The 144,179-nt window shown below is 39.6% G+C and overlaps 3 protein-coding genes across 11 annotated transcripts in view; 1 reads left to right on the top strand and 2 right to left on the bottom strand.

Moving 5' to 3' along the window:
• gria2b (glutamate receptor, ionotropic, AMPA 2b) overlaps positions 1-24,799 on the bottom strand; it is a 56,021-nt gene extending 31,222 nt beyond the window's left edge. For 2 of the 7 annotated variants that reach the window (XR_002596472.2, XM_022210933.2), the window contains exons 1-2: positions 24,359-24,798; positions 24,075-24,215 (exon numbers count right to left, since the gene is read on the bottom strand). Coding sequence is in view for 6 of the 7 variants with exons in the window: in XM_022210933.2 (XP_022066625.1) it covers positions 24,075-24,215; positions 24,359-24,443 (226 nt within the window). In the remaining variant the exon portion in view is untranslated. Of the gene's footprint in view, positions 1-24,074; positions 24,216-24,358 lie in introns of all 7 variants that reach the window. The other 5 variants (XM_022210957.2, XM_022210948.2, XM_022210925.2 and 2 more) reach the window with 3 other exon arrangements.
• Positions 24,800-33,361: 8,562 nt separating this feature from the next.
• Positions 33,362-61,883, bottom strand: glrbb (glycine receptor, beta b). 3 transcript variants are annotated; one of them, XM_022210897.2, is made up of 11 exons: positions 61,738-61,883; positions 61,406-61,557; positions 57,586-57,724; positions 54,268-54,374; positions 52,115-52,182; positions 47,084-47,310; positions 45,739-45,821; positions 45,085-45,225; positions 42,278-42,430; positions 38,043-38,362; positions 33,362-34,511 (listed from the first exon to the last, which is right to left on the bottom strand). In XM_022210897.2, exons 3-11 carry the CDS (start codon positions 57,705-57,707, stop codon positions 34,215-34,217), a joined length of 1,518 nt encoding a protein of 505 aa, XP_022066589.1. In that variant the 5' UTR covers positions 57,708-57,724; positions 61,406-61,557; positions 61,738-61,883; the 3' UTR covers positions 33,362-34,214. The 3 variants fall into 3 exon arrangements, with proteins under 3 accessions (XP_022066589.1, XP_022066596.1, XP_022066580.1); XM_022210904.2 differs by lacking the exon at positions 61,738-61,883 and having other exon boundaries at positions 38,070-38,362; positions 61,406-61,731; XM_022210888.2 differs by lacking the exon at positions 61,738-61,883 and having other exon boundaries at positions 61,406-61,731.
• Positions 61,884-71,459: 9,576 nt separating this feature from the next.
• pdgfc (platelet derived growth factor c) lies at positions 71,460-121,389 on the top strand. The gene is made up of 6 exons (XM_022210874.2): positions 71,460-72,270; positions 104,993-105,185; positions 109,612-109,792; positions 118,832-119,039; positions 119,171-119,391; positions 120,230-121,389. Exons 1-6 carry the CDS (start codon positions 72,093-72,095, stop codon positions 120,341-120,343), a joined length of 1,095 nt encoding a protein of 364 aa, XP_022066566.1. The 5' UTR covers positions 71,460-72,092; the 3' UTR covers positions 120,344-121,389.
• Positions 121,390-144,179: the final 22,790 nt, after the last annotated feature.

The following is a 144,179-nucleotide window of genomic DNA, read 5'->3' on the forward strand; positions in this document are numbered from 1 at the left end:
ACTAAACAGAAAACATGCAATTTGACATCTTGGATACTGATTCTAAGATAAGTTGTAGTTACAGTTATTGCTCTTCAATCTTTCAATCATGTGTTCATTCCTGGGGTCATTCTGAGGCGTGTGCATTATACTTTCATACTATTATTTTTGTACTATTGAACTTATCATACTATCTAGTAATATCTGTGAAATTTCAGAGGAATGTTCAGTTACTTTAGGGATTAACATTTTACACAAACACAAACAAACTTAAAGGGTCATTTTATTATTTGATATTTTGGTAAACTGTGTTGAATTGATTTTCAGACTGATTTTGAATTTGATTTAATGTTTTTGCTGCATGAAGATGGCAGCCACTTGAGTTTACACTAAATTAGCTTGTTATCATTGTGATTTTTAATGTTATTTTTGTCTGGATTTTAATATTATAGATTTTCTTTTCTGGTTTTGTATTTCAGATATTTGAAGGAAACTTTTTTCATAAAACCCTGATTAGAATCTAGACAGAGCAGCAAGAGAGTATTATATTCTTTGATTCCTTTATTCTCTTGCATTATGTATTTTTTTCCTGCTTCAGACTATCTGCTGAGCTGATGAAACAGATGTCATGTCTGTTTTAGGCTATAAGACACGAGGTAGGACTTATAATCCTTTCAATGCCTAGCAAAGCTCACCTTTGTTCTTAGGAGAAGAAAAAAGCACTTTATCTTCATCATGATAGGCAGAACATCGTAGAACAGAATCAATATTTTCTAGCAGTCCTCACCGGCTCCTCCTGAAGCTAATAGAAGTCGCAGAGCTTCTGTCTGTTTCTGTGTCATTTCTGGCCATTGTCATGTTTCTGAGGCTTTCTTTGCTGACACTCTTGCTGAGTTTGCCCAGGATTAAAACTCTCTGAGCTCATGCTTAGAGCCTGGATATCCCCATGACTGTGCCGCAGCTTATGCCAGAGTGAACAGTTTGACAACATGTTACTTTATTACCAAATATGGTAATTCACATCCAGAAGTGATGCTTTGCCTGTTGGTCTGTGCAGCGACTGTTCGGAGGATTTCACTGGCTCTGGAACGTGACAGCGGAGAAAATGAGGAGCAGGAGGCTTTTTAATGGGCCAGACTGCTACGCGCTCCTTCAGTAAGGAATTTAGAAATGTTTAATTAAGGAAGAAAAGCCAGCCACAAACAGTAACTCTCAGAAACAGTGAGGATTGTGGAAAAGCCATTAAGCCTCTGTCACAAGTGACTGCTTTTTAGTGAAACCAGCAAGTATTCGCCCTCAGAAATCCCCCTCTGAGCACAGAAAAAAAGAGGTGACTGGGTAAATCTCCTTTTGGAGTGTTGACGAGGTCACCCTAATTAGGCACCATGAGCAAAATGTTGAAACAAATCGTATTATTGCTCACTGCTGGATCCGTAACTTGTAGCATGGAGCCAGTTTTCCTGCTCTCGTTCTGTTTGTTAAGATAAAATGAAACGCAAAAATGAATTCTCACTTAATCTGGGGAATGTTCTAGCAAGATAAACATGCTGTCGATGCGGGGACTTGTAATCCTGACATTGTAGTTACAGACAACAGTGCATAGTATGCAACATATATGTGTGTGTGCTTGTTTGAATACTACATGTGATCTGATTGGTCTTGGATTTCCATTTAAAATCTTTTTGAGTCTTTCCTTTTGTGCCAGTAATGTCAAAAGAAATGAGCCTTTTGACAAGGATATTGTAAAACATAAGACGTATAACTGCGTTAAACTGTACATGTAGCATAAGAGCAGGGCAGACAATCATTATCCGCACCACATTTCAAATGCATTCATGTAGGAAGAAAAGAACAAGAAAATAGCTTCGTGATAGTGCAAAATGAAAGATGACAACGCATCAGCACGCTCTGCTTTGGAATAATTGCAAAAAAATTACCTCTCTATTATAAAGGCTTATAGCGGTACACAGCTGGGGTTTGAAGAAATACGGTTTTAACCCTCAGAGCCACTGTTTCTTTAGCTTAAAGTATTTCACACAGTGCTTTTGCACATGCTGTCGAGACCAGGAGTTCTTCATTGGCTGTTTCCTGAAATTCAAACTACATTATAGATCAAGCCATACCTGGAAGATTTACCGTTGGGAGACTGATATTGATTCCAAAAGCCTCCCGTGATTAAATGTGGTTTCTGCTGATGCTTGCACACAGCAACTATTGCATCTGTGCCTGAGTGCTGTTGTCTTCTCTCATCACACATATGGGCAAAAATCGCAGCACGCATAGGTGCGTGAGTGTAGTTTATTCCTGTATTGTGTGCCCTGAAGAAGGACTTTCACATTTAGAGAAGGACTTGGTTTGCTGAAATGGAATTTTCCAAATCTAATATGATGAGATTGTAAAGCACTAAGAGTCATGCAAACTGATGACTCTTACGCCTCTGAGGAATATAAATGATATGATGGAATATAATACTAATATCTATCTTTCTAAATCTGCATATATTTCACTTATTTATTCACTGGTTCATTCATTATTCTAGAAATCTTGTGATTATTTGCTGCTTTTGTTCTGTATAATTACATTTTGTTCATGATTTGATTATTTCATATACAGTACATTGTCTGCTGCTATTTGGTAGCGATTAATGGACTAAGTTCATATGCACAGCACATGCAGCAGATGCACAGCACCATGATGATAAAACAGTATGCATCATTTGCAATTATGTTAGTTCGCTTGTGTGAGTGTTTTGCTTTGAAGTTGGGGAGAGGTTAATGGATAAACTCTGGGAGAGATTCTCATTTCTTTTGACCAACTCACTGCCTTGTTCCTGCAGTTCCGGTGCTTTTTTTTTTGTCACCACAGCACCCAGCAGACGTTCTGCTGTCATCAGAAGACCCTAATGATCTCATAATTAATTATGTTAAATATCCTGACTGTAGCACTGTGCATCACCTTCCAAGGAGAAGGTGTACCCTGTGAAATATATTTAGCTGTTCCAATTAGCTGACCTCGTTTTCACCACCATGGCACTTAAGGCATCTCCACTGCTCCGCCACTGTTTACACGACTGCTCCGTCACTGATCAAAGATTAAACTTGCATAAATTAGCAATGAATGAAACGCCCAACTTCAGCTGACATCTAAGATTAGGATGCAGAATATGCACTGGTGTAAAACTGCAGAGGATGAAGAGTACTATGTGGTTGTTTGTTGCATTTCAGTTAGTCTGATCGTCCCAATAATCTTTTATGTGTACACCAAAACTCGACTGTAATTAGATTATAGTAGGGCCATTATTGTGTTCAAATTGCCAGTCTGCTTTAATGTGATATCTGCCATGTTATATATAGCTTTTGGCACTTTTGTAATGTGTTTTAATTATCACATTGAACACATCTGCACCAACATAAAGACCCAGGTATCTGAAATTATGACAGTACATAAGTCACTTTAAATAAGAGCTTGTCATAAAATTTATAAGTGCTACATCAAAAGGAAAAAGACTGAAATACAACATAGAAGAAAATTCTGTTTTGCAAAAGGCTTAACAGGAGGTTCTTATGAAGCTGCGGTGATCAGAGTGGGACATTTATTAAATCTGCACCAACAGTATCCCTGTGAATGTCCAAAATGATGAATCAGCCTCTCTCACACACACACACACACATGCATGCATGCACGCACACACACACCACGTCACTGTAGTGATGATCATCAACAGTCCAGTCACAGCTAGCAGAACTGACTGTTACATATCTCATCCTCTCCAACGCTCCTGTTCTCACGGCAGAGAAAACGCCTCGAGACTTTTTATGTAAAACTGATCTGTCACCAGTTGGCGCGGCAGCTTAAAGCCACCAGCCTTTGTCAAAGCACCCTGGGCAAATTTGCCACTGATATTGTAGTTACACAGGCAGATTCTGACCTTGCACATTCCCAAAAACTGGGAAATATTCAGTAGTTTGTCTGTGTCTCCCAAAACATCCCAGCGGTTCTGCAACATTTATGTGTAAACTATGGCTTGGAGGACTAAAACTGCTTTTTTCACAAAGTTACAAGACATCAGTGTGTTTTCTGTTAGTAAGAGACAAGATGGGAAAAGAATTATTAAAGACAGACTAGATATGCCTTAAGCTGGAGCCTACAACACTTAGGGGGAACACATTTTTTATCAATAACTCATCAAATTTATGGTTCTTAGGCAATATTTTACATCTTCCAAATGCTTTGTCTGTAGCCCATAAATGCACAATTTCACTGTAGAAACAATAGCTAAGAGGATATTTTTTTTGCATGATAACATGCCATTCAATTTTGCTACTAAGTGTAAATTTTGCTGTGTTTGTTGGAAACACAAGGCGGATTCAGTGTACTTTACTTTTTAATACTTCAAAGGAACCTAATCATGATTATTGGTTATATAAGGGAAATCTAATCCTACAATCAAATGCAAAAAAACTAAAAATAAAGTTTGACATCTTGAGAACTGCATGATTGCTGACACTCCCATGTATGCAACAGCGGCTTTTTAGCTTAGCATAGCATTCTGTCACTCGTTCCAAAGAAAATCTACCTACTGGCGCCTGTAGAGCTCATTAGTTACCATGTTTTTTCTAGTCTTTTTAATGTATTAGTTAGAGTAGCTTTTATATGGAGGTTATATGACAAACTGTTTATTGGCTAGGATCAGGTTTCAGCTTACTTGAGGCTATACTCCAACAAAAAATGGAAAAATCTGCCCAAATCAGGGTTTAATTAGTAAACAGACAAAATGAGAAAGTCCTATGTGAAATCCACTCATTGCCATCATTGGAATTATTCCGAATTATAACAACAATTGCCAGAATTGCAAGTTTTCTAATAAAAAGTATTCCCCTCCTCCATCAACACATGCCTTCCAAGCATCTAAAAAGAAAAACCCATGTCTTTGCTCTCCTGGGTGACCTCAGTGCTTTTAGGGCTTTCACAGGCCTGCTGTCTGTTAAACAGAGCTGGAGGTCTGCTGTCTGTTAAACAGAGCTGGAGGTGGATTAAGGACAGCCTAAATGTCCTTTTGAAGCGGAATTCATTTCTCTACTCCTAAATGCGCTTGTAATATTAGATTCCTTTTTTTTTTTTTTTTTTTTAGTGTTTCCGTCTTTATCATTATGTCTCAGATATAGAAAATGGGAAAGAGGTTTCTGACTTGAGGCTCTGACACAAGAACAATTTCGACACTTCGTCCTTCCTTCGTCTCTCAATTAACACACTGTTTGGCCCACAGCAGAATCCCTATTGCCTTGATTCCCGAGTGTTTTCTGGAGGTTAAAGTCTACGACGTGGCTTCACTGGGCGGGAAAGTGCAGCACTTGTACAAAGCAAAATATTTATCAATAACCTATAAAATTTACAGCGTGTGTTTTATAACTCCTAAAAGCTTTGTCTGTGGCCCGTAAAAGGTGTAATCCAGTTTCAATCCTTCTGTAGACTGTTGCCAGGGTAACATATTCCAGCCATATCCTCTCTCGACACAGCAGAAAATATTCACCTATGGCACATAATTTAATGCAGTGCCGAGGCTTTAAATGTCATCTTTAAAAAAAAATAAACAGCAATCAGCAAAATGGATTAGATTCCTGCTCCATTTTCAAAGCTGTTACAAATGTAAAAGGTAGAAATTGTTCTTGCATGAAAAAAAAAAGGTTATGTAAGCTCAAATAACCTTGATGGCCAAGCAAACTTCCATGTGAAAATCTTGTGATTATGAATTTCTTTCGTTGGTAATATGGGCATACATGCAGTGCAGCGCTGCAAGCTGTTGCCTGGGTGACAGCTCTCAGTCATGCTTTTGAGTGGCCGATAGGACGGGGAAGTGTTTTTGTCTGCCTTTGAGCAGCTCTTCCGGCAGCTGGTCTCTAGAAGAACAGTACAGCTCAGTTCTTATCAACTTCTGACCCCCCTCCTCCCATCTCCCATCCTATTTCTCTCTGTCTCCTTCTCGCTTTCTCGCTCTCTGCTTTTGTTCCCTGACCTGTTTCCTGAAGGCTTTCTGATGGTTGTGGATGGAGGATGTAGGTTTCACAAGAACAGAGTCTGATGAATGTCCCTCTACTAAAGGCACAGTGTGTGATCATTGTGGAGCGGCCCCAATGTCTGGATCGTCATTTCTGCTCCGCTCTTTGTTGCTTTCGAAGCATTTCTGGATGCTATAGCTTTAGCTGAAGGCGGTGTGTGGAGCCTCAGAAACTGCCTGAACAGCTCATCTATGCCAGTTATCGACTCCATAGGACTGCTGCCCGCTGTGGCTACATTACATACCACTAAGTTACAAAGTGTACGACTTGTCAGGATTTCTCTTGTGCATTTCCATTCAATAAAACTAATAAAGTCAAAATGTTAAAGGGGAACTCCACCGGCCGTATACATCAGAGTCAAATAAAAGTCATGGTTAGTGCTACTGAGCTGATGTAAGTAGTTACAAGATTCTCTATAAAGACCTTTAGGATATGATCAGTTTGTGTTGGGGTAGGATCCACACTAAGTAGTTAAAATTACTATATTATTATCTCAGCTTTTCAGCCATTCTGGGTGCTGAAATGTGATTATTATACTGCAGAAGACTTTCCCCAATGATCTTGGTTATGGCTTCTTTTCAAATGTCAGACAGAAATTCTTGAAACCATCTTTAGGAACAATGTTGTTTTCCAATTTTTGTCAATCTCTTTCGCAATCAGAAAAAGCTGATGTGATAAATTGTCCTTTGAACAATCAATAACTATTGTGATTTTTCTTGTGAGCCCTCCGCGTTTATGATTTAGCATTTAATACAACAGCGGTATAATTTGTGTTATGATCGTTTGGCAGGTAAATAAAGGCAGGTAGCTCTCCTGAAATGAAACCTGTAGATCTCCTTTGGCCTTACATTAACCTGATATCAGGGTTTGTGTTGCCCTTAGAGTAACTGCAAACAAAGCAACTGTCCTGCAATTTTCTCTCGATTTGTGCAAGATTTGTTTTCAAGCCCCAAACACAGATTAGCTCCCAAGAACAGCTATTCCATCTGACACATATTTTCAAAGAAATATGGTCCAACATGAGATACTTTGATCTTGCGAAAAGATTAAACAAAAAAATCAACTAAGCAGCTCTCTGTAGAGGCTAATTGGAAGCTTTTTCACTATAACCATGTAGTACCCTGCTTTGAAATCTTTCCTACATTGAAATCACCGTCCAACCTCTTAGATCTGCAGAATGAGAAGTACCACGTTGTGTTTCTATGCACAGACACGCCAATCCATCCCACTAAGCACAATGCAGAATTCTTCAGCTGTATTGATCCTGTGAAGCCGGCCCATACATCACACACAGCTACTTCGTTCGCATTTCATCTGCCTCCTGTAATAAAATATACCGTATGTCCACTGACCTTTAGTGGAAATACCAACGCAGACTTTGGATCTGCTGCTCTATGTTCTAATGATCTTGGAACAAAATTAGTTACATCTATAAAAACACAGCTCCGTCCAGCACCTAAGGGAGCAGCTGCCATAGCAACCAGACACTCGGTGTTTGCTGAAGACGAATAGGGATCAACTCAGAAAGGTGGAGCAAAGTAAAGAGACATTAATACACATGATGCTGCGTTTGGTGACTTCTGTTCAAATCGCACGAGTATCTGGTTGTTTTAGGTTTTTCCGTTCTCGCCTGTTTGTCTTCACAAAACACATTTCTTTTTTTGTTTTCGTTTCCCTTCTTCTGTCAGTCATTAGAGGAGCCACAGGGGGAAATATGTTACCAACTCCCCGAATCTCATCTCAGCACGACCTTGTGCCTTTCATCAGCTCAACATCTTCCACCACAGACTCATTATTTCTTCCTTGACCCCTTTCATCCCACCGTCCCTGACCTTCACACAACAATCCATTTATCATTTCCTCTCAATAACTAATTCATGTGCTCATAAATAGCCGCCCATATTTCACCAGATGAAACAAATAGCACTGATCAAGTTATCTGAAAAATACAGCACATTCTTTTACCTATCAAAATGAAGGATTGTCTTTTGCCATTATACCTAACTAAGTCGATTTGGGTTCTATGTTATGCTGTGTTAACATAATTGTTCAATTAAAGCAATGTATTTATAGACAAAAAGCAATGCTAGTGGTGTTTCCAATGAAAACAAATAAAGGCTGGTGTGCTATTATGACTGCAAAAGATGGAATCACTCATTCTCCTCATATCTCACATGTAAAAATTAGTCTCCCATACTAGTGTTTCCATTGGTACACATCAGAAATATGCAGTTCTAATGAACTAATTCATTGTAATCATTTTTACTTTGCTTATTTTTGCAAACAACCATCTTATAGTGAATAAAAAACCTCCTGAAGGAGTTGTGATCTTTGTAGCTTTAGTGGTTTTCACAGTTACACAGAATCAAAGCAAGTATGTCCAGTTAGCTATTTAAAAACTACAGTCAAATATTAGTGTAGTAACTGTTCAGACGAATGAAGTTATTCAAGGTAAAACTTTGAACGTTTTTAGTGCTTCATGTAAAAGCTTTACTGTAAGATTGCACTGTGCTATTTAGAGAAACAAAAGTGACAACAAAATAAAACGTCTGAATGTCAAAAAAGAGATGATGAGATGCGCACTAACTACCATTTGCATGAAATATTCCTCTGAGAAGAAGCCTGCGACTCCTAAAGTACGGCTTCATTTTTCATACTCAGCACTCCCTCTGCACTATTTAAAACAGTTTTTGACATTGTCTCTTTGTCAAAGCTTACACATTTTGAAAAAAAAAATAAAAAAGATGAAGATTACACATTGCTCCTACTTCAGAGAGGAAGCAAACTGAAGGTATGACCTTCCGGAGGCCTCGGCTTTCAACAATAAAGCGAGCAGTAAAAAGCAAGATTGCGGTTGCAGCTGCAGTCCTTTCATGGGATTTGATGTCTTCCTCACCAGCGGGGGGATTTTCATGCAAATCTGACTATTTTTGACAAGCACCTCTGTTACACAGAAAGCTGTTCTGTTGTGAACACACAACACAAAACAGAAGTTGTAGTGTTGACAAAACAGTGGACCGTAACATGCTGGTATTTGCTTCGACATAATCGGTTTGCATGGCTGAAAAATGAATACCATGTACATTGTAGCAGTGTATTAAGGTATTAAATGTGATTAGGATAGCAATATGGCAGAAACTGTGGTGGTTAGGAATGGTTTTACGCTTGACTGGTATTTCTCTATCGTTTCTTCATTGAACAAGTTCCGTGGGATCTGCACTGTATTAAAAAAATATGACACCAAAACCTTGTGTCTGTTATCGCTCTGCCAAGAAACGTGGCAGAGTTATGTGACGATCAGCGTACGTTTGTCTGTCCTTCTGGTATTCTGTCTGTGTGCAACATTACTCAAAAACACAATAACGGATTTAGATGAAGTTTTCGGGGAAGGTCAGAAATGAAACAAGGAACATTTGATTAGATTTTGGCAGTGATGCAGCTTATAGTCTGGATCCACGGATTTGTTAAAGATTTCTGTATCATTCCCAGATAGTGGCACGGCAGCACTGTAACTATGACAACAAGTGAATATTATTTTAGCTGCCTGCTGACAATCACATGGTTGTGATCCTACTACAAATTGACCACTGCGGACTTAGCGGGACTTACACATTGGAAATCATACAAGGAACAATGGATTAAATTGTGGGGGTGTTTCTGAGTCCCTTCAATTTCTGTCGCCTGCTACATATTTAGGTCACATGATTCGGTATCCGTACATAACGTACCCATGCATAACATGTCTGTGCTCAGCGAAAGGTCATGTTGATCGTGGCTACATCTATATTAAATGGCCACATTCTATAGTGCCGTGATTACTGATCATCAATAACTAATAAAGAAATGCTGCATTAAAAAAAAGTAATGTGACATTTCTGACAATGCCATGGGGCAATAAACAGCCTTGGTAGAGTACTGCGCTCTATAAGTGCTTTTTTTGTTTTGAATGCAAACATAGCATACACGTACTTAAACATGATATAAAAACTAATATTAAAGCGAAGATCCACTGGATTGTACAGAGGCAACTCAGTCAGTGGATCCACACTAATACTTATCAATTAAGATAAGATCAACCTTACTGATCCGAAGCACAAGAATCAAAGTACAACAGGGCTAAACAAAAATATACAAATATAATAACAATAATAGAAAAGATTCACAGAGACAAGGTACGGTGAATCTGCATATGCATATGTACATGTATGGCATGATGAATTGACATATTTAGAGGTTTGGCATGGAAGACAATATCCCCACAATTCTATTATTGCAATATAAAAATGTGATTGGCAGAAAAGACCATTTAAGGTTTTAAATGTGAATAGGATAGTAATATGAGAGAAACTGCAGTGATTATGGAGGATTTTATTCTTAACTCGTATTTTTCTAGCTCTTCTTCAGTGAACAAGTACAGTATGATGCGTGTAGCTTGATGATAAACAGAGTCAAGAATCTGCAGTGAACTCAAAAACAGAAGGTCAACATTTAGATCTACATTATCAGATGTAATGCTGTTGCTCTGACTTCCTTCTGGGAGACAAACAGTGAAATCAGAAAATACCAGATAATTTATTCAGCTGCCCCCTTTCCTAGTGTTTCTCCTGCTGTTTCATCACAGCAGGGTGCTGCGGAGCTGCCACAAGATGTGAGGGCTGCTTCCTCTGCTCGTATCAATTTGAAATGTTTGTGTAGGACTCGAGTGCCACAGTTTTCCTGTAAAGGTCTCCACACCAAACCCACCAACTACCTGTGTATGAGCAGCCTCACTCCTTTCCATTAACTTTAGGTTCCACGATGTTAAAATAAGAGTTGACAGCCCTGAGCTGCACCTCTTTCCCCACCCGCTGCCTGAGAGTGACTGAACATATCTGATCTGAGCGTGTGGATGCATGTGTCTGTTTGTTTGTCCACTCCTTCAGACGCCTGTCACACGCGGTGATCTCACCTGCCAGGGGACATGTGTGCTGACCAAGCTGTCCGGGATGCTGTTGGCCAAAATCCCATCTGTCTTTCCGCCTCGTCACGTTTCGTTCTTATTTTGTTTTCTTATCTGCTTCTAATTGTCAATGGCTTCGTTCGATTAATTGTTTTGTCCCGACGGCTATTACGTACTTGGCAGTCCTTGTGGTTAATCCCTTTTTGAAGTGGTTTTATTGCTGGGAACTTGACCTTATCTCAGCTGAGAGCGTGGGGTTGATGGCATTATGTGAGCTACATTCAGCTAATTCACAGAATTTAGAAATAGATATTTTTATGATGGATTCCTTTGCTGGTACCGAAAAACTGCAGATTATCTTTCTTCTGGTAGCATTTATACCATTTCTACTGATTATTCCTGCTACCACTGGAGAGCGACAAGCTTCAAATGTTTTTTATTTTTTTTATTTCATGGTATATGGATTTGATTGATAGCTAAGCAAGCAGGTGCAACAAGACACTTTGTAAACACCATTTGCTGGTAGCTGCAGCTTACAAGCCAAGGACAAACAGTGTTTTGTTAGCTGTTGCATGAAAGATAAAGACCATACCATTTAACATCCACCCTTGTTTGCAGATAAGGAGACTTTAGCTTGAAAATTAATGTAGCTAAAAGTCTGTGCAGTCTCTAAAGCCACTTCCACCATCAGTCAGTAACACAACTGTGATATAATTATTCTAACCTATTGTTAGATTAGGAATTAACATTATATTCCAATTCTATTTTTCTGGCTAATTCACAGGCACAGTTTGTAATTGTGAGTTCAATCAGTCTGAACTTTTAACCTGCAAATGTTATAACAACTGTTTTAATATTTTTTCTTAGAAAACACTTTACTAGTTTTGGACTCATCTCCTTCACCTTTGCTCCCTCTGTTCCTTTTTGTCTAATTTTCAAAATGTTTTGACAGTTGCTTTGCAAGTTTGCTGCCGCACAGTCTGTTCTCTTCGCCTTTCATCTGAACAGTGGAGTAGTAGACCAAAACTACACTTTAAAACCACGGAACACATTAAAACAGCCCTAATCAAAACATCCTGCCATGAGGAGACAAAATGAAACACTCACTGCATCGCTGTCATCTGAATAAACTAACCTAGGTCCAATTCCTGGACTCCCTGCCTCCACTGAATCTGTGTCTAACTGAGACGAGCAGATCAATGATGCCGCCCACAGACTGTGGCCTCACAGGGGCAAACACATGAGCTTCCTTAAATGGAGACAAACATCATTATAGAGCAACGCGGCAGGAGAGCAGCACTGGAACATGGCTGAAAACTAAGTAAAAGCATCTCGTGCACCTTGTTCCAGTCACTCATTTATGATGATAAGAAACAGTTCTGTACAGCAGCCGTTTGTCTCGTAGCCAGGTACAGCTGAGGACACATATACTTAGACATGATATAAAAACAACAAATATTAAAGCGTGGATCCACTTGATTGTAGAAGCAACTCAGTCAGTAGATATGCACTAATGATTATCAGATAAGAAAATAAACTTTACTGATCCCTCACTGAAGAAATTCACATTACAGCAGCTGAATGCAGATAAGAAGCACAAGAATTACAACAAGTGCAACAAGGCTAAAAATAAATAAAAATACTAGACAAGATGAATCTATATATGTACACACATGATGAATGTACATATTTACAGGTATTTCTGTTCTTGCAGTCAAATGTTATTGGTAGAAAAGACCAGTGGTTAACAGTGGTTTGATGTTATTACACACAAAGAGCTGTAAGAGAACAGTTATAGCTTGTTGACTGATCTGGAGGAGCTGTAAAGGAAGAACACAGCTTTACATTTTTCCTCGGGTTGTACAGGAGCTAACCTTGATTATTTGCAAAGAGCTGAAAAAGAAATAGTGTTCAGCGATGATGTGGCACCGGAAGAGCTCTAGGGGGAAGAAAACGACGTTAGATGATGCTGTTGCAAACTGGAAAAGCGATTAAAAGACATTATTGACTCAGAAGTGTCTCTGAAGAATATTGAAAGTCCTACAGAAGACAATACATCCCTATCCATGTATTTAATATGTTTGAGTGTGTAATATGGTGCAGCGTAATATCAGCTTCACAGTTTACACCCTTTGATGCAGAAAGAGAAATTTCTACACGATTGTAGAAAAATCAAACTAGCAGCTCCAGAGATGCGTTGGCTTCAGTCCAGATGAGGCCTTTTTGTATAAACAGGCAGATCATCTGGGAACAAGTTGTTACAAGAGCACAATGCCGCTGTCTGCAAAACAGACAGCACGAAACAGCACCGCTGACGATATAAGGAAACGTTTCAAACTGATCAAAGCTCTAAATGAAGTGGACAAAGTGAGCTCTGGTAAGAGACAGGTAAAAAGAACTGTAAGTCAGCTTTGCTCAGGATGAGACAGAGGATGAATACTGCTTCATAATTTGAAAATCCTAAATTGTTTTGTGTGTGTCACAAGTGCAGCTGAGGATGTGCTTAAATCACTTTTTATGTAAAGTGTTTAGGTTCCTAGTTAACCGGTTGCACAGACTCTACTGCACTTTCTCTCCACTAGAACCTCCAACACTTCCTTTTTTCTCTCTCTGATCTTATCCACCTTTAGCCTGAGTCATTCTGCCCTTTTCAAAGGACACAGTCCGCCTAAAGAAAGTCCCTCTTGCATTTACATTACATTTAGGTTTTGCTCAGTGAGACACGGGGACGTTTCTGTCTGCTCACTGCTCTCTTGCTTATCACACTGTAAAGACATTCTGGCTTTGGTCTGTCATTTTCATTCATCATTTCTTATTTCTTTATCACTCCTTTTGTCTCTCTCTCTCTCTCTCTCTCTCTCTCTCTCTCTCTCTCTCTCTCTCTCTCTCTCAATACACACACACACACACACCATCAAACCCTAATAAGTTTGAAAGAACACCCTGTAAGACCAGACAAGGCAACCGGATCAAATCTTAATCACCACGATGATGGGAAGGACAGATTCTCCTCTGTGCATTCTAATGAGCATTCCTCTTCAACAGAAAAGGTTATTCGCCGAATTAATGAAAATACAAGTCATTCACACTTAATTGAACTTCAAGTTGACCATACAAATATTTGAATGTCAGCTTCACACAGAGCTATAACAGTCTCTTAAATTGCTTGTGGAAGGCTAACTCTGCTTTTGCAAGGTTTTCTCTTTGTAAACATGTTAACATATAATAACTGCACTACCATTCAAAAATTCGACACATCTTCTCATTCAATGGTTTTTATTACTCTGTCAAGTAGGCGGAGCTTAGGCAGAGTGATGTGATGATTGGCCTTGGTTTGTCTGTTTGTCTGTTAGCAACGTTACTTGAAAACAGACCAACAGATTTGGATGACATTTTCAGGGAAAGTCAGAAATGACACAAGGACCAGGTGATTAGATTTTGTATAGTCTGGATCCATGGATTTGCTAAAGATTTCTGTTTTTGTGAGATAGCGGTATGGCATCACTGTAACTATGACTACAAGTGAGCACTACACCAGCAGCCTGCTGACGATGACATGATTGCAATCCTACAACAAATCCACCGCTGTGGACTCATCAAGACTTATCCATCAGAAACGATACAAGGAACAACTGATTAAATTGTGAAGGTGTTTCTGAATCCCACCAATTCCTGCAACTTGCTAGATATATAGGTCACGAGATTCTGTATCTGTACATAACGTACACATGCATAACACACGCCTGTGCTCAGCACGAGGTCATTTTGTTTGTGGGTACATCTATATTAAATGGACACATTCTACAGTGCTGTGATTACTGCCACAATTTTTTTCCCAAGATTTCAGCCGTCAGAAATCATTCAAGGACTGATCAACCTTGGTGGAGTACCGCCCTCTCTGAGTGCTTTTCTTGCGTAAATGTTTTCTACATTGTAGATTAATACGGAATTTATCACAACTATAAAAGAATACATATGGAATTATGTTGCAAACAAAAAAAATGTTAATCATTAGTAGTAATCTACAATGAAAATATAATACAAATAAATATGTCCAAACTTTTGACTGGTTGTGTATGTCTATGTCAAAAAATAAATTAGACTTACTTATTGAAGCATTTCTTTAACACACCTCTTATCTTTTTGTCCTTTTTATCTTTGTATCTTTGGTTTTTAGATTACATTTTATTTAGTATTCATTTCCACTGCTCTTCTGATCTGATTTGATATTTTATTGATCTTAATGGATTTTACCGTGTTGTACGCTCACATGATCACGTGCAATACTATCCTGTGCAATACGTTGTTCTCGCCCTTTGAATCACCTTTTGTTGACAGGTTTGTGATGTATGATTGGTTTGTGCTGGTTATGTATTTGTTGTGTATGTGCAGCTGCACTTTTAGCCCAAGACAAATTTCCTTCGCTGCAATACAGTTAATCTCATCTCCTATCCAAGCATTTGAGTAAATTTTATCTCATCTTTAAAAAAATATCTTCAAAAAGTAAAATAAAATTCTTAGAATAATCATACAAAGGTAAAAACTATTATTCCTCCTTGTGCATGAACATAATATGACAAAAAATAGATTGTCCAAATTAAATTAATATTCATTCAGAATAGTTTGCGTTTATTCACATTTTTGAGGAAAATTGTCTGACTTTGTTTGATTTGAAATCATTAGCTGTTAATGAATATTTTCTTCGCTGAAGCCTAAATGACAAAAATGTCATAAATACAGCTTCCTGATATTTTAGTTCAGAATTTTCTACTTCTGAATTTAAAAGAGAAGAGCATGTACTTGTAAAATCTTGACTTGTGTCGCCGTTCAGCTAAAGCTTTATGGGTGCGGTCTTAACATTATGCTCTCCACCATAACAGTGATGAATTCTACATGGCAAAAGACAGATGATATACAGTCATTTTATGCAGCCAAAGTCTAGCATCTAACATCACAGTAACTCTCTCTGCCACGGTGATAGATACTCTGCGAAACCCAAATGGATCACAAACGGAAAAGGTGAGAGTAAGTGGCGTTATTGGTACTGATGTCGTTGTCACTGTACAGCTGTAAGGGCTTGATAAAAGGCTGCAGATGAATGAATGAGTTTTTATTTTTCAGATTGCAAGCATGGGAAGGGACATCTAGATAGAGGGCCAAGGATAAAACCCTGGTTGTGTCTCTGCAGGATAAGAATCTGTGCTCTGTGGAGCCAATCTTTTAATCTGTGTCTTTCATGGCACAGGTGCAGAGATGGAGTGCTTGTGTTAAGAATAAATTAATTGATACGAGGATGGATGAACGAATTCATAAATCGTAGCTCATGCTCTGGTAAAAGCTGGATATTTGTTTGGAAATCAATTTCCAGAGGTGCCTGCTTGCTCAGCTAAATGATGGAAGTGTCCATCTGGCAGTGGAAGCCACTTAGATGACTCCATTGCATCACCCTTCTCTTATTCAGTGCTGGACGGAAAAAATATCCAATGCCTGCACTTTACCTTCCTAATCTCAGTTAACTTCAATAATCACAAGAACAGAAGGTTTCAGTTCTGTGTCGTGTGCTGAAATTTCTCCAAATAATTGGTTTTCGTGTTGAAGCAGCTGTTTTATTGGCACTACAGGGGATGAAAACTGGATCCCTGATACTTGTGGTTGTTTAAATGTCAACAACCTCACAAAAACTAAAATCAGAAAAACTTCCTTGAACATTCATGTGTGTCTTTACGACCAGTAGAGTTTGAAAAAAAATCCTTCTTTGACGAGTTGTCAAATGCAGTTGTAAGTTGTGGAAAAAGCAAATATGTTTACCTTGCATTCGGATTACAAAAAGCTGGTAAATTTTCCATTCATCTGAAGGATATTTTGTGCGTATGTTTTAACCCTTGAATCACTGAAACATGCTGGTGGGTTTAAGTGACATGTTGTCTCTAAATAATGGCAAAAAATACATAATTTATCTGAGCTGGGAACTGAAAACAAGAAAAAATGTTGGATTTTTAGCTTTCTGATGGTCCTTGAACTGCTCGGATGTGATCCAGAGTTCCATCAAAAAAGAAAAGAATCTGAACTTAAAATGACTTTTTGTCACAACCGCTTCATTCTACATGTCTTCAAAAAATAAATCATTCAATTTGGAAAAAAAAAAAAAGATGCTCTGCTCTGTACAAACATGAAGCTGTTGGTGATTCAGCTGTGACCAGCAGTCATAGGGCCAGAGAGCCAGTATTTGCAGTATTGGTCACACCTGTGGACACTTAAAAAATGTTGTACACATTAATTCAGATTGTCTGCAAAATAAATAGTTTAGCTTTTTTGCTGTTGTTTATGACACTATAACTGTGTAATAGTACACTTCCAAATATGGTTTTGCTGTTTCCATAGACATACAAGATTTCACATTCGAGTGAAAATAAGCTCACATGATTTCAAATGCGGCAAACAAAAATCACACAGACTCTGCTTGAAGTTCAGAGTGTTCATTAAAGTTATTGACATTTTTTTGTGGGTTGGCGCTTTGAAATGCATAAAAAAATATCTTTAAAGTGATCGATTAAACCCTATTGGTCGTCTTTAAGCTAGCAGGCAAATAAACACAAGTTTAGCTTTGTCCTATCAGTATGTCTAATGAATAAATCACAATTAGGTCATGTTTTGGCTTCAGATATAATTTGTGAGATGTACCAGCCATTGTCACTGAGAACAAAAAAGTTTGCTTCCTTCGCTGCTCCCGGCAAAGATACTTTTTGAGTCACCTATCTTGCAAAACGGAGACAACTAAGGCACTTGAAACAAGACAAGAGGCGACTTCCAGCGGAGCCCTTGGAATCGCACTGTAACATATCATATCTCAGCCCTGTATTTTTTGAGGACAGAGTGATAAGGGCTTGGTTGGGGGCTGTATTCAGGGCAAGCTAAGATCCACAGAGAATTTTTAGCCTCATTTTCTGACCGGCCAGCTCCCAGGCCTATTTAATATTTCACAGCTCCCTCTGAAATGGAGGAGAATGCACCTAATTAAGTGTGAACAATAAATTGGCTATAACCAATTCTCTGCAGCACATATACGCTCGGTATAGGCGTTTGATCATCCAGCCAGGTCTCTGAACGTGTGCGTCTCCTGAATTGCCGTGTGCATTTAGATGCATGAAATTACAGTATGACGTGATTCATCCATGACAAACATGAACTTTGAAGTGTTGAATCGCCGGCCGGCTGTCAATGACCTCAAACTCTGCTGTTGGTCTCAGAGGAGGAAGATTGGTTTGAAAGAGGTGGGCCGCAAAAATAAAAGCATGGGAGCATGCTATAGCCATATACAAAGATTAATTTGACAGGACAACACACACACGCAGTCATGTGAACAGTGTGTTGTAAACATTTATCATTGTATCAAACCAAAAGTCTCCAGAGAAGAGGTGTCCTCGTGAAAGGACTAGTGGAACTAAGTTACATAAGAAATGCTTTGCCTGGTATTGAAACATTATTTCTGTCATCTGGTTTTGCATTTTTGCCAGATAATTTTAAAAAATAGATTGTGTTTAATTGACTATTTCTTGTGTCCTAAACAATTCCAGAGCTTCTAAGAGCCCTCCCTCCCTCCTGAAAGGTGTCAATGGTTCAGTCTGTTCCTGCAGATGGGTCTCCTTAGACCGCTAAATGGACTGCCTCACGGTGATGGTTTTGTCTTCATATGAACTTTTTAGCAATAAAAATAAACCTGTCCTCTCGAAAGAGAAAAGAGACAAAACTGTCAGAGGAAAACAGCTGAGACAACACTTCCTGTGGAGCAGCGTTTCAGACTGATTTGACCCAGACATGTAACAAAGCTCGTTTTATAATAGCTAGCCTGCTGATGAATGGAATGAAGAAGCTCTGCATTTAGTTTCAAAATAACTGCACAGAGTAAATCATGGTTTTCCCATGATTCAAATCTTTATGAAGAACAATATCCCGAGTAATACATTTTGCAGCCTTATTAGTTCGCTGTAGTTTTAATTAGTTTTGCTTATGGAAATATGCCTCGCAGCTTCAGAAAATTTTAATAGGTGAAACTGAGTGATTATTTAATGTGACTTGTTTGAGAGTGATTGTGCCTTTAGTTTTAATACTCCTGCACCCTGTTTGGTACGGATTCAGCCACCGTAGTCCAAATGCATGGAATGTATCTTATAAGTTTTATTCGGTGACGACTGGGTTAGCACTTTTTGGATGCTAACGCAATTTAATTCTGCTAAAACATGATTCCGGTGAGGTCAAATTTGAGAGTACTTTGTCATGAAATATAGCAATACTTTCCATTTTTGTCATCTCATGCTGAGGGTGGCTTCACAGTGAAGCCTCAGTAGGTTAAGAGAAGATGTAGAGCTCAGTGATTTACGAGTTTGCAGACTCTTGTCGAAACTGCATTTAAAGCACTTCATTACTGTTGACCCTCATGAGTACTTGTTGGTTTAGTTATTCATACAGGTGTGACGATGGATGAAAAAAAAAAGGGGGAAAACTGTTCTCTTATGCTCCTATGTCTCTATTTGCTTCTGCTGTTATCATTAATCACCATTAATCGGTGATTTCCAGTTTGCAAAGCTACCCAGGATGACTTTGGAGACAGAATGATGCTTTGGTTTGTGTCTCATCTGCTCAAAAATGTGTCATAGAAGATGTGATATTTCAAACCACAGACAAAGATGACAAAGATGCAAACTGTCACTGCACTACACTTCCGAGACAATTATATATCCATGCTTAATGTTCATGTAAGGTTTTTAGTGGGGCTCCCAGCTGTTTGTACTTGTGTTGCTGTTCATGTCTGGGTTTGACCCCTCATCAAAGGACGCATGTCTTTAAATTGTGTGCAATTCAACTGAAGAGTGATTTCCCCTTTCCCAGTGTTTCATTTAAATAATTGGAATACTAATTTGAGGCCTGGGGATGTAAACTCCAAGTATTCATTAGAGGAGAAAGAACAGTTATCTTTTAGTGGAAAAGAATTCTTTCTTTCTTTTTTTTTTCTTATTTTGAGCCTTGGTAAATATCTCACCACCCAAAAAAAATACTTGTTCCCAGACCCCTAATTTATCATGTTGGTGGTTTAAACAACTAAAATATGTGAGCTCATTAAAGCTTTAGCTATTTAGAGTTGCTCTTATCTAAATGCAATGTTTTTCCCTGCCTGCAATCAATAGTAGGCGTAAGAAAAGATGAAAAAAGGTAATCGCACAAATACATCTCTTCAAAACAATACAACAAAAGATAAAGATTCTTAAATCATGACACGACTTGCATGATCCTGTACCTTTCCTACTGTAAATATGACATTCTCACTTCATATTTTTAATGCAATCTGGACAGCATACGAGAGAGACACATTAATAAACAACAAAAGAACCAGAGTGAAGTAATAAGCAGAGACTGAAATGAGCTCAGCCGTTTTACAAGCAGAAACACAAAACACGCCAGCAGGTCTGTAAAAAACCTCTAAAATTTACAACATTCATCAGTCAAAACTATAAAATCAGAAAGCATCATTGGATCTTCGGCATTCGGTAGGTCCATAAGCTTAATGTGTTTGACATAACGAAAGTAAACAACGTAATTTGTAGTGATATATCTCATGAAATCACTGCATTTTATGTGTTTTGTATAAAAATTTGCCAAATAAAAAAACCTAAACACAGATAGGATACCATCTTAGCTGCAGCCTATAAAGACATGACCGAGAATAAAGGACTTTTGGGCTGAACTGCAGGCTGTGTTTACACAGAACAGATAGGGGATACGAATGGTTAACATGTAGAGTAATAAAATATCTGCACTATGCATGATCACCTGTAGGCACAAATTTCAAACATGCTGTTTCCAGGCTTCTTTTTTTTTAAAATAAAATAAATACTTCAAGAACTTTAACTTTCTTTTTTCTTCTTTTCTGTGATTTATTGCATTATAACTTGCTGCACAGAGGACATTTTGAAACCTCTGTACTTCTTGCGATGGATGTGATATCACCAAGATGTATCACCTTTATTAGGCCTCCCTAACCGCTAAATGCCTAGCAAAGTAAAGCATACTTCATCTGAAAGTTGAAAAAAACACAAGATCAACCTGGAACATGAGCATGGATCTCTATATATATTATTTCTTAGGTTGCTTTAGTGATATGAGGCCTCAGAAGGGGCTGTAATCTAGGAAGTTTAATGGGATTCTTTCTAATTTATTGCTCCACACCAACATATCTGCGCACGCATAGAAACGCACACTGACAACGACTCCCCTGGTCTTGGCAGCAGATGCAGGCCTGTCCAGATGAACTGTTATTGATGGAGGGATGTATCATCCTCCCTCCCACTGTCTCTGACACACTGCATTGATGGAGTAAGCTGGTGCACAGGCCAAGTACAACCAGTGTGATGTGTCTGGGAGGTACCAAGCCATATGTTGAGTCATTTCTTGCAAGGAACTAAAAGACTATACTTTTTTCACAGCAGTATAACTAAATAAGATGTGATAGAAGTTAGCAAATGTCTTGTGAAAATAAAAATAAACAAGCAAAATTGCATTGTGTGCCATTTAAAGTTTGATGCCCTTTTTCACAGCTGTAATGATATGCCTATTTTAGGAAGCAATAGTGTGGAGGAAGATCTGTCTCTTGAGTCCAATAGTCCACTATAATCAAACTCTATTTAGTTTCTCATTTTCCTTTATTTCTGTCCCGTTATTTAAGACTAATGTGCTGTTCTGCTCCAAATTGGAAGTGTGTGATTAGACCCACAGCTCGACGGAAAGCTCATAACAACCTGCGGTGATATTTTAGCTTTCAGTGCGGCACGTCAGCTTCAATATTTCTCCCTTTAGTCTCCCCTGTATGCCGTTTCACAAAGTGCATTTTAACAAAAGACAAAGTGCTGGCATTAATGTGCTGTAATTACAGATGAAGGTGGATTGTGAGGCAGACTGCCATCTACTGGCTTATAAAGCAGGCCCCCCTCACCCACCTATCCTCACCCCAGTCAATCTTGCCTGTCTTTACTCCCACTCAAGAAGGCAATTATACAGGAGGTAGACACAGCTCATACACACACATTTTGGAACCACCAGATGTAAGCACACATTCACCCCTGAGGCTGTGTAAGGAACACGAAAAAATCATCCTCCTACTAGCTATTAACAGCCTTTTTCAGTATTTAGCATGACAGTCATTTACTTTGCTCGGCGTCACATAATCTGCATCCATCCGCTCGTTTGTTCATTTTCTGTGCCCACTCATTCACCCTTCAGGGTCACTGGGAACTGCATACAGCTCTTAGTAATTTGCTGCTTGAATGTTAGACCAACAATAACAGGACTGAAGCCATTGTTGCTGATGAGGAGGTGAAGCAAGTTCAGCCTTTGTTACCCCACCGGTCTGAAATTTCACAAGAGTCAACTGCTTAGCATGAGCCGTCAAACAGGAGGTCCACTCGGTTAATTACACGGACATTAAACACCCTGCCCAACCAAAATATTAGCTTGAAGCACTTTATAAAATCATTCACCCTTGATTTTTTTTTCACAAAAACCACATGCAATCATTCATTTCTAGAAGCATGTAGACAGCAATCACATGTGCCATAAATTCTAAATAAAAATGATGTCCTGCTTCAGTTATGTGACATGCTTGTTGTATGTTGAAAATCTGATTAAATATATGCCTTGTAAGTTAAAAAAAATAGTTATTCAGGCTTTAATCACTCCAGGTTTGATCTTATGACCAGGTTACGTACTTCAAAATAACTTTTTTACAAATATTTGTCAAGTTTAAATCAAATCAGCAGCCTGTTTATGTAACACTACATGTCTAAACACTTGTACAGTGTGTGTACATGATGGGATATGGCTCAGATGGATAGATGAATATGTGAGGTACGTTTAGAAACAGCTGATCCATACATGTGGAGCAGTCATGCACAGATTGCTGTCAACTGCAGTCATCAGTAAACATGTGGACACTATTCCAGAGGGAGAAAACAGATTCTAAACTCCCTACGATGTGAACATCAACATGTTTGTTGCCTGTGATCCGTCGGACGCATCGAGGATCTCCAAGCAGGAAGCTTTTATATGGTAATGAATTCGATTGGACCGATGCGCGCACCAATCAGGAGCGTTTGATTTATGTTTAGGCGACTGTTGAGAGGAGCAGTCGCTTGGCAACCGCCTAATGAAATGTTCGAACAGTGGCTATTAAAAACAGCGACCTAAGAAACCTCTCTTGACTCATCATCATGAGGTTGTTTCCAAAAGACGCCAGGAGAGAAACGCACGATGAAATCAGATTTTATGAAAAACGGAGTGATGTTGGAGGTGAACGTGTGGAATGTCGTGATTCAGATTTCGTGAGACAAAAAAAAAAAAACTGTTGACAATCAGCTGTCAATGCTTCACGGTATCGTATTAATCCTCCATAGCCACGTTAAAGCGCGTGTGCGTGACCATCAGCCAGAATGTGAGGAGCCTAAGCGGTTCTACAGGAGCCAACAATGGATGAACATCGCTCCTCCACAGCTCAGAAAAGACGTGACATGGGTAGCCTGCACACTGAAAAAGATCACCATCTCAGGAAGTCATGCAGCTCAGTTCATCTGGCGGCATAGGTTGAATGTATTTGCTTACTGGTGGCCCTTAAAGCTACATTTAATTACAGGTGTTTACGGGAATAAGGCGCAATGAGTTACTTTAGAGGAGAAAAAATCATTGGGTTTTCAAGAAAGCTGGATTAAAACAAAAGTACCAGAATCGATATTTTTGCAGTGTAGTCTGTTTGATCTGCGAATCTGAAGGAATGAAAATGGGATGGATGTGACTGACTGTTACTGTGGAAACCAACTTTCCCCTGCCTACACGATGCTCGTTTATCCTCAACTAGCAGCTCAGTCTCGATGTGTTTGCTGACAGAATGTAGATTAGACAGCTCCAATCATCTCCATCCTAACAGCTGATACATTTTTATCCAAACTCATGTGGTCAACAAAGCAAAAAACGTGGGAAAAGTGATCATGAATGACGTGGAGCTTACAAGAAAGCTATTTCTTTAGAAAAAAAAGGGTTGAAATATGTTTGTGACTTACAGCAATTGGTAACAGCAAAGCTGTTGGCCACTTCCAGATTGTCAATGTGAGGCGTCAGTCTGAATTCCGAGGTGCCAAACTGAACCATTCCTATCCGAAATGCGCTGTACTCTTGATCCGCGCCCCTTGGAAAAAGTCCCCCTGAAATCAACGCAACATATCAATTAAACTTGGAAAAAAAAATCTAAATGGAAACACACATTTTCACGCAGATTTTCAGGTTTTTACGCACAAAAGTCTTTCCGGCTAATTCGCCTTTTTCGTTTAAACAAAAAGCTACTTACCAATCTGCACACTGGGTGAGCCTCCAAGAGCGCATCCCCATAAAACCAGGAGAACTGAAACGGATAAATTCACTATCTTTTCCATGTCCACAGTTTAGGTGTCCACATCCACCAGGGGAGTCTGCTATTCCGCTTTCACTCCAGAGGTGTTAGATCCGATACATATTGGAGACCTTCGATCTTGCGGAGAAAAAAAAAAGATCTGCAGTAAAGGACCGTTTTCTGCAGGTGGCCGTAGCAGTGAAAGGACAGGCAGTGAAGGAATGGTCGCTTGTCTTGTAGCTCTGCTGTCTCTTCCTCCGCTCCTCCTCGTCGCTCCTCTCCGGCCGGCAGCTGATTCCTCCTCTGAACGCACAGGGACACTGCGCGTCTCCGCTCAGCGCGCCGGAGATCTTCTCAGCATCACACCCACAAGTGAGGAATGTTAATGAGAAGGCGGACAGAGACGAAAAGAGCCGAGAGTCAGCCACTTGGTGACAAGAGTGCGCCCTGAATGAATGCTGTAGTCTAAGGAATAGAGTCTGTGATTTTTTTTTTTTTTTTTTTTTTTACAAGCTTTAAGGCATGAAACCCCTGATGGTGCTGATTCAGAACATCCCAACTTAATTATTTCAACCGTCATTTTTGGAGAACCATTTTTCAAAGGCTTTTGTCACAAAAATAACTTATATTGTAACGCTTTTGTTAAATAGAATGGACATTCTTTCCTTATTTGAGTCTCTAAAGTCAGTGTTCCAATAATAAGACTTACAAGGAGTAGATTGTTGTACCATTGTGCACGTCAGCAATAGCACACTTCTAGTGTCCTGGGTCCTCAAAACTTGACTGTATATGAACTCATTACTTGACATTTCATGCATTTGACTGATGCCCCATAAAAAGTTCAAACAATAGGTACCATCCACAGCCCAAAAGATATAAGTTTTTAATGATTAAAACAGCAAATGGAGAAGTTTTACTGAAATTTTTGTGTCATATTTGTATGAGTGAACTAATGAAATGATCAAAACCCTTGACTTCCTGTTGACTGTTTAATCAATCAATCTGTTCAATTCTGAGTGATTAGGAAGGAAAAAAATCTCAAGACTGATTCAAGATGTCAAGTGGATTTTGGAATTAAACCTTTGATCTTTAAACAGGATACTGTTACGGGGTGAGCTGGAGGCACAGACACAGAAAGAGACTGGCAGGGAGGTGAATAATAGAATGAGTTTCATTTGACAAAATCAAACTAGTCTAAGAGCAGAGAGCTGAACTGGGGAAAACAAAGCCAAAACTAATTACTCAAAACCCAACAAACACTAATACAAAAATAGAAGTCAACCAATACTAAACTAAGGAGGGGTACTCACAAGGGGAGGGAAACTAACAACGGGGGAAGACAGGCTTAGAGAATCCAGGGGCAGACGGGAGACGAGAACAAAAGCAGCGAGAATCCAAAAGAAGAACAAGTCCAAGTGAGGGAAATCCAGAGGAGGGGAAAACAGAGTCCAAAAGTGGAAAAAGCAGGTGCCATGAACAGAATTTATCAAGGCATGTAGGCGAATGATCCGGCAGAGGGAAGGAGCTGGGTTTATATAGTGGAGGAGTAATTGCAGCCAGTTGAGCTAAGTGTGCTGATCAGTGCAGGTGATTCTCATAACAGTAAACAGGTAAGTGAGAGTGAGACAGGCAGAAAGACAGAGACCAACAGGAGCAGACAGAGGGAGCCAGAGGTACAAGACAGGGAGAGAGAGACAACAGGGAGAGAGAAGACAGGATGAGTGACAGAAATACAAAACAGACAGATGACAAAGACAGGAAGAAGAAGGGAGAAGGAAGAAAAGAGGAAGAAGGAGAAAGAAGGGCGGGGACCATGACAGATACATGTGTCTTTAGTGTGCACTCAGTGAAGAATATTGTGTAAAAACATTCTTCCAACAATATCTTTGACATTTTAAGACATTTATGGCACAGAAGAACTTACCATTTTATTCTTAGTTCATTAATAATAATAACAATAATAATAGGTGATTCCTTGTGCTGCGAACCAATTTTAAGAATCTACAGTTCATTTCAGTGCATTTATTATTTAATTTAAGTTTCTGCTATGTGAGAAAAACATGCAACGGCAAATGACTGAACACATTTACAATATTTACAAGACTGTTTTGTATAAATGACAAGGAAAAAGAGCCTCTTCAATGTTCTTTTTATTTTTTTTTTATTTGGTGGCTTGAGAAGCGAGCCTCCTCCACATTTCTTACTGAGAAAACTCATCAAGTGCATCAGCTGGAGACCATCACTCATGCCCTCCAGGAAAAACCATCAAATGAATCTCCTCTTTAACTTTGATCTAGTGCTTATTTCCACCCTCTGCATACAAATGCAATGCAAATATGTGCCTGGTCCTGGCTGCCATTATGAATAGGGTTAAATGGAGGAGAGCTTGCCTCACAGCCAGCAGGAAATAAGTGGCAATCCTGTCCGCTGATTTTATGATATGCATATCTCAGACTGCACCGACAGATGTATATTAATCACTGGCGGTGTGAGATAGCAGTCTGGGAGCAAACTAATAAGGTTGAGAGTGAGTGGGAGCTGAGGGTGGTGGCAGCTAGAAGCAACAGTTAGTCAGATTTCAGCACCACGGACAGCACATCACATGTAACACCGGCTCCTATGGAGAGACACTTTAGTTCCATGAGAACACATACGGCAATATGTTACACCTTTTTTCTCCATTTTGTCCGTCATTTCAATTGATTATGACGATGTTTTCACTAAATGACCTTCTAAAATCTGGGAGCAATGCTACTCAAGGTAAGGTGTGATACAGCCATAAAAGAAAGGTTGTAATGAGTAAAAGGTAAACAAGCTAATTTCAACCACTTTAGTTTGAAATGGAGCTAAAATAAATGAATGTACATAAAATATTTGAATTAATTCATCATTACACAGTCAAAAAGCAGTGTGTGCACAGCTACAGTAAGTTTAATAGCTGGAGTAGAAATCAGACTGTAATCCTGAATTTAGCCTGTTGTGTCCATAATTTCAGACTCATTTTCCAAAAATAATGTGAGGATTGTTTTTTGGAGATAAAAGTATTTTATTTGTTGTTAATTATAAGGCAGAGCCTCACAAATACTGCAGTTAAATTATCCTTATGGTTAGCTAGCATGACTTTTACCAATGAAAATTCAATTTTAGTATTTTCAATTTTTCCATTTTCCAATTGAAATCTCAAACCTCAGCATAACCCTTTCACATAAATTATATGACCTCTTTATTAAAAGCAATGGCTTGATTAATAAAATGTGCTAAGGTCCTTAACCCCAAAATTTGAATCGAGGAAAGACGTATGCTGTGGGCTGTAATCAAAAGCATAACCACAAATCATAGATAATCTGGTTTTACTGGTATATGTATGGTCTTCAAACTATGTAACTTTGTTCTAAATACATGTAACTGATATATTTGTCAACAGACAACGCTGCAGTTCAACGTATATGAAGAACACTGTAAAGTTTTGGACAATAAATATATGAGAAATTTGCATTTACTGTTGCAATCAGTGTTACGGTGGAAATAACAGTGTATCATTTCAATATGTACCAGTACATGTACTGAGAGCAAGAGGTGAAGTGATGGAATCCATAGTGATTTCATTATTACAGGTTATGTAGGAGGAGTAACCTGAACATTAAAAAGGAATTTAGAGAAAATGTATAATCATGTAACTAACTCTGGTAAAGTAGAAATCCTCTTGCTGGCAAAATAAATTGCACACTCAACTACTAGTGTTCCACAGGCTCACATATGTTCATCAGTTTGACCTTGTCTGGAGGTTCTGCCTTGCATGGATTCGCTCTGCTGCCGCTCCACTGAAATGCAATTTCAGTTTGATTATCTTACAACACATTTGGCAATGCACTGAATGTACAGCCTGTACGATAGTTTCACTGTGACAACGCCGCAAAGAGTCCTAATGAGTTTTCAGGGCTGCAATGAGAGTAGCTCATAATCACATCATGACCACACTGGCTGTTTAAGAATGTTTATCTTTGTGTCAATTTACACAAATAAACCGCAAGAGTGAGGTGAAAATTTTATGCAAAATTTTAATATTTTGCACAAATTCAACACTGTAAGGCCTGTAGAGCCAAAAAATGGTTAAAAAAAACAACAATTCAATGACCTTTTGAGAAATATTTAACCACTCAGGTTTATTTGTCCCAGAAACCCTGTGCTACTGCTTCCTAGAGAGTATTTACATTCCTGGCATTTAGTCGGGGCTCTTATCTAGAGAGGTTTGCAATGGTTAGTGTTTTAATATCTCACTCATGGCCACTTCTGGTAGACACTTGGCTTGTGATGGACAAACTCAGGCTGCAGGGATCAGACACATGACCTTTCAGTAGCAGAATATTTACCTTTTATTATTTTCTATAGGTGTTTCTCCACCATTGGTTATCTGGGTGTACTTTCTTCTGTACATATTGTTTTATTCCACATTTTAAAATTATCTTCCCCATTTAGACTGACCTTTAAAAATGGGTTTGTGGAGAATCTCAAGAGATTTGCAATCCTACATTTTTAAGCAAATATTAAATAGAAATTGGGTGAATCCGCTTGGGTAAATACACAAGATAATAAAGATAATAAAAGGCCAGAAGACACTTTGGAGGCACATGAATTTGAAGGTTCTATAATCAGTTCTCATGACTTAGAAACTATTCCCATGGATATGCAGCTGTGTGCCACTGGATTTTCTTTCTGTCTTAATTTTCTTCCAGATGGCTGCAGACTCTTCCAGCTTGCACTAAGCGAGAATCAAGGGAGATAGTTCAGACATGCCTGCACTCAAACACAGTGCTGTCAGATTCATAAATATGAGAGAAAGTTTCCCAGCCAGCTAAACCACATTTCTATTGAGAAGACCCGGGTTTAAAATCATGAAGCGACAGTCTCCACCACCAGCCCAGTGTGCCGCCCCTGGGCTACCTTGTGCGGTGTGAAAAATTAAACGCCAACAGACAGAGGAAGCGTTCCAAGACCACAACTGGGCAGCACACTGTAAGATATGAAATATATCACAGGAAAGAGTGCACGCAAGGTTCTAGCAATCCAAAAATGTGTGCATTACTGCCGAGTTTTTTTGTGCAATGTTTATTTCAATCTGTTATATAAATGTATGATAATTTGATTGAAGCCACCATGTCCGATACTTCTTTATATGGGAATTATTTTTATTATCTTGTGGAAACACTGATGCTAAGTGCACAATACTATTCATCAGTTGAGCTACAAGCAGGATGCATTTGGAGTCGCAGATTATGGCAGCCATAGCCAGGGCAGCCAACAAAGACAAGCAGAGCAAAGATGAGGAATATCAGGAACATGGGGCTGCACTGTGGAGCAGTGGTTAGCACTGTTGTCTTGCAGCTAGAAGATCTCCAGTTTGCATCCCGGACTGGGTCTGGGATATTTCTGTGTGGGCTTTGCATGTTCTTCCTGTGCATCATGGGTTTTCTCCGGGTACTCTGGCTTCCTTTTACTGTCCAAAAATATACCAAGGTTAATCGATAATTCCAAATTTTGCATCGGCATGACTGTGCTTGTTTGTCTCTATGTGTAGCCCTGTGACAGACTGGCCAGGGTGTCCCCTGCCTTCACCCTAAGTCAGTTGGGATAGACTCAAGCCCCCCGTGACTCTAGTAAGGATTAAGCGGTGTATAGAGAATGAATGGATGTGAAACATGATCATCAGACATGTTTACAGGATTTTTTTTTATTTATACTAAAACCACCTCACAGTATTCCCTCACTTGCGACTAACTCTAAGAATTGCATTCGGAAGCTATGACTGGCATTTAAAAACAGGACAAATGCAGCATGAAAGCATCACTAATTATTCACACTTCTCTGTGTTGTCTCAGTTGATCAGAAAAATAGAAAACAGCAGCAGCGTCTCTGCGACTTACAGCTGCTGCTGACGTGACAGTTGTGCTGTTTGAGCTTACAGTAAAGAGGTGATGCGAATACAGAACGTGGCCTTTAGATGAACAGAAGTTGCCAAGCCAAGCATATCCTGCCATTAGAACAGTTTTGGGGAGTTAAACCTGCAGGGAGCCGTCCCAAGGTCAGAAAGAGTGCTGAGACTGGACACTTTGGCTGCATCAGCTTGCGTCAATAGCTTTCAATCTATACAGTTGTGCACTGAGCTGCTTTTATATTTGACCTCTAAAACACAGTTTCAGCCTTGGATCATATGAGAGGCTCCAAAGTAATGACGTAAAAAGCCACTCTATCCTTGTTTACATGGGTTGTATAAAGTATTAGCTTTAAAGGATGTCATTAAGGGAAAATAATCAAAGGTTTTTATTTTAGCTATGAGTCACATTTCATTTAAAAATAGCCTGGAGTTACTACATTTTTTATCATTTTTGCCCTCAAACTAGGCTTTTTAGTGTGAAAGTGTGTAACATGAAGAAGAGCTGGGCTGTTAGACATTTAGGAAGATGACAGAATTGTGGATAAATAAAAGATTAAAAGAAAATAGATGTTAAAACACAGTACAATAACTCTTATATCTGGCCAAAGAATAACAATTGGAAATATGTTTTTTGTCAGGGTTGTCACACATGCAGTGATCTATATTTAAGCGCATTGTTTCTCTTAACAATAAACAACAACAACAAAAGTTAGAGAATGAATATGGCTCTGGATGAGATAAATGGATGAGGTTTCCAGCAGTGTGAGATGAGTATTTCATGTGTTGGGTGTGTTTTGGTTTCATTTTGTCTTTTACTAATGATATATCCTCTTGAAACTCTTTCTGCTTGATGGTTTTCATTTTTCCATCTGAATAGAAATCGTTTTATGATGCATATCAATTTAAAATATCAGTTTCATAACCAATATGTAAACGCAACAGGAACAATGGATGCTTAAAAATAATGACATGGATTGAAAATCTGATTATAATTAAGGAACCTGCATGGATTGCATTGTCTGGCCTATTTTATGCTCATTTATTTTCTACTCTTTTAATTTTTCTCATCCCTTCCGCTCTATTTCCTCCTCTATCGGGCTTTTCTGATTTGATTGTATTTCACCTTCACTATTCCATCCCTGTCCCTCTTCGCTCTATCTTTTCTGTGCTTTGCGCAGAACGAACGTTAATGACAGGACCCACGGTCACGGCTGTTTTACAGATTGGCTCGGTCTGGCTGGAACTGAGCTTTTCTCCACTTTGACCTCCGACAGCAAATGGCATCCTCCACACTTTCTAGACTTCCACATTTACAGCCCTGCCAAAAATCTTCCACCAGACAGCCACGGTGCCTGTGAGCGTTCTGGAAAATTGTGGCTGACCTGAAAACTTACTGTGGCATTTCAAAAAAAAAAAGAAAAACAAAAGCTTATTATGTATCAGGCTTCAGCCAAAAAATAGTTATTAATAATATCCTTCATAAGACTATGAAAGACTGAGAAAATGAGACAGTAAACAAACAAGCAGGAAACACACATAATGTACATAAAACATGTACTTACTGCACTTAACATTAATCACTACCCTCGTGGCCTCTCCTCCCCCACTGTTCCTCCACTAATCATTGCCTGACTGTCATGGTGGTTGTCTTGGTGGCTTGGGTGGATGCCTGGCGAGAGGTCATATTGGATTAGAAAGCCCCCTGTGTGATATAGGTTACTGCACTGTGCTACTAGCAGGGTGCTGGGCTGGGGTGTGTGGGTGGCGCATACACAACACACACACAAACACACACATAGTCAAAGAGTCACACCTGCAGTTTGATACATCTACTGTCCTGATGCAATGAATTTAATCATTAAATGCTTTAATAATGTCGCCTTTTATCACTGGTGACCTGTTATAGGGTGCTTATTGTAATATTTTATGTAATTTGTTGCAGACAACGGACTCATTTAATAGGATTAGACGTAAAATGTTGCAATATTTAAAGAAAAATCATCCAAAAGTTCTTGATAATAATAATGTAATGCACCATCATCAGTAAAAATGACTTAAAATGGTGGTTTCCATACAAAACGGAGGAAATTCCTTGTGCATATACCTGTACTACAGCAAAAAATCTGCCTCCTTATCCTGGCAGAGCCACTACCGTCCTGTCCACAGGACCTGGCATTACATCTGTTTTTCTCCCAGGAGGGCATTTTATCTCCTTATTACATTAAACAAATATGGAAGTGGCCATTGGGGGGCACTGCAATGCAAAATCTCTCTCTTTTGAGATTCACTCTGAGCTGAAATGAGTCTTCAGATCTGTCAAAACTCACCACAAATGCATATGTTTTTACTGATGTGTAAAACTGTACTTCTCTTGATGAGTCATGTCTCATCTACAAATTAAGAGGTGGTTTTCCACCTGATTCTAGTCTCTGTTTGAGTCCAATTCTGTGTCACAGGCTGGTTTTTTGTAGTGACAGACAAAAATTCTTTCCCGTGTCTGTAACCATGGCAGCCACAGAGAGGGAGAGAGAGAGAAAGTCTTGTTTTCTCATTTTGTGCTAACCAGAAAGAAAAGAAAAAAAAAAAGGAGTCACAGCAATGACAATTTTGCTCTCCTTTGCATGAGCAATCCTGCCTCAAACGGCTTCAAACTTCATTAATATGACCCTATTGTCATGACATGAGGTCGGCATCTATCTTGCTTCATTAAGTCGGAGACAGATTTCATATGAGAAGTCTCGCAATGATAGTCGGGGGTCATTTTCCAAGCAGGTTTACATGAATAATTGATGGCTGGTTTGGCAGATTAGGAGAGGTCAAGCCTCTGTGGAAGAAACAGCTGTTGTGTGGTGTGCAGGATACACATGAACAGTGCAAAGGGGGAGATGCTGCGAATTTTAGTCCCTTTGTAAGTCAATTCAGACACATGCAACCAAGCTGGAAACCCCCATCACTGCTTTCTTAGCGTTAACTGTAAAAAAAACCAAACAAACAAACAAAAAAAACCACACCAATGATGGACCATGTAATTCAAATGTTTGAGTTCATTTTTAATCACATCAAATGGTGAAACAGCATTTGATCGTTTATCTTCGTTTGCAAATTTCACAAACACACGGTCACAGTTCACCGGTGACCCGTTTACACACGCTACAGGTGGAAAGTGTCAAACGTTACATTGGCAGGAGGAGTGGCAGTGTCACATGACCATCTGGACAGGAAGAGGAGTGTTCCACGTATCCACGTATCTTCTCAAGAGCAAATCATAAGAATAATAAAATTTAATACATATTTTATATGTATTTATACTTTATCTTCATATACATGCAATTTTTTTTAACATGCGAGGTAATTACAATGTTACACTTTGCATTGAAGCTTGAAGAAAATGCTTTAACTCATTAAACTTGCGAGCACACTTCCACCGGGCGAGGGGCGAAAAATCAAATACCTATTTACAAATGCTCTTCTAAAGCTCTTTCAGCTCCATTCGTATGCAATCAGTCTTTGTGGATATGTTTACACGCCAATTATTACAGTTATATCTGCAATCCTGTGTTAGCCTTTCAAGTACCACTGTGAATAAATAATATATATTTGAAAACAAGATGCTATATATATTCTCTTTTTTTTTGAAAAATAAGAAATATTAAATTGTAATCATTTCCTAATACATGAATGATGATAGTTGCCTTTTTTACGTGAAGAGAAATATCATAATAGTAATAATAACACGTGGTAGTTTTATGTTTTTCTCGGTAATCGTTTCGTATGAAAACACATTTCTCAGTGCTCACTTTGGAGTCTTTGAATGTAAATCTGATCAGTAAAGAATTTATGAGAGTGTTGCGTTAATAGCAGAAGATAATTTCAAGATAATAATCACAAGTATATGGACCAGTAGATCACATTAAAGAAGAGGAAGGAGAAAGGGAACAGGGCTCTGGCGTAAAGGTCGATTCTTTTGGCAGCAGAGGGGATGACTGGTTTGGGAGGAGGAGGTTTCTTGTTGTTCTTAGCTTGAGATTTGCCGAGAGCTGAGCCAGTGTCGATGGGCTTCCCATAGCAGTCAAAGTTTGACAGTTCAAAGTCCCGTGGGAGCGATCCCACAATGCTGAAGTCATTGGTCCGCAGGTCTGACTTAGAAGTGCACACCTTCTTGCAGCGGGTCTCGGCCACCTGGGTTCATGAAAGAATCATGAAGACGAAGTAGACAGGTTAATAAATCCAGCACTGTTTCATTCCAAAATACATTTAATTATGTGAAACATACAAGCTGAAATCAGATTCGACGAATATTTCGAAAGTGCTGCTGGCAGCCCTTGAGGCAGAGTAGTCGAACCAAAGTAGTTTAAAACTGGTTGACTGAACAACAGACAGACTTTGCAGTCCATAGAGACTAACATTACTCTGCAGGTACTACAAAGATCATTAAAATCAAGTGTCTGTATTATAAATGCAGCACTGTATACACTGATCAGCCACAACATTAAAACCACTGACAGCTAAAAGTGAATGAACTAGATTCTAGACTAGACTGTCTGCAAGAGAGGGAAGACATATTCTATTCATGAAAATGCAATAAATAAATAAATAAATAAGATTGGCGATTTCACTGTCTTTTTTTCTCATCCGGACCACATTGAACCAAGTCCAGATGAAAAACCAGCGAGCTTAGGTGGGTCAAATCTCGAATAGATTGTCGGACAAAAGAGCTAAAGGCTCTATGAAACAGAATTTTGATATGGAAAACCATTATTTTTTTGTGTTAGACTGTAAAAACATGGGGATTTTTGTGTGTTTTTTTGCATCTGGACCACTTTAGTCCAGGTTCAGATCAATAACCAGTAAGCTTTGGTGGGTTTAATCTGAGGTAGATCACATTTTTGTACCAACAGAGTTTCTACTGATACAAGCCCGATCCATGAAGCTCACATCCAGCAACCCAGTAGACCCAAGGGATCCACTGCCCATGTCCCAGGACCAGACATAACAAGACACCCATAGATGTCCCATGTTTAGCCTTGTTGGCAGCAGATGCAGTTGGTTTTAATGTTGTGGCTCATCGGTGTAGGACTACGGCACAAATAAAACAAAGACGGGTGCAGATTTCAAATGGTACAGGGAGAAGTGGTGCATTTTACCACCACATAAAGTTGGACAGAACAGACAGAACACATCTGTGACCTGAGATTAACTCATTTTGCGCATTCTGTTCTCATGCCTGCTTGTCACCCACCTCAGTTCTTATTGCACAATCTGTCACTCTCCACTTGTTCAGTAGCTGCCATCACTGTTTTCCAATCACCTCCCGTCACCTGAGCCCCACATCCACCTGCACACCTGCCTCTCATTCCTTTATTTTCCACCCAGTAGTGGCTCCTTTTCTCTCTCTCTTGTGATTGTGCTTGGAAGCCTTCGCATCCCACATCTTGGACCAGTTCCTGCCTTCCTGTTTCACACCTGCCTTTTCCTGTGTTTGCTTGTGTTAGCCTTTGCTGATTTACTACTTGTTTGCGACTTTGGCTCTGAAACTCAACTAAGTAAACATCCTTTGAGTGTATTTTCAACCGCAAGGTTGTCGTCAGGGCAATATGAGAGCATAAACCTCCGTCTATTCCCTCTAATTTCTCCTGTCTAGAAACATTACATGGCACAAACAACGGAAACTCAATCAATCAACCGTTCCACTTAGCGCATGCAAATTCAGAGACACGAGTGCTGCATTGTCAAATGAGGCGAAACCCTTTTTTACTGTTTCCACAGCACAATCCTCCATCTTAGAGCTGAACAGGCATGTCGTCATTCATTTCAAGAATTCACATCGCATCCATTTACTGTTGTCTGCTCTTTCTGCCTCTCGGTCTCTTCAACAGGTAAATCCACCGCATGCATGTACAGACACCTAGATGCTTCAACGTGTGCAAAAGAACACAACAGATGGCACCGACAGGCTCTGCTGACTGAGCATTTTTAGACACACACACACACACACACACACACACACACACACACACACACACACACACAGATTTGGTACTCTGACAAGTGAAACTGCAGCTCAACATACTGTGGCTGCAAAGAAAAGGTGTACTCTTCTCTTCTATTACAAAATGTTGTCCAGCAGTTTGTCTCTGGTTGACATCTATGTTCTTCCTTTATGTTTGTTGCCTCTAAACTACACAAATCCTCATGAAACATTTCTGACCCTGCATTATTTCCCCTATCTAGCATTGGCAAAAACATAACCGAATGCTCCTCTGACTACTGTTTGACACATAACAAAGAGGTCTGCACACACACAGTGACTATGATGCTACATCCATGCTGCATGTAGGTTTTGTCTGAACTGAAAGCAACATTCAAATGAGGCTGTTTAATATGGCTGGACTCGATTGAAAACAGACTACACTTTGAAGACACAGCAAAGGAGCTGTTTGATCCTGAAGCTTGGACAGAACTCTGCTGATAAATCAAAACTACGGCTATTTTAAGAGGAAAAATAAAGCTTTGGAGCCAAAATTAGATTTACTTTGTACTCCTCGGTGTTGCCTAATATGGTTGTTCTCTCATCTGGGGTCTTATAACCCCTCTACACCCTCTACATGCTATCACAAACCTGTGCTTATACAAAACAATCTGCAGAGAGATTTGGTTTAATGTCATCCAAAAAATCCCTTTCATCGACTTCCCTGAAGGCCCGCAGGGTGAACAGGATCTAATCAGTCTATGGATGCTTACTCACTGAAGTCATTAAGCTCATTAAAGCTTCATTATTTTGATTTGGTTTTGACAAGAAAACCCATTAAATCTCAATGGAATAATGTAATCCTCGCAAACCAAATGTGGTTCGGACTAACATAGATTCAGAGGTAAATTAATTTCAATTAGGCGTACAATTGGAAGGCCCATACCAACATCCTGTTTGCCTGATGGCGTGCATGCAAGTGTTGGACTTGAGTCCTGACTGAACTGTGTGTCTTTGCGTGTTAAAGACAAAGCCAATTTTTAATGACTTGATGTCCCTGTTTTGCATGTAGATTGGATCTCAGTGCCTCAGAGTTACAAAACTGTCAGGGGACGTTTGATCTGGAGTTTGTATTTTGGCATTCGACTGTGTTGCTGTGGATGAGTGGTGAATGCACCATCTTTGAAATGTTTCAGCAATTAATTGGAGAATCAGTATCCAAGGGGACCACATTTATGCTTTTGTTGTGGATGTGATTGTTATCGATCGCACAAGATCAGCTTCCATGAGGCAAAATGGATCTGAAGTTAAGTCCCACATGGCATTAACTACCCCTGATCTTATCCCGATGGCTGATGCAGTTATCGAACCATACAACATACACATTCCTAGTTTTCATGGGGTCAGAGAGCTGTTGGCTGCACCACATGCCCACTGTTTACTAGTTGCCCTCATTCATGCTGCTTTAGCTGCAATTCAGTGTAACTATTGTAAAGATTCAGACAATAAGATGATCTGACATCAAATAGAAAGTTTAATAGCTTCTTTTCTTTTGAAGAATTAGATTTTTTTATTGGCTTTTTGTGGGAGAGGAGTATGACAATAAAAATTCCATGACTGAAACTAAAACCTGCTGATAAACTTGATGCTGTGTACAACGTGTCTGCGCATTCTGGTTTGATTTCGTCTAGATGGATGTTAAATCATGTAATACATTAATGGAGACAAACAAATACACTCACGGAAGGTATCAAGCTAGATTCACTGACGTGTAAGGTGCTGACATGAAGCGGCGTCCCTCCGGTGCCGTTGACCGTGTTGTTCCTGGCAGCGGGGCTCTTTCCCGCAGCTTTCTCCTTGGATGCCATCTTGGCCTTCTCTGCCTCTATGCGCTTTGGGCTGTTGAGCATCACTTGAACCACAGCGTACTCCACCAGCGAGGCGAAACCAAACAGCAGGCAAGCAATGAGCCAGATGTCGATGGCCTTGACGTAGGACACTTTGGGCAGCTCTGAAGCCAAGGAGGTGCACTCGGAAGACAGAGAGAGCACCGAGAGGATGCCTGAATAGAGAGAGAGGGAGCACAAGTACCTTTGTCAATCATCAAAATGAGTGAAAGTACAGGAATTAACACTTGTCTTAGTTGAACCACAAGTGGAGTGTGAATGTACCCTAGACGCACTGGAGGATGCAGTGAGGTTTGGATCGATAACTCCACGCTGGGAGGCCTTCATGTAGCCACGTTCTTTTAGCGCTGTGTTGCTAATGTGTCCCTGGTGATACTGAAGGACTAATCAATTAACGTCCATTGCAGAGGAGGAAGTACGAATTCTGCACAGCAACAGTGTCACTCACAATAGAGTGTTACAACAGGCAACAAAAGGCAAAATGGTTCTTCTGGAAGCCAATGTTGGATGGTAGAACCCAAGTCAAGTGTTTCTGCGGCTGCTACAATTGTTTTGTCAATACGAAGGAAATGCCTAAAAGAAAGGAATTTTATCAGATGTAATCTTTTTTCAATTGACATAAGGAGCCATGTAATATTTTACCCAAATTAATCATTTTTAATTATGTAAAAACTGTATCTCATTAAAGAATCACCAGTGCAAAACAAATAAGAAGAAACATGTCATGTCCATTTTTGGAACTACACAGTTTTTATATTTGGTGCTATTGGAGCATTTTAGTCTGTTCCAACAAAGATTTGAGGATAATTTAAGTCCAACATTGGCATAACAAAGTCCTTGTATAGTCGAGATGTTTGTTTCCACTGAAATACATTTACTCAAACTACTGCTGAGGGAAGCAAAATTGATCCATGTTCAGTTCAATGTAGAAAAATACAGAATAGATTATTCTCCCAATCTGCGAAAAAGCTGTAGCAAAATTTTCACATCCACAAAGGCTTTCTGAGAACATAACTGGAATTAGGCTTCATGACTCTTCATTTAGATCTTTTATTAGGACATCTCCGTGAGCTCAGACAGCCTCTATAATGAGAGAGTAATTTTAAATTGTTTTTATCTCAGATAGCCAACAGGATTACAGGTTAGAGATTTCCCCTTCACAGCAGCAGCTCTTTCAGGCTACAGCAGAAATAATTACAGCGACTCTTAGGAGGGTACTCTAACAACCAATGAAGGGCTTCACACTTCTTTTTCTCGCAGTAATCCTGCTTCAGAGAGACAATAAACGCATATAAATGACCAATGGGTTTTGCTTCCAGGTCTCATTATGGTCACTCATCAAGGAAAGGGTCACAGAGCGTTCAGGATTTCTAATCAAATTGCTCGTTTCTCGCTGGGATAAACTTTAATGAGAGAATTCTGGAAGTCCACATATTTTGCAGGAACAGAGACAGACATGAAAGATGCAAATACTTAAAAAAAAAAAAGCCTTGTTCACCATTGATGAAATCAGCCTAGTCTTTATATCAGACATAAAACGTGAACATCCTGTGCTAAATATTTCTATTATGTAATGGTAAACTAATTTGTACTGGTTTACTGAGAAACAAAACACACTGAGTGTACAAAAAACACACATTATCAGCTGAATGAACACATATCTGCACATGCATTAATGCTATACAAACAGTGCAGCACAATAAATGCCAGTGGTCTCACACCTGGGTGCTGACTGACCTGGACTGATCCCATTTAGAGAGAAGTCAGAGGAGGCTCCCAGGAATTGGAGTGATGATGGAATGGAAGTGGTGAGAGAAGAACTGGAGGGAGGATGAAGAAGAGGAGGTAGTGGAGGACTGAAGTGGGATAACAATGAATTATCTTATCCGTGCAGCCCTGTACACATGCACGCACACACACACACACACACATACAGGTTCCAGTGTGATAGTGTGCTGACACTGACATATTACACATGGGCTGAATTATGGAGGAGGAGGAAAAACAATGTGAAAGGAAATGGACCTTCTTTTCTCGCAATCACAAGAAGAGCCTCCTTGTAGGAAATATATGAATACGTATAAAGCAAAAACAATAATATTAAGACGCAATGGCTGCTGATTCTTATTCATGTCCATGAAATATGATGTCCCACTGGGCAATTTTCTAACCACTACAGTCACCAATTACTTACTAGGATGGGCTGAAGGATCTGAAATATGTGATTGTTATATATATATGATTAATATGCTGTGCAAATAATTGATCATTCACTTGACATCCAGAAGCCAAAGAGGTGAATTAGATCCTTGTAGGTAAGATTTGGAGGGTGGTGGCTTCCTCTTTATAGTCCAGTTCAATAACTAACAATACAAGAAAAATGAAAATGACCTTTCTAATGCAAGCTACAACCTTTACCGTATTTGGCAAACTTGCTTATTACTTACAGTAGATGGTAGTTTACACTTTTGCATTCAGGACTTCAACATCAGCTTGGAAAATCAACAGGAGATGGACTTTTAAACTAATGTCACCAGGCTACAATTGAATAAAGAATGTCACCATTTAAGCCAGCAAAATGTTTGTCGGCTAGAAAAAAGAAGTCTGCTTCTGCCCACTTTGAAGTGAAATCGAAAATCGTTCAGTTTTAACAATTTCTACAGATTTTGATCTTAACCTACCACTATAAAAACGCATATGTACAATGCAAGAACTGAAAACTAAATTAAGATTGAGACACAACTTCAGTACAAGCTTAATTCAGCAATTATAAAGGAAGGAGTTTATTTAAATAGATCATTACATGAGAGTTTTGTTTTATTTAATGCTGAGGTGTTGTATTATCACATATTTTGAAAGCATCCAATATTTTATTTAGTGATGAGTGATGAGAAGAGTGCTTAGGTAGGGAAACTTATGACAGCCATGAGGTCATTGCTTTATAAAGTCTGCCTTCCACTGTAAACCTAGTTTGAGAGTTTCTGTCCCCGTTCCAAAGAGCTGAAAGTGGGGCTCACTCGATTTTTCTCATCTGGTTGCTACCTGTGATTTATTCGGAGCATAAACAGAGACACAACATAGATGAAGCACAGCAGCACTGGACCATTATTATATCCCCCTCGGCACTCAGGCTAACACTCCAGTAATGTTGCTCGACCTTCTACAGGCGAGACACATCGTGTGCTTTTCTGGTTTGGGGAAACTGCGCTGCTCTTCATGCGTATCAGCACACCCCTTCATTACTCGGGCTAATAGGGATCAGGTGTGCCTTGTTGACCAGTCGAATGTCTCCTGAGTTCTCAATGTCTCGTCAACACCTTGTTGCCTGCAGTAATTAAGGATTTTCCTTGAAACACAAAACCCGTCCTTATTTCCAACAGTAAGTGGCTAAAATGTACCAAATGCTATGTTGGTATGGCAATGGAAAACTGAACAGTGTAATGGGGAAAAATGGCTAATGTAGGGTAATATTCTGTATTTTAGAAATGTAGATATGATTTGGCTGTGTGACTTGATAGATCTATCAATAGTATTAAATATAAACCAGTAAGTGTTAAATCTAACTTCTATGGAGCAACCTGCAAAAAAATCCAGTTACTGCAACAAAACATGGGTTTAAATGCACCAGATAAGTTGCACCTTTGCAGTGGGTCCCATCTGTCAATTAGTGCTATATTCAGTGATTTATCGCACACACAGAAGCAGTGGACACCGCACCATGCTTGGTAGATAAAGTCCTTCATGGTGTCAGAGTGATTGATTGTGTCATAATAGACATGATTGGGGCTACAGTGTCAGTGATCCTTAAAAACATCCAATCCTTTAGAGTGGTTTCTGTTCTGCGCCTGCAAATATGACCCATGGCTTTTTTCTTTTTTTTTACAGCAGAAATCCCTTTAGACAGAAATTTTAACGCCTAATTACCTCAATAACATACACACTCTCACCCAGCCCTCTTTTTGAACTAATGTCCACTTGGCACTGGATGAAATAGCACAAGAAATTGTTCCAGATTTTGTGTATTGGTAAACATCAGTGGAAGATGGTGGCATTGATGAAATAATCCATACCCAAGGGGACCCTGGCGGCACTCGCATCAGGGTTGATCCAGAAGGACAGCCAGGAGAGGACTACGATAAGCAGCGTGGGGGCGTAAACACCCATCATGTAGAAGCCGACTTGTCGCCTTAGGGTGAAGATAACCTCGACACAAGTGTAGTACCCTGCATGAGGAAGTAGAAAAATATTACAAAATGGCTTCACTGAAACACAGCTTTGAAATAAATGAAAAACAAATAAGGCAGGTCCACCTCAAAATCTTTACACTGAAACTCTTTTCCAGATGAGACAATCCAACCATGACCAAAACTAAAAGCAGTTCCACGATGTCTTACAAAAATATGATAGTCCATTATGACCTTTTTGGTGTAGGAAATGGGAAAGTAGGAACATCCAGCCCCTAAACTGAAACAGAGCAGGTGAGAGAACTGGCCCTTTCCTGGCTGGGTCTATTAAACCCACATTAGGCATTATGAGGAAAGGTGGAAGCCAGGTTAAGTCCTCTATCTGATCTGCCTCCTTGTGCCAAGACACAAAGCAAAGCCCAGCTGTGTGCACCATTAGTAATGGAGAAAACAACAAAGAGAAGAAAAAGGTCAGTGGGCATAAGGACTTTAACATCGTTTCGGCTAACTCTGTTAAAGCTAAGACCTGCTTCAGCACTCAGGGCAGCACCTAAAAAAACTCTGCTTCCAGTTAATAATGTGCCAAATGTGGACGAGACCTGGACCAGTCCTCCACCAGAAACTAGTATTTTTTGTCGACACGAACTTTGTATTTTTCTCTATTTGTTTGTTTGTTGTAGCAGACTAAACCACTTATAAACATTTTACTCGTGAATTGTATTTCATTTCGTTTTATCATTCATTTCTTCTGGAAATACATTTGTAACCAGAATGGAATAAGCATCCATAAATTGGAGCCCTTGATCCAGAAGTGCTGTGTTTCTGCTCATTGAGGCTTGTTGGTGGGTCCAATGGGATGGTAGAGTGGATGGGCTGAAGTAATATTTAACTAGCCCAGGGATCTCTGGAGCTTTTATACTGCATATAAGGGCTGCCTGTGTCGCCAAAGCAGGCTCGAACCAGTCGTACACAGAGGTGATCTTTGTGTCTGGCCAGGTAGTCATGGCAACCAGTTAAAAGCCTGACTCATCGCCAACAGTGTGCCTCCCAAGTGTGAGAGCACTGAGGTCATACCAGCTCTGTTGGCTGATAGAGTTTTTCCATTTCATTGCGAATGCCATTTTGCTCTCACATTCGTGTGAGTATGTGCATGGCACAGTACCAGAAACCCTTTTTTGTATTTTTTTCTCTGTTTAATAGAGGACTCGTATTTTTAGCTGTAGTAGGTGGGAATATGAAAAGCGTGACAAGCAGCACATCGGTCTGAGTATGCTCAGTTCACCATAGCTACCTGCAAAGCTTTTTCAATTCTACATGGCCACATTACAAAACACCTTTACAGTATATTCACTCGAAGGTCTAGTTCTGTGTGTATCATTGTTGTATCACAGAAACATACTGGCAAACGGCACGATGCATCACCGCTGTTTTCACTATATTTCGCAAATGGACATTGACTGGGTTTTAACAGAGACGTGTAGTAATGTAGTAAAAACAACCACTAGCAAAAAATACTAGACAGCAGTTTGCAATGACATCACACCAATCTACGAATTCTGCTTTCATTTTGCTACACAACTATAAAGTTCCATGACTGTGTCTTGTCAGCCGTAACACCATCAGGTTGATAAAGTTTGTTCACGTCAGAAAGACACATATACACCTACTACACATGGATGTAAGCAACAAATATTTAAAACATTACAAATATGGCTTTGTAAATATTTGATGGGAACACAACAAATTTGTTTGAGCTCAAGTCAAAACACAATGCATAGAAATGCACCAAATAGATTTGTGGTTGTGCATGCCTCCTCACTGATACACCTGCATGGAATAGAAGCTAAATTAATGTTAGGATGATTACACCTGAGCTTCCTGCTTTGACAAAGTGTCTCTCATGGCAAAGTTCTGTGCATTTCAACTAGCATGTGCTGAGATTTTTGCTCAGCATCAGGTTAAGTGGAGAGAAGGTAAAAACACTCCTGGTTTGATTGTGTGAAGTTGCGGTGAAATCACCTGATCAGTTCTTTCAGTTTGCTGCGTGATCATACAATACAAACACATCTCTGGTCAAGGAGCTTCCACAAAAAATGTTTAAAAAAAAGTATTTTTTGTTGAAAAATGGAAGCAGCAGAATTAAGGTAAAACAAAGCAGTCATCTAACATACCTTTTCTCAGTTAAGAACATGGAACTGAAATTTCCTTGCTGTTTTCCAGCTTCTGATATTATTTAATCAGAAGTACCTAAATAGTTTTACCTGAACAAAAAGGCTCCCCTGCACATAAACGAGACAACTGATGTAGCATAAAACAAAATTATTTGATGTACAGTAAACCTCAGGCAAGTTCATATGAATGTACTTTTGATTTCATAATCTAATAAGGGCGCTAAAGATCTGAGCAGAACAAAATATTTTCAACTCAGACAGAATAATTAATGAATGGATAAAAGCTGAGTTCGAAGATGAACAGCACCGACGTCAAGCGATGCCAAACATCACAATACAAACTAAGTTTGCTGATTCTGCCGTTACTTTTCAGTTCCAGTAGCGTTAAATAAAGTTCAAGAAGTAAACTCGGTTATTTTTGACTCACACTCGCAAAGAGGAAAAAATTTTTAGGACTTTCTGTTCTGACATGGCTTTTTGTGACTTCAGGAATGAAAAATGGATACATGACAAAGACGGTACCTGTTCCTGCGTAGTATTTGGTGCAGTTTCCATAATCAATATCTTCTTGTCTGATATCAAACTGTGGCAGAGCGATCGCATCCATTTGCACAGGATCTCCTGTCTGCCACATGAACTGTAGATCATCTGTTGTATAACCAACTGGAAAATGGAAGCACACCAACAAAACAAAGCTAAATACTCATGACATAAATACACATACACTGTATATATAAACAGATTGTTTATACCCACAATACATGTTGCATGTAAATCGCATTGGAGAGAAACATCACAGCACAAATAAATGTATCATGTAAAAGCGCAGACATGCAGAAAGCCATGCATCTCAGCAGGCAGCGTTGGCATTACAATAATGACTTTAAGTTATTTTGCTTATTTAAGTCCAAACCGCTTTGTAAACAAGATCCAATAACCAGAGTCAAGCTCAATTAGCTGTGTGACTCACAACAGCCCTAAAATATGATGATTTATTCTACTTCTCTCAGTGTGTGCAGCTGAAATTGGGTTCTAAACACCAGCAAAAAGCTCTCATTTACCCCAAAACCACTACTTTAAAAAAACAACTAATATATTCCCAACTCATAAATACTGTATCTTCCAAATAACAACAAGCGAATATGTAAACCGTGGCTTTAATTCAGGAAAACTCACAGCTTTCAAGTTGCATTTTACACCTCTGCGTGTCCATTGGGAACAAGGTCAGATCAAGAGGACAGGAGAGAGTGACGGATAGCCTGGAAGATGAAGAAACAGTCATTTCATTCATGCCATCCCGCATTTATACACTCTCACTCACACAGAATCCTTGTTTGTGTACCATTACTATTATATTGAGATCTCGCTGGATTTAAGAGTGTCCCCCCAGAGTTTTAAGTGATGCATTTGCACTGAATAAACAAAATATGTTGCACTCAAAATTACAGACACGTGTCACACATTATCCCTGGAGATGACTCAAAGCGAAGACAGCGTTGCGTAGTTGCCGTCCCCAACTAGTTTCCACTGAGCCCTTTGGAAGATAAAATGTTTTACCAAATGTTTGGCATGTCGACGGTCTTGTTATCTTTTGAGATTTCAGTCTTGCAGCCGGCAGCCTCAATAATTGCTTTTTAAAAAATAAAATAAACCAACTGAAACATAAAAAAAGCTTCCCCCAACAGACTCAAACTTCGAGATTAAAATAGTCATTGCAGTTTCTTCAGTACTTAAGGAACACAAGTTTTCTATGATTACATACATTAGCACTGAAATCACATGATGTGTTTAGATTTATTTACAGCTGTGTTTACAGTTACATAACATTTTCTTTGCACTATTATGGAGCCAAATAATCAGAGGACTAAACTGCCTAAATGGTTCATTTGGTGCTACAATAATAGCATCCTGACAAGATGTTCATGTTATCAAGTTTTTTTTGTTTTTTTTTTATTGATAAGGGGGCTGCCTGACCCAAACCATCAGTAGCAGTAGGTGTTTTATCTCTTTCAGCTGACATGACAGCTTCATTGATCATAGTTAGCCACATAAGAGAAAGACATTCTTGATGCTGACAGCTCAGCTTTGATTGGTCAATAGTTCCTCTCCCTGGGGTAAATAATGAACACAATGCCAGATCATAGACTCTACTGGACCTTTTTCCTGACTGAATCACTTTAACCCAATTCAAAGGCCTGGAATTCTACCTGTTTTATGGCCTATCAGTACAGCAAATATCTGAATATGGGAAGTTTGATTTTGAAACGTGATGTATTGTTTTCTTTAAATGGGGACAAATTTGTATCCGATCATTCGAGTGATGATTCTCTATGAGACTCTTGGTGCAATTCAAAATGTTATGGATGATTTTAACTGAAACTACACACTCTCAAGGTGATATGACATTTTCCTGGAATAATTAAATCACTGATTAAGCGATTACTGCAGCATTTTCTAGGCATTTGCAAGTGCCTTAATTATTACAATTATTGACAATTTGTGAAAAAAGTCAGTTCATTACCTCATACTGATGAGTACATCTCCATTGCGGAAGATGAAGAGGAGAATGTTTTCCTGAGTAACATCGTGAAAGTTGGCGCTCTTCTCATTAGCGAAGAACAGGTCGGGTTTCCAGAGACATTTGAACATCTTGGGATCAACGGTGAGCGAATCAGACTTGAAGTCTTGTGGCAGCTTCAGCCGGGGGTCGTTCCAGCGCTGCCGCAGGAAGATGTTGACTCTGTAATCCTGTTAGGTTCAACGCCAGACAAATATTGTTAATATTGAGTTCCATGTTATTGCCATCGGTCACACGCTGGCTGCTTTCAGAGTGATTGATGACCGAAAGGCAAACTGTTTGAGCCGAGAAAAAGCCATTATGTGCATTTGTTGTGAAGCTTTACGAAGGAAGGTGCTAAAGCTGTGTTCTGTCACGATGCAACAGATGCATTAAAATGGAAATAAAAGCAACTCTTTAACTCTGCTCGTTATATTTTGAATAATTTCGAATTCAGTTGCCACTTTGTCAAGAGGAAACTTTTCTATCTAACTTTGTTTTTATTTTCATTTCAGGTTTTCATTCACATGCACATTTTCTCAAAGTAAACATCTAAAACTCTTAAGTGCAGAGTGACATTTTACAGCTTCACAGTCCAGGGGTCAGATGTTATCAATACAAATAGGTCATTAGTGAGCTTGTTAGTTAAATGTCTGCATTCCTGCTGGTGGGAAAATACACCTTGGGATGTTTTCTTGTGCCCACTTCAATGGTGTGCCTCAAGCTGTTCTGTGACCAGGTGGACTATTGTGCTGAGGTTGAGGATGGATGATATGTCAAACAAAGCTGCCAACATATCATCTTTGTGTGTGAGAAATAAACTTTCACCTTCAAATCCTTGATTTTTCACACATTTCACACCTATATTGTATTTTACCTATTTATTTGCTTAAATTTTACTAAATAGCAACATCTGTCATTACCTCCTGATAAAAGTGGCTCTATTGTTTTAACATATTATTGAAGCCAGTGAAGTGTAGATGATAATACAGCAAAATCAGCAACACAACCAATAACATTTAAATGCCAACATTTAACACCTTAGTATATTGGTATATTTTGCATCTACTCCAAGTTTTATTTGAGACATACAAGGCCTAATAAAAGTATTACTCCCCTTGGAAGAGCTGATAAAAAAGATCCTTTCATAGCAAAGTGAAAACAGGTTTACTATAAAGTAATACTAATTAGAAATTTTAAATGTCAGATAGATGATTGCATAGGTATTCACTCAGTTCATGCCAATACTTAGTTGAATCACCTTAAAACACAATTGTAGCATGAAGCCCGACGTCTGAATCATCTCTGCGCATCTAGACACTGCGATTTTACCCTAATTCTTCTTTTCAAAACAGCTCAAGGTCTGTCAGGTTTCACAGAGATTGTGAGTGAACGGCCCCTCTTCAAGTTCAGTCAAAAATTCTCAATTGGATTATGGTCTGGGCTCTGACTTAGCCATTCCAAAGTACCCACCGTGTTGACTTTAAACCATTTGTGTTCAGCTTTGGCTGTGGGGTGGGGTGTCTTGCTATAAAACAAATCTTCAGCCAAGTTGCAGTTCGTTTGCAGACTGCTACTGATTGTCCTGCGTTATTGTCCTACTCATAGAATAGAATAGAATAGAACATCCTTTATTAGGCCCACAAGGGGAAATTTTCAATGTCACTTTTGCCATTTCTTTCATTTTTAGAGGTGCTGTGCTAGCGTTGGTGGCAAGAAAACACTCATAAATCCAACCACTACCATGATCACAGCCGTCACACACAAAGGATAGTATTCACTGGTTGTCATAGTTACAGTGATGCCGTGCCGCTATCTCACAATGATACAGCAATGTTTAACAAATCCGTAGATCCACACTATGAAGCCACGTCACTGACAAAATCTAATCAGGTGGTCCTTGTGTCATTTCTGACCTTACCTGAAAATTTCATCCAAATTCGTTTTTTTGTTTTTGAGTAATATTGCGCACAGAGAAACAGACAGGCAAACGTATGCCAATCGCATTCCTTGGCAGAGTAATAACAGAACTTGAATAAACACAATTTAGGCTATAATATACTGTGGAATTCTTATGTTCTTCTACACTTTTCACAGTAAAAACCTTCCTCAGGACAAAAATGACACAATTTATTTTTATATTTATGGCCAGTAAGCTCATATGGTTCACAAGACCCAGCATTGTGCAAGTAGTATAGAGTATCTCATCCAAAACTGACTATCAAACTGTATATATAGCCAGACAGTTCCTGGAAATATAGGGAAAAGATCCACTGTTTGAGTGATCCACATAATGTGCTTTGGTATATTTTGGATACACTGTGAGGAGAAACCAGATTTAAGCCTTCCTTCCTGACTGTTGCGAATGCAATATGAATAGACAGGAACTATTTCAAAAATTCATCTAACACTGTTCCATCCACACACGTCTCAGCATGACTTATAAATTCAGCAGTAAACCAGACAGTGCTTTATTCTCCAGCCAGTGAACATTTTTGGGAGGCAAACCTGTGGTCAAATTGTTGATATCTCATTTTGGAAGGCAAGCTGTCATTTTTATACAAAGCAATTTTTGTCCAACAAGTCCTCCAGCGACAGCACAAAAAGCTTCTGCTCGCCTTTTTTTTTCTCTCTCTCCCTGTCTGAGAGAGACACAAGCCAATCCCCACACCTTTGCCTTTCTGAAAACCAGACAAGGAAATATATCTTCCTTCTGGCTCACTATCAAGCTGCCACTACAGCATTCGATTCCAGGGAGATTTAGCACACTGGCTGGCTGTAATGAACAAGAAAAACTCAAGCTGAGAAGCAATGAAATATAGACGAAAGAAAGAAAGAAACACATTGACACAATTTATTCCATCTCACAACATCAAATTAGTCGTCGTCTTCTGAGGACCACAATCATGAAGTGAAAACAGACGTGTTAACTGCAGTGGACGTGAGGTGCTGAGAGAGGTGCAAATGATGACGGAGGGTTTCCTGCGATCAGATGCCCCACAGAGTGAAAAATTGAGGGGGAGAGGTGACCAGCTGTCTCTTCTTCTTCCTCCTCCTAGATTCATTTGAACTTTCGTCACTTTCATTCTGTTTTTTTGTCGATCGTCCAGGGGGAAAAAGGAAGGAAGACAGAAGCTGCAGTCTGGGAGGTGTGCATGCCTCTTCCTCTTTTACCGCCTCCTTCTCGGCTCTTCTCCCTTATCTCCCTTATCTTCTTTCTCCCCGTTCTTCCTCTGATCTCTTTTTCTTTACATTCTTTCCTCTGCAGCTGCCATCATTTTTCTTAGTTTTTTTTCACGCCCTATTCCTTCCAGCCTCTTCTTTCTCTGCTCTCCTTCTATTTTTCTTCACTCCTCAGTCTCTTCATCCCTGTATCTCCCCATTTTCTTCCTTTTTCTGTCTGGTTTCATCTTCCCTCTCCGGTCCACTTCACTTTACCTCCATCATTCGCAATTTCTCTTGCCTTTATCCCTTCTCCCTACCTCTTTGTAACATCTCGCCTATCTTTTTCACTTTCTGTCACTGGCTTTGACTTTTTGCTTACCTCACCTCTCGCCTCCTTGTCACCTTAATTCTTTCTGTCTTGTCATCCTTCATAGTTCTCCTCCATCTTTGTTTCTCTCTCCATTATGGTTTGTTTCTTCATCTCTCTCCCTCTTTTTTGTTTCTATACATCGAGTTCTGAAGGCTTTCCGCTTTCATTTAGCATGTAGCATCCTAATTGGTCTATAATTGGTCTCTGTATGAAATTCTCCACTGGAAGATTTTCTAAGTAAATACACTCTACTCTCTGATCTGTAGCCAATTTTTTTCACCTATAATAGATTTTCATGCAGCTCATATTCTGAGATACGTGATCCAAGACTTTGCTCAGAACGCCGCTACTCATAAAACTGGATAAGAGCGAACCCTAAACATTTATGAACACTGACCACTCCTTGGACTTTTTGTCTGTTCCTGCAAAGACTAAGGTTGGCAGTTTGTTCTGTGACTAAAACTCGGTTATTCATACAGAGAAAATGCCACGTCAGGAAAAAGAGACAATGAATTGCACGTTGGCTGCTACACATATATACACAGTTGTTTAAAAGTTTGACGTTACCCAGACAATTTCATGTCTTCCATGAAAACTCTCACTTTAGCATTAGAACACAGGAGTGATGGTTGCTGGAAATGCTCCTCTGTACCCCTATGGAGATGTTCCATTAAAAATCAGCTGTTTCTATCTAGAATACCACATTAACAATGTCTAGATTGTATTTCTGATTAATTTAATGTTATCTTCATTGAAAAAAATGCTTTTCTTTCAAAAATAATGTCATTTCCCAAAACTTTTTAGTGTATTTAAACTTTAAGTGTCAGAATAGAACTGCATTTCTGCATTTTGGTAGCATTCTGATCTATTCAGAAATTTAAAATGTTGGCTCCATAATCCACTTCACAGGTCCCAGAACGTGCTTTTTAATGCTCTGCTTTCAATTATTCTGTGAGGAGAGGTGTCCTCTTTCTTAACAGATGGCTTCAGCTTGTCAAGTGCACCGCATAAGATGCATGTGACAGAATCGAGTCCACTAATTACATTGCTGCGTTGCATGATTGAATACATCAGTCCATGTTTACTGGCTTCCTTCCAGCTGCTTTAAATTAAAAAATTCCGGTAAGTCAACTTTATTAGAATCAGTAAAAGCCTCCTTATTGTTTCCTAAGTGAACAAGAGTCGACCCAGCGCCGTCCTTGAGTTTAATCTGGTTATTAGTATTCAAAGCGCACTTCTTTATCAGCAATTAAGCCATCAGATAAATGAGGCATGAAAACTCCAGTCTTCATAATGATTCACTGCTAAATGTTCTGATACCGTCTAGAAAACACGCTCATGCACTCTTCCCAAAACTTTTGGGATAAAGCAGTTTTCATCTACGATCCACTGCTCCTGATTGACACGAGCATCGATCACCAATACCATCAGGCTGCAGTGGGACTGAAGTGAATTCTTACCATGGTCGTTTCTTGGATCGAGCCAAAGCTGTTGATGAAAATGTTCACTCTATCCTCCACAGGAATTCCTGAATTTAGAAAAGGGAAAGAAAAGATTGTAATATTAAGCGTTGCATCCACTTTTTCACTGCAATGTTGAATTGAGACTGAGGTACTGCTGAAATTTTTAGTATATTCTTTAAAACCCTGCATGTCTATATTTGTATGCCAATACATACTCTACCTGGTGATTAAATTGATTATTTTACTGATCAGGATTTGCAGAAGATAAAAAAAAATCCCTTCTGAAGAGCATCCCATGGCTTTGCTAAGCTAACACTGTAAACATTTATACTGGCAACTCTCTCCACTCAGCCTTTTCGCATAAACTAATAATATCCTTGATGAATGCAGACTGCTCACCCTGCTTTGAATAAATTATTTCCTTTGAGGTGTTTACTGGAGGTTTGGGAGTTTCACAGGATAAACTCTTGCCATGCAATTCGCAAAATTAATGCACATAATATCGAGGTGGCACAGAGCTCAAATCGTCTTTGCATTAATGCAACCAAGTAAACGAATTAATATTCTAGAAACACTTTTGGTGTTACCTTAAGATTCTCTATAGGACCTATAAAATCTGCTCACTGTGTTATAGGCCTGGGGAAAGTAATGCACACGGCTCAGTTTAGATGTTAATTTGGTAGATTATGGCATGGATCTTAATGGACAGGGAGCTTTCAGCCCACCCCGAAATCAAGAGCAGATGTTTGGCTGCAGGACCAGTCGGGGAGGGAATGAGTCTGCTCACTGCACATCAAACACTCAGTCCCAGATACAGCCTCTGCTGCCAAGTGGCAGAGGATGGAAACTATCCGAGGATCCACCTGAAAACTGGTAAGACTATCAGTCAGACAAGGAGGCCACCAGTCACCTCGTTGTTATTTTTATAGTTGTTTCTGTGAGACCGAAGCATGGCCTTGGCTTCAGTGTGATATGTGCACTATAAACACTAAAGATGGATACTCGGTGGGCGGTTAAGAATGGGGGAAAAAAAAGACAGATTTTGGGATTTAACAGTTCAATACGGGTCCAGGTCCATTAATCTTATGTCTCCCAGTGTCATTCTTTATTGGCATGACCAATGTTGAAAACACCCAGGTAGCATTAGCAGGTTTCTCTCTTTATAAGGTTAATTGCAGGTAACTGGTACTGAAATGTTAGTCTGTTGGTAAATGTGTGTCTCTCTCTGAATGTCTCTGAGCTGCAGGCAAAGAATGTTTGTGAACATAAAGGTGCGTCTTTTCAAATGATCAATGCATTTTCCCCAAATAATGTGTTGTTTTCATTCAACAGAGGAGAGAAACGAGCAGCTGATTGTGGCACGTTAAATACATGAAAGTTCCAGTTACTTTTACAGTATTAAATCAGAATTTCCCTGCAGTGAAGCAGCACCTCCTTTTTTTGGCACAAGCACTTCGTAAAAAATGAGTTTTTAAATTCAGTTGGCCCCAACTGTTATTTCTGTTATCCAGCTTCATTAATATTAATCACTTTAGAAGCTACCACTGAAAAATTTAGTGTTTCTGGCTTCTCATGAACAACAGCTGACCACAGACCAAAGTGAAGCTTTGACTGGTAGTTATTTATAACTTTCGAATCCTAAAAGCTAAATTGAACAAGATTCGATAAGGGATTCAAAAAGGATTTGGATTGCATAAGTAGATTAAATACTGGATTTAGATTTGATTAAATGCCACTGAATCCCAACCTTAGACAGATTTTAGCAGCTTTTTTATTATTATTCAAGTAATAATACAAATAAAATATGAAAAAAATGGCCATTTCCTATAACAAGAACTCTAATATAATACACAAAATGTCCTAAATAATAGCATTTGAGTAATTTCATGCTAACAAGTCTTTAAGGACTAGTCAACCTGAGAACATCAGTTTTCTGTAAATGTTTTGTAACATATGTTGCAAACACAGAACAGGGAATGCATTTTGATTAATGTCTGCACATTTACAGTCTGCAGATACTCAAATGCTGTGAAGAAATCTGTTGGTGCATATTCATCGTAAACGTGTTTCTTTAATTAGCACAACAGCACTTCAGCTGGAATGTAAATTGAAACTAGACAGAGGCAGATAAAGCCGGGTGAAAGACTCGCCTTTGAAGTTGGGCCGTATCCTCGGATCGTAAGTGATCAGTAACCTGTTCAAGATGTTACTGGTTGAATTCGCAGGGACTCGAGCCAGATCCTCAGATGACAGCTGTCTGCAAACAAAGAAGACAGAGAGGGAACTTTAGCCACAATTACATTAGCAGGTCAAATTCCTGGCAGATGAGCAGTGCAGATGCACAGTGCACTCACTTCTGTACACTCTCTGATTAAACTATAACCTGAGAGAGCTACCAGTTTGGGATTAAATTAGCTTTTAGGATTTGGACCACCCAGACAATGTTAGAGCAAAGCAATGTTTAGAAATGAGATGTGCTGTTTTTCTGAGAAGCTTCCAGAACATGACTGGGGAAGCTGGCGTGATCACTGAGGCTGCTAGAAGACACTGTTTTTGACCGTCTAAGACAATTAATTACTTTTTTTTTTGGGAAATACACATTAGTATGTCATTTTTTTAAGAACATACCCATGCTTAAAAATTTTGTACAGAGGATAAGCTCAATGGTAATAATAATCTTTAACATGCTCTTAGTGACATCCAAGTGTCTTAGCGTGTTGTTATGCTAACACTTAGTACAACTCGTACAAAATATAGGCCAGCTGAAGTTGTAATGTCATTTCAAAACAACTGGACATGTTAGAAAGTGGATAAATGTTAGCCGAGCCACGCTACACCCATGTTTCTGACGGCACAAGGGTCTAGGGAAGCTCGACAGGGAGGGAGGCGGGCTAAAAGGTTGTCTATCAAATCCCTCTGCAGCAATTGGGTAGGTATACAACCAATCAACGCAACGAATAGGCTGACGTAGTTCCTAGAGCACCGGCGGATTGTGGCTAAGTCCCGTAAGCTTCCCAACCAGCGGAGCCGCGGAGCCAACTGGTATATTAAGGATTTGCCATATCCCGTCGGCATAAGTCCAAATACGTCTTTCTTCTCAATGAAACACTTCAGTGCCGTCCTTTGTTTATCTTTCAAGTTGAATTTTAGCTTCAAATCTTTGAGGGCTGTGGCCAAAGCCAAGTCGAAAAATCGTCGCGCCTCTGTCGTCACTTCGTTACGCCCGCCTTCTGACTCTACACTTCATGGTGATTCGTCCGGCCAGTTTTAGGAGCATCCAGCCTCGAGCCTTATGGAGGGTAACTAGACCCACCCTGGCAGAGAATTAAATTCGTTGCCGTGGGTTGTCTAGCGCGGCTAGGCTAGATAAATGTGACAAAAATGTTTAATTTGATCATTTTGAAAGAAGAAAAGATACAGAATTCCAGAACTCCAAAGCTACTGTATTCTTCTGTCAGCACTTTGTTGTTGAAACAAGTTGCTCACTAAATAATATCTACCTCTGTGTAAATTCATCTGTCAGGTGTATGACAGCGTGTACAAATGATTTATCAACTTTTTATTTTTGCAAAGTATTTCCACTTTTTTTCTACTGAAACCAACACATAATTTCCCCCTGAGCCACCCGCAAAATAGCAAAAACAGGTGTCCACTGAAAATTCCCACCAAAATACAAAGTGGTGAATTTCAAAGACATACAGCCAAACATCATCTGTTCTCGGAGCTTGACTAATGAAAAAAACAATGGCACACACAGAGAGAGAGGGGAGGACGAGATCTGGCAGGAGAGCAAGGAGAAACAGAAATCCTCTTCCTGGGTGGCAATGAATTCTCCTGCCAAAGAATTTCCCCCTCTCAAAGCACTTTACATATCATTATGTAAACCTTATCATGCACTGAGGATGAGTTAAAGTGCTCCACAGAAATACTGCGCCGTGTGTATATGTTCTGCGGTTCCCCTGATCAAAGTGAAACACACAATTCCCACCCACTAAACCCTTTTTTCCCCCCTCTCTTTTAACAGACCTTTCTGACAACCTCAAGCACAAGAGCTAAACTGGAACCAAGTGGTTTCCTTGATCCACAAAGACATCTGCAGCATTAAACACGGAACATGTCATACAGCTTACACTTGCCAATACTGGGACTACATCAAACAGTTTATCCCTCATTTCTAGAAGCTTCATTGTGAGGCCATTTGTTCCCATTTAAGGAAGTAGAGGGTGCAGCTCTATAATACAGAAAGGTAATGGACCCTCCAAAGGCATGATAGGCATGTATTATTCTGTTCTGAGTACAGTACAGTATTTATTTCTGCAGTTTAATCATTCCATGTACATTATCTTAAACATCCCTTGTTTGCATTTATTTCTCAAAAGTTGATCCTAGTGGAAATGGATTTAAGAACCTATCAGAGCTTCATATCTGCTCGGATGCAAATGATGGATAAAACCTGACAAGTAAAATCCAGCACATGTAAAACAGAATCAAAAGGAAGTCTACCATTTTCACACATGCAAGTCAAGAGATTTAGTAGTCACTAAGAGCACCGCTCAGTCAATGAAAACACTTGTATAATGTCCTCTGTGTCTCGGCAGGAGCTTAGTCGAATCTGGGAAAACATCGCCGGTGATGTAATCAGACTTAGGGCTGCAAAGTACTGGGGAATATTGACATTGCAATATTTAGTTTAGTTGTTTTTAAGTACAAAAAAAAATCACCACATGACTTTGTTTGTGCTTTTTTCAAAGAATGTTGTCATTCTAGGATAACAGGGAGATCATCTGCACCAAAAAATTAAAAAAAAAAAAAAAATGTAAAAGCTGAAATGGGACATTTGAAACCTTTATCATATAGTGTAACTTAAGTGCTCAGAGGATTGTGGGCCAGAAGGATGCTGGCTTGCATAATGCAAAATCAGATCGATCGGATGTAGTAGGATGTAAAAGCATTTTTGGCATACTATACTTAATTATCTTACAATAGAATGGATATGGGAATGTACCCTTTGTCTTGTGGAAAATAAAAAAAATAAACCAAAAAAGCTAAGGGTATCATATTTCCTGCAATGATGCACACATTGCTATGTGCAGTCTGATTTGGGCTTATCTTAGCTTTACTGTGTGCATCAAAAACTTTAAAAAGAAAGTGTGTTGTTGATGGAGTGAGGGCCTAACAAAAAAATGTGGTCAGCTGCATTATGGGAAATGTGGGTTCCAGCATCTTTGGGTTTGGTCGGCCTGCTATTGGTAAGTTTCTTAGTCAGAATGTCTCAATCTGTCCTGTAATTCTGAACAATTTTAAGTCCTGCAATGCAAATAATAGTTTGAGAAAATCCATCACAGATTAGTTTGAAATCCCTTTAAAACTCACGTCACTGCTGCGCTTAGTATTAGCAATAAATGCTACATGAAGTACACACCCTATGTTTTCCGTTACACAATACGACAGAGCGATCCCATACTTACGACGGACAATAAACCTGTTTCCCTTTCTTCTTCCCCTTCTTTGTTCCTTTTTCTTTGGCAGATCCTCCCTCTACACAAAGAGAGAGGACCAAGAGAAATATGGCGAACTTCCTCATGCCCATTCTGGTGTGAGTTAAGCCTGTGAAGGAAAACAAAACCATTCAGATACAGCACGAGAGAGACAGAACTTAAATCTTTCGGGCTCGAAAGAGTGCAGTTTAATAATCGTTTTCGTTTCACATCGAACAAATCTCACGTGACGGCAGACGGCGGATAATGACGCCTTGCCCTTGGTGGGAGCACAAAGCTTCAGAGCACTTCATCTATTTCCTGAAGTCTGTAACTTTGACCCTTACATTCATGGCATGATGTACTCCCATTTAGTCTGAATGCATGTCACATACAGTAAATGTCTGAAACGTAAATGAATCAGTCCGACAAGGTTTAATAAAGTGGAGCAAGTTCAAGCATAAATTCAATCATCGGAGTAATGCACCTGAATAACAATGGTCACTCAGGACTAGGCGGCTGAATGTGACCTTTAAAGGATAAATATTGCTTGAAACACCATCGACTTCAGTCTCGAGCCTGAAAAGAAAAGGCTTAATAGGGCTGTTGCCTGCCTGCCTGCAGCGGGACATTTGCTTTATCAAGCTTAGAATCCATAACATTTGGTGTGATTTATGATCACTGTAGTGTTACTTTCCGATTCCACAATCCTGAAATGTAGGCGGATAACAGATAATGTGGCCCTGCGTGTTTACATTCACAAAACTATGCATATACAAATAAACACGCAGAGAATGCATTTTTTGCATTTCGTGATAGGGCCCATTAATCAGCCACCAAGCACAGTTACCTGTGTGATTCATTCCCCGTCCAGGAAAGCGGTGCCCTTTCATTGCACTGGGACACTGAGACCAACAGCAAAGCCAGCAGCCTCACCCCCCCACACACAGCCTGCCAGCAAGTCTGTATATTAACTGAGGCAGTTTATTGTCTAGACAGAGACACTCTCTCTCTTTCTCACTGCCTTGGCCCAGCAACTCTCTGTCTGCTCCTCGCCTGCACATTGATCATCATCTTCTCCAGCAGAAATCCTTTCCACAGCTCTGTTCAGGGTCTTTTTTTTTGTCTTCATGCAAACACCTTGTCCTGCCCAAACCGAGTCAGCATGGCTTTATCGATTAGGAAAACTCCTGAGAAATGGAGGGCCTGGTTGTGTTCCACATTGTGGCCAGTGTTCGTCAACACTAACCCACACGTATCAGATGGCAAAGCTGGAGCGGTGTCAAGTGTTTGACTTGGCAGCCCGACCACATTTCTTAGAAGCTGTTTCTTATGTGGCCTATAAATTCTCTATACTATCTTCCCTTTGGCATTTCTCAACATGACAACTCCCATCTCAGACTCTTTACTACAGTCTTGTTGCCAAGGACAGCGAAGACGCAGAGGAACGTCTACACTGTAGAGAACAAGTGGGTTTTATTACAAAAGAAGACGAATGTAAATATCTTGATACGGCTTCTGACACATCGTGGTTCTGGTTCTTCATCTCCTTTTGACAGTGAACCCTTAACAGCCAGGCATGTGTCGTTCTGTGCCTTTGTCAGAACGTTTTGTCATCTTTAAAATGTAGTGAATATGTTATTTTCATCATAAAAGTTCAAATTTTTAAGGAAAAGTCATAAAAAGTATTCTTCTTCTTTCCAATCTTGTGAATCATTTCCCTTATAATGTGTCTATTTTGAGCTCCTTTAGGGATTAGGGGATTTATGACATTAAAAAGTACCTTGATTTTGAAATATTCTTATTTATTTGGACTCGATAGGGGTGTTAACTGAGAATTTTCCCTTTTCCAAATTGTAATTATATTTAATTTTGTGTACCTTGCATGAGAGCTCACACTGGACGAGTGTGCACACTTTTAACATAATTAAGAAAATGAACCAGAATAATTTAGTTTTATTACGATATATGACGCATCAAGATATGCCCTCTGACACATCTTGGTTCTGGTTCATAACCTGTTTTTGAACAGTGAACCCTTAACAGCCAGGCATGTGTCGTTCTGCACCTTTGTCAGATGTAGCAGATCACCTCACAACCTGCAAGATTCACTTTGCAAAGCAGCCTCAGTGGTGGAATTATTTAGTCTTTCATCTTAAAAGTTCAAACTTTGAAGAAAAAGTGATGAAAAGTTTTATGTTTATCCTTCTTCCTTTCAATCTTGTGAATCATTTCCCTCTAAAATGTGTCTATTTTGAGCTCCTATTAGAGTCTAAGTGGTAAAAACATTACATGAGAGGATTTGTGACATTAAAAAAAGTATCTTTTTTCCCCGGTTTTCTCATTTATTTGGGCTTGATTCAGGTGCTTACTGAGATTTTTAACAGTTTTGTTGGTTATTTATGTGTAATTTTGTATACCTTGTATTAGAGCTCATACTAGACTGTGTGCACACTTTCAACACATTCAAACAAATGAACCAGAATGATTGAACATTGCTACAAATTAAGATGCATCTAGATATCTTGATATGCCCTCTGACACATCTGATTCTTAATCAGTTTTTGGACAGTGAACCCTTCATATCCAGGCATGTGTCGTTCTGCACCTTTGTAGCAGATCATTTCACAACCCTTAAGATTCACTTTGCAAAGCAGCCTCAGTGGTGGAATTATGTTTTTTATCATCATAAAAGCTCAAACTTTGAAAGGAAAGTCACAGAAGTGTTTATTCTTCTTCTTTCCAATCTTTCAAATTTAACCTAAAATGCTTCAATTTTGAGCTCCTTTTTCAGTCCAAGTGGTAAACGTCACATTAGAGGATTTGTGACATTAAAAAGTCTATTTATTCTCCCGGTATTCTCATTTATCTGGCCTTCATTGGAGAGTGAACTGAAATTTTTTTTACCAATTCTGCATTGTAATATTGTTTAAATTAGCTGACCTTGCATGAGAGCTCACACTAGACTGTGTGCACACTTTTAACACATTCAAACAAATGAACCAAGTCGTCATCGATGCTGATCAAAACAGAAGTTCAGAGCTTGATTTTGGCCCTATATGAGTCAACTGTGCGCCACCACTGAAGAACATCGCCCTTGCTGTTCTTCACTGCTGGCAATGTTAACTGCAGAGGCTTTGTCACGCGGTGACTGACACACGATCTGCCCTCTGGGTCAATATGCAGCTCTCTGCACACATGACCTCTGCAAGCTGTGATTTTCACATCCTCGACTATAAATATTCCAATTCTGCGCCAAATACACCCTGCAAGGTGGAGAAAATATTAAAATTGATGAGTGATTATTATTTTAGAGCTATTAAAATTGATGGTAACCAACACAGGGATGTGATTAGGTGAAAATAAAATGCAACATTTATGATTTCTATCACTTGATTCTGCATATTAATAGTATTGCACACTTCAGTTGGCTCTTTTCTGTCCTGATCTGACTGCGAAATGCATTAACCTGCCAGGACAGGGCCTTGGATGCGCGCCTCCAAATGCACTCCCACGCAAACAAAACAAATAAGCAGGACTGCCGGAGCTCCTCACAACCTGTGGCTGCACGTCAACAGCAGAACAAGAACAAGAGTAAAGTAAGTAACAGAGGCAGACACTGGCCAGAAGCCTGAGCAGAGGGACTGTGGAGGGAACAACACGGAAAACAGCGACCACCATGACGGGGGGATGCAGGGGAGGGGAGGATTCCAGTACATGTGAACGCGCCTCTCCCTTCCACTTCCCACCAGAGCGCACGAAAAAAAACACACACACCGAAAAAGTCACAATACACGCAGCGACCACTCACCGTTCTCCGGCTCTGGCACCTGTCAAATCCTCAGAAAAAGCGGATCCAGCGCGGCTGACTGTGCGAGTAGAGTCGTTACCAGACGCGTCCAGACCAGCCGCCGTCTTTCTTTTCCATCCTGGTCTCCTCTCCGGAGCGATTCGTGTCCCTGGCTTTTCAGGAGAGAGAAAAAGTTACATCTCGGCAAATTGCCAATAATTTCTTTGTTTTTAGTTTTGTGTCCTCCTCCCCCAGCGCGCTTGTTGTTGTATTTTTTTGGAGTCACTGTGTGTATATGGCTGCTGCCCTTTCGCCTCAGCTCGGGATGCCCAAGATGGAGGCTTTGCGTGTACCTGTCATGCAACATGCGCAGTAGCGGCTGCACGGAGCTGGAGAGCATCACTCCCATCAGCACCACGGACAGCCGCTCCCCGCCTCCACAGCCAGCATCCACATCCACGGCGTGACGTGACGTGACGGCAAGGGCCAAGAGAAGTGCTGCGATTCACGCGATGTAGACAAACGCCTCGCTATTTATGGCGGTGTCTGTGCGCTATTTAGCGGCAGATGGACTGTACAGACCATAAAGCAGCGAATTATGGATTCAATACAGCAGAGAGCTGCTAGTGGCGTTAATGTGAGTTATGGAATATTCTAGTGTATTATAAAGACCGCGTCTGGTTGTGTGAAAGATGTGGTTGTTTGATTTAGGTCTAAATGAGAATGGAATTGAGTGAATGAGTGAGTGAGGGAAAAAAATATAATTATCTGCAAGTATGAATGATCAGAGCTAAAATTATAATACCATTGATATTTATTGTTTAAATATAAAAAAATCTTGTGACATTATTAAAAATAAAGAAATATTACTTTGCTGAAAGCAGGTCCAAACTGGGTCTTTGTGTTTTTTTTCTTTTTTTCTCTACAGTATCACACAAACATCATCTGCAAACTGTGATACACATTTATGGATATAAATAGAAATAATAATGCATAAATAAATAAATAGAATTACTGAAATTTTGATCTTTATTTTACATATTTTTCCTGTATTTATGAAATACACAATAATATCACTTAATTACAAAAAAGGTGTGTTTAAATTTCAAAATAATCTTGTAATGTCATAAAATAATAAATATTATTTTGCTGAAAAGCAGGTCCAGACTGGATCTTTGTCAGTTTATTTATTTATCCTCATTATTTTTAACAATATCGCGCTTTATCTGCACAATGTGAAATATATATAGTAACATAAAATAAATAAAATTGCTGAAACTTTCCTCATTAATTTACAGATTTTTCCTGTATTTTTGAAATACACAATATGAAAAATAGAAATGTCTAATGTAAAATTATATTCAAAGCCATCACCATGAATAAACGCCATGAACTGCACTTTCTTTAAATAAAAAGGCATTTACAAATTTATTGTACTTGCACATCATATTCAGTTTTTACTTACTAGATGAAGCTGTTAAATCTAATGTATGTATTGTGAATATATTTATAAAATGAGGTACAAATACTGATAAAGAACTAAAATAAATATTGGTTCCATCATTTCACATGGATTTGTCTGTTAAATCAGGGATATCTTGTGTAATTATTACAGATGTTTTTACAACAGAAAAGTAGAAGAAATGCATCTTCAATCAACAACGTATAATGTAGCATATTTTTATGATGGAAAATAAAAACTTTTTTGCAATGCATATAAATATGTGTATCGTAAAAAAATTATATTTTCTTTCAGTTAAGTAAGAAATGTATACATACTATATATGTAAATTAATATATTCAAGACTCGTGTAAAGCAAAATATTTCAAACTATTTTTTTCTGGTTTTAATTTTGATAATTATGCCTTATAACTTATGAAAATCAGAAATCCAATATCTTAAATTGTCAGAATATTTCCCCACATTAATCCACAAAGATTTACAATGCAGCTCATCCGTATTTTTTGGTTTCTCATCTATATTATGAACATATCCCATTTGTGGTTCTATGGAGTTCAGGTCAGGTCAGTTGGCTGGCCAATCAAGCACAGTAATACCATGGTGAGCAAACCATTTCCGGTAGTTTTGGCTCTGCAGGCAGGTGCTAAATTCTGCTAGGAGAGGGACTCAGAATCTCCATAAAGCTTGGCAGCAGATGGAAGCATGAAGTGCTTAAAAATCACCTGGTAGATGCCATGCTGACTTTGGACTTGATACAACACAGTGGACCTACAGCAGCAGATGACATGACATCACAAATCATCACTGACTGTGGAAACTTCACTCTACACTTCAAACTACTTGATTCTGTGCTTCTACACTCTTCCTCCAGACTCCAGGACCTTGATTTCCAAATGAAATGCAAAAATTTCATCTAAAAAAACAGTTCAGTTTTCTGATTCAGTAATTTGTTACTGGGAAAGTGACAGCTGTCGCTCCTTTCCTGAACATGTCTGTGCTTCCACCAGTCAGTCTACTCCTTGTAAAGCTCTCACAAGTTCTTGGTTCAACTTTTCTTGACAATCCTCTCAAGACTGCAAACATCCCTTTTTCTTGTGCACCTTTTCTGACCACTCTTATTCCTTCCAGTCAACTTTCTATTAATATGCTTCCATACATCACTCTGCCAACAACCAGCCTTTTTAGCAATGACCTTCTGCGGCTCCTTGTGGAAGATGTCGACAATAGTTTTCTGGACAACTTTCAAGTCAGCAGGCTTCTCTGACAATGTGGTTGTGTGTAGTAAATTCTAAATAATATTTTGAGATACTGGATTTCTAGTTTTCATGAGCTAGACACCAGTCATCAAAATTCAAACAAAGAAAAGGCTTGGAAATTTTACTTTAAGTCTAATAAGTATGTATGTATGTCATCATTTATTATGTAAAATGTCATCCATCTATTATATTTACACCGTCTACTCCTCATTAGGTTCATGGAGGGGCTGGTGTCGATCCCAGTTTACTTAGGGTGAAGGCTTGGGACACTCTGAACAGGTCACCAGTCTGTCACAGGGCTACACATAGAGACAAACAATCACACTCACACCTAGAATTTTAGAATTATCAAGTAACCTCAGCATGTTTTTGGACTCTGGGAGGAAACCGGAGTACCCAGAGAAAACCCACACATGCACAGGGAGAACATGCAAACTCCATGCAGAAAGAGCCAGGGAAGACCAGGACATGACCTGGGGATCTTCCAGCTGCAAAGCAAAAGTACTAACCACCAAGCCACCCTATCTACCTACTAGTCTAGTGTGAACTCTAATACAAGATGAACTAAATTAACCATAATTACAATATAGAACAGGTAAAATTCTCAGTTACACCCCAATCAAGGCCAGATAAATGAGAATATCAGGGAATAAAAATAATTTTAATGTCACAAATCCTCCAATGTGATGCAGCCCCTGTAAAATGTCATATTATTGAATTTACTATGTTGTTGCTCATTTACAGTTTTTTAGGGGGGAGGGTTTCTTGTTATTTTTTGGTTCCTCAGAATATTTTTCTTTTGGGGTTTTGTTTTGTTTTGCAGATCAACATAAGTGTCCATAAAGTGCTTGGAAAGTAGGAATCTACTATTCTAAGGCAACTGGACAAACCCTGTTGGCTGATGAAGATGTGATAAACTATACAGTAACTCAGTGGATCTTCTGGTGTGACAGTTTTCTGAAAACTGCTGTTTCCAGATTCAGTAGTTTAGATTCAGTTGTTATCTCTGTGCAGTCACACATTTGGGACTTCAGTGTGGGATCTTTTCTTTAAGCTTTTTGTTACTTTTTCGTGGTGGAGTGATCACCCATTATGTCACTGGCAATGACTGAAATGGAAAATAGATCAATGACATATGACTAAATGAATGACTAAGCTGTTACGATATTTATTTTAACTCACATCTTGGCAGAAGCCCAAACTGTTAAACGCTCATCAAATATCATAACTTGATATGGTCACTGCACTGATTTTTATATTCAGTCTAAAAGCATTGTGTATAAAGGCATTTTATGGATCATATAGAGCAGTTTTATGTGCCACATGATTGATGTTCCTTTACACTGCAAACCATTCTTTGCAGAGCTAAGCTTTCTGTTAGGGGTGAGTTACATCTCAAAATGTTCTTTTTCTCATGGAGATGGAGGCTGAGCTAAACAGTGCACAATTTGGTCTGACAACATGCACTTTTACATGTTAATGTGTGTAATTACCTTAGACTTGTTTGGGAGAAAAAAGTTGTCAACCACGAAAAATGAAAGAGATTCCTCTTTTAAAACCACTATAAAATCTTTACAATGCTTGTTTACTTAGTTTACCTGCCTCCTAAGGTTCATTTATAACATATAGGCTTTATTGCAACATGGTCATATAGAATTTAGAGGACTCACACCCTATAAACAATCAATATAATCGGCTTTCGGATGAGAAAACCTGCAGCACTCGCTCACTTGTTCTCAGTGATTTTACTACTCGGATCATAACTCCCAGGTTTTAACTCTGGATGTCCAAATGGTTCATATAAAAATGTTGTGGACTGCTGTAATGAAATGTGATTCGGTCTTTAATAAAGGGTCACAAATAGAAATGATTATCTGAGCGATGATAGAAATTGCTTTTCATATGTTTTTCATGCATTAGCAAAGGAATTCCCTGAACAGATTTGGAATTTACTTCCATGAACCACAACATGTGTCTGGATTTGGTTGTGGTTCTAACTTTTCTACTTAAAGAACCTTTTATAAACACCCCAGAGCTGTTTATGTCGTTCCTCATTCATTTTATGAGTTTGGACACATTAAAAGAAGTGAGCAGGAAGTCCTGATCTTTTGTTCTCCGGGTGAAAATAAAATCCATCGCAGAGCCCAACTGAGCTGATTTTCCTCACAATTTTGATCCATATCTCATTCATCATTTTATGTCAAACAACTTGGGAGGCCTTTCCACGCTGATCCCCACAGTATAATCTTAACTGACATGGCATTCCATTTGCATACACAAATTAATCGGCACCATATGCACAGAGATTAATGATTTATGTCACAGAGCGTGGTTCTGGTGTTACAATCAAGAGCACAAGGGTCCTTTTGTGTTGTTTAGAAAAATGTTCTCTGGCTGGCTACGAGCCACGGCTGTGATGGACAATCGCGTGCCATTCCAGAAATATGTCAGGCTGGATTGAAACAATCTACCGTGGTATAATAATACCTGGCATGAAATCCACATTTCTGCTACTATACTGCAGCTCAGAAGAGTTACTATGTGTTGTCACATTCTGACTCAGATGGAAATAAAAAGGACTCTGACAGACCTGAAGAAACACAAGATCTGTTTTTCGCTGCTAAGTAACGAGTTTGTTTTCATTTCAGAAGTTATGGGTGCCTACTTAACCGAACCCAGAGAAGCTTCAAGAACACAACTTTAGATGACAGTCACAAGATAAATTGCTTGGAGGAGGAAGAAGCACATGTCATAGGAGCTGTCAAAGATAATGTAAATCATGAAGGATGAACATTAAACACAGAGAGGCGAGACTAATGGTATTTGCAAAGCACTGCTATATTTCTAATCTAATATTTGGAAATAGTCTTGAATTGATTTCAAATACAGTAGATTTATGCATAAATCTTATGATTCTACAGAATGGCAACTTTATATGTTTTTGAGGATAAAGAAATAGGAGGAGAAAACATACAATTGTAGTGACTGCCATTTGGAAAGTAGTGCTTCTATTGTAGGTGGGATCTCTCAGGGATAACCTGTGGGCCCCTTTTTCAGAATTAGAATGATACTGACATAAATGAACTGACATTTGTGTTCTGATTTATTGCAGTGTTTTTGTTTGTTTATCTGTTTTGGTCCTGTTAGATTGATGCAAACCTGTCAAAAATGTCTTCACATTTTGTATTTCATCATTATGTACAAATACATTCATTTTAACAAAGACAATCTAAGGAATACACTTTGATGAACTATCTTCAGGGCATCTTCATAAGTTCCTGAGTCCACAGAACACACCAAAACCGATACAATCAACATCATTCAACAACACAATCCCATGCATATTGTCCAGCTACCAAACAACTGTGCACTGTGCAGTATTTATACTTCAAAAATACAGCTGTTACAATAGGCGCGCACGTTACAGACTCACAGAACTCATAAAATTGATCACTGCCCAGTGCTGCATGGGTTCCAACACAAGAACACATTGATGAGGTTTGGCAGTGGAGTAGAGCTGACCCTTGGATCGTTAAATAATCAGATTGCCATAGCGGAAATTAAGTCTTCCCTGTCAGCAAATGTTTAGTAAGTGCAGCACTGACCAAAATTATGATGGGGGGCCCCGAGCCAGAAATCTGTTGGGAAGGAGAACTCCCTCCCAATAGTTCAGGACCTCTTGGCGTAAGGAGGGAAATCCTCAAGGATGAGAAGTTCTTTCCAAAAGGAGACGTCCAACATTTTTGAAAGGTTACACAGAATGAGAAAGATTGAGATTTATCGCAAATCGTGTTTTGCTTGCAACATAATAGCTCCTGTATTAATATGATCAGATGACATCTTGCTTTGTTAACATCACTTGATTTGTCTTTCTTTAGTGGTTTTGACTGTCGTTGGTCGTTATATATTATTTCTGCAGTGCAATAAAACTTCTAAGTTCAAGTAAGGTATCTTATTTTTTCCCACCTTGTTCTGCAAATGTAGTTCTGTGTCCTGCATGCAATTAATAGGAACAGCATGACATGTTTCAGTGACCAGACTGAAATTAAAGTACTTCAGTATCGTTTTACAGCACCTGCAGTATACGGTGCCTGCAGTATCATCAACTGAAATGTGCTGTAGTGTTAAAATGAATGACATTTGTTAGAAATGGAAATGTTTTGATCAAGTATTACACTTTTTTTGTGCATTTTAATCCACAGGTAGATCTTTAGGTGAAAAAAAGCTGTTTTCTCGGAAAAAAGCCAAGCAGTATTGATTAAATTGCATGATCAGGAGGCAAAATGTGTTTTACGTGTTAGACATCTGAACATTACAGAAAATACTAAAGAACTGCTTGAACATCAGTAGCTGATTACATGTCAATCCATCAGTAATAACAATCCAGTTGGTGCTTCTGCATCAAAAACCAAAGCACCGTGTTGGCACTCCCTAAATTTAATGGAATAAAAATAAAACCGAACCAGAAACAAGTTCCGTGAGAAGAAAGAATTTAAGAGTGTCACAGCTGGAAAAATCAAAACTGCCGGATCACCATCACCCCAAAAACAACTTACAGGGTATTTACTTCCCGAATGTGAACCCCTTTAGTTTTATTCCGGAGTAGCTGTGAGTCATAAACTGTGAATGACAAGAACAGACCAGGCAGTGAAAAACAACCATATACCTGTCTTTACTGTAATGATGGGTGGATTTAGAGATGGAAGTCAAATATGCTGGAAGATGAAGGCTCCGACCTCCTTGTGACCCCAGGCCGGATAAGCAGATTAGAAAACGGTCGGATGGATGGATGGTTCCATTAGAAGACAGCAGGGTAGTGTTTTAACCTGGAAATGATTTGAATCACAGGATGAAATATGCTTCCCAGACTGGAATCAAAACAAACGTTGTTTTGAACAGAACCAAGAGGTTTTTCCACTGCACTTGCAGAGAGCTCTCGGGGCAAAGAGCTGCCTGTAGCCCTGAGGGGCACCACCAGAGGGCTCTGGTTTCAAAGCCAAGTGCAGCCAGGGGCAATTAATCACCATGACGCTGTGCTTTCCACGTCTCAATCACAAGCATAAGACCTTAAAATCAGCAAAACTTTAGGATCTCCTTGATATGAAAGGTCACATACTGAAGGTCACAGCAGCTTCAGAGCATTTTTATCAAGATGAAAATCTGTGTTTTTAATTACAAGAAATCAGGATGCATAACAATGAAAATGAAAGATGTGGATTTATCTTTTAAAAAATAGAGAAAAGGTGATGTTTTTTTTCTTTTTGAATTCCTCTGTTAGCATATTTTCCACCTTCCATGGAAACCACAGATAACTCAGCGCAGGGCCACACAGTGAATGCTCCTGCTGCTACACGAGGTTTTACCATATAAATGAAGTAATCTCAAAGGCCTTTTCCTTCAAGGTGCAATAATGAGCTGCGATTTGGATTTAGGAAACATGTCCACTCCCTCGTGTTTCCCTTCGTTTCGCTTGGAGCAAAACCGGTGTTTCGCGGCGCCTGTGACAGATGCGATGTGTAACACAGACTGATTGGGAGAGGGCATTTGTTTGTTTGACAGTATGTGTCCCGAAAAGGAAAGCAAGTCTAATGGGATTTAGCCGGGAGCCCATGACTGTGAATTCTCTGTTGTATACATTTCCATCTCCAGTCTGCTCGGTGGACACAGAGCTTTCCTGGCTGGCATGTCTCTGCATGTTAGCCGTGACCCAAAAGGTCCACCTTGTTTCTAATTTCCTTTGTTTATTATATTTCTTTGTATCAAAGCTTTCGCATTTCACAAGACCACCGTGGAAGCGGCAATCAAAAGTGGACAACGAGACAAAATACGCAGCTTTTACAGACAAAACCTCATGGGGTGTGTGTGTGTGTGTGTGTGTGTGTGTGTGTGTGTGTGTGTGTGTGTGTGTGTGTGTGTGTGTGTGTGTGTGTGTGTGTGTGTGTGTGTGTGTGTGTGTGTGTGTGTGTGTGTGTGTGTGTGTGTGTGTGTGTGTGTGTGTGTGTGTGTGTGTGTGTAAAAGAGAGAGGGATTCCACAATGTGAAGTGCTGACATCTGCTGCAGGCCCTTGCAGGGCTGGAATGTGATACTCTCCTTTACACAAAGGGCCTCGGCCCTTGCAGCAGACACACGAAGACCTCTATATGCCCCTCTCCACGGGGGCAACACAAGTATGAAATGACTGTATCAATGCCCCATGCTTTCTTTCCTCAGTCATTAACTTTGATTAAAACCACAAAACCTTCCTTCATACCTTGATGCTGCAGAGATGACTGCTCTGCACTCTCTTTGAGGTGGTAGTTTCTGAGCTATGTGAGAGTGGGGGTAAATTTCTGCTGCATTGCATCATCTCTCTGGCTCAATGGGTTCAATATGTCTCCAGCTCCCCTTTGATTGTTGTGTCTGTACTGCAGCAGGCTCGCCATAAAGCAGGGGGATACGCTGGTGGGTTTTGCCAACAATAGGATGGGAGGAACCACATGAAACGCAATTGATGAGGTACAACATTGTGCCGGGGAGAAAGGAAATTGGGAACAGGAGGGAATATTGTTCCAAGCGGTGTCTCTCCTTTGATATGACAAATTGAGAAGCCCTTAAACATTTCCTTCCACAGAAACATTTAGGCAAAGCACAAAACAGTGTGTTAGAAAAGTTTTGTTTGGGTACACATTTGTCTTTTATGTCTCTGTGGGGAAAGTGAATCAAGGTTTTAAACAATAAATGGTTAAAACTAGCTTTCTTGGGGATTTTTCCCTTATGGAAAGTTTCAATTTGAATCCTGATGATCCTGATGTGAACATGTGCTGCAGAGTACATTGTTTTTCCATGTATATGTTATGAATTTGATGGACCTTGATGCACTGGACCAAGAATGTACCTTGGCCACAAATACCACAATGCTGTATCCCAATAGAATGAGTGGGAAAAGGATATTTAGGAACACTAACACCATGCAAACAACTGCAGTACATACAGTAGCATGTGAAATTTGCCATATGTAAGTTTCTTTCTCCAAATAAATAGTGTGTTTACTCAAATTTCTTCCTCTTGTGTTATATTATTTGTACAACTTTACAGGTTTTAACAGCTGGGGGACTGAATAGTAGAAACATAACTCAATTACTGCTGCAAATATATAATAAAATTAATCTTCAGTCCGTTATTTCTGCTGTTTCTGTGGGAAAAAAGACCTGTTTTTTTCCATTTGTGTAGCCTTGTATCCAGACCACCTCCTTCATCACTTTACTTTTCCTGAAAACTACTTGAAGCATATGAAACTGTTTGCATCAAGTGGAACAAAAACTGGAGCTGAGAGTGTTAGAAACACCTCACTGGCGCAGTCAGCAGCGTAATAGTTAACATCCTGGGGAGTTTCCTCGGCTGGGAAGTTTCACTTTATGTATAGCACCTGTTGTGCAGTCAGTTGCCAGTCTCCAAAAACCCAACCCCGGTGTCGCGCAGCGATATTTTATCTCAGTCTCCAAGTTATGACTCTAGACTGCGCCAGAGAACAGAACTCGTCTCGGTGTTGCGAATGGTTTCTGGGTACAGACTGTATCAGGTTGCTGGACTCCCTCGCTGTCTCTGTGTGTGAGCTTTTACTGTAATGCGTAAAGATCTGCGGGGATTTATCAGACGGAGTGAAGAACGCACCGTGGACGCAGTGCTGTGGCCAACATGCATCTGTGCATTTCTGCTGATCTCGCACCATAGATGAACTGCGTCCATGAGGACGGTTTTGCAGCTGATTCCAGGATTATAACTACTTAAACCAAACTTTGCTCAAATCAGTGCCCAACTTCCCTCAGAACCAACAGGTGCGCACTCTCATTGCGCAGCAGCGGCAGGTTTGGAGACTCTGGAGAGGATTTCTTTTCTGATTCATCGAGTTGAAATTGCACTTTTTTCAGCGGGACTGATGGTTAAGATTATGTGGATTTTACTCTGCGTCCAAATGTGTCCAAAGCAGCACTGGTGTCCTGTGAACGACGCATGTGTGTGGTGATCCAAACCATCCCGTCTCCAGCGCTTTGTGATCGCCAACCACCACTCATCCAAATGATCCTTCCATTCTTCTTCCTTCTTGCATCGCTTCTGCAACAGTATGGCTCGGAAGCTGAATCAAGTCATGTCAGCAAATTTCACCTTCCAAGTGTAAAGGAGCAAAACGGTGAGTTTTATGTGCGTTTATTTTGTTTTACGCAGTTGTTAAACTTCACGTGAGCTTGGAAGTTTCTGCTCACACATCACAGCATGCTCATTGTTTCTGGGCTTAAAGCCATTTTAAAAAAAATGAACATCTTAGTAGAGTTGCAATGAATGAGGGCATTTCATGCAGTTCAAACAGCATTATCCAGGATAGGAAGTGCAAAATTACCTTTTTACCTTTAAAGTGTACCCGTGTCTGTTTAAAAGGGGAAACCCTCCTGAAATTCCACGTCCCCAGGGAGAAGTTTTCCTTGTGATCCTAAAAAGGGCTCCATTCATTCAGCAGCAATCGCTCCAGGCGATGTAATTTGCTTACCCTCTGAACCGACTGCACTGAAATGCACTAATGCCGAAATTCTGTGTTTTCTGTCTTTAATGTTACGTACAGGCTGATGTCGATGATATATCAACCTTCAGTTACACAAGTAAATAATTACCTTCCTGTGGTATTTGCCATTGTGGGTGGTTTTGTAATGAGAAAGAATATGATAACATCTTTAAAAAATAACTAAGATTGTGCAGGATTCTTGTTTTTTTTCTCTCATCCTGCTAGAATTTTTTTACTTTTTGTTCCCATGTCTGACACTTGCTTCGAGACATAATTCTCCTCCAAATGAACTTTTCATGCCTTCATATTAGTGCAGAAAACAGCTAAGGAACCACAACAGCAAGCCAGGAGAAATGTAGGCCACAAGGACACATTTTAAAAAGCCCATCCTTAGTTGGCATTTGACCAACTCTGTGCATATGGGCCTCTGAGACAGAAACCATAAAAAGAGAGCTTTGAATATTAATATGCTTACTGGAGGCTTAAAATTATTCATTCACTTCACATTTAAGTGGAAACTACTTTTTAAAATTAATGGTTGACCATCAGTTGCCAGCGCATCATAGATTAGCTATAAGCCATAACACTTGCTTTGTCTTTTTTTGCTTTTTAATTAAACTGAAATGGACTATTCAACCACTTATTAAGTTCATAATAATATGTCTCTGTTAAACTGATTTTGGGCCAGATGTCCTGCAGCCTTTATCACTGGATTGGTCGAACAGCAAGTGCTGTGCAGGAGGACAGATTTCCACAACAGGCATCCAGAAAAGTGTCCTCATTTGTACCTTTTATAGCTCATCTGAAAGCTTTAGTAAATGATGCTTATCATTGATGATTCAGAAACCAAGTGGAAGAAGCTGTAAAATGTTCCAAAAGCAACATGGTTTTTATACAACAGCATATGAAGGCAAACAGGCCTGTCAGTTCAAAGTACCAGCATGCCTGCATCCTGCAGATGTTGCACTGACCAAACTTCATTCATTACTCAGTCTTCTGTAGGCAGTAGGTTTGACTGGCCTTGTGTGAGGACATGCAGTGCTGACTTCACTACAGTAACAGTCAGGGCTGGGAAATCAGAGCCTCCCGCCGGGATCTCTAGGTTTAATCAGGACGACTGAGAAAGGAAAACAACAGGGAGGAGGGAGGCCAGGGAGTGGGGTGAAGGAGGAGGGGAAGCATGTGGGGCGGCGGCGGCCGGGGGAAAGATGTTAAACTGTCAAAGAACTCTTTAAAAAGGCGGTCACACATTGGCTGAGGGTGAAGCTGGCCAGACCGGCTGTAACCTTTGACTGGAGTGTCTGAGTGCTCACCGTTCTGCCGCGCTTGATTGCTGAAGCTCCGTGAGACAATTTGATATCGATCTGACGGAGGGGAGAGCGCCAGACCTGTCTGGCATGTTTAGTAGTAGTTGCCTGGAGAGTTAAGGTCCCCAGTCGTATTAAACTTGGCAAGCGGCTGCTGATGACTCCATAAGATATCAGAGGGGATCATCTCCTGTTGCTCTGCAGAGTAACCATCTGTCACAATTAATGATTTGGACAAAGCCCCCTAAAAGAAATGGGCATGAACTCTGAAATCTAAATAGTGTGTGTTGTGGTCATAAATAATGTGAACATTTCCTTCCTTCTACCACTGAGAGTTATGTTACACTGTTGCACATGCCATTTTCATGTGTTCGCCACATGGCTATAAGGTTTCACGGTTATTAGGAAAAATCATTGCCAAAAATGAGATCTCCAGTTGTGCTACAAAAGTGCTGTGTACACTTTTGGACTTGAAATAGGGTCGCAGCACAAAGTGTACCTAACCACCTTGACCACCACTAAAACCTCTGCTTCAGTTACTCTTCTTTTTGTGGAGAAATCATTGTCTAGCTGTTGCTTCCTAAACTATAAAGTTTGTGTTTAAAATGTCAAGTCCATTTCCCCAAATTGTCCCATTTTAGACCAGCATTGTCTATAAATTAATCTATATACACCTCATCTGGATTGGATTGAAGGAACTCACAGCTGCTTTTTCGATATTCAACTAAAGACACAATCATTCTAACCCTAAGACAACATCATGTGTGAGGCCTGATGTGAAATCCTCAGCTTTGCAAGTCTTTCTGTTCTGGACTGGAACCAGTAATGTCAGTGAATGTTGTCCAGGCAACTTTGTTTTTCATCCTCAGGCTTTTTGAAAAGTACGCTATCTATGAAACATATCTTACAAGAGACAAGAATGAGATTTGTTACACAACTGTAGGATTCACAGTCACTGGCACCTTATGGTGTTTTCAGTGGAAGCTCAATGTTGCTCCCCTGTCCAAGTGAATAGACTTTTATGTGAAGTTACACTACACTCTGTCTTCTGGCTGATTGCCTAATGGCCTACATAAGCTTGTTTCATTACATTCTGATGGCCTTTCTTAATGTTATAGTGTTTACAGTGACATGAAGCTGTGATTTGCTGGCAGAGACGCCGGTCGTCAACATTGCACAACCAGCTGAAAACACAGCTCAGCCTCCCAATCGCACAGGTCATCTCAGGAAACGCCTCCTCATCACGTCCCCGAGTTAAGTGGTTCGTCTTCACTTTCCCGTAGAAGGCCCTGTTTTGATCCCCACCTAGCCCACCCGTAAGCACAGACCCACATCTCATCAGGAAAAAATCCAGCTGCAGATATTTGTAGGAGATGCGGATTACCTGTGATATTCTCCACATATCCTCCCCCCCTGAGCGCCACTGGAGGAAGGTATGCACCACACTAGACCTGCCAATGATCACAGAGGCTGCTGTTCCGTTAAAGATTATGAGATTAGAGGGAGGACCGGGGTTGTAAGGGTCACAGGCCTATGGAGAACATGTGTGGTGTACCCCGTATGCATACACGGCGGACAGAGGTGCATTGTGCATTCATTAGATTATGATGTAGACAAACAAGACATTTGCAGTGGGAATTTAAAAACAGGAAAGAGACTGGGTGGCCCTTGAACGTCCTCTCAGATGCATTTTGTGATGCAGCACAGATCATGTAGACACATTTAAATCACATGAAGTATAAACAGTAATCCAAATCATCTGTTGCTGCCGACATAAATACCTCTGCAGTGCAGGCAGACATTTAAAGTGCTTATTGATGATTGCACGTAAACATTTAGATCGATAAAAGCATCAATAAATATTGCTCATTCATAGGTGTTAATAGCACACTTACACTGCAACAAAGTCTTTTTTGATTGCAGTTGAAAAGCTTTTAGATTCAAAATTCAAAAGTTTAGCAGCTGCAATACAAAATATATAGTTATTTGATAAGATACAGGCATACAGCATATATATGAAAAACTCATAAACTGCAATTTCTAAAAAGCATTATTTAAGAAATATAAAATGACATGAATTTGATTCTGTAACTGCAGGCTGGAGCTTACATTAGAAATCAGATAAAGAATGTACATTGAGTCATTTTTTTCATTTTGTGTTGGTTTTAGATGCATTTACGAACTAGATGCAGGCTTGATTTATAACTGAAGTGACAGAACTTTCTGAATTTTGTTCTGTATTGTGGAATTTAGAAACCTCTTCCACACTGAACAAAGCATTAAATATGGTGATGGCAAAAGTGTTTTATCATTAAATTATCATAAAATTTCTCTTGTTTGGCATTTTTTCTGAAGTTGTCAAACAAATTTTGCTACTATTATGCCACCTTAAACCATACTGTACAGCTCTGAAGCATCAAATGTTGTTCCTTCTGAGCTGACTTACCAAATCTGTCCTGACAAGACCAAACACAGTGGTTTCTGTAGGTTCAAGCCTCTTCTATTGGCAGCTGCAAATGTGGCCAGCTGGCAATCACATTTCCACAATGTTATTTTAAGTGGTTTCCATAGTGCTTAACTCTGTGTTTTAATTTGAAATTACGATACAGCTCTTAAACCGGTGAAACAAAACTACGAGCCTTGCTTGGAATCTCCATTCATTCTTTAATACAGGTCAGATGTTTCCTGAGCCTGCTTCCCTGGGAAAGCTTGTTTCCACTTAGAGGAATCTGTACTTTGATGGATATGCTTGAGTGAATGAATGCAGCACTATGCAGTTAATCATTGTAGTGGGCAGTGCAATAGCAGTCGGTATGCTTGGCTGAATTAAAACCATCAAAGAAAATGGATGGCTCGAATGTTCAATGAACTCTGCGGGGAGCGAAACGGGCAACAATTACACTGAGTAGATCACCATTGTCACATGAAAACCACAAATATAAGGAGAGGCTTGTCAGGAGTTTTATTTTCTCAGTAAAGGCGATCTTTTTTCAAAATTTACTCTAGAAATTTTGACTTCTTGTCTCTGCTGTACTTGAATGCCACTAGAAATATCAGTTCCTTGGTAAACATTCACTGCAAGTAAGAAAAAGAACGTCTCTAAATCTGCACTCCTGTGATTTTTCCACGATAGAAGCAGCAAAAAATAGTGAATACAGGCGGGTCTATGTCTCAGAGCAGGAGGAGATTTTCCCCTCAACATCTCACTCCCAAGTGGGGAACCCTGGATAAAAGTGTCTATGTTTTCCCTGTCAGCGCTATTTGGAGTGCTGTATTTGGCAAGCAAAGCATGCCACCGCCTGCCTGCTGTTTGTCATTTCAGGCAGCCAACACACGGTCTCTCCCACCACCTCATGAAGCTGAGGGAGTTTTCAAGGGATCTGGGTCATGGGTCTAAGCTCGGAGGAAAAAAGAAGTCTCCACAGACAACCGCTCTGTCTCTACCTGGCTAAATCAATATTTGTCAAGTTTTCTGTTGTTGTTGTTTCTTTACTTGTAGACAATGCTTTGACCAAGAGTGGTCTAGTGCAGATAAAATAAGTAGGAATAGCTTCCTCTCCAAAAGTGGATGCATTAAACCTGGAGTCATATGTGTTTTTGGTGACTCGACAGCAGGAAAGTATGCAATTAATAAAACAGTGACCTATCAATTCCATGCCTTATAAACTAGCACGTGTTTTTGCAAGCAGATTTGCACATTGCTAAAACATTTATAGTGTGTTTTGGGGGACCTAATGATTGTAAATACAATATACAGATTCCTTTGAACTCAGCTTTGGTCTCCACCGACCTCCAAGGGAAATAACTGGCTCGAAAGCTCCTCTATGTTCCCCCACTAGTTGCTGTATTTGTGTAATTGCTGGGACTGGACAGTAGATTCATTGAGGCTGGTCAGATCAAAGAAACTGATGCAAGTTGTGAGCCACAAAACCAAAATAATGAGTTGAAAGATACAGATATGATCATTTTCCGTTCACTCATCTCTACAAATGGCAGCTTTTTGGCTATGCATGGTGATGTGGCTCATTGTTACATTAAAAATGTGTTTAAATCAGCTCTGAAGTGGTGCTTAAACTGAAATAAGCAATTTGAGTACAAAACATTCCTTACCCCATAGATCTGAAAAGTGTAAAAAGTCTGGCAGCTGTTGATGTACATCAGCTATAATAAGATTCCAGCGGTGACAAGTTGTTGTGGTGGAACAAAGTGTCAAATTGTCTGAGAAATTACCCACTCATTCTGCATATAACAGTGTTATGGTTAGCGTGTCATATTTTATAACCCATCCATATGACCCATAAGTTCTGAATTGGATGTGCACTTCATCCAACTTCATTGTATATTCTTTCTTAGTGCATTATCCCAGAGTATAAATAAAGGTTCAATGAATAGGTGGATTAATCCGGTGTGGATTTGCATCATTGAGAGGTGAAACTCATACAACCCTGTTTGATGATTCTCACAAAAGTGATATTCCTGTACAACTAAACTGCATTTTTTCAGTTAAGTTTTGAAAGAAATGTATTTTCTGACTGTGGCAGGAATAGGAAAGACCATAATTTAGTAGGAAACACTTCCCTTTGAAAGACCCACAAAATTAATGTTAGGAAGTAGTGGGTTCTCCACAACCGGACTGGGTTTTTGTGTGGGAACGGTATTCATAGCTTTGGATTTCACATGCTTTTTGGTTCAGTTTCGGCACCAAAACTACGCAGTTAGGCTTAGGAAAATACCATGGCATGGGTTTAATTGCAACCCTTTTATTGTGTGCTTGGACTTTCTGTCTCATTTTCTGGAGTACCAGAGTGACGAATTTCCTCCAGTACTGAAAAATAAAGCCAATGCACAAATTCCAAAAGCTGCAGTTCCTCGAATGACCACTCGAGGCTCTCAGAGCAATTCAACCCCCATAGAGCCTATGTTACAGAAGCCATCTTTACAGCATAAATAAATGCTTCTACTGCCTGGTACACATGATTGTTTTGGTTTGTAGAGAGAATTCCCCCAATTCATGACAGTTGTACTGCAGGTGAATTTGTATACAACTCACCAGTTTAAATTTCATTAAGACTTAAAGTTATGCATAATTAAAGGTGTGAAGGCTTTGAGTGACAGGTGGGTTCTGTCGTAGAAGAGTTCATGGCCTACCTCAGCTCCACTCCTGCTCCACCTCGATACTCATTTTTGAATTAGCCAGAAATTAGGAGGAGTCAGGCGCTGTCAAGATAGATTGGCTGCCACACTGACCTTCAAAACCACTCTTTAAGAAGCCTTTGCGTGACGTCATTCAGGGTAAATCCATCTTTATATTCAGTCATCGGTCCCATTCCCGTCTGATATATGATTGGTTGGCTGCAAAGGAGTGACAGAAAAGCAAAACAAAAAATAAAAAGAAGAAGTATATTGATTGGAAATATATTTCTGATACATCACAAACAAGGTCTTTTAGGGGACAATGTCCATCTAAATGTCATCAAGAATGCAGTTTAGCTGTATAGATATGTAATTTTTAGGAGACAGGATTGAATATATACACACAGTAGCCAACAGTTTCACTTAAGGCTGTATTAGCAACTCATTAGCTTCAGTCAGGTAGTATGCGGTCTTTGTGTTAAGCAGTAAGATGACTCAATAATAACTGCATTAACAAAGTATAAATTGACAATCTCAGATCAACTGCCATAAGAATACCACAGATAATGGTATAATAATGACACATGGACTGTAAATAAAAGAAATATTAGCTTGTGCTGTGTCCAGCAACACCCTCTTACTCTGTATGTAATAGACAATCAATAGTTGAATTAAAAGTGAGCAATGTTTTATATTTCAAACATTTATCTCATTGCTATCATCATTTTCACCATTTTCCACCATTACAGACAGCTACAGGTGAAGAAAAGAGGTAAATATATAAAATGTGAACTATTGCATTGTGTGATGGTTCAGAGAAAGTTCTGACTTTGTCACGAGCGTGATTTTTTTGCTCCATTCTGAAATGTTTGAGGGCACTTGGCAGCAGACGCTGGCACAGATCCTACAAAATGGTACATGCAGGTGCACAGGTGTGCCTGAAACCGCCTGAATGGAGATTAGGGTGTTGGTGAGGAAACACAAGTACGCTCAACAAACACTGCCAGGATAAATATTGTCTTTAAGTAATATCTCCGCACTGTATTTGTCCTCCAGTTTCTTATCGGTTTGGTGTCTGAAGTGGTCTCATTGTCCTGCCTCCGTCTGCTGACCCCCAGTAACCCAGTTTCTGTAATATTTCCAGTTTGCAGATAAGAATTGTGAGTGTGCCACATTATCAGCTTGGCGATATCACTTCAAATGTTCAGACTTTATCACTGTTTCATTGCAAACATTTGTTCTGAAAGTTGCTATTTTATTGACAGCGTTAAAAATGTTATATTGCACTTCTCCTTCATGAGCAAAACAAATACAGACAACTTTTCTATCATGTTTTTCCCCCTTATCAGTGGAATGAAATTACTCAAATCGAAAAGCAATTTAGCTTCCTTAGCGGAAGGACTTGGTGAATGTTATCAGCTGCTTTGCCACAATGATTCAAGTAGCTACAGCATGACACGCTGGCACAGAGCAAAGCAGCTATGCACGAAGCAGGCTGAGTAAAACAAAGCGAAAGGAAAATTAGCAATTATGAGTCAAGTGCATGCCTCTGAGACTCCCAGAGCAGGAAAACACAGCATGTAAATTTCAACTTCTAAACACAGTACTGTAAATAGTCCAGTGCTAACACTGATGGGCTGAGGAAAGTGTCTGGCAAGAGCATGAAGGGTGGAGTATATCTGCCTAAAGTGAAAATTACTTGTCAGAGCAAATACTTGTCATTCACTGTGAGTTAGCGTCGTTTGCTCACTTTCATTGTTTCCGGATTTACTGCTGGCTCTGATTTATGACTGTTGTGGTTCAAAAATCCATCCACAAAGTTGTCCTCACGTCTTTTACAGCTCTGAGGAACTCAAAGGCATTGGGGTCAGGAAACTTAATCCAAAACATAAGAGGCGTGCCATTTCCATTTAAAAACAGAACGTTTCGACAATAGGATAACTCACCCACCCTAGCCTTCAAAAGCATATTCCGCATTAGAAATTTCCATGGTTATGTGTATTTAAATGACTTCATTAATCTTCATTAGGTGGTGCAGGGCATCAGCATTTGAGTGTTAATTTTGATGCGTTTTGCACTGAGAGCGAAACACGTCAGGACAAGCAAATGTGCTTATCTCCAAAGCTATGTCATTAAAAAAATCTATGAAAAAAACAGAGGAGGAAAGATTGTTTGATCAACTGTAAATGCTGCCAGGGATCATTATCATTCTTGTTGTAACAAAACAGATTCCCTCTAAAATAGGAGCCTCCATTGATAAATATTTGATTCACCTTGAGGCTGTGAGGATTTGAGACCTTGCCAGTGCGACAGTGTTTTTACACAGACCTCAGATGTCCTATATGAGTATTGGTTTTCTCGTGGTAACTGGAATTTCAGCTGGGCTAAAAATCTTGGCAGTGGGATGAGTTGACCTTGGTTACTGTCTCTGGAGGGCAGGTCTGCATAACTTGGCAGATGTCATCACCTCCTATCAGAGAGGTATTTCAAAGTGTCCTGTGATGACTCTACTTTTCAATTCGCCGGGCATCTCTGGCATCACCTTGTAGTTGATTGACAGGAAGCTTGACCCCGAGCAAGTGCTGAAGAATCCCGCAGCTGTGTCTTTCACAGCAGAATAAGACTTCACTGCTAACATATAGGAACGAAATATAGTAGTCTGTCTAACATACTGGGTGAAAGACAAAATTAGGAGCCATATTTATGATGTGTGACTAGCAAGTATTTTTTTTAAAAGTATTTCATAGAAGGTACAGTGAGGAGAAAAAAACAAATTAAATCAGTATTTGGTGCTCTCATCTTGTTCATTTCAAACAGCAACAGTTCTTGTGCAATTTTTTATGGTACTTAACAGGTAAATTGTTCCAGGGATCTTTTTTAGAGCTCTCCACAGTTCTTCTGTTGCTTTAGGCTGTCCCTGTTGCTTCTGTTTCTTATGTAATCTCAGACTGACTTGCTGATGTTGAGATAAGAAATCTGAAGGGGCCGTTTCATTAGTTGCAGGGCTTCTTGTGCTTCTTCTCCCTGAAGATAGATTCTTATGCAAGCACACGTGCCAAACAACATCCCCTTTTAAAACCCGTCATGTTTTAGCTGCATTGTTTTTCCACTTGAATTCCACACAGTGAATACAGAACCCACACTGCCTGATAGCAGAAGCCGCAGGGCCTCGGAGGTCACAGTACGCAGACCCATCGCTGTGGTACAAACAAACTCAGCTGGTTTCACTTTCCCACGTCTCCTTCCTCCTCATTATAATGTGAAAGGTTCATCATGTGTGAAACTGAGCCACTGGGTTCATCTGATGCAGCAGAGGCATTTCATGGTTATCAAGCACCATCATTAAGCGTGCTAATTTTAGAAAGCAGCAGTGAGAGTTACCGATGTGTGAACAGCCTCATACAGTTTAGTATACACATTGGACAGCTCCATGTAATTTCAGCAGCTAATATGAGAATGAAGATGTGTCGCTTGATGCTGACTGGAAAACACTCTACACATAAAAGGAGAGTAGTGTAATTAGAGTATGTGTTCAGCTCCTTTGAATGGGCCTAGATGGGTCTATTTAATTGTTATTATCACTGAGGTCTGTGTTCAATCAGATCTTAATACAGTAGCGATTTACAGTGTAGTGAATGCTTTGTCAGGTCAAATATCAATGTATTTCTTCCTGCTTTTACTACCATTCATTATTCATACTCGGACAGTTACATTTCTAACATTGCATTTTCAGTTTCAGCACAGTCAACAGCGATCAGCCGTGGCATTAAAAAGCCACCTGGCTAATATCGTGTAGCTCCCTCTTGAGTCCCGGCAACAGATCTGAGCTGTCAGTGCATGAACGCAGGATCTTTGGGCTGCTCTATGATGTCTGACACCGCGATCCTTTGGGCCCTGTGGGTTGGGTTTGAGGCCTTTGTGAACATGGCTTGTGCTTGGTGTGCAACAATGGTTTGGTGGGTGGTACATGTCAAAGTAACATCCACCTGAATACAAGGAGCCGAGATTTCAGAATCAGAATCACTTTATTCATCCCCGAAGGGAAATTCAGTTGTCAGGGTTCTTATCTGTTTAATTTTGAATTGAATAGCCTGACTGCTGATGGCAAGAAAGATTTCCTAAATCTTTCGGTCTTGCAGCGCAGGGATTGGAGCCGTCCACTGATGTTTCGTTGTTCATTGAGGCAGATGTGAAGTGGATGATCCATGTTTGTCAGAATGGCCTCCATCTTGCTCAGTGCCCGTCTCTCCACCTCATCCTCCAATGTGTTCAATCCGATTCCAACCACATGGCCAGCTTTTTTAATCAGTTTGGTCAGACACCTTGCATCCTTGTTCTTTATACTGCCTCCCCAGCAGACTGCAGCATAAAACAGGACACTTGCTACCACAAACTGATAGAACATCTGTAGCATCTTACTGCAGATGTCCAGTGATCGAAGTCTTCTGAGGCAATAAAGTCGGCTCTGGCCCTTTTTGTAGATGAAGTCTACATTTCTAGACCAGTCCAACTTATTATCAAGGTGGACACCTAAATATTTATATGATGTCACCATCTCGATGTCCACGCCACAAATGTTCACTGGCTGAAGAGGGGGTTTGGATCTGCGGAAATCTATGATCATTTCCTTTGTCTTTGAGGCGTTGAGTAGCAGGCAGTTTTTGTGACTCCAGTCACTGAAGGCACTTATCAGATCTCTGTATTCAGCTTCATGTCCATTTCTGATACATGCCACGATAGCAGTGTCATCAGAGTATTTCTGAATGTGGCAGGACTCAGTGCTGTATTTGAAGTCTGATGTATACAGAGTGAACAGGAATGGAGCCAGGACTGTTCCTTGTGGAGCCCCAGTACTACTCATTAATGTCCCAGAAACACAGTTCCCCAGCCTGACAAACTGTGGTCTTCCTGTCAAGTAATCTGTAATTCCCAGCAGATCATTGCTTTGCAACAAAATGATCAATGTCTTTCGCTTCACCTGTCGGTAGTTTCGATGTTGTAGCAGATCAGTGTATTTATTTGAAGAGTTTAAAGCAGATCAAGCCATGTCTTGAATGAATGCACCAGTTTCAATGGTTTTCTTAGACTTCACAGTAAATACATGATTCTGGAAAAAATATAGGGATCACCAATTTGATTGATATTGTCACGAGTGCTTAACTAAAACCCTTGATTTAGGCCAATAAATCCAAACACGCACACAACACTTTATTTGTAGATAAGCCACGCATACTGTAAGTCTTCATTATCTACTAAATACTGTAATATACGTGAATGTTTTCAAACCTTCCTCACCAGCTCATTCTATTGGTCACAGCCTGATGGTAAATTCTACACTTTCATTTTGTTTGTCAGTCTGTCTGTGCATTGGCAATACTAGTTTGTCTTTTTCCTTCATGCTTAATCAACCTGTGCTAATGAGAGAAAAGATTATTCTAACAAGGCCTGGACACCTCCAATATCTCATCTCAGACACAGTTTTGTTTTGTTTTTTTACTTGGCTTTTAAACAGTCTTGTAGACTCAATACAGAAATAAACTTAAATGGTAATTTCATGCAGTGTAACCTCATGTACTGCAGGTCAGAGATACTACTGGGATCCTGGGCTGGCTTGGTTTGATAAAGCTCATTTATGCATAGCTGAACTGATATACATCTTAACAGAATCCTCTTCTTCGTGTGTTTTCTGGTGCGGCACATCCCGGAGGCGCAACATCACTCAAACATCCATCACTCCGATGTTTACGGCGAGATATTTTTCTTGCTTTCAGTTCCTATTACCTAAAATGCTCACAATACTAACTCATAAGTCATGCATGCCAATGGAAATCAAACCGCCACTGTGTCTTCTTTATGTGCCATTGGAGGAGAGTGAGAAAAGAACCAGAAGCTATTAAATGGAGATGTGAAATATCCCAGCTCTAATGCATTTAGGGGGTGAAATAAAAAACACACCTGTCCCAGTAATCATCGGCACAGCGCCTTCCCATGCTGCCTGGATTATGTCACCTAGCACATGGTGAGATGTGATATACGACGCTATGCCAGTGGCATACAGAGCCGGTAACCCAATCACATATACTATTTTGAGAATGTATGGCTTTTCCCAAAGCACAAATAGGTTTTCGGTGCATGTTGGATATACTCTGCCACGGCGTGCTTACACTTGGATCCCCATGAGAGGGTATCCATTTCTACGGCCCAACTGGAATGAAAATGCACATTAGTTCTTATGACTGACTGGAATGATTTTGCCAACTGTGTGTGTGTGTGTGTGTGTGTGTGTGTGTGTGTGTGTGTGTGTGTGTGTGTGTGTGTGTGTGTGTGTGTGTGTGTGTGTGTGTGTGTGTGTGTGTGTGTGTGTGTGTTCTTGTACTTGCTACATGGTGAGTACCATTTTCTGCATTTAACTATCAAAGTGAGGACATTTTTACAAAGTGAGGACATTTTGGCCGGTCCTCACTTTGAAACAGCCATGTTTGAGGGTGAAGACTTGTTTTTAGAGAACAGGTATGAATTGAGGTTTGGTTAAGGTTAGGGTAAGGATTAAGTTTAGGCAATCAGTTGTGATGGTTAAGGTTAGGGTAAGGCTCTAGGAAATGCATTACGCCTATGGATGTCCTCACTAAGATAGAAGTACAAACATGTGTGTGTGTGTGTGTGTGTGTGTGTGTGTGTGTGTGTGTGTGTGTGTGTGTGTGTGTGTGTGTGTGTGTGTGTGTGTGTGTGTGTGTGTGTGTGTGTGTGTGTGTGTGTGTGTGGCTGTTTCAGGACTTGCAGCAATCTCCATTTAATAAAACAAGAATGGCCCAGCTCCTCAGGATTACAGAATTGTTCTACGGCACTGGAAAATGTTTTGCCTTTGTGCTTCGTCAGTTTTCAACTTCCACAACTGATGATCTGAAATGTTACTCTAGTGTAGCACTCACTAAAAAAAGAAAAGAAAAAAGACAGCTGATACCAAGGGTGATAGACGGCATGCTTTCATACTCCCATAGGGTGTCACAGCTTGTTGTACAGTATATAACAGAAAATGGGTGTGTTTATTGGGTCTGCCAGCTGAAAATTGTTACAGCATTATGCATAATCCATTAAGATACATCAATAATGGGATACACAGCATCCCGTTGCTTGGCTTGGGCTTTTTTTTTTAAATTTATTCCATTTACAGTTGTACAATGAAGCAACTTGCAATGAATGTGACACAATGTGCAATCTGTCACTTTGTTGCAGCATGACGAGCTGCTGTCCTTGTGTAATGTGAAAAATAGCTTGGCAACAATGACCAACTTACTGGAAGAGTGCACTTTATTCATTCAAGAGCCACCTTTCCAGTAAGTCAGTTATAGATGCCCAGTTATTCCTCACATTTGCTTCTTTTGTTGCTTGGAATCTAGTGGACTGCTGACGTAGCGACGGTCCTTCTAACGTCCTCGTGTCCTGCGTCGGTGTGTACTATGAGTAGCTGCTCTCTGCACACTTTGCCACGCTAACTGCCTGGGAACGGATTGCACTTGATGATTATAAGGGAGTCTGATTCTGGTTGTGGTTAGGCAGTCGGTACAGAGGAGCAGAAAGAAAAGGGCTCAGTGCCCAGATGTTGCGTGGCTCAACGGCACTTGAGGCATACAACATATGACAAATTCAGTCAAGTGGCGAAAATGCAGGGAAGTTTCAAAGTGATCTGGAATTACACACAGGAACTAGATGGTAATCAGAAGATCTTACAACTGGAAGTAAGCTGATATATGCCAACTGGTCTTGTAGGAAGTTGTGGGCATGTGGTGATGTACTGCCTGGTATTATGCTTTTTTCACTACACTGCTCAATCCTGGAGGGTGTGGCGCTTCTCATTTTGACTTGTTGTAGCAGGAAAAGCATGTGTTTAACTAATAGCCTTAATTATAGCTGTACTTCATTTAGGTGTGTCATTAAACTGTGCCAATGTGAACACAAGCCTGGGATGACTAAATGCAGAGCAGCCTTCATTAGTGTTGTAGAGACATCCGTGACTGACAAGTTAAAATATCCCCCGTGAGAAAGAACTGTTAAGTATTGTTGGTGACACAGTTGTGTAACAAATGGAGACTAGAGAGAGTCAGTATAAATCCTCAACAAGTCCTAAATATCCTAAATTATGTGCATTAAGAGCCTTCAATCTTAAATATAGTTAAAGATAGTGTTCTGAGTCTGGATTTAGAGCAGGGCGAGTTTGTTTTTCCGTACAGGTGATAATTAATACGACTCCAGTCAGTTCAGGGTATTAGGAAAGAAAAAAACAAACATTACTGATGCAAGTTTTATTGCAATCAAGCTTTGGCACATTTGTTGTGCATGAATGTGATCGGTGTAAAATTTCAGTTAAGAAACACAAAATATGGTAGTTTTTTAATATGTTACTGTGTCTAATACACGAGCAGTCAAAAGTTTGGACACACCTTCTCATTCTATGGTTTTTATTGAATTGTTTTCTACATTTTAGATTATTACTGAAGAGATCAAAACTATGAAAAATACATATGGAATTATGATGTGAACAAAAACGCGTTAATCTTCGATGTTAATCTACAATGTAGAACATAATAGAAGTAAGCAGAAAGCATTGAATGAGAAGGGCTGTCCAAACTTTTCATGTAGGTAAGAAACATTTACCACAAGTCCATATTAATGCACTGAAAAATGTACGTACATTCTTTGTTTTGGCCTTACAGTAATTCTTAACTATACACATTGAACATAAAGAAACATGTTTGAAGAATAAAAATAATAGTAAAAAAAAAATCACTAAAATAAAGAGTAAAGTTGATTGTCTTGCATTGTAGTGCATAAGCATTCTCATTCCAGATTTATCTACATTAACTGGGCTTGAATCAAATGTTAAACACTTGAGGTTCTACTAATGCATCCGTGTGCATGGGGAATTTATGCAGATTTATGCAGTGGTGCACACAATTCTTTTCGAGCACCATTTCAAGATGCTCAAACATAAAAACAAAAGCAAGATAAACAGCTTGATCGTGCCATTCCCATTATTTAACACTTAGAAGTGCAGTAACAACATGCAATGTCATGCAATAACTGCTCAGGTTAGATAAATAAAACACACAGATATGCGGGTTCTCGTACAGAGTAACACTTTGAAGCCGTATGGAACAGACTGACCACTTTCACTCCTTATATCTCTCCAAGACTTTCACACTCCATTTTCTTCTTCACGGGGGAAGATTGTGTGATAACAGCTTGAAGGACATCTCCTGAATGAATAATGCTGAGCGAAAGAGAGTCTCTGTAAGAAGGGTATGACAGGTTACCAACCGGTTAGAAGAGGTGCTAAGCGGCCTCTTCCTCCTCCTCCTCCTTTACCCCTTCACGTCTTACATCTGTTCAGCTGCCTCTAATTAGGACTTTTACAGACGGCGGCATTAAAATGGCCCGGAACCACGCCAACTAATGAGACACCAATGACAAGGCAGATCTTTCATGCACAACTCCGTTTGTCAAAATCTATCTTTCATTTTCTGCCTTGACAGCCAAAGTTTGTTCAACACTTTGTCTGCCTTCACACCTGCTGACAGGCTTTAGCTGGGATTTAAAGCGGGTCACTGAGCCGGCTTGTTTTTGGCGTAGTTTGCAGCATCTGATGCTTGTGCTGATGGATTTTCTCAGGCAGATCATGGACATGTTTGCATGCCTGCTGCGAACATGAAGCGTTTTTCAGCACTCTGTTGCTGCCAGTATTTGTGTTAATGTCAAACAGAGCCAGTTATCACTCTGCTCCTACAAAGCGGTTTTGTTTAAAGATACAGATGAGAATAGACTGCTAAAATACAGATTGGTTTTGTAGCTACATCTTTCCGTATACTATTCTACTCTACAGACAGTATTCAAGCTTATAAATTCCCAAACACAAACAAACTGTGTCCACTGTAATTGTCAAATATATAAATTATGATAATATCATGATAACTGGATTTTAAAATAGCTGCGTTAAGACCATTAGAGCTAACATCCCTCTCCGGTTGTTGGTTTAAACTTTTAAAAACTCAGCATTATATATCTAAGTTGCAAATTTAGAAGTGTTTTTTTTACATGAAAATAATATCCTTGTACCTTAAAATGGCTTAGATGTAAATTTACATAATTGGTATGTATGATTCTGCTCAAAAACTGTTAACAGCAAGTTGTATTATTGGAGAAATGAAACCATAAAACAGAGAAATTGGTTCTGAAGAAGAATAATGATAGTGAAAGCTGAATTCTGCAAGTTGATAGGATTGTTTCCTAATGTTTGCTGCAAATGAAATCCCAGAAATGTGAATCCATGTGGTTGAAAACATTGCCAGTAGCTTCAAGGTAGAAGTGTTGAGCCTTTTTTGCTTGTCATATATTCTCTAATATATAAAAAACACCATATGTGTACGTTCACAATCTGAAAAAACTTCATTTTCACCAGAGAGGGTCTATAATTAATCATTAAAATAATTAAAATGTGAATAATTAACATTTTAAAATGCCCCAAAATGATTGATGGTAGAAGATATGGAACAAGTGATAATGCATGAAAAACGTATATAAGATCAACATAATTAATAGGAGGCACAGCTGCTTTTGAGCTGCAAGAAAGAGGACCTGATATGAGTTATTTTTAGCCAAATCTTGATAGATAAGCTGACTGTGACTTTTTGAACCCTCCTTTCAGGGCTGCAGCTGTAATACACCTTTAAAAGCATTCCGTCTAGTGGAAGGTTATAATTAATGGCCATGTATTCGCAGGAAATGATAATGGATGTGCATAGCTAGCATGTAGTTAGTAGATCATCACTGATCAATTCTCATTAGGTTACTGGCTCAAATTTCCATGTGACCACTTGTTGGTGATAGAAAACAAAATTGTGTTTTTGTAATTACTCAACAGCAACAGTTGGTCACTCAAAAATTTATACTTCATTGCTCAAAGGTGCCATCCAGTAACTACAAATACAGACAAACGAGTTTGCAGAGGAGTAAAACTATACTTTACCGGTTACATATGCTGTGCTTTTTATTGTTTTGTAGTGCAGAAGACTACCACACAAGTACCTTTCTATTAAATCTGCCCAACCACACGTCACATCTTCTGCCTTTCACATATACATAGACAAAAAAGACTTTATGAGTAGTTCAGGTGTTGATCAACCATAGGGACTTCAAATGTTTGCCCAATTTATAACCATGGCATTTTCAAACTGTCTAGCTGTGAACAAACCCGTTTAATTCCTATTTGTAAAAACAAAATGTAAGAAAAAAATCATCTATCTTCAATGTTAGAAGCTTTTGGTGCCAGAACTTATCATGATATGTGTATATTGTGTGAATAAATATATATTTTCTTCATTTTTCTTCCACTTTATCAGTATATATTTGTCATTTACTTGAAAATACCACTTCATATGCATGCTAATTGCCCATCACTGCTTTGACCCCAGCGTGTTTTTGCTCACTTCAGGAGTTGAATGATGAAGTTTAAGTAAGAACTATTTACCCAGACATCACTTTCAGCGGAGGGAAATGCTTCTGTTTTGTAACCATTTATCTCAGAAGGTAATTACACAGCTATTGTGCCTTGAACACAGCTTCATTAATATTCATCGTCTCCAAAGATAAAATAAGGATTTTTAGTACCTGGCAGTGTACTTTCACTTCTTATTTATGTTCCTGTGATAAGGATTGCATCAAACAGCGATGTTATGTTTGGAGGGAAATGGACACACATGATTGAGAGGCTTTTTTATGAGCAGTCAGTGAGAGTCAGAGAAGACTGCTGGGAAATATTTCATCAAATTGTGGACAGTCAGACACTCACTGACCTGTATTTGTCTTTTTGTTTTCAACCCACGTCCCAAACATGCACATAAAAATGGTGAGTTTTGGTGATATCACAGCGGGCAAATGTTAGTCATTATGAAGCACTGCATGTGTGTTGTTTGATGCAAAACTGATTGAAGGTCAAACAAGGGTTACTTACAGATCAGGTGCTAAAGGAGATTTAATATAGCGCAATAGAATTAATTGCTTGATGACTTCCATGAACACGTAGAGAGCAACTGATTAAATAAGACCAATATGGGTGAGTCATAATCACGTTCCCTTTGCAGTCACAGCTGCAGGTAATTTCATCAATGGATGTGTTTATGTGGAGTGGAACTGTTTTAAGTAAGAGTCATTATTGTTTGTCTTGATAATTTGCACTCAATTAGACAGCATAGTCAGCCAACGACTGGGTCACTGATCCCACCGGTGAGGCAGGAAAGGCCATTAAATCTTCAAGGAGTGAATCAAGGAGTTACATTCCACCTTGCAATCGAGCTGACAGTAGTCTGACTCTCAGACTCAATTGCCATTTCCTTTAATTTGATTCATTCATCCGGACACGCCCATGTTACATCAGGAGGGGAGGGATTTTTCCATTTACTACCAAACCAATCAGTGCTGAATCCATCCTCTTGGCATAACTTAACATAAAAGATGCCATACAAGTTGCCATGAGCAGTCCATTTAATACTTTTAACAGTAAAAAAGCAAAATGTCCGTGTGTGACCTTGCAATAAAACATTCTCATATAGGCTTGTGGTCTGGTTCTCTAACTGATTAGTTTGTAGTTTCACAGATTTGAACTGAACTGTGGACTTAACCCAAGAGCTCTGTAGTCATAGTAGTAACCCTGTAAGAATTTAAACTTTATTTTTACTTTAAAATTCTGGCAGATCATGGAACACTAAAAACGGTAAAACGTTTACTTAATTTACGGTAAAGAAACGTATTGATACTGTTGATTTTACGGTTAAAAAATGTGCTTCATTCCATAATTTACTGTTGACTACTGTTAAAAAACGATTTAAAAAAAATTACATGAAAATACCATATAAAATAAAGTTTATCTGACCTATCATAAATATTACAGGATTTTTCCATTTTCAGCTCAACAATTAGTGCATTTAACATTTAATATATAGCAATGGCACAAAAATACATCAGTTTGACAGGTACAAATTGTATTTTTTACATGAAATAGATGCAAAAATGGCCATGTTCCTTGTTATAAATATTATGGCATGTTTCCATTATCAGCACAACAGTGAAAATGTTATTCTTTTTGAGAAATAAATGCAAAAATTACAGTATTGATGTTGGATGATCTTTGAGTTTACAGATTTTTATTGTCCTGGTTTGGCAGTTTTTCACAATATTTTTACAGTGAAAATTGTACTTTGGGTTACAAGAGCAGTGATAGGATATCAGGGTTGTGGATTACAACTTCACCCACACCTTCCAAGATTGGTTTTTCCTAAAGCGACTACTCCATTGTTTGGTTTGTCTGTTCTGGGCCACTGTAGAAAAATGCTGATGCAGCATGGTAGATTCTGTGGATAAGGAGAAGGTATCAGAAACAGGTCATTTAGTATTTTCAGGTGATTATAAAAACAAAAACAAAAAAAAAAACACAGTTATGAATGCTATGTTCCATTTTTGCAATAGATCTCCGTAAATTCTGCATTCTTAACATTTAAGTTTATATTCAGATGAAATTCTTGGGCCCTTGGACAGAAGGTTAATAAAAAGTCAGCAGTATTTTAGCTGAGAATGACTCAGCCATTGAGTAGGGTTGTGACAGTGAGGATGAAGCTGTTCTTGTGTCTAAAGGTAAAATTCTGACTTTATAATGGTATCTCATTTGAAGCTTTTTACACACAAACTGTACCTTTATTAGTACATAGTTAGAAACGGACTGTGAGTTTAATTTTAACCATCCATCCATCCATCCATCCATCCATCCATCCATTCTCTATATACCGCTTTATCCTCACTAGGGTCGTGGGGGGTGCTGGAGCATAGCCCAGCTGACTCAGGCGAAGGCAGGGGACACCCTGGACAGGTCGCCAGTCTGTCGCAGGGCTAATTTCAACCAGATCACAACAATACAAAGCAACAAACTGCAGAGTCAAAGCCATTTAACCAGATGAAATCATTTTTATGAGCTCCTTGGTAAAACTGCTAAGACCAGTAAGAGCAAAGAGGTGGAGGGAGCAAGTAGAATAATACAATTCATCAAAACATTTTTTTTTTGCAGACTAATGCAAACCAATGCCAATTCTGTATACACCACACTCCAGGGTATTTCTTTGAGCAATCTTGCCATAGTGATTGCAATGCAAATCCTTAGGAAACCCCTGAATGAATGGATCTATAGAGAGCTGGCCCGTGAGTGTGGGAATTAACCTGTAGACTCTAAGTCGCTGCCCTTCCCTGCAGACGTTTCTCTTCAGAAACATCAATTTTCCCATTTTCTAATCCCCAAATTGCTACTGATGTCAACTCTGAAGATCCAGGTACAAACTTGCTTGGTTTTTTCGCAAATCCAGCCCCTTGGCAAGTTGTTTCTCTGAGACGTATGCGCAGACATTGTTCCCTCAAGTTTGGAGGACTTTGGCATTGATGGGTGCTTGTTGGTAAAGCAAGCTGTCGACCTGGGGGTCATCAGTGTGAATTCTGTGAGACTTCTTTAGCACCTTACATGTTTTTTTGCAGTGAGTACTAACTGGCTTGTGTCTGTGAGAGCGAGAGCAGGATGTTGCAGGAAAAGAGCAGTTGTGCTCAGCAAATCCTCCCTTGGTAAATAGAGGTTGAAAGGAATATACTTTCATTACCCTGGGTTCAGGACTGCAGCCCCTCTTCTCTAGACAGCTGGACCAAAAGGTTACGAAGGCTTGGTTGGGTGTTAGTAATTAGAGAACCAGGGCAACCTGCTTAAAGGAATCGATCTGTATCTGGAAGCAGAGCTGCGTAGTGGAGAATTTCATTTTTAAACTGCTAAAATTAAAATGCATTTTCACTTGCCTGATTGTAGAATGCTTTGGCTTAATAATCCAATCTGCTGGAGCTGAAAATCTCATCAGACATTTGAAGGTTTTACCCAGATTTCCTTGCATTGCTCCAAGCTTCTTAAAGGGTTGTTCAGAGGTTATGTACAGAATCTAAATTGTCTGATTTTATTTTGAATTCTAGACAGCTGTTATGTTTAGATGCCTTTTGCTTCATGACTGCAAAGCTAAACCCAGAACATTTTGAACAGTGAGCACTGAGAAGCCTCTGTTTCTTAGGTTTCTTTATTTCAGATAAGATTAAAGTAATGGGACTAGTAGAGGAAGATGTGTGAAGACAAACTCAGTGTGAGACTCTGGCGGCTCTCCAAGTTGCAACCTAAGCTTTTCTGAAATTCCAGAGCAGACATGTGTGGTCCCAGATCAATTTAAAAATCATTAGCTGAAAACATTATTGACCTCCTCTAAGCCGTGCATTGTAAAATGTTAGGATGTTTCTGTCATGGAGCTAAGGAGTTACAAAGTGGATTGTGATCAGCTATCAGTCCTCTCATACGTTCATTGCAAAAAAAAAACAAACAAAAAAACGGGATCTTTGATCAGTCTTAATTGCAGTGTCTGGATCTGGTACGGCAAAGCTGTCTTCCAATCTGGCTTGCCACAGATCAAACTGTAATTTTCTCCAAATATCCAGCTGTCCAGCTCACAGATGCGACTACAAAGCAGCCCGGAGCTGCCGTCCACAGCTGTGAAGAGAGGTTTAAAAAAGACGTGGTTCATCTGTCAACGCCTGGTTTCCAGCCAGAAGGGGAGGTTAGTCCGTCTCCCAGTGTTTGTGAGAAACATTTCATAGCCGTTTTGCTTTGCTTTTTGGTTCTAAACCTCCAGTCCATCCACTTAACTGTAATTGACGTTGATGTTGATTTGGTGTCTGACAGCTGGAAGGGAAATTCAGGTTGCATTAATGTAGGGCTTGATTGGGATTTGCATTTTATTGAATGCTTTGGCTCTTTTTTGTTGTTGTTGTGCTACAGATCACTTGTCAGTTTATGTCTGCAGCATTGTGTTGTCTTTTAACTCCTTCAGTAGTTTTCTTTGGTGCCACACCCTTCTCCATTCTCTGGTAATAACTGCACCTTTGACAACGTTTCTTATTTTTATTTAAATTCATAATGAATTCATGATAAACCTACTAAAAATTCACCCTCGTAAACTAGAGAAAACATAACATCTATCTATTGAAACAGAATTTCATTTAACTTTAAACTAAAACTGTTTGTGTTATTTAATTTGTAAATGAATAGTAGAAACACCAAAGGAGGTTAGGTGGATTTTTTTCTTCTCATTATGCCCAGTTTTGGTGCTGATATCATGTCTGAATTCAGGCTGGGAGGCTCAGACACAGGATTCCAGGGGGTCAACACAAATAGATGCCTGTAATGAAAAGAGTGACACTCAATCTCACTTTTTCTGGATGCCAAACACAAGTGTGGGCACTAATTAGAGGCTCCGAGAAATCATTGAGTGGTGAGAAACCATTGTAATCTGAGGAGAGGCTGTGGTAGGGGTGACGAGTTTCAGTCGCTCTGCTGGATGGGCCCAAAGCCTGAAGGGCTGAAAGACTCCAGTTTTGCTTTGGTGTGTCTGCCAGTAGTGTGAAAGCATCCTATGCGCTGGCACACCACTGTGCATTCACTATCATTAACAGCCTGCAGCTGTGGCTTTCGTAAACCTTATCACAATTCCTAATCATTTCTCAGATAACACTTTGTGCATTGCTTTTAGGATATGTTTCATAGCCGTTATGGAAGTTAAATCCTTCACCTGCCCGAGGGCTTCTTCTTATTTCTTATTGCTTTGCTGTTATATAGCACAGGTTATTTTTATGGAAGAATTAACTGGATGCTGCTTCATATTTTAATTGTTATCTAGCAACTGTGATCTAAGATAGTTTAATTTGCACCCATAAATATAAAGTTAATGTGTTCTCTGCTCCAGATAGACAAGAGCTGCGTCCCAGTTTCACACTGATACCATAAAGTTCACACCGGTACACAAATAGTCTAAATTAACACATGCCTTGTATCATTTATCAAAAATAATACAAGGGCTTGGGCTGACGGAGGTGAACTAAACAGTTGGACCTGTTATGTAACACTGTATGAATCACACAAGGTGAACATCCTTTTTGCATAATCGCTTGTTATTGTCTGTCCAGGCTGGAAAAATCTCATTTAAATCCATTTAATTGGACATTGTGTGGGAAAGCTCTGGAGTATGACACATATACACACTTACACACATGCACATGCAAGCTGGTGGTGTCAGGTTGAGCTATCTGATATGATCTGCAGATGTTTTACTTTGCCTCTGCAGCAGGTGTCAACAGATGTCCTTCCCCTCCACTCGGTCAGGTTGACCTTGTGCTTGGAGGGGAAGGGAGGACCACCGTTCCGTCAGATGAGCTCTCTGTTGGAAATTATCTGCCCTGCCAAAGTGTTTCTGAAGAGGTCACCAACCCTGCGGCCCCCCCTCCAGGGCTCCAGCTCTGGCCTCCCTGTAGGTAGAGCGTCATGAAAGTTGAGCTTTTCTTTGCACTCAATCGATAAAATAACACATTATTATATTATGGCACAGCAAAAACCAACGGGTTCAGTCCTTTCAGTGCCAGGACTGATTGCATTTCTTTCGACCTCTGACCCCCTCACTTAAAATGCTTTCACGGGTCATAATTGTCCAACTCTTGATGATAGAAATTGACGATTGAAAAGTGAAGCAGACTGGAGATGGAGCTGAACTCTGTTTCACCACCGGACTATTAGTGTGATGTTTTGCCATTCTCTTCCTCTCTCTGTCGTTGTAAAAACATAAAGAGGAAACAGCATTTATGAGAGCCTGGCTACTGTTTCTCCTGATGGAGCTACAGAAGTCTGAGTAAGCTTACTGTCATTCCTTAATGTCCCCCAGGACTAGTGTGTAAGATATTGTATTTGTTGTTGATCCCTTATCTTGTATCACAAATTGTATCTCTTGCCATTGAAACTATTCATCTCTTTTCTGTGATGATATCCATAAAAAAAGGTCATTTTGTTTAGAATCTAACTCTTGACTGCTGTAAATCCTAACATTCAAGGGCTGGAACTGTGATTCTAATTTTTGGATGCAGTACATTTGTGGTTTTGTTGCACTTGTGAGTGACAGTACAGCTAGTATCTGTGAGCCCTCTAGAGTTTGGGGACTCAACTGCACTCTGCATGTCTGAAAGCTGTGCTACTGTAGATATCATGACTTATTTGGCATAACATCAAGCATGGGAATGGAACTTAAAAACAGATTTACAGACTTAAAAGTACTCAGAGAAAAAAAAATGCTGAATATAAATGATGGATGGATTTATTTCCTAACCATGGATGCAGTGAAACAGTGATTCCAGCTGATGACATCATGAGACTTTCAATCAAGCCGGCAAATCATGACTCATACATTAATCATTATTAGATTTTGTTTGTTATTTAAGTGTGTTGTTTCCGTTGGAGATCCGCTGTCTTTCTCAAGGACTCTTTAGCAGGTGATGCAGCTGTTGGTAGATACAGTGATCAATATGATCTGTGAAATTAGCACCGAGGGACGGTCACTAATCTGTGGACCAGACATGAGTGGAAATTATGCCGCTTTGCTCATTTGACTTGAGCTGTCAGTCAAAACACACTGCAGGCCAAACATTTGGAAGCAACTTTGAGTTTCTGTTCACAATACCTTTCTTAAAAACCAGTTTGAATTCTGTGGATTTTGGGATGTATTTACTGCACGATCAGATTTTGCTTTCATTGATTTGCATCACTTTCCTCAGTTTACCTTTCGGTATACATTGATGTCACCAGGCATTTGTGCAATAAATGTTAACAAAAGAAAAGAAGATCTTAGTCTTAGGGGTTGAGAAGATTTGCAAGAGTTACAACTTCAATGCAAAAGTAAAAGCAAAACACAAAACAAATCACAGTTTGCATTATTCACTTCAGCTCTTTGGCTTTTGAGAGTTTGCTTACAAAAATCCCAATGAATCTCACTTGTGTCCATATCTCTATGACTACCATGGAAATTGCTTGAAGGAAACAGCTCAGTAAAGAAACAAGAGTGCAAATACAAATATCTGATAAATATGGTAAAAGTGTATTCTGATGAGTGACTCTTTTTATAGTAATCATATTTATTTTGTTGCAAAGTGTACCAATGAAACTATGATCTTTTTTGTACAAATCTGATCCTGCTTCCAAACTTTTGGCCTTTAGTGTACACTACTGTTCAAACGTTTGTGGTCACTTATAAATGTCCTTATTTTTGAAAGTTTTTTTTTTCCCAATGAAGATAACATTAAATTATTCAGAAATACAGTGTAGACATTGTTAATGTGGTGAATGACTGTTCTAGCTGGAAACGGCTGATTTTTAATAAAATGTTTCCATAGGGGTACAGAGGAACATTTCCAGCAACCATCACTCCTGTGTTCTAATGCTACATTGTGTTAGCTAATGGTGTTGAAAGGATAATTGATGATTAGAAAACCCTTGTGCAATTATGTTAGTACATGAAGAAAAGTGTGAGTTTTGATGGAAAACATGAAATTGCCTGTGTGACCCCAAACTTTTGAACAGGAGTGAATGTACCTGGGTCTTTCTCTCAGTGCAACAGGAATATTATCAATACTGTGTGGTGGATATCCAAAATGTAAAGTGATTTCACCTGCATTATCAGACATAGTATACAACTATGGTGCAGTAATGACACAGCATCACATTAAGGGCTTGCATTTTCCCATGATTGGAAAGAAACCAAAATAATATTTTAATGCATTTTTTGTACAAATGGAAATAATTTTTCCACAGACGCGTATATTTTGGTGAGTTATTTATACCACCGGCCATCTCACCTTCCCTATTTCATTTCAATGTTTGCCAGGATTTTGGGTGTCGATCCTGCTCCACTTCCTCTTCAGACCGACACACAGGAGCAAACGCCTGGCAGACTGAGCAGCTACAGAAGGGTCCCACGCAGCCAAATTATTTTTTAATGGTATAAAAGATTCCCATGGCGTGTTTCAGCCACCTCTTTGGCAAACTGACTGTAAACCCAAAAGCAATAAATATCCTGAAAGCAGGGTCGGGAATTTACTGCACCTGTAGTAACCACTGCACCGTCTTAATAAGCAACAGATGCTGGAGTGATTGCGTGGAGGCTGAAACACATGCACTCAAAGAAGGGAATTCTTTGTTGGGTACAGTTTCATCACCTGAGCAAAGCTGCTTTGGCTCTGTCGCTCAGGGGCTCTCGTTCATTTTGATCAGCAGGTAACAGGGCTGAAATTAAAAACAATTTGGATTTAGTGTCACGGTGTCGGCTGTCGATTACCGCACTGGAAATAGCTGTCATGAACGGTTATCCTTGATGCATGCGGCCGCAGGGAGAGTAGTACTTGACCAATCTTTAAACCATAATGTGCAAAAATAACAACATCGCTGCAATATAACCCTCCATACCAATTATAACCGATTTGGGAATTTTATTCTTTTGGTCAATCACCAATTAAAGGAGTAAAAAAGTGACTATTTCCCCTTTTAAAGACCTCATATATGAAGCCTCCAGAAAGATTTATTGCCTTTTGAGGTCTGAGGTAGAAGAAAGCAAATGTCTGCTAATATACTGCATGCAGAATGAACCAGATAAACTCCAAAGCCGGGGATCAGTTTAATAAGATACTGTAATTATATCAAGTGAAGAAAGATGAATTCGGTGAGCCTAAAAGAAGCCTGAATAAATGGTTTTCATTCCTCCTTCTGAGTGTTTTCTGAGAAACATGCAGCAGTCTGAACAAAGAGGCTATTATCATTAGTTAATCTTTGCTCAAAGCTATTTAATAAAGCATCTGGGTATGCATGCAAGTCAGTCTGCTTGGGTGTGTATGTGTGCACACAGGCTTCGTAATAGCCGCACTGCATGGTCCCCAAGTTGACTTTATATTTAAAGATGTATCCTGAGTTTTGATTTTTGCTATTATTGCGACTACTACAAGCAGCAGTCGCTCAGTGCTTCTGTGCACGGATGCAACAGCGTGCACATGTCCACAGCTCTCTGCATTCACATTCCAGTTTTGTTTTGGCAGGGGAAAGGTTAATGTTTAACAGCATGAATGGTTCACCCACTAACGTGTGAACAAAGCACAATGGCTGCACTGTATAGGCTCCTATTTATTCAGAGTCACTTCCTCCCTTAATAGTCGGCTCTACTTTCCTCACAGAGGGAAAAAGTGGGTCAAGGAAAAGTCATGTTTGAGGTAATTCACTCTGGGGGACCACGTTTCTGATCATTAGATGACATTGGTTAACCCAGAGTGAGGTCATTTTCAAGTCAACGTTACACCCAGAGCCCGGCCTGACTGGTAGCGTGTCTGCGCATTTTACAGTACACCGAGGATAAATCAGAGAGGGAGGGTATCAGTGGGAAGGTTGAAAGGAAAGAAGGATTAAAAGACAGTATTGTTTATATTTAAAAAAAAAAGAAAAAAGAAGGAGGCGTTTTTTTGACCTTGTGGATTCTACTTTCATCCGATTCTGGTTTCAGCTGATGCACTCTGAAGGAGCTCACTCTTAAGGACTTTCTGCTTTGATGCAAGTGAACAAAAGATCCGCAGCGAAGACACACTCGGATAGTTCATTCTTGAGCTTCATGCACAAAGAGCTGAACCAAAGAGGAATGCAAACACATTGTTCCCCCACCTACTGCAATTACTTGTGATGAGTGTGTAAGGATTAAGCAGGATATTAGCAGGCTTTCTGGATTAAGTATGATTTCAGCCATGAAGATCTCTGGAATATCTTTTCATCAGGACCTAATGCTTTCATGACAAGGCCTTTTTTTTCTTTTTTTAACTTTTTTTTCTCTTCAACAACTTTTTATTTCACTTTGCCCCTTAATAAAGAGGCATTCCAGTTAACATTTAATAGATTTTCCTAAGGAATTATGTCATCAAATCTGTATTTAGAATGATACAAGCACATATTTGATCCCTTCTAGTAATGCTGTCCATACTGTAATCATATATTAAAGAATCACATTTTTTTCACATTATTCATGGTGCACTTTATGAGGCTGTATGTTAGGGCCCACAGTAATGGGGATGTAATTAAAAACATGTCATTGTGATGGAGGGGCAAGCTTTAATAGGAGGAAAGCTATCAGCTTGTTTCCTCCTGAGCCAGCAAATGGATATAAAAACAGTCAATCAAACCTGGTGTGTTGCCACTACTCGCACCACAGCTTAAAAGAGCAATAAGGCATTTTTTTAGTAAAGACATCAAAGATACACTGACTCCAGAACAAAACATTTGATTTGTCTGAATAGTATGATGCTATTATTAATGAAAATGTTCTGAAGCACATAATGCAGCTGTGTTTTAATGAAGTACTTTATAAAATATAGAGTTCTGCCTTTAAGGAGTGCATGCATGATTTTGCAAAGAATTTGATTTGCCCATAGAACGTGGCTCTTATTTGGTGAGACAGTTTGTACTTGAGGCCAAACTCTTCGCACGGTTATGAAAGAGCCTCTTCATTGAGAAGTCATGCCTGGGCTTTGTTTTTCTTTGCATCTGGCACTCCGTCATTCAGTCTGTTCATACCTGGCTCACCATCAAACCCAGGTGAAAACATCAAAGTGAAATCTGCAACGTGATGATGTGAAGTAATCGCTTTTTGTTTTGTTTTGGGGGTTTTTTTGTCCGACGCGTCATTGTTTTTTTATAATGTATTTTTTCCTGCTTACTGGATTTGAGAGACGACATTATTGGGGTTTCCAGTGTAGAAACCAAGTTTGGCACTGGATCAGAGTCAGGTTGGATACTATACTCTCAAAAAAAACTGAAAACAGACACAAAATGGAAAGAAACTCCAAAAAGAAACAGCACTCGTGTCATTCCAAATTGTGTTGTAGACAGATTATTTGTCAATAAAAGTGATGGGTGAATTCTAAAAAGCAAATCTGAACAAGTTTAAAACAGACAATAACTGGCTGATCTGTTAATATTAGTGAACTTCTGTGAAACCCCCTCAACCAAACAGTGATTATCCAATCCCAGTTAAGCAGCTGTAACTAGGTGCAGCAGGCCTGTCAAGCTTTGGATTTCTTCATGTTTTGAAGTGGAGGCCTGAAGTCTGCAGAATGAACTATATTTTACATGTGCAAAGACTTTGTTCACCAAACGCAAAAGTAAGTTCTTGTGCCAGTTGCCTTTTCTCCCGGTTTTGTCTGTATTGCTTGTCAAAAAGCCTGGCCACCAAACAAGGTTATGTCAGAATGAGACAGAAATCTGGACTTGTGTTTGCAACAAAAGAACGATGCTGTTCCTTTATTTCCATTTTCTTTTAAGTGGATTATCCACTAGTGACACTGATGCCCTGAGAAATGCAGCTTGGAGCATAACATTGCAATTTTTAGCCGAATTAGCTGGTAAATTAACTCATCAATTCTGCCAGCAACACTTGACATTTTAGCCTGTTTTTGACCCCTGACAGCAAGGACATGTTGTTTCAACAGAACTTTGAGTGGAAATCAGCAAATGTTATCATTATAAATCACGTATGTGTCATGCGGAAAGCTTGACAAGAAAAGCAAAAGGAGTGTAAACTGTCAGCTCTCTTCAAATTGTTTCTGACTTCAAACCATCAGAGCTGGAGCCACTGGTTGAAAACAAACCCAGCTGAGGTTGCTTTCACTCACTTATTTTCAGCAACCACTCCTTCAGACAGATTTGTTGTGCTTGGAACCATCCTGAGAAACTCCGAGTTGCCGTGGAGCTGTTATTTGACATTATGCAGGGTGAACACATGGCACAGAATTAACCTGCCTGTGTTTTTCTTTCTATTGCAAGCAATAACCTCAGAATGAATCAGGCCACTGGGTATGAATCACATCCTTAAATCAAATTTATGGCAAAATAAAGAGTAATCAAGCTCAAAATGTGTTTCAAGCATAAATTTGTCCATATTGCACCGGGGAAATGTTTACTCATCCGTTTAATGCACTAACAAACCTCCAGCAGCACACTCCTTCTCCTGAGCACATTAAACCCCCGCTGGTTCGTCTGACGGCGAGAGGTATTGGATCGGTTTATGAATACTGAATGTTCATCAGTGGTGCACAAAATTCCTACTACTTAAACAAATTGAGGGCAGGCTGGGGATGGAATAAACATATCAGAATAATGTCTGACAAAGAAACCCATCAAAGTTTCAACGCAGCAGGTTGAGACTAATAGCAGTATATTGTGCCAGCGTTGAATTGAGTTTATTGTTCCACTGACAATTTGTGTTATGTGAGACAAACTCTATTTGAGTGTTGACAAGTGCTCGTGTGGAATTTTAAAGCGTAATCATAAAGAAAAAAAAACCTGTGCTGGGTTTTCTTGGCTTCTGCCTTGCACTTCAATTCATTTCACTTTTCATCACTTCAGAGCACAGCTTTATTTTTTCATGTGACAACCTGGAAGATAAGCCGCTCTCGCAATTATAGCCACAACATTTTGACATTTTGTGAAATGTCCTCATTTCGCCGTCACACTGAGAGCCATGCGAGAAGAACAGTATCGATTTCAGCTCTACATTCAACGCATAGCTTCGTGGCAGGTTAAGCCAAGCTTAGCTCAAAGACTGGAGGTCACGGGGGAAAACAGCTAATATAGCTTCACCAAAAGTGCATTCCGCCCGCTCAAAAGCCGCCTTAAACGCTCGGTATGTGCGCCTCACATGCAAACATGCTGCAACAGAATGGTCACTTAGCTTACAAAATGACACAGTTTTAGCATAAACAGAAGTCAGAGTGCTTTTGATTATTTGATTAACAGTGGGCCAGCTAGCAAAACACAAATAATACCTCGATATAAGCTGCTTAGAGGCATGCTCCCACTTTTAATCAAGACCAGCCGTTTGTCACTGCATGTCTTATTCCGTAATTATCTGGTGTTTCAGATTGTGTCCCAAGGATGATGAATAATACAGTTGTTTGCTACAATTATACCAAGGCATTGCAAGTTATACTGAAAAGCATTTACTGATTGTCTTCAGTAAATGGTTTTGTTGGTTAAAACAGGAGAACTGTTGTGTGATTCCATTGATCTGTTATTTTGACCCTTTGAATTAAAAATGGCCTTACAATCAGCTTGGCTTCAGGGTGTTGTCATTGCAATGATTGTGAGGTTCAGGTGGAAGCATCTTGGCACTTCTTCATCTGGAGGTTACAGGGTCTGATGGAGCCCTGCGGGACTTGGTGACGAGCTTTGTCAGTGCGATTAAAACCGTGCAGCCGCTGGTCCCTGTGGACAGTAATGGGTTTATGAGAGGAGCTCGGTGAAAACCATCAGACCGTGCTTCCTTTCTAGTACTCTCCTCTCTGTTTTTGATTCATGGCATCAGGACAACAAGACATAGTGCGTGTAAATAATAAGGCAATTGTCAAGTTTATGGTTATAAATTATAAACTTTGGTCTTTTTTAGTTTCTTCTGGGATTCTTATGTGCTTCAGCTTATTTTTAACCTGTTTGAATTGTTGCTGACAAACTGTCCCAATCCAGCATTTTAAAAACTGTCAGATAAAGGTTCAGGTTTCCTTTCAAGGGACTGGGTTTGACTGTGATATCTATGACGCAGTCAGCGAACAAGGTAATATGTTTGAGTAGGCAGATATTGTGCTTTTTACCCAACAAAGCTGTCTGGTGAATAAAGAGTAAATAATGTCATAAGGGAGTGTCAATCTTTCTTCCTTTTTTAAAGCCTCGCCTTTTATATCAGACACCTGGTCAATATTTCATACTGTTAATACCCCTTTTCAAAATGCTAGACATGTTTATGTTCCAAACCACGGCCTGGATGTCTTTTCCAAGCCAAGCCCTTGTCAGTTAAATGATATATGTGTGTTTATGTTATATTATGAGCCTGATTTGATCTGTACTGATGAAACTGTTGCAATCTATGCATAGGAGAAGACACTAAACATTTTGATTTCTGTTTCAGGAGTGCAAGATTCCCATCAGGAGAAAGTCATATCAGTGTCCGGAGAAGGAATGGTCCACAGTCCAGACTTTCCTCACACTTATCCCAGGAATACCATGTTAGTCTGGAGACTAGTGGCAACCAGCAACATGAGGATCCAGCTCACCTTTGATGAGAGATTTGGTCTGGAGGACCCAGAAGATGGAATATGCAAGTAAGATGATGCTCATGGAGAACATATTGTTTCCCTTGCAAAAGATTAATGCTTTAGCTATCAGTGCTGGTCTTGTGAAGTAGATTTGTTAATATATTTTTACTTTATTCTGTGACCTGGACAAAATCAGTGCTACTGTATATAGATTTTACCTCTGAACATGAGGAACAGTTGCTTTACTTGCCCCAAAGAAAAGATCATCTATTACACTTCACGAAAACCTTCCACAGCATTTAGTAGTAGTAGTCTGGACCGTCTTTCATGAGGATTTTCCTCTGCTCGCTTGACCAGCTCTCATCAAACGACGGGTTTCCCAGTTGGCGTGCCAGATACATGTTGGTCTGAGGTAAAGACGTGTCCTGTCTGTGGTGTCATCCATCTTTAAAGATTTAAAGTCAGAGTGTGGCCATTTGTGAAATTGCCTTTGGACTGCTGTGGCAGCTCGTGAATATTGAAAACCTAGCAGCAGCGTGATTTGTTTCACCCAGGACACCCTGATGACGTGATTCAGGCCGGTAGATTTTACTAGACCTGGTCAGTATTTTTAGCTGCTTATGGAAGAGTTCGAAAGACACGCACCACACCCACTCAGTGGCGTCACATAAACACAAACACACACATCCACATACAGTACAGCTGTCCTTTATAGAGGAGCCCAGTTTCAATTAGTGTCAGAATTTGCCTCGGTTTCCATTCAATTTAACCAATCCCAAGCCCCAACAATCGATTTATCCTCCGTACATTATGCTCAGCACCTCGCTGTCAATATATCACAACTGAGTGGTTAACATATTGGAACCCAATCAGGGAAAGGTGGAGAAAAGCTGGGGGAGGGTAGCCTCACTAGTCATTCCTGGAGAGCCCCCTAATGGATGACAGGGTGAATGACAACTGCACTTCTCCACAGAGCTGTGTAGACATACGATATGGTGTCACCTGATTAACAGTCATCTTTTGAGAAAGGTGCGGAACCTGTGGGGGAAATTAAACTAATATGAGACTATAAATGAGCGATGTGCTTCTAAACTTTGACAGTTCTTGGAAATTCCACTTAATTGATCAATGAGGTGTTTGTGAAACTGCCTTTGATTTTGGTCCAGAGCCTTGATAAAGATAAATTGGAGACAATTCAGTTGCCTAAAGTGCTGTAATGTGCCATCCTGGATTCATTCACTGTTGACTGAAAAACTGAAGAAACAGCATGTGAGCAGAGGTAATTTAAGCCCCCCAGCACACCTGCGGCGGGCTGGGAGCATGTTGACGAATGAGGTTAGCGCTGCTGTCAAAACCCTGCGAGGGAAAGTTGCACAGTGGGGCTGGGTGCAGACTGACAACTTTTGTGCCGTCCTGCTTTTACAAGACTGCACTAGTCAGCGACCTCAAAGAAAGAGGCAAAAGACAATAACAACATCCTTTTCCAGGGTCATACAAGTCATCAGCATATCTACTGCTTCAGCTATGGCACATTTTATCCTCCCCCAACCCTTCGTAACCCCTGACCAAAGCCCAACAGGTTTTGATCAGATCCCAAGATACACACTCTTGGCAGGGTTGGCAGACGGATGAATGCAGCATGCAATCGCAAGCAGAGACATATATTCACAAGCCGATCTGCTTGTCTTTTCTCTTAGCCTCTCTCCTTTTCTCTCTCTCTCTCTCTCAAACACATAGCCTGTCTTTCTGTCCCACATACACACACACTCGCATACATAAGCCTCTGGCCTAGTCTGCCACTTTATCTTTCATGTGTGTTTAAAAATTTATTCACAAAATTTCCCTTTAGACCTTCTTTCTGCTGGTGTTGTGGCAAAAAAATAAAAATTCATACACAGTGCTATTGATACATCGCTCTTATCCTTGTGTCACTGCACAATCTGATGCAAATAATCCCGACCGTAATGTATTGTCCGGCGATTCAGGGCTGGGGAATACAACAACAATGGAGAGACGTGTTCGGCTCTGGTAGTAAGCCCGGAGCGAGAAGTCTTTGCTGAGATGAGAAGGAGGCTGTATAGTTGAGATGCTCATCTGCTATTCTGTTTGTCTGTGGCACGATGAAAAGCATTCTTACCAAATCCACTAGAGGAGAGGCATATTGGAGAGGGATTGGTCTTGCTGCTGGTTGGCATGGCAGCAGAGTCGTGCTTGACGGCTCCCAGACAGTACTGCTCTCAGAAAGGCATTTATGCTCCCCGTCTTCAGTCTGAAAGGAGAGGACTGGAAAAAAAACAAAAAAACAAACACTGTTTGTGTTGCTAATCTGCATCAGCTCCATGTCAGATACGGTATCTATTAATAATGTACAAGGAAAAAACTATATAGGAGAAAGTTTTGTGAATATTAAACACAATTTCCTTGCAATGTGCAGAAAGGTATTCCTTCCTAGTGGTGCTGTAACATACGCAGGATTCCTTTGTTGTTGTCATCCTGTTCATGTTGACTGTTCATACAGTTCGGTATGTATGTCAGTGCATTTGTAAATCTGAGAAACCGCTGTTCGACATGGTGATTCTGAACACATGGTGATGTGTAATGATCAGGGCGTCCTGCATTATTGATGAGCCATCTGTCAAAGCTGTGGAACTGTCTGAAGGATGACTTTTAGAGAGTAAAGCTGCTCTTTTTCCACTGACCTCCATCGAGAACAGCAGCAAGAAGCCAAACTGATAATTTATCCTTTTCCAAAACCATTTCATGTCAGTACAGCCCCAATTTGAATAAATGCTTTCCAGTTTTTGTAGCTGTCAGACATTTGCATATTTAAGCTGTGAATACATGGTTTTGCAAAGGAACAGTTTTACCAATCCCAATAAGTTTATTTGTGCAGATAACAAGCTTCCTGTATATGTTTCCGAATCAAAAGTAGCAGAGTCAATACATTTATTGACACCCTCCCACCCCTGCAGTTTATTTAACATCACAGAAAATCCATTTTTAGCGTCGCTCATGTCCCTCCATGTTGTTTTATTGAAACCAGCTTGAACTGAATCTGTCAAGCCTGTGCAAAATGTAAACAATGTCCTTGAAAGCCAAATATCCGAATTGGCAGTGCTGAACGAGAGGTTAGCGTGCCTGTTGACGCAAATGGCAACGTGATTAATCCCAGACTGTGAAGAGTCGGTGGAACAAGGCTTTATTGAATGCAGTGCAGCCACTGGTTGCACACAGGTATAAATAATAAAGGGTGAACTCCTGAACTGCATGTCTTAAGTGCTGAGGTTGGTCAATGTTAGGATTGGCACACCAAAGGAGTCTGGAGCATAGCCATATGCTTCTGCACTTCATAATGTTTGCTGGTGTTTTGGATCGGCAGGAGAGAGAAAAAGTTTGACAAGACAACAGCAAAATGAGGCGTCTAGTCATATTATTTTTTTCTGAAACTCAAACTAAATTTTATATTATCATTTCTGTTATGTTTATTTCACGTAATATATTATATAGATGTTCTATTATTATTATTATTATTGTTTAGCATTTTTGAAACCATCAGTTTGAACCTACTGCTCCTGCAGTTTTTAGTATTTTTTTAATGTTTAGAGCCAAAATACAAAAACACTTTATGATGTAAACTGTTGAAATCCAGTCAAGTGGATAATTTATGTGCTTATCCAAGAGAAAAATCTAAATAGATTTCTCTATACACATAATAGAGGCTAACAAATAATAAAAGTGTCATGAACTGCATAACTGTTTTGCAAAATATTATTATAAGTACATTCACACTTTCTCTTCACATTGATGCCCACACATAAAACTCTTCATCGCATACAACAGGGATGGTGTAAATAAAATGATTTACAAGAAGAGTTTTTAACCTTACCTCTGCAAATATGTTCAGAAGTAAAAGTGAAGAGTCTTGGCTCTATTGCACAGTCAACATACAAGCTGATGCGCCCAAAGTTTAATTAAAAACTATATTTCATTGACACCACATAGCATCGGTGTAATAGGGTTGCCAAAAGGCTGCATCAGTGGCAATTAATTGCTAGACAGCAAGAACAGCTCCTTATGCTGTGCTGTCAACCACTGGCAATTTCCAGGGTTTTTTTTATTCATTTAATTCAGGCTGTAAATAACAGAGACACATCTCATCTCTCACAGCTGAGAAATGGAAACCTGCTGTTAAAGATATTTATTTATTATTTCTTTATTTAATGAGGTCAAAGCTTTATTGCACTGGGAGGCTTTATTGATATTAACAATCTCACCTTCAGAAGGACAATGAGCTAGCACCATTGCAAGCATTAATGGTGCTGACAGACTTCTATCAGGGAAAAATGCAGTTAAAATGAATGTTTTTCAGTTCAAACTTACCATATCAGAGCTCACATGTAGTCAGTCATAGCTGAACACTGTGGTTTTAAGGAGGGGCCTCCTTAAAATTCATGAATGACTAAATTAAGCTTTTTCTTTCTCTCTCTACCAGGTACGACTTTGTGGAAATAGAGGATCCGACTGAGAAGACTCTCCTGGGTCGCTGGTGCGGATCACAGTCAGTACCAGCTAGTCACATTTCCAAAGGCAGTCAGATCAGTATCCGCTTCATTTCGGATGAGTATTTCCCCTCTGAGCCAGGATTCTGCATCCGCTACTCCCTCCTGCCTGTGGTACGTACAGCATTAACCGTCAGGAGTTGGAAAAATGTGCATTGTGAGTAGCTCAACACTCGGCTCAAAGCACTTCTCTGCTTCTATCTCCAACCAGGGAATTCACAATAAGCAATGTCGCCCCATGTAAGCACAATTAAAATAATTTGCTTGTTGCATAACAGGGTGCCTTAATTTGCAATCATCCATTTCTGCTTATGTGTACCCAAGGTTTTAAGCATGGTTGGGGAGAAATTATGTTTAAGCACTTTGGAACATCTGGCACCTGTACTGTCATTTATTTCAGTTATGAATGTGCACATAAGCCGGAGCAGCGCATACACAGACAAAAACAAAAAGTTCACAATAGCTGCAATGACAGCAGAGTGCAATTAGGTTGCCAAACTAAGGTGGAGTTGCATGACCTGAGTTTCTCTGCAAGAAATAACACTTTCTGTAATGGATATAGTTCCAATATTTACAACAGCATACAACCAATTGTGTTGCTGCAATGCTTCAATTTTAAATAATCAAACTTAAATGTTCTATATTATTGTTCCATATAAAACTACATGGCCTCTGAACCTTCGCTGTATCTATAGATCCAAACAGATGAGGTGTTGCAATGTCACTGATGGTATTGCATGAGACTGAAATAGACAAAATAAGTGGCTTCACATTCACAAAGTGGTCCTCTGACCCTTGGGGAGGTTCACTCAAGCCCCTGAAATGAAAGTAGGGATGAAGTGCTTTCTGTGCTCCCTGTCTGCTTTTCTGTTCTCATTATTACAGCATACACACATCAAAAGTAGTATCTGTTTTATGTGTTTCTACAATATCCCATTGCACAAAAATACACATTATTTCACTCTGTACTTACTCTTGAATATATTTCTGGCAAAAACACACACAGCCAGTCTTTGTTTCTATTCTTCTTTGTTGTTTCTCTCTTTCACTTGTCTTTGTTTGCAACAGAGACTATAATCACTAGTTCCATCATTACCTAATCTTTGTTTCCATTCACATTTTAAACTTTTGGCAGACATTTGTCCGGTATAATTTAGGGTGGATGCATAAGCTGAAACTCAAGATCAAGGACTCAGTCAACAATTGTAGCCAGGTTTGTGTCTTGACTGATCATGTCTGGCAGCATGCTGTAGAAAAGGTATCAGTGGTTGGAGTTAAAGGTTTATTCCAGTTCATTTCGACCTGCTGTATTTCCCTTTAATGTGGCTATTTGCGACTCCGTGGGTGAGGCTAACATTGCACTCTCCAGCGTCGTGGTAGAGATCCAAGAAACGATGAGTCACAGAATGCAGAGTACAGGAAGGGCAGTAAATTCAGAGATACCAATGTTTACATATCAGGTTAAAAGAAGAACTGATAGAGAAGCACGGAAACCCAGGTTTGCACATGTGGGCAATAAAAACGTAGCAAGTTGAAAAACTCTTAATTAGTTTTCAGGCAGAAAAGGGGAAATTTAATGTCAAACTTACAATAACCTCTTGGTTTAGGTCAGTTTGAAATGGAGAACCAGTCCAGTGTTTTTCCAGCCCATCCATCCAGCCCGACTTCCTCTCTAGATGGACTTTGTCGTTCTGTAGTTTGACTTATTGGGTGTAAATATCAGGTACAAATGTGTCATTGCCTGCACATTTTACATGACTTTCTCCTTGATTTCCAATATTCACAACATTCACAAGTTTTTTTTAAGTTTTACATGAAGTTTTTATCCATCCTCTTTACTACTGGAAACAACAATAACCTCCAGATAGCACAAACGGTCACTATTTTTTTGTTGTTGGTTGTTGTTGGTGCAGGCAGACCATTCTACACGGCACTGTGTCAGCACAAGTCACTTGTCTGGCTATGCAACACCTCACTTCCTCCTATTATTATCGCTACATCCACTGGAGGCCGCTGTCACAATGATATGAAACCTTGGGCCATATTAACCTACTTCTGTCTAAAAGTTGTACGAGTAAAGTGTCTATAACTTTTATAGCCGTGTCAGTCCAATCAATGGCAGTCGCCATTTTTGTTTCCTGTCATTATTTTCAGTCGGTACCAGATCTGTAATGTGTAATGTGTACTGCAACCAGCTAGCTGGACATGAGCCTATCAGAAAAAAGTACAGATTTTCAAAGGATTTTTGGCAAAACCAGTGAAATTTCATTTTGCCTCTAGAGCAGCTCTGCTTCAAAAATATGCTTGCATACTGTAACGACTGTGAAATGCAAATATGAGGGGGAAAAAAAGCGTTTGAACAGACCTCTGTGCCTCTGTACATCTAAACATCTTTGTCTTATTCATCTGCCTCCCATTCCTCATTCTGTTTCACTTTCTTGGTATTTTTTTTTCCTCTGCTGATCTCTGGCCCACACACATGCACACAGAATCCCTTCGTCCTCGCTCCTTCCCTGACAAAAGCCCAGAGATAAACTAAAGAGAAGGCTGCCATGTTTTAACCTGTCGTGTTTCGGCTCTGTTCACTTGCTTTAAGTAAACAGCTCTCCTTCCCATTAATCCCTGATGGCCTGCAGCCCAAAAAGGAAACTGAGGTTACTGATGGAGCTTTGTATTCACTCTGTAACTTTATTTTGTGCTTCAAAAGCTTTCTTCGTTCTTTTATTCCTCGTCACATTGTTATTGCAATCTTTCATCACCCTTAAAACCCAAAACAACATTGCTGATAGGAGCACGAACTGACAAAGAATTCACTGAGATCATACCAAGTGTCGTGCTGGGTATCAAAGCTGTATTTCTTAAAATACAGATAAAGTCCTATGACGGTCAGTAAATGTTACATTTACTGAATTTTGCATCAATAGACCTCAGCAGGTTGTGATGTTAGGGCTTTTAAGGAGGTCATGCATAACCTAATAGACAAGAATTAATCCAGTAAGACACTATTGCAGGGAATTAATTGCAGGCGAGCTACAAGGGCTGGGTCTTATTTGGTTATTTTTATAGCCAGGTTTAGCCCATAATCACAAATGTTCCCAAAGGGCTTTTATAAGTTGTACAATATACAACACCCTCTATCCATAGGCAAAATGAACACAAAAAACATCTCTAACAGTGTCATTAACCTGAAAAATAAAGGGAGAAATTTCAGGAAAAGCAGCAGAGGAGGATTTTGTATTGATTTTGTTAGACTGTAAACAAAATGAAACATTTATGAAGAATATGTTTCAGCAAAAGAAATCCAAGTTAAGTTGACTTTATCTGAAATCTACATGTCTGTTTATCCAGTTCCTAAAACGTAAAGAAGCTCTAGCAACAGCTATGTGTAGGAATCAGTGTCAGCTTGTGGTATTTGACAGTTATCATTTCAGTTATCATGGAAAACGTACTGAGGTTTGACAGCCAGCCTGGTTGAGCATTTATCTATATCTGAACATTCATGAGGAGGGCTAAGATTAGAACTGACCAGAAGAAAAACACCACTGGGGATTTAGAAAAACTGAAGGATTAAGCGTTCTCTTTGTGGTTGAGAGAATGTTTCTTCATCTCAAATAAACCATTGAAAACCCAAGTTCACTGCTAAAATGCATTGTCACAAATCTCAGAACAAAGATGTCATTCTTACCTCGTGAAAAATTAAATCTCTGGAGGTACACAATCTTGACGGGGCTGCTGCTTTATATCGTTTTACACTGCATGTTCTAACATTATAAGATTTGACATTTCGTGAAATAGTTTAGCTTCAAGTACCGACACCACATGAAAACAGTGGATGTTTGGAAATTATCAGCTTAAATTTCATCCCTCAATAGCAGAATGAAAGTATTCTTCCGTGGTGTTGGAAGGCCTTGCCCACAAACCATTTGATGAAACAAGAGACCAAGTTTTTCTTTCATATTCCAACTCTAGAAGGTGCGGAAACCATGAAGGGGTGGAAGGAAGCTTTGGCCTCTGCACGTTCAGCCTGCCTTCCCTTTGAACCCTCCTCTGACAGAGGAGGAGCATGTTAGAACAGCGGCACTCTGTTTCCTCTGTGGTCAACCAGCAGCTACTGGAACCTCATGCCATGCAGGGGCCAGCACTTTAGTTTATATTTAAACAAGCAATAATTCCTCCCCACCACTTCCATGGAATGGAAGGGGGAAAAAATAAGACCCAGTCTGTAATTCACAGGAAGAGATTTTAGAAAAAAAAAAAGCAAAAGGGCTGTTTCAACCAGGCTGTTCAAACACAGAAGAGAAGGAGCCTGTTGAATGGAGCACGGGGGGTGTTGAGCGGTGGCCGCGGTGGGTTTAGGGAGCAAACAAAACATACATCATTGTCTCGGTGACGTCTCAATCCTGAATTAAACTGCAGTGCTACCTTGGCATGATAGATCAGTCCTTCATTTTAATAGATTGAAGAGAGTTTCACACACTCACTTTATGTTTGTCTGGATTGCACCACAAACTGCGCTGAACGCGTACAATCTACAATTGACTGAGAATAGAAAGACTTGAATAGAAGCTGATGTGACAGCTAAAGTAATGAAAATCCTAGTTAAGCTGATGGTAATGACTGGCAAAGTCGTGCAGGAGACTCACCGTTGGCATGATGAAAACTGGGGTCCGTTTTTACACCAACCTCAATTGCAGTGTGTGGTGCGTAGTGAAAGGAAAAAACACTTTTTTCACGCACAACAAACCTTGTTGCTTACTCAAAGTCCTCTTGTGCAAGGAAGTGGTTTTGCAGTTCTATGTGAAAGAGAATATATTGTTTTCCAGAGCTCCCAGAAGATGCTATTTCAGAATTGTCATCTCAACATAGTTAGCTGAACCTGTCATTTTAGTTACCAGAAATACGATCATGCGGTTGTGCTTTATAAGAACAAAGAGAGTTGGAAACGAGAAAATCGCAGCTTGAAAACAAGCTCTGGAGGGGCAGGGGTTCAGAGAGTTTGGTAGCGATAAGAGGCACGTTACAAGCTATTGCGTTTTAAATTCTGTCTGAATGAAAACACATTCTTTTAAAAAGCAAGCGCACTTTTCAAAAACATGCATTCATTTATCAGCAGCAAAGCACTGTTATTCTGTCGTTCCATAATGCCGTCTGTACAGCTATCAGCTTCTGTGGTAATTTTCAGAATTGCATATATTTCGGATGATTGGTTAGAGGACAGACGACTCTACAATGTCTGTACTTACTTTGGGCTGCAACTCAACTAATTTCTTTTCTTAAAATATTGATGTAAACAGCAAATGACAAAAGACTCTTTTTACCGAGGGCCAATCCCAGTCTGGGTTTGAGTTCACACAATGACTCCAGCCTGCCACCAGGTTCAAACTGTGTCTCAGGTCACTTTTTACTGCCCTGGCTGACATTACTGCCCCCACATACCCACTTAAGTCCACTAATTTTGCATGTTGCTCTTCTGGAGTGGAAATGAACTGCACACTCTGCAATTTTTTAACCTCTATCCATTCTGCCATCTAAGCTATGCTAACCCCATACAGGCATACATCAGAGTCTTGTATTATGTAAAAAAATAACTCCATAGAAGGAGATCATAGTCAGATGTAAAATACATTTTAAATTTCATGTGGTGCCGCTGCATACTTTAGGGACAAAAAGCCACATTCGGACCTGCACAAAGATACCCTACACTGTTTATGGCACTGCAATTCTGTTGGTGGTTTTTATTAGCGCAGGGGCAATTTGATCCAAGACTTATTTTAAAAATCATGTTGTCTTGTCAGGATCAGCATTTAGCACAAGCAAACAAGCAGTTTCACTCATGCTTGTTGCCTTTTTGTTTTTCTGTACTGTCTGACACAAAGAAAATCAAATGTTCCAGAACATGGACTGACCTGGTGGATCAGCGAGTTTACGTACATCTACCATCCAGCATGCTTAGTCACAGCAGCATCGTGATTTGAATCTGCTATAAGCCATTTTACTCACTCTGTTGACGTGCCTTTTAAATTCTTATTAACACAAAAATGGCGACTGTTAAAAACTCTGTAAGTTGTGGCTACTTTTGAATAGACACAGTTTGAACTCTTGTACCATCAATATATCACAATAAATCATACATAATTTACAGTTACAATCAATCATGTATGGTGATTTATTGAAGCGTATTTTGGATGTCTTGTGCATTCTTTCTATGGCTAATATTTTGGTAACCTTATTCCATTGTGTTAGTTCATACACCAAGTCTCTACGTGTCACACTTCACACTCAGACGCTTCTCTGAATTCTTGGCCCGGCGGTCCATTTAAGTACTTTGTTCCTGAATTCTTAAATGGGAGCTCTCATCTGCTACTTATAGCTTTATTCACACCATCTTGAATGTGTCTCTGAAGGATTGCTTGGCTCCCCTATCTGAAGCTGAGCTTGCAGAGCGCTGCTAATTGGGGGAGTGTTTGCACCATCGACATTCACAAGCTGTTAATGGCTTCCAGTCCACGCTGCTCGCCACTGCCAAGGCTCAGCTAATAAGAATCACAGCTTACCTCCGTTGTCCTGGAAGTACAGCTCTGTTCACTCTTACTTGTGTGGCGATATGTCCAGTCCTTCTCCCATAAATATTCCTTTCACATTAGTGTCTGTTTATCTCAGTCGGTGCCTGATAGACCAAAGATATGCTCAGTGGTTATAAATGCAGCCTCATTAGCATGAGTCAAATCTGTGGCATGAGCACAGCTGTGCATCAGCTGTATTTTTGCAGCCTGTGGTGAAGCCATGTCAAACCACTGGCATCTTATTTTAACAGTAGTATGAATGAATGAATGAATGATTTTTTTATTATTGTGTCTTACATACATTCAGTATACCCAGCCCTAACATGGGCTTATAAGACACCAAAATAAACACCAAGCCAGTTGCCAAACAGTAGGCACAATAAACACATTTAAATTTCATTATTTAAATAAAAATATACAGACATGCTGTCATTAAATCTTATTTGTGATTCTTGTGTCATACCTTTCATTCAGTGTGAAAATGACGAGGCACTCACTGATCGACTTTGCAGTTTTTTTTTTTGCCTTACCTTAGTAGATTTTGTCCAGCTGAAAGGACTTCATCCATCCTATTCTCTACTGCCTCTGCTGGTAGTCTGTTGAAATACACTCAACATAAAGTACATGGTGTATTTTCATAGCATCTCCAGGGCAATCCGCATTCTTGCGGAAAACAACTCAAACTAAAGGAGCCACTTCATGTGTGTGGTTTTATATCACCATGAATACATTTTGAGCATAAAAAAGTAGTTAATATGAAACTACCCACAAATCTTTGCAGTGTTGGAGCCGTGGTCTCTGACTAAAGGAAAATTTTTACTCCTCTAACCACCACTGAATTCCTGTCTAATTCTCTCCTATAAGTCATCAAAGGAAAGATACAGATTCCTGGAACGATTTTTTTTCTTCTTTTTAAACATTTCTGCCTCCCCAAAAGCTTAAAGACTCAGCCGCCAGCAGCCGATGTTTTCAATGCTTCGCGAGCTTTTTTTTTTTTCTTTGTAAGTGTCACAATGTTGCCTTCTACCTGTCAGTCACATGAGATTAGAGAGACCAGCGAGCTGACATGTCGGACAAACGCAGCGTCACAGGACTGAAAGGTTTAACAGATTAGCCTCTTCTCTCGTGGGAAGACCAACACCCCGGGTATCAATCTTCTCTGTGACTGCTCGCTGTATAGCCTGCAGAGTTGAGAGCTTAAAACAAATAATACTGTCGTCAGCCAGACCTACAGGGATGGATGTTGGTATACAAAGTGGGCAAAGGAGGTGACAGAGATATGATCACATTTGCTGTTAAGTCACATTTGCCTCTCAATTTCAAAGCGTAGAGTCATGTTGAATATATTTATTTCTTGATAGACCTTGCTGGAGTTATGATGACTGTTATTTTTTGTTCTCCACCAGAGCTTGAAAATGGAACCTCATCTAAGTTAAGAGGAATATGTAGATTTAAGCAACAAGGGTGAGGGCTTATGTAAAAAATAATCCATTTCTTTAAATCTATAGAATGTCGATAGGTTTTTCTATATACAATTTATTTACCAAACATAAAAATTAAAAGTCTGAAAGATGTAAAAGAATTTTCAGAATGTTATGCTGCCATTCTTATGGTAGGGATAATGTAAAATAAGCTATAACCTATAGTTTTTCAGCCACTAGCTTAGTTCTATGTTGTTGTTTTTTATTAGTTAGTGTTGTCTGTTTTTTTTTTGTTTGCATGATGTTGCCAAATCATTTTCAGAATTATCTATAGACAAAACAATTCTCATTATGAATTCTAATTCACCCACAGGGAAATTTATTGAGGAAGATCCAAAATGTTTTGTTGCCCACAGCAGACAATTTGGCTGCCCATTAGAATATTCAAATAAACTATTAATGCATCTCCCAGAGGAGTGTTTTTTTTTTCTAAATTCCTATCAGCTTTCAAATTTAAGCAAAGGGCTTTGACAGTAATAGGTTCACTGTGAGACTGCCTCCATGTGAAATGTGTGTCTGTGATCCTCAGGGATTCTAGTCACTGTTCAGCCACACATAAGCCTGGACACAGAGCTTAAATAGGCCCTAGCATGCCCTGGGCCGTCATGGTTTCTGTTTAACTCAAACCCAAACCACTGTAGCGTTTAATGAGCCTTAACCCAGTTTAAACCTAATATTTTACCATGACACAAAATGTACCACAGCAGAATAGCACCGCTCTTTTTATACCTGAACATTTTTTCTCGTTGTAGAAATGATCTCGTCACCGCTGACAGACTTGTTCCTCCTGTGTACTTCTCCTGTTTTAATATAATCTAGAATCGCCCTGCAAGTTCTTAAATGTCACAGAAAGTGACTCTGAGGTTTTGGAAACTCCACACATTATGATCTCCATGGCAACCTTAATACTGTAGAGAGATTTGTGTATCTAAAGGAGATTTACCTGGTGCGCAGACACATTAGAAAGACTTTTTTTTGTGAGAGCTGAGGTTTATGAAAGCAGGACTCCTCATGTAAATACATATTTTTTTTCTGCTGTAACTTATATTCGCTGTATAAATGACCCTCTGTTCCATCTCTCACCGTCTCATTTGTTGGTTTTCCTGCAGAGTGTGTCGGAGCCTGAAGTCCCTGCAGTCCTGCCTCAATCCCTGCAGGGTATTGAGGAGCTGTCAGAGGCTGTGGCAGGGCTGAGCACTGTGGAGGAGGTCATGAAGTACCTGGAGCCAGAGCGATGGCAGCTGGACATGGAGGAGTTGTACAAGCCCACATGGCACGTGTTGGGGAAATCCTTCATCCACAATAAGAAGGCCAAAGGTAGGACACTTTTAACATGTGTTTTACAGTGAACTTTAACTACTTATGAGCGACAATAATGCCGTGAAGTCGTGAGAAGTGCCAACATTGTGTCGTGAACTGACTCCAGTCACGTCTTCTGTGTCGTTAAGGAGGAGCTGATCTCAATCTGCTGAGGGAAGAGGTTCGACTGTACAGCTGCACTCCCCGCAACTTCTCTGTATCCTTGCGTGAGGAGCTGAAAAGGACAGATGCCATTTTCTGGCCCAGTTGCCTCCTGGTGAAGCGCTGTGGTGGAAACTGCGCCTGCTGCTCTCACCGCTGCTACGACTGCCAGTGCGTTCCTGCCCGTGTCACAAAGAAATACCATGAGGTAAATATCAGCGCGATCTTGACAAGATGTTGAAATTTACTTCCCGGAAACTTCGGTATGACATTGAAGACATTTAGTGGCATGCAATCTCTTCATTATTTTTAGAAATGTGAAAATTTTAGTTGACTTTATGGGGGAATCAAACATTTAAAGCTTAAATCGTCAAGTAATGCTGTAATTTTACATAGAAGTCTGAGACAAACTTGTGGATTCTGAAACTCTTTTGAAACTCCCAACCATAAAACCAACAGCAGAATATTAGGTGATATCACTAACTTTATTTCCAAGCTAATTGTTCTTGAAGAAAAGCACCACATTTGAACTACATACTCATTGATTCTGTTTCTACTCTTTCCTTTTAGCAACATTTTCAATTAGCATGATGTGATTGGTTGGATTGCCCTGACATTTCTTCATGCACTGTGCTTCAGTTCAGTGATGCATGAGTTGACCTGCAGTGCAACAATCAAGTCGTATTTGACATTGTACCCCCTCTCTACTGTATCAGGAAGTCTCTATTTCACAAAACACTGCAGTAATCTTTTTTTGTAGCCATGCTTAGTTCCAGATGTGATGTAATGCCAGTCATTTGGTTGGCTTACACACTCAGATGTGGGACCTAGAAACAAAAATGTCCAAGTAGATTAAGTTGGTGTTGTTATAAAAACTTGGCACATGAATAATTTTTTTTTTTTGTGAAAGCAATTTTAAAATGAGGTAAAAACCGGTTTGCACCTTTTTCCAACATTACTCTTCAAACCCACACATAGCCCGCTCACTAACCATGCTGTCACTGAAGTTTTCGAGCCGTCAACTACAGCATGCTCCTCTTCAACAGGTTCTCCTGCTGAAACATCGAAGTGGCGGAAGAGGCCTGCAGAAGTCCATGACTGACGTGGCCTTGGAGCACCACGAAGAGTGTGCCTGTGTGTGTAAAGATGACAGGGACTGAACTCAGACATGCGTAATAGCTGCCAATGGAAGCAAATAGGACACCAAAAATGAACCTCTGCCACCGCTCTGTGTCTCATCCACTTCCTCTGGGAGCTAACAAGATTCTCCCTTTATCCTGTTGTCCTTTCACTAATTGGATGAAGCACAACAGACTGGAATCTAATAAATCTTCTGAATGGATTTGACTGCTGTGGAATACCAATAGAGTGCTCTGCGTGCATTTTAGAGAGACAAAAATTCACTGGGGCAGATCTGGACTGTTACCTATGTGCTCTGAAGACTATTTTCTTCAGTTCCTCGAAGATAAGAACACTGAGGCATTTTTGTCTCCTTCCTGGGGTCTTTCTTAAAGTTCAGTCGGTGTGGGCTGATAGTGTCATGGAAAATGGGAGCTTCTTTGTTCAAGTACTTTTTTATGTCTAAAAGTGAGCTGGCTCCAGCTGCCTTACTCCCTCGGCTCCTCTATTATTACCATCAAGGCAAAGAAAGGTGCTTTTTAAGAGCAGCTTTTCCTTCGCTCCTCTCGTGTTTTACCACAGATTTAATCTGAGGCAAATTGTAGCCGCAGTATAGCTGAAATGCATCACTAATGAGACTGCATTATGTGTAAATATTTCATTTATCTTTCCTTTCTGTGCTATTGTGCCTTTTCTACCAAAGATTCTCAAGGAGAAGATAAAAGTTGCACATGTAGAATCAGCGTCGTTTGCTACAAGTTTTCATTTGTTCCATCTCGGCAATATCACATTTGCTTGCTTCAGGAACGCTTAGCTACAAGCAATTTTTGCGGCATTTGAGATTGTTCATATTAAGTATTTATTTGTTTAATGAAAGGGAATTTAGGTCCAAGATGCCTTGTTTGCTACATTTGTTGCTGTACAGTAGTATTAGCCTGCATTTTCATTGTTAGTCATTTTTACATTGCAGTTTTGTCATGGATGTTTATCATTTTCTGTATGCCAAAGTTATTTATCTCTACTTTTGCAACAATTGTTTGTGTATTTCATAGTACTGAACATCAAAAATAAATTTTTCCATTTCTAACTGATTGTGCGTTAGATTGAAGACAACAATAGTAAAATCATTTTAAAAGGGTTACAAAGCAGAATCCCAAATCGAAGTGATCCCGTTGTGTGAAATCTGAGAAATCCTGACCGTCGTTGAGGGAAGTCAGTTGAGAGTTCCTATGCAGGGTGAAGTATTGCAGCAATGATTTGACTCAAGAACCTAATCGCCCAATACACCATGTTCTTAATTAATAAGCAGTAATTGAGTAAATAATGAGGGAAAGTAATTTAATTGTGATATGATGCCTTTAATTATTACTAAGATTCAAGTTAAGTGTTAGTTCAACATTACTTTGCACTTCGTAGCATTTCTCTAAATACAATTTACAGGCAGTCGTCAGAGAATAAAGATAAACTGACACATGTAAAACGTGAAGCAGCAAAAGAAAATGGAAGAAAAAGAGAGATCTCCGATGTTTTAATAACCTTATCTAGGATTGAAAAGAATCAACATTTTCTTATGTTACGCTGCGCTGAAAAGCGATCCAGAAGGGGAAGGTAAAAGCATATTAGTTGTGTTCATTTATTTTCAAATTTCTTGCTTTCTCTGAGCATTCAGTACATCATTTATGTCAGTTATACCTATTTAGTATCTACCAAATCATTTTTTGGGTCATGTACAATTGTCATGGAGAGTATCATCTGCAAAGAAAATCACTTGTGTGAATACTAGTAATACTTCCAGTGGTAGAAATTCACCAAAAAAAAATTGTTAGAGCAAAAAAAATGTCCAGATGTTAACAATTATATGTAGTTTTCTGCTAACACCTGTTTTTGCCCAAGTGCACCTCTGGTGTAACAGCAGCTCTGTCTGAACCTCTATCCTAACACCTGTTATCTAACCACATCTCCCAGATTTTGCACATTGACATATAAACAAACCTATGTAAACCTAAAGTTCATTAATCAGTGACTAGAACCAACTTTAAGTCTTATTTACAGAAGCAGAAAACTTTTGTTTGCCGCAGGGGTTTTTCGTGTTCAATGTGGTGGTGAAGAAGTTGTAACTTGGCTTGTAGAAGTGTCTTTTGGCTTTGTGCACGAATGACTAAGCCAATGAGTTTAATTATGTGTGTGAGAGAGAAAGATAAAGAGTGAGAGCAAATGATTTAGAGAACATCACTTGCCGTGTTAACCACTGTGTAATTAGGGTTGTGTATGTGTGTGCTACTTTCCAACCTAAAATGACAAGCGCTACCTGAAAAAGCCACAGTTCTCCTTTAAACTTGAATTTCTTTTCTTTATTCCACAAGCTCCTTATCAGACACTGAGCAATGTTGTTCATTCTCTCCTCTTGGCCATCAGGTCACCCAGGAGGAGGTTCTCATTTGTCCATCTCACACTGCTGTCCTGGCCAATTATTCTGATCTAATGTGTGCCCTGGCAGGCATCTGTGGTGACGCCAGATGCTACTGCATAAACCCGCCGGCTCCCAGGGTGGTTTTTATAATATTAAACAGACAGCCTTCCTTGGTCAGTGCAGCGTTTCTTTGCAGAGGAAACCTCGCTGCACTGGCACAAGATGTGACACAGCATGGGCAGTCGGTCTGCCTCTTGATGTGTTTGTGTATGTGCAAGTGTGTGCGAACGTGTACAACTACAATCCAGCACTTGACGCTTCCACCCTTCACTCACATGCCCTTCTGCTCAGTGAAACCAAAACAGCCTGAGTCAGACTAGACCACAGCATCATGGTGCAATTTAGGTGCCGGTACTTAAGACAATTAACAAAATTTTTGTTCAGTCTCTTAACCTGCATCCAATTTAGATGTTTTGAAAGTGATAAACTGTTAGAGCTTGTGTAAAAAATAACAGCATTGCTAAGTGTTGCACTGCCACTATGCACACATGGCAGTGCAGACATGACTTCAGTGGTTCAGAGCACCAAATCAAATTCATTTATCCAGCATATTCAAAACAACTTGAGTTGAGCAAAGTGGCTGTACATATTGTCAGATAGGCAGCAACAAATGGATAAAACTAATACTAAAACAGAAAAAGCAGGATAGCAACTGGTAGGATCAATTTGTAAAATATACATATGAACCATTTTCACCTACATCTTGAGACTTGTCTTGAGGAGGAACATTTTATTGAAAGAGGAAATCCATTCCAGAGCTGTAGAGCTGCTGCTGCTGCTGCAAAGGCTCAATCCCTCATTTTCCTCCCAGCCTCCATTGTGGTTAACAGTAAACAGCAGTTGCTCTAGAAGCCCTCGAGGTAGAAAAGGGGGCAGAAAAGTTCAGAAATGTACCCATGAGCCAACCCATGTCACAGATACCAAATAACAAAGAACTGCACAGAGGCTTTTTTTTGGACTTTCTCTGACCAAAGGCCGAAGCACAATGACGCTCTCTTTCTGCCTCCTCCACTAATGAATCACCTTTGAAACACAGCGACTCCAGCATCATTGCCAACAAGCATCTCAAATGAAATCATAGAGCTAACCTTTGTTGAATTGCAGGTTTGAACTCTTCTTCATGAATAGGTGAAAATATTAAGCCGCCTACATCTCCTTACAAATAATTGTAAGGCTATGACGAATCCATTCATCTGCATCGTGCTCGACAGACGTAAGACTGATCCTTGAGATTCTTCTGTCAATGGAAAGTGCAGCAGACTCAAGGTCCAGATAAGAAAAGACATTACACAGACACAAGATTTAGAAAAATGTATATAAGTCAGTATCTCTGCAGCATTCTACTGGCATATGCTTTAGAACACATGGCAGCTTCAAAAACATAAATTTACACATCCATGGTTTTATAAATTACAATCCCAAAGAACCAGCCATGTCAGCTCAAAGGGCGTGATTTCCTGGTATTCTTTTTCATAATTAGTTCCTGATTCTGGCATGTTTGCCATGTTTGCCTTTTTTGTGTGTCTTCATAGAGTTACTTTCAAGCCATTTAATGCAAGAAGGGACGATTTTCATGGAGAAAGCTTTTACATAAGCAATTTTGATACACATTTTTTGAGGGGGATGGTCAATGAATGTATGGGGATTTAAAATGAACAGAACATTCCTGCACTTTATCATTATTTGCAGTGTATGCAGTGCTTTGAAAAAGTACTCCTCCTCTTTCTATGTCTTTTATTTTTGCATATTTATCACACGTAAATGTTCCAGAACATCAAACTAATATTTGTTTTTGTTGCATATTATCATATTATACAGAGTTAACCCACAAAATGCAGAATTCCTTTTTAAATTATGGTTTACTGAAGAATTCTTGAAGAGCTATATGACCCCTGTGAAAAAGTAATTGCCCCCTTGATCCTAATAACTGGGTTGGCCACCCTTGTCAGCAACAACTGCAGCTTGTGATGCCTTGTGATCAGTCTTTCACGTCGGCATGAAGGAATTTTGGCCCACTCTTCTCTGTAGAATAGTTTTTATTTGGCCATGTTAGATGGTTTTCGATCAAAAACTGCCCTTTTCAGGTCTTGCCACAGTCTTTCAATTGAATTCAGGTCTGGACTTTGACTTGGCCAATTGAAAACCTTAACTTGGGTTTTTGTACCATTTATGCCTTAGCACAAAAGCTGCAAATAAAAGAAACACACATAAGCCAAGCTTTCTTTTAGATCTCACAAATGGACATTTTGTATGCCAATCTTACAATAATGACTCGATTCAGGAGGCCACTGATGTGTCTTCAGTGATTTCTGGATATAAGCACTGCAGCCCTACGTTGGATTTAGTCTTTCACTCTTCTTTCTGGTTGTTGTACAAAAATTTGTGAATAAACTCCATCTGCCACTGCTGTCTCGCCCCAAGAGCGAAAAAAACCCCCATCTCAAATCTCGACCAGCAGCACTTTAGCCGATGGCAGCATCAACAGTGGTCTTGCAGATTCCACTTATCTCTGTCATTTCCCATCGCTGCAAACTATTCTAAATTACACTACTGTCACAAAGTTTGATTCCAACTTGCCAGACAATAAAGGGACTTTGTGACATTTTTATTTTTTTGTATCCATTCTTTGCGACTTCCCTGGAGTGGCTTGAAAGTGCTGTTTTCACGCCCCCGATAAAAGCACGGGTCACACCTTGCTGCAAGCAAAGTTAGCTGTGCCTGGATGCTAATGATGTCTGCAAGTTATTTTAGGAACTAAAAAAAAAAACTAGACACAAAAGCTTTTCTATTACCAAGCATGACAGATATCTCTTGAAAAGATCAACAATGACTATTTGAAAGGCGTATCACTACAAACAAAATCTTGTAACTTATTCAGTCTGCAACCTCATCAAAAATGCTGAAGAAAAAATTGAAACTTAAACCCCAGAAAGGAAGTGTTACAATCCAATACCATTTTCCTTCCAGCTATATTCTTGTATCTACAAGAAGGATTTACTACAGCACTTGCAAGCCCATCGCATTAGTAACCATCCATCTCCTTTAACTGGCAACTGCCTATAAATTTCAACATGCAGCCTGGGAATCGATCTCAGCTTGAGGCCGTTTTTAACTGCGCTGGATCTTTGAGCACTGCCTGATGGGGAAAATATGGCAGCCCCATCCAGATGACATCTCCAGCATCCCTAATTGGTTCACAGTATATGGATGGAAAGGCCAAATTGACGGGTGCTTGTTATGTTTTGATAATTATAGGGTGCTGCAGTAGCGGTTTCCAGCGAACTGGCTGTTGGTACTGGGAATGTTGTATTAATCATGGGTCAGGAAATCATTTACGAAGCAGCACAACACAGGAGAGCCCTATGTTAAATATACTGTAGGTTGAATCATTTGACAGATGTCTCCTATTTCAGCTTTCATCTCCTCATTACGTCCAACGTTTAACCACCCCACCTTACCACACCAAGATGAAAGGTTTTTACATTTACCCTGAACTCTATAACACACTATACATTAAACATCCTGCCATAAATCAAAAGCATACGCGTATAGTATATACAACAATTTTACCTGACTGAGAAACCACCAGCTAAGTGCGGTGCAGTACATGAATATACTACAACAAGGTTCCATGTTAAAATACTAAACCAGAGTCATCAGACGTAAATTGTATCTGAGTGAGCCAAGCTGTCACTTCGTCTTCCTCAATGGTATCATGTCCCTTTTAAATTGCTCATCAAATGCCTACTGACTGAGTGCCCCACTTTATCCCCAAGCACCTCTGGTCCAGCGATAGTCTGTAAGCTATATTCATGTCATTGCATATCTCCCACAATACACACACGCGATGTGGTGGAAGTGTTGTAGATACTCTGGCACTGATGTGCTCTGACAAGCCTCTCGCAGCTGACGCGATTATTCACAAACATGCCAGCACTGCTGACGGCCACAAGGGAGCCGCATCCTTAATAGAAAGCAAGGTCAAAAGTCACCGATTCCTGTGTCATCCAGTTAATTGGCAGTGTGTTTTGCTAACCCTGGAGGTACGCTTTGTGGGTCTCTAATGATGAATTCAAACTTATGGGAAGGCATGGCTTTTCTTTTTTTAGTCTGCGGTATGCTATTTTAGCATTCTGAGGGGCAAAAATAAAACTATTAAATAGATTTCCATGGAATGAAAGATTACAACAGAAGATGTTCGGGCCCAAAGCCAGAACAGTCAAACTGGATATACTAAGACGGAGAAAAATTATTCAATGCACACCGAAGGCCTGATCAGTGAAAGGGTCGTGCTCCTTCATCTAATAATTCATGTTGCAGGAACACAACAGGATATACAATTCATCACATGCTCATCTATCCATCTGTCATCTATAGACCGCTTAATCCTCATTAGGGCCGAGGTTGGGCTGGAGTCTATCCCAGCTGACTTAGGGTGAAGACAGGGGACACCCTGGACAGGTCACCAGTCTGTCACCAGGGATCTTCTTGCTGCAAGGCGACAGTGATAACCACCAACTCACTGTGCAGCCCTCCAATGTTCATAGCATTTCATAAAATGGTTATGCTGAAAGAAAGATAATATTTCAAGCTCATGGCAAAGGGTTCAGTGATGGTTACATGACAAAAAAAAACACTTACATTAAAATGGAAAGATGACATTGTCAGAACTAAATGTTTCTTCTTGTTTATGTTTCTTGTTTGCTTCTTCTTTGTCTCCTGGTGGTTTTCTTGGTCGGGACGTCGCAGTTCCACAGTTTGAGGAAGCTGTCCCAGGATCCCGTGCAGACGCCAATCCCATCAGCGGGGACACCAGTACAGCTCACTCTGTTGTCATGACCGGACAGCACACCGACTTTAAATTGTTTAAATTGACCCGTTTTAAAGTTTGAAAATGTGGAAAAAAATATATATTTTCATAGTGAAACTTCTAATGTCCACATTTTTGACATTTTTGGGAAATTTTTGAACGTTTTTTGGTGGGGGAAAAAAAGAAATGTAAACAAATAATGTTTCTTTCAGACCATTCAGAAAAAAATCAACTGAAATCCAGCAAAAAAAAATTCTGAATGTTATTGAACAAAATATTAGAAATTTTTACTAATATATGTGTAATCGCTTTAGATATATTTAGGATTTTTTTTGGAAGATTTTTAGTCATTTTTTTGAAAATATTTACAAGAATTTTCTTGCCAAATTTGGGGAATTTTTTTGTATATAAAAAACTTTTAGGGGAAAGTTTTAATGAATTTTTGGAATTTTCTTCCTCAAGGGTTTGCAAATTTTCCAAAACTTAGGGAATACTTTTGCTGAATTTTAGGATTTTTTTCAGACAAGAAAACAATATTTTTTGGTGCCTGTAAATGAAGACAACAGGAGGGTTAATGCAAAGAATGCATTATATACAGTATATTGCCAAAATATTCGCTCACCCATCCAAATAATCATAATCAGATGTTCCAATCACTTCCATGGCCACAGGTGTATAAAATCAAGCACCTGGGCATGCAGACTGCTTTTACAAACATTTGTGAAAGAATGGGTCGCTCTCAGGAGCTCAGTGAATTCCAGCGTGGAACTGTAATAGGATGCCACCTGTGCAACAAATCCAGTCGTGACATTTCCTCGCTCCTAAATATTCCACAGTCAACAGTCAGCTGTATTATAAGAAAGTGGAAGTGTGTGGGAACGACAGCAACTCAGCCACCAAGTGGTAGGCTATGGTATGGGCTTGTTTTTCAGGAGCTGGGCTTGGCCCCTTAGTTCCAGTGAAAGGAACTCTGAATGCTTCAGCATATCGAGACATTTTGGACAATTCCATGGATGACAGAGGGTCATCCATGTCTTTCAACCCGATAGAACACCTTTGCGATGAATAAGAGCGGAGACTGAGAGCCAGGCCTTCTGGTCCAACATCAGTATGTGACCTCACAAATGTGCTTCTGGAAGAAGGGTCAAAAATTCCCATAAACACGCTCCTAAACCTTGTGGACAGCCTTCCCAGAAGAGTTGAAGCTGTTGTAGCTGCAAAGGGTGGACTGACGTCATATTGAACCCGATGGATTAGGAATAGGATGTCACTTATATGCGAGTCAAGGCAGGTGAGTGAATACTTTTGGCAGTATAGTGTAACTGCGAACCTGATTGCGAATCCTACAACAACACATGCACAATAGGTCGGCAAGTGAGCGATAGGTTGTATAATCTCCCGGGAGTCAGTGGATAATCATTCAGTAGGAGCTTCGTGTGGCTCCCAGGGGACAGTGATCCTCTGACAATACCATTAAACCATCCAGACTCTCCCTCACACATTAACATGCTTTTTATTTTTAAACACAGACACTATTTAGTTGCCACAGATGGTTACAGATTATTCACATTTTATGGAAAGCATATAATTGCCTTTGCCATTGCTGATACAGTAATTTCCACATGCTGTGCTATTTGCTTAAATGAAACCACTGATTAGGTGATTTTCTTCAGAATAACACAAAGAAGGAGAACTTTTAAAGAGAAAAGACAGAAATTCGAACCTTTAAACAACCAAATGAGACATGAATTCTGCCAATTTTTGTCATCATGTTTTGTTTTATCTTTTGCATCGCTCTACATCTAGAGAACTGGGACTCTGGAGGGAGGCTTTTCATCCACCAAATCATCTCTGAAATATGAGATTAATCATTAAAGAACAAACTTTTCACCCAAATTAACTCGTCAAATGTCAAAATTTTCCAGTGGCCAAGAGGAGAAAATGAACATTCACTAATGCACAAATGCTACTTCAGCTGTCATGTGTGTGGGGCAAATGTTACATAGAGCAGATGTATCCTGACAGACTGAACCTAGCACAGAGTTAATCCTTTATTAGACACAGTAGAAGCATAGAAAGAACTTACTGGTGCTTCTGCATGCTTCACTTTAGAATTGGCTAAACGTGAGAGCTCTCTGACACATGCATACCAGAGACTGATGGCTCAAAGAGTGGCATTGCACGCAAGGCATGTCAAAATTTTACCAAAAATGTAATTAAATACAATAAGATTAATACTGCAAGCTGCATTGCCTAGGCATGCAAGAAAGCCTATTAGAGTCATATAAACACATAGGAAAAGGACAACATCGCTAAGAAAAATATACAGAAAATGCAACTAAATACTTACAAGTTTTATTTAAGCTTTTATTCAAGCATGAATTTCCTAAAAGAAGACATTAAAAAGCATTAATGTGATTAGTCCAAATAATCTTTGCTGTTATCTATAAAGTTCTCAGAAAAGAAAATTAAGTTAAAACTTTGCCATGAAAAATGACTAGACAAAAGGATGCCGCACAAAGTTAAATCAAGAGGAACTGTTTCTAATTGCATATCTCCTCATGAGATTGTGGCGTTGAAACCAAAATACAGAATTCTTGTTAAATATTTAATCCTACTTTCTCTGTAAGGTTGCTGGTTTCACAGGAAGGGTGAGAGATGAATGCAGGACTGTGTGAAAGGTTGTGGTAAAACGTTCACTCTGCAGCTTTAAAGAGCTCAGCATTAGATCATTGACTGAACACAGCAGGCACAGGAGATTTTGACCATCAGTGAATTATTTTCTTTTCTACAAGCCCGGACTTGCCCCATCGCCTCACTTTGAGTCACGCACAAATGGGCCGAGGCAAATGGTTTACGCATCCTGTTTTTCTTTTTTCATCGCTGTTTGAAATGAGGGTCACAGACCACATGTGAGGCACAACACAGGTCCCAGTCAGCAGTCCACTAAATGTGCCATTCATGTCGAGGCACTGCTGAGCCAGTTCTTAAAAATCTACCCGATTGATGTGGTGACCGGGGGAAAAAATACAACGGACGGGGTCAGTTTACCCTCGAGAAACGAAGGTGTATAAATTTAGGAAACCAGCCTTGGCTGATGACATGGGGCGTCTTTTTCCTGCAGACTTTTCCAGTCATTCAGCTTCTGGAAAATCTCAGCACAGCGTTGCTCCTAATTATGCAAGGTACCGGAGAACACCCAACATCAGTGCACTCAGCGCTGATAGCATCGGCTCAGCTTTACTTAAAGCACACTGCAGTAACTAGGAATTCAAGGCAGCCCTTAAACACCCTGTTTAATTTAATGAGGCACACTCTGAAGCAGAGCTCTGAATAAGTCTGCCTTTCTCAGCTCCCTTTCCCTGTTAACAATGTAGACACGTATATCCAATTAAGTCCTGAGTGAAGCTAAAATAAACTCTTCCATCACATAACCTTATAAACTCAGTCCAGCCAGTGTCCTTTTAAGGAAGAAGGAGCAATGTTTGAGCATACCATCATTTTTTAGACGTAATGGTGGGAGCATGTACTTTGAAGGGAAACCGAAAACAACAGCAGATGCCAAGTGCCAGTGTCTTAAACTGTTCTCAGTTTTTGCATTTTTAATATCAGCCCTTCTATTGCATTTTTTCTTCATTGTTTATGTTATTTCAGTCTGGTCCGAAGGGGAAAGCTTGACTTTGATCACCAGCTGTGTACCTCCAGTTTTGGTACTGTGCATATCTTCAGATGAGATTATTTAAAGTTTGGGAAAACTCATTCAACTGCATGTTCCTATAATAATAATAATAATAATGATAATGAAAGGTGTTCAGCTGTGATGCAAATTTGTGTGAACAGTTGTAAAGTTCTTTTGAAACTGCATCCATACTAATAAAGAAGATTTGATTGGTTCCATTCAGATTTTAAACAAAGCTAAAATGAAACTGAAAGACCTATCAGCATTAACCTAGTTAAGTCTATGTCTACATTTAGTCCTGTGAAGTTGCCCTCCAAATAGAAATTCAATTGTATGATAACAGACCGACATCTATGCTGCCACACACCTAATTTAGACTATCATTTATATTGGCCATGATGTTACCAGTCAGTGTATTTCACTGTAGAAGTCACATCGTTCAGTCGCCGTAAGCTGCCACGTCAGTTCATAGCCATGCAGTATTCCTTGGCTTTAAAGATTACAATGAGATGTGCAGATAGATCCACACTCGATATTATGAGCTGTACTTGGAGAGAAACACTGGATTGGTGCGACTTTGAAGAACTTATTAGCACCAAACATCCGATATTCATTTCATGATACCTGAGTTTGCAACACAACTTGGGACAGTTCAATACATGATATAGTGGTAAATCATGTAGCAGATAATGGTAAACATAACTTTAATTTATGGGAATACTGGAACTGCTAGCAATAACAAACAAGGCAGTTTACATTTAAGATCTTTTGGTTGTGCACTGCAGTGTGTTTTTTATTACATGAATAGCAACTTGCAAATACATTCATACATTTATAACGATAACATTTTTAAACTTTGTCATGCAAGAAATGACTGGTGCACAGTGCGTTGTAAGATACTGAGAGCTGAAACATTTATTTTGTTGTATGCTCAAAATGGGAGCAAAGTAAGGCTGCATTGAATGGGATGGAGCTTATTGAGCCGTTATGATGTATATCGTCCAAAAATGCAGACGTTGGAAGATTTGGTCCCTGAACTGGGACACCGCTATTGTTTAAGTGTGCACTCCTTCCATCAAATGCAACTTAGGTTTGAGTGCTTGCTATTGTTCTGTGTAATTCCTGCAAACACTCCCTGACACTGTATGTAGAAAATCCATCACTGTCTGTGGCAGTTACTTACTCAGATCTCTGGACATGAACACTGAGGCATGAACAGCCGCAATGATCACTGTTTTGTTTTACCAGGTAAATATGACAGAACTACAGCGCACATTAATTAGAAATTTTCTTCTCATAAGTTCATGTTTCTGGTGGAACATTTTTAAAATACCAAAATGAAAATGAAATGGAAAACCGTGCCCACAGTTACTGCAATCTGTGCTGCAATTCCTGTAACAATTGCATCACATTTTTGTCAGTGATGTGGTGCAGCTGGGGTAGTTGTTCAGTAAAGACACTCATTTCAGCAAACTGATGCTGTCCTTTGCTCTCGCTTGATCTCTCGTTGTCCACTGAACACATTTGTCACAACCTGCTGTGAGATTTGCAATCAAGATTTCAACACAAAGGAAACTCCTCAGTCTAACAGTTTGCCTCCAGTTTTTTAGCTCCTTCTTTCTCTTGAGACTATCTGGCATTTAGTGCACTGCATGTTTTCTTTTTTATATAACATATTAACTGCTAAAGTTTTTCAAATAAAAATGTCTTTGAAGTCTGCCTCAGATAAGATCAAACACTTTAATAGAAAACTGTTACAGAATTATTAAATACAGAGCATATAAAAAAGAGAAAAATATTCACCACTCTTCTTTCTGAAAAGGCATCAAAGCCTCTGACTCCCTCAGGTATTGGCTTAAATTATTTATAGTAGCATGACAGGACTTGTGCATCAGTGATGTACCAGTGCTGTCTGACAAAAGCCACATGTGTTTCCAGCAAGTAAACTCTTTGCAAACAAGAGTTTCTTAGTCAGCGTGTAGTTCTAAGATGATTCACACAGTTTTAAGCAGTTGAGGTTAATGAAGGCCACAAACACAAAATGGTAAACTGTTCAAGTAAAAAGAATACAAGTGTTGTTGTCTTTCATTGACAACAAAACAGACACATTCAACAAGGGGTCAACACTGTCATTATGCATGGCAATTTTAAGAAAAAGGATTTTCCAGCAACATACTCAACTATTACTTCAAGTTCGAGAAAAGAGTTAGCTGTTAAATAGATTCTTAATAGCTTTAAGATAGGTAGCTTGGCATTGCCACACTGTAATCCTTGAAGCTGTGTTTAGTTCTGCAGTAATTTATACTGACTGTTCAAAGAACAAGTACTGGCTTCACTGTACATTTAGCTATGTTTTTTGCTCAGCTTGCACACTTACATGCACCGCAGTACATGAAGTTGACGGGGCGTACAGACTGTTTTCATCTGAGAGCACAGTGTGCCAAGTAACTGCAGTTTAAATGAGGCTGTTTTTATTGGCTCTTTAGTGCTTGGCTCGTGGCAAGTTTAGCTTGAGCAGGCATAGCCTCTAGTGTTAAATAGCTTGTGAGGTCCTGATTTTTCTTTTAACTTTAGTGGTGAGTGAGGCAGTATGTAATTATTTTACCCACAAAACAATTATTTATATTCCATCTAACTGATAAAAGCTTCACCTCCACATGTGTTTGGGGTCTTTACAACACTTCATGATGCATGAGGTGCTAGTAGCTCATACCCATGCACTGTAGTAATGGATCTGCTTAATATCACTGTGGTTAATGTAATTGAAGTTTTTTTTATTTAAGAACGCCCCTAGTTCAGCTACCTCATTTACAACTTAGTGCATCTGTGGCAAAACTCTGCATTTAATGAGGAAATAACTTCAGGATAGAGTAAGTCAGATCCTGTTGCTTTATGTGTAAAAGATGTGAACAGGGCATTTACCACACAGCACTTTCACAACACTTACAGAGAGCTCTGTGGAAAATCCCCCTGAAGCCATTTCTAATGTGAAGTTGCCCAGAGGCAAAGCACGTCAAAGCTTTTCGCCTTGTCAATGCCTGACACTCGGATCTGATAATTATTAAAGATGAAGGCTGATGAGGTCCCAGATGGAACAAACTTGATACCTGTGCTCAAAGCATTTTACAGTGTTTTGGCAAAGCGAGGTTTGCATCCCAAAAATGTCCACCCAGAAGGCATTTACTGATCTTTGCCAGTTTTAACAGCAAGTAATGTGACCATGCAGCACTCACAGAATCATGTCACATGAGCAGACAAAGCAAACAGAATAAATGATAGAAACAATGGTAATGGCGTTGATGTACACATGTGAATTTTCAATATGTGAATAGCAGAATACCTTTTTGAAAATGTTATATAAATAAAATTTATGTAATTCCAGAGTGCTGTAAATTTTTATGGCATTTTAGTTTTGATGTTTCTATACATTCTTGAAACAAAAGTATAAAGAATAAGAACCAACATTCTGTGAGGAAAAGAAAGAAAAAAACATCAGCCAATGATGAAAGGAATCTTACAAATATATGTATTTTTATGAAAGATTAAAGCTCTTTTTATTAACCACGCCTGACGTGTACGTCAGCGGGGTTACTGCATTCGCTTCGGTATCTGGCTGGCTGGCTGGTTAAGTATGTATGTGTGTGTATGTCCATTCAGATATCTCTGCAAGTGCTGAAGTCAGGATGATCAAACTTGGCACTGAAGATCGGTCTAAGGTCCCCTGCTCAGTTGTGGAGTTAGAGGTCAGCAGATCAAGGTCAAGGTCACAGGGGTCACTTAGCACATTTCCTGCATATTGCATCATTTGTATGGGAAGGGATATACGTAGGATGATTAAAATTGATACAGAGCATCATGCATGGGCGTGGTTCTGCCGTCTACTGAGGGCTTGTGTAATTTCACTAATTTGTGATAAAATAATTTTAGACTAGATTCTATATTCCAGATACACAAGTTAGATTCCATATACAAAATGTGGAAACCAACATCTATTGCACACCTGAAGGACAAAAAAAAAACAATACTGACCACAAGGGCCCTGTTTGAGTTCCCCGCAGTAAAAGAGAAGGTGAAATAACTGACACATGAATGATAATATGGTCCAAAAAGGAGGCAGTAGAGTTTGTCTTTTGAATGAAAACTGAAAAAATATTGTGCTGCTGTTCAGATACAAATTTGTAGAATGCTCCAGCTAATGTTTCTTTTCCTCAATAACTTGATTAAAGTAAGTGTCTGACCGTCCCTGTAGAGGCAAGGAGAAACAATACCGTGTGTGAGCAGTTAAATGGAGCTTAGAAACATCTGTAGAGGGCAAAGCCAGACAGACCACAGTCATTTGCCAGGGGACCAAACATCACTCAGGTTGGAGGGGAATGAGAAGGTCTGTGTGGAGCCAAATGCATATTCATAATCTGTTTTGTATTAAACATTACACAGGGTTAGCAGTTAGCTACTCCTAGATTAGACTGGGATTGTAGCCTGATTAAAAACCTTGCAATTATTTATGTGCTTTGATTGTGCAGTGAAAGTCAATGTGATTATCAGCCACCAAGATCTGTGAGATGTCACACGTTCTCTCTAGTAAATCTACTGATGTTTGGTTTATTGTTAAATCGTTTTGCATTTCAAAAGAGAATCCTGTATGTGGTGAAATGGCAGACTGATGACAGACAGAGCTGATATAAAAATGAACTCTGTGGGAGGAAGCATGCAGGCATTGGTGGTCTGCCACTACTGGCACCGACTCCGAGTGTTTCCACTGGAGATGCCAAATGGTTGCAGGTTGTGCCAAGAGAGAGATGGATCAAGGCGACGGGCCGTGGTATTCCCATGTCTCTGATCACAGAAGGTAGACTCTGCAGGGAAACCTGGGAAAATCCGGAGTTGGGAACGGTCTCTGATTTGTTCCTCGAGCGGGGCTTCGACTCAGCCGTTCTGCAAACCTCTGTGGTGCATTTTCATTTAGATCAAAGAGCCTAACCCCAATTCCAAGCATGCAAACACAGTGAAACATCTGCAGCAGAATCCATGATATTTCCCCCGAGGATTTTTCAAGTGGACATATTAAAACAAACTCCTCCATGCAGTCGGCCACACCCCTGACCACTGGAGCTCTGACCACTCCATGTCCACATCTGTGCTGGTATGAAAGGAAAATAACCAAGAATGGCCTTCTTAATCGTGAGAAAATGAGAACAAAGATTTTTTTTTTTTGAGTGCTGTCCTTCTAGTGCACTTAGTTCCTCTGTGAAATCTAGTAGTACCTCCATAACTTATTTATTGCAATGGCAGCTTGAGAAAAAGTCTTTTCTTCCAGTAAGCATTAAAAACACATTTTCTCATGCAGATCCAGTGCCGTTTTTGGATACACTTGAAGGATGATCTACAATATGCTGGCATGCCCCAAATATGAACCCAATACTGAAAATACTGAACATCTGCAAATATCTTGTCTTCTGACAGATTGTAGTTTACAGTGTAGGAAAACTATGATTTAATAAACTGAAAATGTGATTAAATCACTTTAATGACCATCTTTGTTTTGTGTAAGTCACTTTTTCAACCACTTGGAATGACAAAACCTTTTTTATTGCCCTTTAATTTCAGTAGCCTCAACATAACAACATGTTCTATACACTCCTTATCCGGACACAGTATGTACAGCATGATCTTGTGCCTTGTGTAAATGCATTTCTTATTAATGAAAGGGATTTTTTTTTTGTCATTGATCAGGCATATCTGCAAACGACTAGGAGGGATGGTGCAACAGCCTGCTCGTCTGTTCAAAGCCTCACTCTAGCTTTGTTGGAGATTGCGTTGCTATGGCAATAGGCATCCTGGCTAGCACACGAGGGAGACGGCCTCCATAAGCAGAATAACTGTATGCAAACATCTCCCTCAGGCAGCACACAAATGAGACTGAAAAGCTGCCTGAGGGCACAGTGTTTGAAAAGAGATCATACTGCCATCATACATGGCAGGACTTACAGTGCTTGAAAGTGGATGATATGCTGACAGCAGCAAGGAGGAAATTATTTCATATCGCACACACACACACACACACACACACACACACACACACACACACACACACACGCACAGACATACAAATGACAGGAAGTTGCAAGAGCATCGCTGGCTTTTGAAGACTTCTGCCTGCACCCTCTCACAGAGTCCTGTGTTGTTCAGTGGGGGATCAGCAGGGGCCTATAGGATCACTCATTTAAACCTCTAAATTCAGACAAACACAAACAGGAGACACAAAAGCGTTGATCAATCACAATGAAAACTACAGGATGCATTCCCTGTAGAAAAGGCAGTAAGGTAACTGAAAGGCATTGTTGAGAAGCTGTGAGCATACAAAAGCATCAGATTTTAACACATGCACTAACAGGGAAGACTATAGGATGGCATTTAAGTCTGAGCTATTAATACAGATATATTTTTAAAAAAAAAATCACTGTCAGATTAGGTTGTTGTTTTTGCTGAAGATGTTGACACACAATCTTCCACTGTGTCAAAACAGTTGCAATCCAGTGGGGCAAGAATTCCTCAAGATGTCTGAGAGTGGAACAGATTTGTTATTCCATGACCCCAGAGATGCTCAATCCAGTTGGGATCTGTGGAATGTGAAGGCCAAGTAAACCCCTTTAACTCTTGGTTGTGCTCCTCTGACCTTTCCAAAAACGTGTTCACTTGCTGCCTAATACCCAATACTACATATCCCAGGTGCCTTTTTAATGTGTTAATCCGAGTTATTCGCTTCACCTATCAGTGGCTGTAATGCTGTGGGTGTTTATTGTATAATATATATGTAGCTGGGGTCAAAATATGTTGGAAAGTTTCAGTTTCATGTAACAAATAAGCTCAAAAGCTCCTCTATGCTTTCAGAACATTAAGTCACATCTCACAGGCTTTGTCAGTAAATGCAGGCGTCACCACAACTTCAGTGATGTAGTAGATTATAGAAGAAAAATAGAACATAACGACTTTATTTAACCTGCTGTTAGGTTTGTTTCTCAGGAACAGCAGTAATGTTCCTGGGTCAGTTTGATCAGTGGCATATTTATTTGTCCGCAAGTGTCAGAAACCAAAAAATCCCAATAAACATTGTTCATATCTCATTGCTAACTCCATTACTAATTATTTCAATCAGTATTTAGTGCAATGGTTCTCTTTACCTCTTACAGATCTCAGTTCAATGGGAAAAAATCATTTGTTTTTCATGAAAAAATGCATGTATATATAAAATACAATAGTTTTACATGAAATTGAGTTTTTAAAGAATTTCTATCTTACATTTGGATTTTTTTCTATTGATCAGTTGACACGATATATCTGTTCAGGGTCAAATTGACCTGCTGACTTAAAGATGGTCTTTGTCATGAATGACCTTCTTAGTTTTTCTTCAGCCATCCACTAGTAGCTGAGATTAGTTAGACTTTTTCTAAACATCAAGTTCATTCTCAGATTAGGACACTTATAAATTTAGAATGTGAGTATAAGCCTGCCATTTCACATGACTTTCTCCTCCCATTCCACTGTCCATGTGTTACTGTTTTCAAAATCCCATTCTCAATTTACTGAGGATTTGGATTGTGTAGTAGGGCGGCCATACTTTGCTTGAATTTCTATTTTTATGTGAATTATCCATTTTATTGACAGAGCTTATCTCCCTGAATCCAAAAGTTCCACCAAAACAATTTCCTCAGTCATTATTTTGCTGGAACACAGAAATCTTATTCTTTATTTAGCTCCGCCTAACACGATTACGATTGGTTTAGGAAATACAAACAAACCCTAGTGTTGTTCTTTTTTTCTTAGAACAGAATTATAATGAGATGCCAGACTGTACTACAAAACTGTCTGGCCATGTGAGACTACTACTTGGCCACTGCTCTAACCAGCACACATCCATATGGTTTCTAAAACATATGGATGACAAAAACGGAAAGGAAGATGGGTTAAGTTCCAAATAAAGTGTGGAATAAGTGTGGGGGGAAAAAAACATTGTTGTGTCTGTTGCCAGAAATCACACCACCAAATGTTTTGCTGTGATTTCACGCTTTGATTGTGACACAGAATATATGGATCTCACATGTTTCATGTTTCCATAAAAGTTTTATGGAAGCAAGTTAAATGAAATAGTCCACAGCAATAGGGACATTTGAATGCCAGTTTGGCAGAGAAGAACTCCCAGCTTGGTCATTTAAAAAGAGTGGGTTTATATTTTTGAGTTTGCAAGCTCTGCTGTGTGACTATATAAATGGTTACCAGGCAACTGCACTGAGAGCTGCTGGAGCTGAAGTCTCCACCACTAAAACTTCCTGCATAGCATGCGTCAACAGGAAGCCATCCAAACACATATCAGATATTTAATTTAAACAAGTTAGAATTTTACAAGGGGATTAAGAACAGACACATAAAAACACATGGCCAGTTTCATTCTGCTGTTAGAATGTCTCATAGTCTGAACAGCAAATAAGCAGAACCCTTACTGCAAAAAGTCAGGAAATGTATCCTCTGACAGGACATCTGGATAAGAAGGAGAGTTCAGTTCAGTTCAAAGACATGCACTCATGACTACATAGTCACCTTTGGCTCTTACTTTTTTCTTGCCGTTCCAATACACTACATCAGTAAGTGAATACACCACTATTAAAAGGCACTTCAGTTTATGCAGCAGTAAGTGAATGTCATGACCTGTTGCTCAGTGTTCTTTCATACTGCCTTCAGTTCTGTTGCTACTTCAAATTGTTCTGTTCCTTTACAGGCACTAAAAAGCATGATTCTTTCTGTGGCTTTTGTGGTCTTTTAATATAATTTTAACAAGTATATGTAACAACGCCTGAACTCACAATAGCGTGCTCGGTCACCACAGAGCTCCACTGCTGAAAGCTACCAATTTAGTCAGAGATAATAGGCACCTTTCCACAGCCAAAATCGAAACAGGCACAAGGTGATGTGAACATTTACAGGAACAGCCCTCTAATCAGCCCTTTCAGCCTTCCTGTTCTAATTGTGTTGTAGGATCCTCTAAACCTATTGGGTGACAACTTAATTTTGCAATAACTTGTGCCAAAACAACGACAATTCATAGTTACTGAAAGTCCAGTTCTATGAGGAGATATGACATAGAACCTTGTACGGACCTGACACGGATGCTGCATTGGTTATGCTAGCTGATATGAAAAATTTTACGTTGTCGACAGCCATGTTTGAGGGCAGAAAAATGGCACTTTGTTGTGATTGTCTTTTTGGAGTTTGACCAATCAGTGCTGAGCTCAGTCCAGCACTTTATCAGGGCCTGTCAGGGAGCACCTATCCCAGGGTGGGTACATTTATCTCCTCCAAAAAGGGTTCTGAAATGTTCCAGTAGGGGCAGTGTTGGGTGCGGGCCACCCTAAAACAGCCCACAAGTTGACTGGAGTGAAAAACGGCAAAATACCCATGGTTGGTGAACTTTGAGACTGTGTAGACAAAGATTCATTCATCTACTGACAACCTTCAATTTACTGAAGGTTGCGATATTATCTGTTTAGATTGACTACAAAACTAATTTTGAGGGCCTCCCTAACTGCATAGGTAATTACTTCATTACTTTATAAATGTAAAGAAGCAAGTACAGCTGTAAGTTGTGAGATCAGTCAGAGGCCGAGCTGAACATATACATAGAATGTAACCTAGAAGTTAGCTACAAATAACGTCTGTACAGTCAGCATATTGGCTGTTTGGGGTGAATTAACAGATTGCAAATACAGTCGAGTGGTCAACCTAGTGTAAGTAATGGTGAAGACTCACCAGAAGCACACAAATTGCATGAATATGTGTAATGTTAACACTCCCAAGCCAGAAAATAGCCAGCTCAGTCACAAACATTGCAAAAATAATGCTTACGTTATATAGTAAAAGAAATGGGCTACTTCAGTATGATACCCCAGAAGAGAAAAAGGAGAAAAACACAGAAGAAAACCATTAACTTCTCTTTTTTCTTCCTTTCATTATGTGAAGCTAATGAATGTCATTAAGACACTTTAATGCTTCTGATTTTAAGTAGTTACAAAGGCATGGATCTGATATGTTGTCAGTTGCAGGTGTCTTTTAACAAAACATTATTTATTGAGCAGTCGTGTTTGTACAGTAGGAAACAAATCATATAACAGCTAATTAAAACAGGATAATCGCATGATAACCATGATGCCAGATAAGAGTTGCAATAAGGTGCAAATTTCAATATTTAGATACTTTCTGCATAGGATGTAAAATATAAAATAAAGATTTAAATGAGAGCAGAAGCATTGCTTTGAACAGCCATATCCCTACTGTGCATATATTTCAGCTTCAAATGATTCTTCATCAGGTCACACAAGGCAGTCAATTATTTTTTACCATGACAGACGACCCCAAATTAATTTGGTCCCCCTGTCTGACTTTCAATTTTCCCTTAATTTATCAAAGTACTTTTTCTTTTGATATGAGGCCATAGCTCAGATATAATGACATCATGCTTCTTTTTTTCTTCTTCTGAACTTGGCTCTGACATTACAGACTGTTGTGCCTGTGGGTGAGTGCTGAGACCTGGAAAATCTGCCCATTAAAATGCCTGTGGATGTTTCAAGCCTTGTTAAAGCCTCGCTGTCTGGTCAGGAGATAAATTCCACCCACACCTTCTTCTTTTCTGTGTTGTTCTCTTTTGCTCTTGTAATCATGCTCGATCTAAGGTTTCAATGTAGAAGTGAATCAATGATTTACAAGGGCTTGAGACAAAAGTCACATCAATTGTATGCGACTTTTCTTGGGCAGAGTTAAGAACGCACATTGTCACTAGTTTGTAATACTGTTTTCTTGCTTTCTATTTCACTGGTTCATCGCTGTCTTCATTCCTTTTCTCTCACCTACACACTTCAGTTTTCTCTTTCTAATAACTAAGCTGATGTAGCAGACTCTGCATCTTCTTGTGTTTGATGCTGAAATGAAATTCACAAAGCGCATCTGATGCCAAAAAGGCTGATCAAAGCTGAAGAAACATGTCAAACACTCATCTATAAGCCCGCATTTGGCCAGGCATTTCACCTGGCTTTCTTCTCTCCTTCTGCTGTCAACTTGTTCCTGTTTTCAAAATCCCCTTCACTACAGGAACGAACAACAACATCAACTTCCAGTCTTGCAGTCTACCACGCTAAATCTGTCTGAGAAGTCATAGGTGCCTTGATGGCCTCCCTAATTGGTCTCCCTCTTGCGCAGTCACTCAATTTTGAGGACAACCTGCTCTGTGGAAATGTATGCTCGTGATATACTTCTTCCATTTCTTAATCATGGATTTAACTGCACTCCAAGGGACATCTAGCGTCTTGGAAATTTTCTTGTATCCATCCAATAATTTAAGCTTTATAGTAACCTTTTCTCAGAGTTGCTTGTCGTGTTTTTATGTTTTCATGGTGTAGTTATAGTACAGATTCACCAGTGACTGGACCTTCCAGGTGTCTTTATACTACAGTCACATCACACACATTCATTGCACTAAAATAATTTGAATTAGTCAAAAAGGAGAACTCTTCCAATCGAGGTTTATACCTTTTATGGGCATTATTAGACTATTTAAGCCATTTTTTTGAAGGAACGTCATTGCTGCATCCTGGGCTTAGCTTTGCCATTTAAAGAAATACAAATAAGAAGGACAACAGGATAGAGCCAGACCATTTTGCACTGCACCGTGTCACTACTAGAGAACAGTCTGAGGAGACAAATGAAACACTGGTTCTTCACTCAGAGATTGTTGCTGACATACTTTTTAATTAGCGGCTCATTTTAAATAGACAATTTAACCCTAACCCTAGGCCCTTGATTTTAGCTACATCAGCCACAATCAAGGGCCTAGGGTTAGGGTTAAATAGACAATTTAACCCTAACCCTAGGCCCTTGATTTTAGCTACATCAGCCACTTTTGTGTGTGTTTATTCATCATTATAACTTGGTGGTTAAACATGCCCTGCTGACTGAGTTCTTAGTCCTTCAGCAATAAAGTTCCATCCATTATCTATACACCACTTAATCCTCATTAGGGTCTCAAGGGGGGCTGGAGTCGATCCCAGCTGACTTAGGATGAAGGCAGAGGACACCCTGGACAGGTCACCAGTCTATCACAGGGCTACACAGAGAGACAAACAGTTACTCTCACATTCATGCCTACGGACAGTTTAGAATTACCAATTAACTTGAGCATGTTTTTAGACTGTGGGAGGAAGTACCCAGAGAAAACCCATGTCTGCACAAGGAGAACATGCAAATTCCATACAGAAAGATCTAAAAATGTCTTTGCTCACCACCCACTGTGCAGCCCCAGCAAAAAAGTTGGTAAATAAAATGTCATACTAAGAACGAAGGCTGATTTAAAGGTAATAAAATATGACTTTTTATTCAAGCTGATATTCAGATAATATCACATAGGATAGTTAGTTAGCCTGTCATCTGATTAGAAATGTAACTGTAAAAACAGTGCATAGACAAGACTAGCATAATTTCATTACCACTGCTACCCTGAACATCATGAAAATTGTATTGCAAAAAAATATATGAATTTATCAAGTAGTTTATTCTCTTTCGATAGCAGTTACTAGTTAGTTAAATTTGCAACACCAGTCTTTTTCCTCTACTGTAAAGCACTGGTTTAACAGCTGTTGTTTCCAATGTGCCATATTAACAGTGACCACTACAAACTGTACTAATCTTCAATTCACCTTTGCTCCACATGAACCATAGACCTATATGTTGATATTTATACTTTTGCATGCTACATTTATATCTGACGAAGCATCTGACATCTGTGAAAGTAGATAAATTCTTGACTTCACATTGACATTTATCTCTGACACATTTTTGTCTGCTTCCCAAGCAGCAGAAATAAATTCCAGTCTGTCC

Source organism: Acanthochromis polyacanthus, chromosome 10 (assembly GCF_021347895.1).
Source record: "Acanthochromis polyacanthus isolate Apoly-LR-REF ecotype Palm Island chromosome 10, KAUST_Apoly_ChrSc, whole genome shotgun sequence".
NCBI classification, from domain to species: Eukaryota; Metazoa; Chordata; class Actinopteri; family Pomacentridae; genus Acanthochromis; species Acanthochromis polyacanthus.

Coding starts and splice junctions, on each gene's coding strand:
- glrbb (XM_022210897.2), bottom strand. CDS start 57,707: ATGGGCATGAGGAAGTTCGCCATATTTCTCTTGGTCCTCTCTCTTTGT. Junction 45,226..45,738: donor TAAAATGCAACTTGAAAGCT/GTGAGTTTTCCT, acceptor TCCATTTTCCAG/TTGGTTATACAACAGATGAT. Junction 38,363..42,277: donor TGCCGCCAGGGTCCCCTTGG/GTATGGATTATT, acceptor CTCTCTATTCAG/GCATCCTCTCGGTGCTCTCT.
- pdgfc (XM_022210874.2), top strand. CDS start 72,093: ATGTGTGTGGTGATCCAAACCATCCCGTCTCCAGCGCTTTGTGATCGC. Junction 105,186..109,611: donor CCAGAAGATGGAATATGCAA/GTAAGATGATGC, acceptor TCTCTCTACCAG/GTACGACTTTGTGGAAATAG. Junction 109,793..118,831: donor GCTACTCCCTCCTGCCTGTG/GTACGTACAGCA, acceptor GTTTTCCTGCAG/AGTGTGTCGGAGCCTGAAGT.